Source organism: Homalodisca vitripennis, chromosome 2 (assembly GCF_021130785.1).
Source record: "Homalodisca vitripennis isolate AUS2020 chromosome 2, UT_GWSS_2.1, whole genome shotgun sequence".
Lineage (NCBI taxonomy): Eukaryota > Metazoa > Arthropoda > Insecta > Hemiptera > Cicadellidae > Homalodisca > Homalodisca vitripennis.
Window position 1 is genome coordinate 153,857,319 of NC_060208.1, and position 144,179 is coordinate 154,001,497.

The following is a 144,179-nucleotide window of genomic DNA, read 5'->3' on the forward strand; positions in this document are numbered from 1 at the left end:
AAAATTTAGGTTTGCAAGTTTGGTGTCGCAGATTTTCTGGAGGCAAAGGCGACTATTACAATTAAATAATTTCAAACTCTTATATACGTTTAATACTCTCGCATCAACATTAAGCTGATATAAACGAAACATAGCTAACGGACTAATATAAAAATAGGTCTCGCTAACTTATTTTATCGCCTTTACTTGCAGTCAACGTATTAATTATTTTAATTACTTGATTGTAACGCCTTCGCTTGCACTTTTTACTTTGGATTTTTACTTGGCTCCGTGTAGAATATTTTATAAATTGTTTGAATTTAGGTGTTAAAACTCAGTGGTTCTTAAACCTAATGATATATTGAGCGAAATAATCCATTTTATTAAACATAAAGTAAAATAAATTAATATTGCCTTTACTAATCTTATACCGTAAATAAGAGTTATGTTATATTGGCAATATACAACAAAACTGAACCCGGAGCTATATACAGACCATTTTGAATCACTTACGATTTTATTGGGTTCTATTTATTTTGGAATGTTTTAAGATGACTGTGATATATAAGTTTTTCAGTATAAAATAAATAAATAAATAATAAATAAACTTTAAATGCCATTTTATGTCTTAAAAATATAGTAAGTTCAGAAACTCACAAACACTACTGAGGATGGAGTGGAGATGAACTCCCTTCATCTTGAAGAGAGTTTTAGAAAAATCAGATCACCTTTTATGAATATATATAATTCAAAATTACTTAGGAGAATAATTTTGTACATCTAAGCACTCAAAAATACCGTAAGGACAGCTGGCATATGAAACCTTTCATATTCATTAAAATAACATAAAAGTCTTAGTAATGTTTTACACAGATTGTATTTTCCAAAGATTAACTAAAGGTTACTTAATTTAATATGATCTGGAAATTCAAAAGGAAAAAATTTCCTGTTGGCCCTTATCTTTTTGAATATTTTTTCTTTATAATTTCACGCTAGACTTTTTTATATATATTATCCAAAACGGTTAAACTTAAATTTATAGAAAATAATGTTTTAATTATTACAATTTATTTATGAAAACTTGTATACTTAACAAGTATCTTAAATATAAATATCTTAAAACACGTTGATATGGCAAACCTGTTACTGTTGTATTACAATCACTAACAACGAGTATTACAATTGTCGTACAATAAAACTGGACTTTATTCTGGTAATAAGTTTTAAGGGTCGAGGACATTTTTATTACCAAGGTTGTACAAACCATTTTATATTTATTTCTCAGTAATTTAGACTATGTCATCCTGTTAAAACTGACTTTTTTATACAACCACTATATTTGTTACACAATAATCAATTTATTATTTTTTTAAACTATAAAGTTGATAATGGATTATATGAAAGGAAATTCCAAATTTGCATCGTTCCTTAAATATGTTAATATTTATATATTAATAATTTTAGATTATCAAAACCATCCTCTTCTTCAAAAGTAAAACATGTTCGCTCATAAGAATGAGTATTTTAAAAATATATAGGAAGTACTCAACTATTAGGTGTATTTGTGAAATTAAAATAGAAAAGGTCCAGATGTAAATTATGAATTATTTCACCAGAATTAACACTGCTCCGTATGAAATGAAAGCCTTTTAGTAGTTTTTCTAAGGAAATTAGGTGTCAGGGGTGACGCTTTTTCAATGGTTTATAGCTCCAACTAATGTAACTAATCTGACCAAGCCCGAAAAAATATTGTAGTATGTAAGGACCAGTTATATAATTGTATAAAGGTACATAATATGGGCATTTAAATGAATGAGATAATTGAAGATACGTAAAGTCTTGATGTGGCCATGGGCATTTACACTAATAAATCCAATATTTAGAATCGGCGTGGTGGAAATTACTCAATGTCTATACCGAGGTCTAATTGTTTACTAAAACTTATGGTTAGCTGCACTGGAACAAAAAGTGAATGTTTGGAACTCCAGGGGCCCAAATTGGAATTACCATTCTGAAATTGAGGTATATTTTATACTTGCTGTAGAATACTGAAATCATTATAAAAGTTGTTATAATCGAAATATGAGTTAATAAAAGTGAGATAATATTACAAATAGATATTTATCCACTATCATTAGCCACTTGGTTTTAAATGCACAGATAAGTTTAATTTTTTTTAAATAAATTGTGTTTAGACATTTGGAACGACAATACTATATATAGCTATATATCTATAAATATATTTAATAAATATATTTTTTATAATATATTATAATAATATTTACAGCCCACTAACCTTGATAAGATATATTATTGTTTTATACAAGAGGTCATTGTTAAACTAATTTACCTGAGTATTTTTAAATGCCATGCAAAATATTTTGTAGATGCAAGCACTAAGCCGCGTTTTCACATCGATTTTTATACAGAAAACAAAGCCACCATGTTTATATTCTATTAAAATAAAAATCTAAGGAAATAACTTAAGGGAAAATATTCGCTAAGAGATATTAAAATCTTCTGATCCATTATGGATTTAAGTTTAAGAAAAATGTTTTTAGAAACATAATTAGGCATATTTTAGATTAATACTATGTCTGTGTTTGTGGTTTACAGTTTTATACGTTAAGAAAACTTGTTGATAGCACTTATTTTAGGCTTTGGGATTGCATGAAACACTTGTGGTACAAAATTAGTATTGTATTTCCTACGCCAAGATTGGTTCAGTTTGCCTAGCTGCCCCGATAAAGAAAATATTAGAATTACGTAATTACGGCCATTGGCATGCATTTCTCGTGCCACAGTTGAGTTTACATTATTTATCGGATCAAGGTAATATATATTCACACAGAGATCTGAAAATGAGATTTCGTCATGAAGCGTCTACATTGCATTAGACTTCCAATCTAAGATAACATATTTCTGGTACTACATTTGAGTTTACATCGTTGCCTCTATCAAGAAGCTATTTACATACGCAGGTCTGAGACCTAGTGTGCTTCGTAGTCTTTGAATTTATTGTACGAGTAAAAGTACAAGTAAAATTAATTTTGTTGTTATTTCTCTACAACAGCACTCATAAAGCACTGCATAAATACAGCAATAGAATACAATTTAGTTCAGTATAGTTTATTAGGACATTTTTAGCCAATTAAAACTTATTATAATTTTATTTAGATTTAGCAAACGTATTGTATTAAACTAGTGAGAAAAGTTATGAAAGCTATCTGTGGCTAATAGCTCAAAAGTTGAAAGCGCAAGCTCCAAGGTGGTTAAGACAATATACAAAACTCATCTGTGTTTAAGGGCGTATACCATTACTTATTTGAGACAGATAGAATTATATATAATTAAGGCTAAACAATAGAGACTTTTTAATGATCAAGTGGTAGTTAAACGATCCTAGTAAACCATAAGAAATAAATATCATAGGATTTGCAAAGGCGGCAAAAACATATTCTAATCTCATAAATCATAAATTGAATTGAAAAATTATAAATACTTTCTTTCCTTTATATGATTACTTATATCCTTGAAGTAGACGGGTGTCAATTACGAAAATAAAACACACACTACTATATCTTTTTGGGATTATTAACACTCACAATATATCCTATTATACGTCAATATGAACTTATTTTACAGTATAATCCCTATGTACATTTTTAAACATGGTTTTTATGATAAAATTAAAAAAGTGACAGTACTGAATTTTTAAAATTAACCAGAAAATGTAATTAATGAAACTATCCAGTTAATTTAAATAATCTTTTATTCAACTCTTCTATCATCTTGCACTGTTTCGGGTTTAATTCGTTATTGCGAAAATATTTAATGATTAAGTTTGATAGGCAATATATTTTATTTACTAATTTTTATTGTAATAAATACATACCGTAAAGCTAAGTATTCATAATAGGTTTTAATGAAAATCAATGAATTAGCTAATAATTATTCTCATATTACATTTTTACCTACTTACAGTACTACACGGCGTATTTTGGGTTATATGTTATAAAAGAATATACATGAACCTGTGACCTGCTTGGAGCCTTCACGAGTTTGTAGTATACTTTAATGTGTCTAATCGAAATATCCTTATATTACTAACGGAATGCAACAAATGTAGTTCTCATAGCAACAAGCACTCTAAAAGGGATGTCTCTAGTTCGATCGGATCATATTTGTGATTTGTATTACATTTTATTATCTTCAAAAAAAAAAACAAAAAAAAAACTGAACTTTGCTAATCTACGCTATTTCACAAACTCACAAAATCTGTTAAGAACTAGAAAGCATATTAAAATTGATTTTTTTATTGGCTGAAAGTTTTATTCTCAATTTATTTTATCAGAATTCACAGTAAAAATTAAGGGTAAAAATTATATAAAGCTGGTCCTTTAGGCTATAATTTTGCACAGCCACAGAAACGTGTGGAACACTTAGGCCCAATGCACATTTTTTATGATACAAAAAGCTTTCTCAAGATTTAATGTTAGATTTTTGACTCTTCATTTATCATGTATATAAACAGGAAGACACGCACCTTACTTGATATAAGTCTTTATTTTTATTTACAAGTATTAAATAACTTAATTAAAATTGAACTATTGTAAATAAACTTTAAATGTAATTCAACGTCTTAAAAGAATAGTACGTTCAGAAACTCACGAACACTACTGGGGATGAACCCCCTTCATCTTGAGAGTTTTAGGAATATCAGGTCACCTTTTATGAATATATATCATAAAATTGCAAGAAAGTAGCCGTATAATATATTGAAAAGCAATAAAGAACAAACAGGAACTATTGTAAATTCAAATAATTGTCATAGTAAGCAAAGCGCATGTCATATACTTGTGTATTATGTATGCTAAAACTTTTATAAATCTGTGGAAATTCATTCACATTCGTTATAAAACGTCTGTATAGTTTTAATGTGATTAATTGATGTATATTAAAAGGAAGCTAGTAATAATGGGTATCATACAGTATATGCATACACTGTTTGAGGATTATGCAATGTACAAAGAAATGTGGGGCATACCGTTTTTTGCAGAGAACGTTAATCCAGTGTTTACGAGTGGAACAAAGCTTTTTGTTGCCAACGAGATAATTGTCATCACGGGTTTACCTCTAGAGCCAAACTTGCATTTCAGGATAACGCGTTCTACTTCCTTCTCTGGTTTACAACAACCAATGACTATTTCGCATTATCCAAGCTATTAACTACAGCAAATAATTGTAGATTGTACGTTAACGGAGGTATGCTATTCTTTAGATTAGTACGCTTTCTAATTGCTTCTTTAATTAGGAGAAACCCATAAATTAGGTCTGATCAGAGTGTGTTACATAGTCTGATCAATCTGATGCTGAATGGTACCAATGAATTCGATTTGATTTGTTTGACATTGAAATTATTAAACGAAATAGCTATAATCCAGTAATAATTTTAATAAAAAAATATCAAAATTCGGTAATAAATTCGTAATTATTTATTGAATTTCCTTTCAATGTTCTCATGATGTAATTGTACCATAATCTGAAACTTTTGAATAAAGTTATGAATTACAAATTGCAATAATTTCCTGATTGACAACTAAGCGGGTGATGGAGAGTGCTAATATTGAAACATGTATTATAAAGAAGTAAAACCGTAATGTGTAATAATGATGTGCAGCATTCCTAAAATGTAATGTTTTAATCAGATGAATGAATAAATGAATAACACTTAAACAGCTGATATTCTTGCTCAGTGCCGTCACTGATGAGTTAATATATTTTTATGCAACTGTTTAAGGAATTCTGTACCTAATCAATCAAGCGAATTTTATAAATTTATATGAGATTTGGAATAAAATTGTTTAATAAAAATATTTCTATAAATTTATACCAAATTTCCTTCAATATATTTATGACTTTAGTATTTTGGAACCTTTTATCCGTATGGAACATACTTTAGTATGTTTTAACCTGGAACCTATAACACTTATCCGAACTCTTAATGTTGAAATTTTGTTTCATAAGTAAATGGGACTTTATTTATAATGATTTTTAGGTAATGCTGAGGAGTCACAACGTTTATTACCATCGTATACATCAACATCGTGCATAAGTATAGATGAGGTGTTTAAACAATAATTGAATTAGTAAGTACATTTTACCTTTACAATTTCAAAAACAGATTGAAAAAGACTTTCATTATGTAGCATTTACTACATTAGCAAATTAAAATATGATATTAAACAATTGTGGGGAGAAATAAATACGAACATATTTTTGGATATAATTTGATCTGTCAAAACTTAGGCCAGTTTAAAATGTAATTTCTCAAGAAGGTAGGAGTGAACCAGGAAGACTGGATTATGTAGAAGTCAACTACAATAACTGGTTACAAAAGCGGTAGAACAGTTATCAATTAATTTCTCTAGTCATGTGGTTGGATAGTCGGAGGCAATAAAGGGCGTGGGTGATTAGTAGTTTTGGCTAGTGAAGATGTCGGTAGATAAACTCCGACTCGCAATTCTCTGAGGATGTTTCTGCGTTTGGCGTGTTATTTTAGCGGTACACCCGTTATTTAATTTTTTCTGAAAATTTTCTGTGTGGGATTTTGCGTAAACAGAAATTTTATAGTCAAATTATGATTTTCGTATGGGAAATTTATCGTCAACTAATGTTAACTATCCTTTAAAGGGAATATTTTATTACGTTGATAGAAATAAATGAAGAAGGAATTTGATCTTACTGAATGATTGTAAGATACAGTAGTACAAGTGATTGCAATATTTTTTCTAGTAACGATTTAAATTCTTTGTTTGAATTTAATTTGTTTACGATGAAAGGATTTCAACTTAAATATAAGGCTGTTTGGATTTGACAGCCAAGATAAGTTTAATATATTAAGGTTTAAATTGTTTTTAGTAAGTCATTTTTGAAGGAATATAGTGTAATTAAAGGTTTAATTTTTACTTTTAACTTTGAATTTGTACTAACTGTAGCAAACATTAAACGTAGAATATATTATCAAAGAGGAGCTGTTGTATGAGCGCTGTTTCAACTTTAAGAGAAGTTCAAAGATCAAATGTTGACAAAGTTTTTAATTGAAGGAAAACTTTAAGGCAAGTGTAGTGTCTTCAGAGAAATGCAAATGTGGTCAATTTGAGGAATAAAATTATACTCATGGAATGAATAACTAATTTCCTGTTACTCACAGTTAACTGTTATTAGCTGTTATTTTTTATTTATACTTAAACATTTGTAAATAGTACTAATTATAGTTTTAATTTATTTAAATGTTTAAACGCGTAAAAGAAATACATGCCAAAAAACCTGTAAGAAACAATATATAAATTTTACCTTGATAAAAGTTTTAGATGCCATATTAGCATAAATATATACAAGGCTAGTGTAATGAAGCATATTTAAGGATTAAAGAATTTGAATCAAAAACTTAAAACAAACTGTGATGTTTGTTTGAGAGATAAAGAAAATCTTACATACAAATTTTAGTATACGGCCGATGCAGTAGATATGCATCAATAATTTTTGACCACTACTCAAAAGTTAAGCGCTTAACGTATACATCCTTGTGGCAGAGGATGATTACTTTATGTTAAAGTGGCTGCTTCCACTTCGAAAAATTAAGGAAAAATTAGTTAGGAAAATTTTTACAATGATTACTGGTCAATCTATTTATAAATTCTTGGCTTTGTGAGTAATATTAACTTGCCTGTGCAATGAAAACATAAAAAAAACGACGGAGAATTATGCAAAATACATTAAAGTATTAATTCACGTGTGAGGATTACTCAAGTTTTAAAATATTATTAAATTGCAAACCCTGTAATGCGTTAGTGTTAAAATGGGGGCTAAATTACATTTACAACAAAAGCTAGTTGTTAATGAGTGAAAACGATCGGCTTGTGTATTGTGGAATTTAAGGAAGCAACATGACTGTAACTCTAAAGGAAAAGGATACAAGAGGACTCATAAAATATTTAAAGTGAGAGACATTGCCATTGCAGGATGCCGGGACCAAGAATCAAATTGAAGGATTAATATGAAGGTTCGTTTAAAACTGTAGTGGTGATATCTGATTGTACTTTTATAGTGCAGTATAATCAAAACGTTGTCTTTCCAGGATTTGAAAGGAGTTTAAACTGAACTAATAGATTGGAGTGTCTACTATCTATTCGAAGGTAATAATTATATTTATCTTCCAGGAATCTTTCTAGGAGGATAATAAATTTAAAATAACAAAACTTATAAAGAAATCTATAAAGATGAAGATATAACACCAACCCACGAGCAAGTGATATTATTGATGTTTTTTACAGGAAAGAATTTCAAGTAAATATCATCGTATGAAAATTATGAAACGTGAAGGGTAATCTGGGGCACAGGGAAATCGTTTTATTATTTGAATAATAATGTAATATTCCAATGATCGATAACTGTTTAGAAATACGCTTAATATATAATAGATCAGAAATAATATTACAGTTTTTGTCACGTTGTGAATACTAATGAACGTTATAGCTTATAAATATAATGATGCTACTAAATTTCTGCTGTCGATATGTTCTATGTTTTCATGTTTGTCTAATGAAAGAAAAACCTATGTTAATCTTTTTTATGTAAATAGCAAAAAATGATAAAGAACCTTAATTTAGTGACTAATTAAAAACCATATTAAAGCCCATGAAAATTTAATAAATGTATATGAAATATTATTATATTTTGAAGAAACGATGGATAAATTTTAAACGATTTCAACACGAAATAGAATACTTATTGAAAAATCATTGAGCCCTGTTAAACAATAAACGTAAATGAGGTCGAATTTTGATTTCGTTGGTGACATGTTTTGTGTAAAAATAATTTTATACACGAACAACACATGACTACGCGAGAACACGGCACTACAACACAACACGACACGAGGAACACGGCGACTACGGCCGGATGACTGCCAGCTAACAACTGCTCAAGCTGTTCCACCATTTTAATCGTTTCTACACATTGTATTACTAAAACGCGTTTTTCTCTGTACAAATAAAACACTCTTAGTCCGGATTTATAACCAGGGAGTAAATTAACTCCCTGTGTTACTCTTATTGTCACTAATTTGAGCAAACCTACGAGTAGGACAACTTTTTACTCTGTGAACTGGATGAGTATATAATTTAAACTATTACTATCCTGATACATAATCATTATTTTAAGGATAGTATGCGAAAGGTGCAATGAAGTTACATCGTAATAAATTATAATTAACAATAATATTATTATCAGTAGGTTTTAAAATTGAAAGAAACCATCACTTAACATTGTTTATTTTGTGAAGCCTTTTCACACCTAGCGTTTCACAAAAGTAAAAAAGAAAATTGTTTGTTTTTAAGAACATGTAGATATACGAGATTGCAGTAATAATTTATCTTGCGGAATGTTGTTTTAAAATAAAAATAAATAATTATTTACAAGTAAACTATTTAATGCTGAAATGTTATTTTTGTAACAATGTTGAAAGTTACATAGAATTTCGTAGTCATCCATTATCCTGTTTAAGAAATATTTAGCGTTTAATTGATTTATATAACATGATCCCTATGAGTATTTTTAGATAGTTACTTAACACTGTAACGTGTTTTATTGATTTGAAGTTTTCTTTTGATTGGTTTTTCAAGTATTTACGTTTGCAACTTCAGATGTATATACCCTGTTCAAGGTTTTGTGAGCACAATGTTCTTCATTATATAAACATTTTTAATTTTGTTTAACCAACGTACTTCTTACTGCTTTCACCAATTTTTATTTAATATCTACTTGATTTGTTTACGTTTTCTTTAATATCTTGTTTAGTTTTTTATTATATTGATTGGTCTTCATATATTTTTAATTTTTTAATTTAATAAGTTTATCTTTGGTATTGTATTTGATACGAGTGTTTTAAATGTTTTAATACACTTTTTAACAGCAATTTTAAGAGTATATGTTGAAGCTCTGTCTTCCCTAGGGTTTATATAATAAATTTTTTTTTAAAATGAGGAAGTAATCTAATTAAGAGTTTAAAATTATTGCCATTCAACTATATTCCCAATAACGCTGCATAACTATGATATATTATAGTATATCGAATTTAAAACTTTTCCATTTGTTCATGTTAGGAAAAGCTTACTTCCAACGTTAATTACTTCCCCAGGTAGATGAAATTGAGGGATTTGAAGACGTGTCTATGACTAGCTTTCTTTTATTATGTACTTATCATATCTTTTTAAATTTCTAATTCATTTAAAAATCAAACGTCACAATGTAATCAAACCATAAAATCTTCAATAAAATAAGCTATATCATAATTTGTGTTCATTTGTGTTCAGGTTGACAAACGCGATAAAAATAAGAATGTACTATACTCTATAAGGATTGATAATAATAATTATTAGAGGTACGAACTTATTAAATATACTAGTAAAGATATAATGTTTTATCACTATATATTTTACGAATTTGTTACAGTTTATATTTTTATTCAAGAAAGTGTTATATTTCTTTGATTTTCTATTTGGAAATAGGCACTATTTACTTTAAATGTTTATTTAAGTCAAAATCAAGACCTCATTAGAATTTACGGTATGGTTTTATAAAATATGTATACATACTTTTAACAAGGATTAACAAACAAAACGTATTTGCTCAGGGAATTGGAACCTGATCTTTAACTTCTCGGATGAGAATGCTATCATTACAAAAATTACAAACATGTAAACCAGTTGCCATAAATCAGAACATTTTTACCTTCCCATTTCCGTACATTTTTGAAGTTTTACGTTTAAAAAATTTAACAAAGAATAGTTCCATAATATTCAAGTATTTCACCCTTAAAACCCAAGATACTACACTATTCCGTTCATCTGTTGAAATGTTATTGAGCCGGGAGTATATTATTCTACACGAGAACTTTAAAGTAAATTGTAGCAAACTTAATATTTATTTAATTCAAATATTTAAAAATTCCCCAAAATGATATATTATAAAGGTGGAAGAATAATCATTTAAAGACTACTTAGGTAATTAACTTATCTATTTATATTCCTTATTTGTGTTGAATAATGTTGTTTAGCAAAATGATCTTTGTACTTTTGATTTGACTTTCTTTTATTTTTTTTACTCTGACGATTTACATATTTATTTTAGCTGTGATAAAGAATATAAATACGATATGAAACTTTATTTGATAAATAATTAAAAGAATAAATTCTCCCCCAGGAAATGAGCCAACATATAATCCAAGACCAGGTGGAGTGAGTAAGTTTTGCTCATTAAAACTTTTTGCACTCATTACTTACACTTTTATACAGCTATTCTCATTCCTATCATAAATTGAAAAATATTAATAGAACAAAATACATGTAAAATATACTTAATTCGAATGAAAAGTTGCATGGAACACAAAAAAATTATTAAAATTAATTAAGGGGAGTGCTAACGCGAAAATGTTTGTGTGCAAATTTATGTTTTTATTGAATTATGTTCTCTGATTCTTCCTCTTTCCATAGATATATATTACATTATACATATATAATGTGAAACGTATAAAAAAATAAGATATATAGACGTGCACGCATGGATGTTTCGTTGTTTTACCCAAATATGATTTGTTATAGTACTTACTATCTGTAATAACCCTGTGCATTATTTGTTGTTATGTTGGAAACACTAAACTGCATAATTTCTTTTTATAATTGCAAGCAGCTGATATTATTTCTGTTTATCAACTGACATTGCTCTTTGTTTATGTTCTGTTTGTGATTGTTTTACAAGAAGTTACGATTGTTTTTGTAATTGTGTTTTTGTGATTGTGATTTGTTAGTGTAGTTTAGAGTATTATTTGTTGAATAATTTTGTAGATTACTCTTTTATAATGGGTAATCGAAAGAAAGTAGGTACTAGGCTTAAACTGTGTAAAAAACAAGGTCCTCGTAAGAGTAATAACACAAAACCTGAGAAAAGTGAAATTAGGAAATCTTCAATATCAAAGGTAGAGCTTGATTCTAATTTTGAGTACTATAAGGCCCAAAATGATACTCCAGAATATTAAATTGTAGACATTAGCAAGTTAGAAAGTGTCCTAACAGGAATTGCAGTTCGTAAATTTTGTGCTAATAGTCTGAAATTATCGAAGAAGTCACTCGTAGGCCTAGCAACCAAAATTACGATTACATTTCTAAATTACAATGAAGGCCAGTCAACTTTTGATAACTGTGATCACGTAAGTGTAAGCACTAGCAAAAAGACTGAATATAACACACTTACAACTATGTATGACCTAAACATAAGACTTGTTTAGGTTTAGGACTAAGTTTATGGAATGCGAGTAATAGGGACAGGTTTTACCGCCGCGCGAAGCCTTTGTGGCATTTTGAACATCCCAGCTCCTCCAACAGTGTTCTAAAAATATAAAAGAGTATTAGGCCAAGCTACTGAGCCTGTCTGCAATGAATTCATGCGCTAAGCTGTTACAGAGGCAATTGCTCTAAATTGTAATGAAGATAGAGAGCCTACAGATTTTTGTGTGGCCTTGGACGGCTCGTGGCAAAAGCGAGGCCACCAATCATTGAATGGTATAGTTTCACTTACCTCTGTAGATTCTGGTAAGGTGCTTGATATTCACTGCATGAGCAAATGTTTGTGTCCAAGAAAGCTGCAAAATGACCATGAAGAGAACTGTATTGGTAATTAATCAGGCACAAGTAGGGGCATGGAATCGGAAGGAGCAGTAACTATTTTTCAAAGGTCGCTGGAGAAGTATAAAGTGCGTTATATCGATTATCTCGGAGATGAAGATTCTAATGCTTATTTATCAGTGTGTGAATCAAAGCCATATGGTGATATAAAAATAAATAAGCATGAATGTGTAGGCCACATTAAAAAAATGGGCTCTCGTCTGCGTACGAAAAAAATGAAACCCAAGAACACTAAATTAGCCGATGGGATATTCCTATCAGGAAAAAATCGGCTTAATGACTTAGCAGTACAGAAGCTACAAATATTTTATGGTCTGGCAATCAGAAGAAACTGCCACAGCTTACCTGTAATGCACAAAGCAGTCTGGGCCACATATTTCCATGTTATGTCAAGCAATGATGAACCTAGACATGAAATATGCCCCAAGGAACCTAAAACTTGGTGCAAATTTAACATCGCCATAATCGAAAATAAAGATTACGATCATATCAAACAATTCCACTTACCAGAAATTATAATGACTGAAATAAAACCCATTTTTAGAGACCTCTCAAATCCTGAACTACTGAGAAAATGTCTAGCAGGTTTGAAAAAAAATCCAAACGAATCTCTCAATAATCTAATTTGGTCCCGTATTCCAAAAAGGACATTTGTTAAATTAAATACCCTAAAATGTGGAGTACTAGATGTTGTCCTATCTTTCAATGATGGATATTGTAGTAAGTATAAAGACATAAATAGTTTAGGGTTGAAAATAGGGCATAATTTGCTTTCAACTATGCAACGGTTGGACTATGAGCGAATTCTGAAAAGCGAAAAAGCTGCTGAAGAATTCGAAAAAAAATCAGACAAAGCAGAACATTACTAAAAAGGAAGCTTGAAGACAAGTATCTTAAGGAAGAAGATCCAGACAATCCATCATATTCAGCTGGTGGCCACTTCATAGTAAGTTTCAATGATTTGTTTATGATATTTTTTGTAGTTTGTTGATTTCCCGAAAGTTGGTGTTTTTAGATTTTAATGTCATATATCTCAGTAACCATTACAGATAACATCACCAAATTTTCAGGATATGCTCACAACAATAAAATTTAGTTCCCTACACGAGGGTTTAAGGATTTTTAATGGCATCACAAGAAAAAAATTTTCAAATAATTTAGAAGTAAAAAAATGTATTAAAAAAATCAGAAAAAAGTTTGTGTTTGTTATAATATTAAAATATTGTGCAGATAATGAACTCCACTTTTAAATAAAAAAACTGCAAAGCTTTATGTCTAATAGATTTTGTGTTACATGACATAATCTTAGCATTACGGTCTTATGGCGTTCGCACTACCCTTAGTGTTGAAAGTAGTTGTATTTTATAATATTACAAATTTATGAGATATGTAAGTCATTCCTACAATTAAAATGTTCACTGTAGACACAAACAAAGCAATCACAGCATTGTAAATTTCAATGGTTTTACCGGGGCTTTCAATTTCCAAGTTTAATCAGTTCTAATCTTTTTGTCATTAAGAGTTGAGTGTCGTCTTCCAAAAAAGTGTTCAGTTAGAGTCATTATGGGTTTTAAATTCTGGTCGAAGAAACTATGAATATAAACATTCTTTCACTGTGTTAATTGATGTATACATACTAATTTATCATACTAATTTATCATACTTAATAATTATCTACGTAACTAGGAGACTTTGCTAATTATGGTTGTAATAAAAGAGCCATAATTTAATCCAATTGGTCAACAAAGAGATTTAATTCATTGGGAATTTGCTGAGCCCCTTAACTTACTAAGTAGAACATCAAAGTGCCAGTCACACTCTGTATATGTTCTTGAATGCTATGAAACTCCCAGCTCTAAACTTATAATATATGGCCGTCGTTTTGTTCACTACGCATTTACAAACATAACTCGTGCATTATAACTTTCCTGTACTTGGAGACGAAAGTTTCTCAGTACACCACCTCGTGTATAATGTGGTAATGTAACTGGCACCTAATTAAGATTGTTTGTTCAGTTTAAATCTATCATAAAATAGTTCGATAGCCCGTTTCCTGTGGGTAGCCATGAATATTGTCTAAAACATCCCGTGTGTAAAGATCTCAATTTCAATGTTAAACATTTTAAAAGGAAGAGGAATTTAAATATCTTAATAACCAGACTCGTTGAAACTATGTATATGATATAGTGTGTTAACAATGCCATGTTGTAATCTTACAGAATAAATATTTTATTTATTGTAGCCTTCACAACCCTACTCATGGACTTTTCAACCATATTATTATTTTCACAGTAACATGTAACCTGTGGTCGCATGAAGTATGTAAATCATGCTATATTACTTTAATGAAAATTCTTATCCATCATAGCATTTATCTCAATGTCTGAATTGTAATATAATGAGGAGAACGTTGAAAACTTCAATTTTTGAATAACAGTGGATAAGCGGGCGATGGAGCTTTATATCTTTACACTCAGCATAGTTTTAATAACTGTTATATATAATTAATAAACATTTTAAAGTTAAAACAAGATTTGTTAATTCATGGGTAAATGTCTTGCGGAGTATTGATAGCATTACTAGTTGTGAATCAGTTTTTTTACAAATTAATAGTTATAATTTCGTTGCAATCTGATTCTTCTGGCAATTTTGTCATTTGAAATGAGTAGATAATTTATTAAAAATCAATATGCTACCTTTCAGTTAATTATATTGACAACCATACAAATAACATCATCCTCTATTACATGTATCATTATAAATATTTTTATGGCTTAAATTGTATACTGATTTAATTATAATGTATTTAAAAACATATGGAACTAATTGTTTATTCATTTTTACTGCATAATCGAACACTGTCACATACTTCAGAACTAAGCGGAAGTTGACATGGAGCTTAACTCAACCCTTTCATTCGGATTACATCGCGCCTCCCTCCATAGCTACGTTCTGTGTTAAATTGATCTAACCGTTATCCCACAGAACTCATAAACTGCTTGGTTTGTACCCATTCAGTAACTTTATTAACATAAACTTTGTAAATTAACATGTTATCTATATCTCTTTATTAGCCATTTTGTAATGGTAGCTTTAATCCTAAGACCCATATGTGCCAAAGTATCATGTCTGCAGATTTGTAGCAAACTGTTGTACATTTCAGTTTCCAAACTTTTATTTGAATCCATTTTTCAATGCAGTAGCTATGAACAACCATAAAACACAAAAAAATAAGTAAAGTTAGACCTTTTGAGCAATAACGAAGGTAACTGGTTAGTTTGCAGTGCAAATAGAATCAGCGCTATTATTTCCTATACCTTAAATAAATGTATAATTAATCTAAAAAGTTATATGAGAAGGAAGTCGATAACTTAATATTTAACTTTAAGTCATGAAGGGGATCTATACCTTTTACAACTCCTGGCAGCAAACTAATCTCATCTTCTCCTTATTTGTTGTTTCTGTAATTGGTATTTACTTATGGTGTAAACGTCTTAGAACTGAAATTAAGTTGCAAATAACTGTTTAAGGATCCTAAAGTCTACATCCAATACGACTTGAGAATTATTTTTAAAAAAGTTGTCAAGTTATATTGTCCAAACCCTAACTTTATATTTTATCAGATAAGCACTAGTGAAGTGTACCTTTCGTAGGATTGACAAAAGTCTGTCTGTCCGGAACATATCTCGAAAAAGATAGACATACACTTTGAAATTCCTGAATGAAACGCATTTATATATTAGCCACACCTAGTTTAATAGTGTAACCTGTCACCTCATGGTATTTCACTGAGCGTAAGTGAACACGTCTTGTACATCTTATGGGTAACCGTGATGGCAAATATAAAATAGCAGAATAAATAGATTAGTAAACAAAATGAATTCAAGCATATTGAATCTTAACATGCACCATAATTTTTTTGAAACTTGGTGTGTATACTGATTTTTTACACACATATGAAACCCAGCTTAACCAACAAAAATGTGAATGTATCATGTGGTAGGATATCTCGAGAGAGGTTCCATTTGTAGACTTTAATTTTTACACGGATCAGCTCGATTTATATGATGGAATCAAATAGGATTGTATGACTCATGATTTTCAGTTTTATCTGCTGGACATTCTTTTAATAATTCAGGATTTCAAAGAATTCCAGCTTCTGAAGAATAAATCGGGAATTACAACTAGTTTACCATTATGGCAACAGATTAATTACATGATTTTTATGAGTAATAATGTAACGAAATAAAGTCTGGTAAAAAAAGTAAAATCCATTCAACTACGCCTTTCGTTTTACATGCTATATATTATATTTCAATAAATTAATGACAATAGAAGAAAATGTATAAACTTATTTAAATAAAAACATAGATTGGTAAAAAAAATGTTTTTGTCAATCCATTCGGATGTAAAATGCTTCAATATTTGTGTATAATAAAATCCGGGCTCGTAACAGCTAAGACCATTATTTAGATCTCCTGACACAAATCATCCAATTTTCACAACTTTATGATCACTACTTAGTATCAGTACATAAGCTTTTACTTTATTTTAAAATTAACTTTGGTAAGCGTTGTTTAATTTAGTTATAATAATTAGATTTTAGAAATAATTTTCTAAGAGCACATTCGGAAGGAATCATGTTTTAGGTTATTGATATTATGAGATAGATTTTATACATATGTCATTATTAAAAAAAGTACATTTGTTAAATATATATCACTGAATATCTATATAATTCAGAAATAAAAAAAAAAATAAAAAAATGTATAAGAAACTAGATAATCTATTACATAAGATAAAATTTGTTATCTTTTAACACTCCAGCCAAGCGATTTAACTTACAATTGATTGTTAAATGTTGTTCAAACAAAAATTGTTTGAATTTTTAAAGACTTCATAGTTTAAAGCTAATTGTAATAGTGATAGTTTAAATACCAATTTGATATAACGTGATGATATTGTAGATTTTTAACTATTTCGATAACATTTTTGAATGTTTGAACTTTTTTTAAGAATTCAAAAAATAAAAGTTTCATTAGGGCAACTAGAAATGGGCCAAGCAAATTATCTGTGCTTTGGCCATGTGAAATCTTGAACTTGGGACTAATGATATCGTGTAACTACATAAATGAATTTCTTTTTCTTCTTTTTTAAAAGAAACAAGTCAATTTTCAGCTATTTGAATGTTTTTTCCTTTAAAATAAAAATATTTAGGATATTTTAATAAATATAGATATTATAAGTAAATAATATTTTGCCCATGAAATAGTGCAATAGGCAACTACTACTTCGTTACCACTCTTATACGAATAATGATTGTTTTTTTGATCAATTGGCTTTGGACATTATATTTTGAGAAATGTAGAAATAAATGTCCTTTGCAATTTAAAGGATTGTGATTTAAATTTTTAAACAACAAAGTCATTTCTATGCTTTTCCCAATTTAATAATTTATTTAAGTTCTCCTAAATTGTGTTATTTATTATTATTATGTGGACATTATGTGATTTAAATATATAAGTGCGTACCATTTAATGTGTGTTTTTTAATTGAATCAAACAAACAAGATACGTATTTTTATATCAGATAAACAAAATATTAAATATTTTCTTGTTGCTATAAATGATATTGAGCAAGAAAGATTAATGGTATGAATAAGTCTCAAGTGCGAAGAATTAATTCATATATAAATAGGTTTTTATTGGCATTTATTAATTTTAATTTGTACATTAAATTTAAAATTGAAAATGAACATTATAAATGAAGGAAAATATTGTTGCTCTTTTTATTTTTTCCCTATGAGTTTGTGAACGAAACTAACATACTTTTAGTTGAAACTAGACAAAACAAAAAAGATTTTTGTGTAACAAATTGTTTATGTTTTATTAACCTGAGAGTGTGGGTGGAATTCACTTGAAGGAAAAATCCATGACCCTGCGGTATTCTATTAAGATATACCACTTCTGTTCTATGTTCTGTATTCTTAAAATAACTTTTTGAATTACATAGAATACTATGTAACTTTAAAACTGTGTGGCGTTAGCCAAAGTTAGACAGTAATTACTAGAACTAGTCAGGTAGTTTAATAAAAAAGTTAGTTAAGAAAGTCTTAAAACAATTTGGTATCACATAAAAAAACAATATGAAAGACAGCTTTAGTTATTTTATAGAAAAAATATATTATTATATTATTTGTACCGAAAAGAGTATAAACGAGTGATAAAAAAAATTAAGTTTAGTTTTGAAATCTTTTGATGTAGCGCTGTGTTTTCGGCTTATATTTTTTTTTACAAATGTTAATGCATATTTAAAATTCCCTATAAACTAAGAATCTCATCATCTGTGAAGTACAAAGTCCACATACGGTAAGATGAACTGAAAGTCTCATCAAATTTTGCTAAGAAAAACTCCATAATGTCCAAAACAGCCTCAATTTAGCGCTCCGTGAATGATTTATTTTTTAATCAGAAGAAGCGAGCTTTACGTCAGTGCCGACAATAGCGCCAAAATTATTACGTTTCAGTCACTGTTAAATCTTGTGGCAATCTTCTATTATGAAGTTCACAAAATTTGTTTTCAGATAGGATAATTGCCTTAACATTGATGGCAATTAGGTAAAAAATTAGATAGAGTTGTGGGCTATCATTTAGGAGTTCAAATAGTTACAAATATTTTACTTTGTTGTTTTACATACCAATACTGCACCTACCTATAAGAACGACTGGTACAAGTATAAAATATTTATTACAAAATCAGAGAAACTCGTTGTTGTTGATTTAGTACAATCCTTCAAGTATGATAAAAATAAAAGATATGCATATACAATTTATGTACTTTAGTATTCAATAGTTCCCTCGTGTTTTCAGCTTTTACCAATAAGCCAAGGTTAGTAACGGTTACTAATCAAGAGGTTGTTAATTTCATATTATATTAATATACTGGCAGGAATTTTCGTATAAATTTTAGTAAATAAATATATTTATTAAAAAAATTGTATTATTAAAGAACAAGGTAAATAAATTGAGTCGATTCAGACCAAATTACGTGATTTACAGTATTTTTATTTGCTTTAAAACTTATCCATTAATTGTTTTCCATGAGGTATTAAAATCTTAAAATTCTCTGGACCTTTTTTAATGGGTCGATTTTAAAAGGTTAAGTAATTTCCGTGCTTCCGAACAAGATAAATAGTGTGTACTAAATAGTAAGGATATCACCATTAAATAAATAACTAGTGTCGATATAAATAAAAGTATAAATATATTTATTTTGTTCCGTTTTACTGGCACATGAGGGGTTAGGTTTGAAATTTAAAATAAACTTCTGTGAAGGTTTAAAAATAAAAGCAAATCTTCTGAAATAAATAAAGTTCAAACTAAAATACAACTTCTTCTTAAAAATAATAACTGGAATTAAAATTAAAATAAAAACTTCTTGATGGCTTTTAAATTCAAACTTGTAATATATTCTTCACTCCCAAAAATATACAAAGTTCATACTGCTTGTCTTTTATTCAATTTTCAAAATTCAAACATTCACACTCTAATCTGATCTGGCAATTGTTCACTTTAATTTATCTTCAAAATTAAATTTTTAATTTGTAACTAATTTTCTTTACTTTACTTGAAAAATTATTCTTCAGTGTTAGAGATTTAAAATACAAGAATTCTTCAGTGTTAGAGATTTTATAAATAAAAAAAATATTGCTGAAAGCATCTGTAACAACCACAAAACTCTTTTGGTATTTTTACATAAAATTTTATATACATGTGCTGACTGCACCAACAAGTTTTATATTGCACAGATTAAAAGGACAAGTTCCTAAATTCCCATTAAATTTAATTTTTACAATATTTCTTTCCCCAAAATTATTCCAAAATAACTAAGAATGAATATTGACTGGACTCCAGTTAAAAAGTTCACTTAACTGCAGGTTCGATGACAATTAGCAAAAAGATTTACTATAAGCACTTTTTAATCTACTCGTTAAAATCACTTCCGATTAACTGAGACGGAGGTACGGCACGTCTACCTCACCCAGAATTATTATTTAATACAATCGGTACAATTTTATATAGACAATTTAAAATGTTTTATATTCTAAGGTATTAGAATTTAAACTTATGAAAATCAATCCATTATCGAAGGTAAAGCAATACATAGTTTTATATGCTAATCTCATTAGACGAGCTTGTATAATTTATGATCTAAAATGTAATAAATATTAAAGTCTTAGGTTACTAAATACTCATTTCGTATATTTTTTTATTAATAACTACTTTTGGAGCTGTACCATACTTAAAATAATAAATGACTAATTTCAATGATATGTGTTACAAAACCATTGTAATTGATGAGGTGTTTAAAAATTTATCTTTGGTATTTAGAAATACTTTTATCTTGACAAAGAAAAAATTACACAATTTTCAGTATTTCTCAACTGAAAGGGTCAACAGATGTTTCGTAAGAGTTGAATTTGCTTCATATCTTATATATATATATTAAAATTTTTTCCGGAATAAAACAATATATTTAGAAAAGATTTTCGACTGGAAATTATTTGTAACTGTTGATATAATACGTTTCGGTATAGGTTGGTACCATAAGGTTACATAAACCAATTTAAAATCAGTGATGAAACTGTTATATGAAGAGTTTGCTGTAAAAAAGTTTGGTAAGTTTAAAAACGGATTAACTGTTGGGCCGCCAACTGCAGCAATCTCCGCAGTACGAATATTGTTACTGGTGGGCAGAACCATTCAGTATAAAGCCGCAGTAACTGGATAACAGTGAATATACACAAGGACGGGCTGTATTGATTTATTGAAAGTAATTAATGAAGAGACCCACAACTTTAATTATATTATTTTTATGTGTATGATTTCATGAATTTGCTATCATTTTTGGCATTACAGAATTCACATAATGTACATCATATATCTAAGAAAATAAACCTTAAACTACCATTTCTTTAGTGATTGTTTTCAGGCGATAGTGATTATTACATAAAGTTGATCATACGTGTAAGATAAATAATAAAGAGGGCTCAGAATACGCCAAAATCTAAAGAAGTAACAGAATAGTAACTTTTGTTTCATTCCAAGTAAAAAACTTACCAAATAATTAAATCACTAACAAAACACCAAAGTCAAATAGAAATTACTTTACAGAGAGTATAATCTTTATTTGGTGTAATGACGTAAATGCAATAAGTAAAATTCTCGTTTGGTTATAACAATCTTGAAACTTAATTTTATTTACTGGAAACTTAAGGCAAGTAGTGTATAATACCACTAACAATGTACTCATGTATTGTCGTAATAAAATCTATGTTTGAAGTTCACTTAAACATTAAAAAAAATTTAAATCATCTTTCAACCACGCAAAACGCTATATGAGATGTTAAATAACAATTTGCTATTATTAAAAATAGAAAAAAGGAAACTAAACAAAAAATATAAAGATGAGAAATGTCTCTTAATTATGTTATTAATTCATAATATTAAAACTTAAAAGCCTAGCGTAACCGTATGAACACAATTGTAAGCACAACAAGTACACAGCACATAATCATCGGATTATACTAATCAGGGCTCTCAGGAGTTACATATGCAAAAAAGGTAAAATTTTAAAATAATTCAAAGAACGATACTTTTGATATAATTGGATATTGTTCCACTAGCCTTTTGTGTGTATTTTTTCAGATTCTTGAACGAACAACTAAAGAGCAACTTGTAGTCTATCTTTCTAATAATCAAATCCTGTGCGAGATTCAGTATGGATTGAGAGAACAGGAACATTTCTAATGCTCTGTTCGATGTCAGTAGGCAAATTAATGACCCAATATCCTAAAATTTGCGCGTTATTCTAATATGTCTTTATCTAAGAAAAAGTTTTGATAGTATTGACAGAAATAAGTTGATTTTGAAATCATAGCCCATTGGGGTCCATAGTAATGCGCTTTCTTGGTTCACAAGCTACCTCACAGATAGGCTACAGACCGTGTCCATCTGTGGGACTGATGCACTTCCTGTGGACTACGGAGTTGTCCAGGGCAGTACGTTGGGCCCAATTTTTTTTGTCATACATGAACAATATTTCAAAATTGAATCTGAACGGTAAACCTGTTTTATTTTACAACGATAGCCATATTTTAATTAAGAGCAACGATTGAGTTGATGCTCGTTCTAAAGCACTATATGACCTTATAGTCTTAAAGAATTTGATTATAAAAATTTTCTTTCACTGAATACCTCGAAAAATAAATTTATGTCCATTTCTATCAGGGAATCTATAGACTATCCCCTGGATGGCCTAGTTGTCTACAGTTGGGGATGTTACAATAATGAATTTTGCTCTTGTGAAAGTATTAAAAATGCCTCGTCTTATAAACAGTTTGGCTTTATTTTTGACAGGCGTTTAAAATGATCTTGCCAAATTGAACGTGTGAAGAGATGAACAAGGAAATACATATTTACATTCCAACAATTAAGGTAAATTTTAAATAAAAATAAATTGAACTTACCTATTTTGCCTACGCCCATTTTTTCATTTGAAGTAATAGGCTGGGGTGGAGCGTACAAAACACTTTTCAAGTCACTGCAGGTGGTTCAGAACGAAATATTAAAAGCCGGTTACAAAAATGTAACATATATCCTACTGACACGTTATATCATGAAACCGCTATTCTATCAATCCGTAAAATCTCCATAAAAACAATCCTCACACATATTTATAAGAACTTTTCAAAAATCTTCTCAACAACTTCACATTCCCGTAATACTCGATATGTACGGAATATTGGAGTTGTTCCAACACAGATTAGATCGCCAACTAACTCTTTCTACATATCCCTTCTTCTATTTAGAAATCTTTATCAATATCTTCCTGATCACCAAATTTTTTATTTACTATCTGTGTTTAAGTGTAGGATACTTTCAAATGAATGGTTGTCTCTTATTATTATTGAAGAGGCTGAATAAATTATTACGGCTAAATACAGACGGGACTACTTCCACCATTGGCCCTCCCCTACTTATCTAACCTGTTACTCCACTGCCGACAATCATGAATGGTTTGATAGTAGCTCTCAGTATAATTCATTAACTTCACTTTACTGTATTCACTTAATACTTTGTGTGTTAGTTGATACTCTGTAGTTTTTTTTTTTTTTTGATTCTGGAAATACACCACTCTAAATATTATTACTTTAAATCATGCGTTTAGATTAACATTAGTATAATATTTAACGAAGTGCGCGTGTGTGTGTTTGTGTGTGTGTGTGTGTGTGTGATACTCTGTCGTTTTTTTATTCTGGAAATACACCACTCTACATATTATTACTTTAAATTATGCTCTTAGATTGAAATTAGTATAATATTTGATGAAGTGCGTGTGTGTGTGTGTGTGTGTGTTTTAAGGAGTTTGAACTTTAGTTTGTACACTGTTTGCATGTGCTACAATTGAAAAAAACTATGATTAAATTCATTTAATTCAATTTAATAAATAATAGCAACAAGAAAATACTAGATGTAATACATTTGTAAACAAAAATAATACAAACATAAGAGATCACTTGAAGCCTTGCTATATTTATTTTATATTGGTTTTGTGACGAATTTTCTTATTTAAACGCTGAGACGAAACCAAATTTAATGAAACAATCTGAGGGATCATGAGGTAAAATATGATGTGGAGAATGGTTTCAAATGTTGACTTTAAGTTTTGTACTAAACGTTATATCTATAAGAATGAGTTCTATAGTTTGTCTTTTTTCTGTCAAATTTTTTTGTTTGTCTTTCTGTCTGCATGACTTCAGGACAATGAAATGAACTATACATTTGATATTTTATATGCAACTTCAGCGAACCATATTTCACGATCCGTGTTGTAGCTTACTCATATCTTGCTTAGTAACACTTTTATTTATAGTAACTAATATGTCTAATAGTAGCTTAATCAATTCATTGTATCTTAACGAAAAGTTTTGAGCTTTGAAATGACTTAGTTAAATCATTAAAATAATACAATTATAGAATATTTTCATTTTGAAAGGGAAAAAGGCTGGGGTTTAGTTAGTCACACTTTCAATGATTTCCTGAGTTATTTTTTAACGTTGAAATTTATATTTTATTGGAAGCAATTTACAAAAACTACGCTGTGACTACTTTTTTAAACATTAGGAGGGATAACGTTTCATATTTAGCCAATATATAGTCGTTTTATATTAACTATAACACATTAAAAAAATTTAATTTAATTCACTATAACTTTGCATACATATATATCTTTTATTAATGGTCTGATCCTGCTGTTTATCTGCCATTAATCGTTTATCGCTTTATTATCATTACGTGATCAATCAAATTTTTTATCATTAATTCTATATGTCAATCGTTTCTAAATGCAATGCGGTAGATCAATACATCTGCGGGTATGATTTATTTACAACCTAATATCCAATAGCATAAAACTTCATAAACCCTTCATCACCTAATAAAGTGGAAAGAGACAATGGTTTAAATTACAGCAAATATGTACATCGTATTTATTAAAAGTGATCAGAGCGTGGTGGTGGTTAGTCATCCATTAGTTCATCAGTCAAACCGTACTGACATCAATATCGATTGGCAGCAGAATTAATTTGCTGTATGCGTCACTGAGTACACTCTTTTTTATTACACTTTATCACTTATTAAATATAATTTGCTAATTTTGGTTGTTATTCAACTAACTCGTTTTTAATAGAAATGGGCATATAAGAAAGATATTATTTTATACGGTAAAAACTGTATTTAATTCAATCATCCTTGCAAAGTGAAACATTTCCAATTTTATGCTTACGTCTGTGAATTATAAGGTCATAAAAGAATGAGAGGAAACGTTATTGAACCAGCGGTGTGCAAATAGCGTTGTGGTAGTTATGGTCTCGGAATAATCGTACCGCCATTCCCTTCCATGTTTTCTTCAACTTTGTGTCGTTAGAAAGATGTTAGTAAAACGATTTTAGCAATTTAGCTTTTTATTCATAAATATATTCTTATCATATCATGTTTATTATTTGTAAACATCACTAGATCTTTTTGTTGGTAACAATATCTTTAATAATTTGCTACATGAAATTGGGTTTATTAAAGTTATGCATGTTATATCTATTATTAGCTTATTAAAACTTGACACTATTAGTTCACATAGTAAACTCAAAGTCCACAATCATCGATGTTTTAAATTAATTATTGAACTATTTAATAGAAATAAAACTCTTGTAACTTTACAAATAAAGTACACCACCGCCAGACTTAAAGATTTTTATTGAAAAGACAGCCTTTAGGTAACACCATAATAAAGAATATTGATTTTTGAGAGAGGGGGATACAAACCTATAACGGGATTACATGATGAGATGGGACAATTCAACTCTACTTTATGAGCACTATAATATATTAACGATATATGGAGTTAGAAGTCCATCTTAACACATTGTTTAACGCATTCCAAGTAGGGTGTTATTGCAATATTAGGATATTTTTACAAGAAAACTTTGTTTATATAATGATTTTGTGTTTATTTGTATACAGTATTAATCATAAATTAGTAGGCCTACGATAACAATTACAAACACTGACGATGTTAATAATCCACACCATTATTGGATTAGGCAACATTACAAATATGTAATTATACATTATTACCAGAGCCTATTTGATAATTTATCACCATCATGACCAACAGGCACATAGCTCCTCTCCTGTACGTTGGGAACTCTGTTATTTAATTATGATAATTGAACTGTCCGTTATTATTTTATAATTAGAAGAGCACCGTAAAGTTTTTATCTACTTTAAACACCAAAATTAACTAAGGTAAATATCGTACGTGTAAATAAACAAGCAACATTTGTGACAAATTCTTATGTTTGAGTTTTAAAATAAACTAACTAAATATTGAAAAACCCATAGGAACATTAACACAAATTTGTTGTTAACAAATATTAAATTGTTCTTAAGGTGTCATTAAAACACATATATAGGATTACGTCTTTATAATGGAGAAATAATTCCTTATTTCCCATGTAACTTATATTTACAAGAAGGGGGGACATATTTTATATGAGAATAATTTATTATGTGTATCGTGTATATATTCTAATAATAATTACTTTTATTAGAAAAACTGGCACACAAATATTTAAACTCTGTTTCTGTGGTTATGGATTTAAACGCTTCTAGTAAGCTCAAATATATGTAACTTATAGCTTCCGCCACATTTTGAACATGGTTTGTCACTATCTTAACGAGACTTTTTGGTAAATATTAAGATCAGCGACTACCGCTCCGATCGCCGTAAATTTGTGCATACTATCACAGGTTAACGTAATTTCACCGAAAAAAATAGTCCCGATTGTCGCTAACATATAAAAACCCGTTTTTCGGCAGTACAATGTTGGCAATACAAAACACATAAATAACAATATTTTCGACTATAAAACTAAAAACAATGGCCGACCATGGTCGTTTTGATGAGTTGACAGTAGTCACGTGACAAACAGGAAAGTTTCCGATTGGCCGGGCGGATCACATAACCCGGCTTCGATTGACCGCCAGACATCAACAAACAAACGCACATGGACAAGGATAATTAGTGAAGTTGTTGACATGGCGGGCGATGGTTCTTGTCACACTATTCTTCGAAGCATGTTTGTTTGATGAAAAGCGTGTTATTAACGTGTTTTGTGCGCACAACGTGCTTCCAACGAAGACAAATTGTGTGAAGTGCGGGAACTCGGTGAACTTGACAGATGACTTAAAGTTCAGGTGTGGAAAGATTGTTGCTTTGCAGATGAAAGCCCGGAAAAAGTGTGGCTGGCGTGTTTCGGCGAAGGTGACACGTTCCTGGAGCGAAGTAAAGTCAATATTAACACATTGTGGCGTTTTATTGTAATATCATTTCACATCGCCTCCGAGGCACTCATTTGTTAGAACTCATCTTCATCTCACAGACCCAACAATAGTGGACTATTACTCATTCATCCGGGAAGTCTACATTGACCACTTGAAAAGAAACAGCCAACAGTTGGGCGGACCCGGCGCCGTAGTTCAAATTGATGAAGCCAAATTAGGCAAAAGAAAGTACAACAGAGGACGGATAGTAAAAGGACAGTGGGTCTTGGGGGGAATAGATCGGGAGAACAAGCACACCTTCCTTGTCCCAGTTAAAGACCGTACGGCGAAGACTCTGATACGGTGTATTAAAACTTGGGTGTTGCCAGGATCCACAATAATAACTAATTGATGGAAGGCCTACAACACCCTTTCACAGTATCAGTTTAATCACCTGACTGTGAATCATTCAAAGGACTTTGTTGACCCCTTAACATCCGCCTGTACCAACACAATTGAACGGAAGTGGCGTGACTTCCGGTCAGAAGTCCCCAAATACGGTCGCAAGAGCAAGCACTTCGTCGGCTACCTGGCGGAGTACTTGTTTAAAACCAAACACATCCCAGAAGAAAGGGTTCACGCTTTCCTCGAGGCAGTGGCTGCGTTGTAACCCCAAAATTATCATTAAGGTAAGTAAAAAAAAACATTTAAAATTTTAATTGTTTTTATTTAAATTTTGTTTGGTTTTAATTTAATTTTTTCAATTTTTGGGGTGGGGGGTAAACGGTCCCGGTGACAATCGGGACTATTTTTTGTGTGAAATTATGTTAACCTTTGTTAGTATGCAAAAATTTACGGTGATCGGAGCGGTAGTGACTGATCTTAAGATTTATCAGACTTTTTGGCTACCAGCCACAAGATTTTCATTGCACTTCATATACTGGTATATTTGAAAAGTTACTCGGTCTGAACTAAATGGTTCCTGAAAGCTTCTAAAATGGAAATTTATAATAACTCTGGTAGCCTTCTCATCGGAAAATCACAGAACGTGAGAAACTCTAGGCTTCTAGTAGATACTAGCTTCTAGTTCCAGACACATTTTGATTTTTGGGAACTTCCAGCTCCTGAAAGGTCTTGTTTTATAAAAGTTTTTACAGCCTCCGACAGCTTTTATTCTCTAAAAGAAAACCTCTGAAATCTTCCGTGTCCGCCTCCACGTCTGGAATTTTGAAGTTCCCGATCCTTGATAGATTTTACATTCTGGCCTCTGGTAGCACCCAGAAGCTGTTACCTTTTGGGAGTTTCTGGTCCCAATCATTTAGAACTTGGGAGCTCCCGATCTTTAACAACTTCAAGCATCTGGAAGCTTCAGGATAGCACTTACTCTCTGGAAACTTGTGGATTCTGGAACCTCTCGGCCACTGGGAGATTTTACCGTCTGGCTCCTGAGAGCACTCAACTTCTAGCGGGAGCAATCCTCCGACAGAACCCATTCTCTAAGATGTACGTTATCAAGTATTTTCCATACTTTGGTTGGGTTTGGTATTTGGCAGCTCCTAGTCTTATGTAGATCTTATAAATCTATATTTTTGAGATATTTCTAAGAATATTAACAATGTAGTTCTTACCAAATTAAACGCGGTAATTAATTAACAATACAACAGTTACACCCAGTAGCCTATCCATCTACTTACTTAGTTCCAATAAATTATTACTTAGTAAATATAATTATTAATCACGCTCGTTCTGTAAGTGAGAGGCTGTCAGTATGAAACGTCTTAGTTAAAAATTTAAAATAAGTATAGCGTTAAGAAACTGACACGGGCTTCAGCTAGGAGACAAGTGGGTTTTCAGCTCTAACCCTAAAGGGATTACGGCATTGCTATAACTATTTGGTGATAAACATTCCGCATAGAATAAAATATGCCACATAGTCGGTCAAGGTGACCAGAAGCCAATTCTACGTGATGTTTTATAATAATAAAAAATAAGTCGCAGTACATCCAAGACCATCACATTTTCAGTGGATTTTTATGCATTTTTTAATGTTGCAATTTAAAACTGAAAAATAAATATATCCAACTTTATATTACACTTTCCCAGGAACGAAACGTAGCATATATACCATAATAAATATCAATAGTGAAAAGGCATTAAATAAATGCTAGGATGCACATTTTCTACCTAATTTTAGTTGTCTAACGTTCATAAAACACAAAGCTGATACGATTGCAACAGCGCAATGTGTTATTTAGTGAATTGTAAACACGTAAAAACAGTAACGCCGCAATCCGGAAAAGTGTGGTTTGACTGGACCAAACTCTAGAAGAGACAGGTCGTATATCTCTCTTTTCCCCGGTGATCTATTCTTTGCCCACTCCAACATTCTCTAAATCTAAAAGGTAATGTTTATCAGAGAAAACAACTACTGGTTCAAATTTAGAGCACAGGAACCTTTACTTTTATAAACTTTTTGAGGAAGGAATTCAATTCATTGTATCTTAACGAAAAGTTTTAGAGCTTTGAAATGACTTAGTTAAATCATTAAAATAATACAATTATAGAATATTTTCATTTTGAAAGGGAATAACGTTTTATATTCCGATAATATATAATTTTTTGTTTATGCACTGCATTTAAAATAAATTTGTAAAGAGCTTTTACAAATGTATTATATTACGTATACAAAAGACAGCACCCCTCTAGTCAATCGGACGGAAGGTAAATCACACATGTGGTCATTATCTCTAAATTTCTAATTGAAAAGGCATTAGTAGTATAGACGTTTAATTTTCAAATCACTGATGAAACAATAACTCTCAATACTACATATTTATAAACTCCCTTGTAATGAAACTTTACAATACAAAATCTTTATAAGCAAATACATTTATTTTTATACATACGCACTTATAACGATTAAAATTTTATTCTTCGATACATTTAAACAGCCACCATCCTGAAAATTTATATAAAAATAAGTGGGAATAAATGTTGTTTGAAATTGCTTGGGAAGTGTCAATTTTGATTTATGTTATGATATACTCAAGATAAAAATTTTACTGAAATTTGAATGACCGCTTTCATGAAAAATGTTATTCATTAAGACAATAAAGTAACCAAGTTATGAGTAAATATTGTCTCTGAACCAATTTTTTTTAACCGATTTTAGACCTGGATAGTACTTTCCAACAAATGTTCATTGTAAGTCAGAGGCTAACACTCCGGGAGAACACTCTCTCGTTCTCGCATAGAGAGTTTTCTGGCATGCAAAGAGAAACATTTTATTTGGCAGAATAATTAAGCACGCCAATGCTAAAAAAGCTTGGTAGGGAGATTAGTGGTAAAAAATCAAAAGTAGAAGAGAGATAACAAAAATGTCATAAACACACACACACACACACACACACACACACACACACACACACACACACACACACACACACACACACGTATATATCTTATATATTATTTTTTAAATATAAATATAAGATGAATTTTAATAAAATAATACCATATATATTTTATTTCACTCAAGTATAATGCAACAATTATATTTTCAATATAATAGTCATACTGGAACTCTTCACAAAGGTTGACGTTAATTAACTCTCAACATTAACTACTGGCCCGTAGATTATATACCTGCAGGTTGACACTAATTAGGAGAACTTTATCTCGGTTTAATTTTCATCACGCAGCAGTTTATTTTAAGCCTCCCCATCGATGAGTTAATTCAGTAAGTATAATTGTTTTAGCCTGTTTAGTGACATCTAAATTTATACTCTGTGGATTATACTCAATTTTGCCATATACAACGGTTACCAATTAATTAATAAAGTTATATTTAAGTAACACATCAGTTAGAATCTCAATAAATTATTCGTACTACACACAAGTATTTATCAAAATTTCCAGCCTTTTTTTAAATTTCAGATGATATTAAATATTAGGAATATAACAATAATCCTCAAAAATGCTTGATGAGTAATAATGTTTTTCACACGTCAACAAACAGACAATTTCTGTCTTTTATAGTAAATTTAACACTAGGATGGTACATGAAGCAGGAGTCTAGAAAAAAGTATGCATCAGTATTATTAAGTAAAGGACGTATATAGCATTCTGAAACCATAGAAGACTAAGACAGGTCGCATTGTTTTTTTTATGTATATGATAGGTAAAAAGAACGAAAGTAATAGAAACAACGACTACAACCATGTACTAATTTTAAGAAATTTCTACCAAACTCAATTCATAATAGAGAGAACGCATGTGTTTGCAATTTAAACACACAAATTTAGTAACGAATAAATAAAGTAACTTAAAGTAACGACAAACTGCTCAAAATAGTAATATAAAACCTTAAGTTAAATTTCATAATGGATATTCAAAAAATCTACCAATTTTGTCAAAATCAGATTGCAAAACAATTAATATATACCGAACTATATTATTATTATTCAGTTATAGTTGTATTGCGATTTCAGTAGTCCTTCATAACTCATCACCACTAAATATTCTTTAAATCGTTTACATTTTATATATGTATGACATTTGAGATATTTTGGTATTTCCTAAACCAATTCTGGACTCATACAAACTTGAAATTTTCCATTACGCACATAATTTTCCCCAATAAAAAACCGTTTGTAGCTAAATATCTAGTAATCTCCTTGAAGCAGATTCTTGCCTTATTCCATTTTCTCTTTCTTAATTTTCTTAGCTAGTAGAGTAACGGTAAAAAAGTTTAGAATAATAGTTGCGGAAGCTTTTGACCTTCCCCTATCTGAAGCATTGTAGTCAATATAACTCTCTAGTGTCAAATTAGACATCAATATCTTGTGCTAAACACATGACATTTCACCACACTTCCCATAAAGCAGTTAAATGAAAAGTTCCATCAGGCCACTGTACCTATTACGTATTTACGTACTGATACAAAAAAAACTATCCCTATGTATTTTTCTCCTTTTGTATACATACAACACAAAACCACAAAACTTGAGCTGTTTAACATCCTTGATTTAGTCTTCAAGTTATACTCTTTAAAGAGAGGGCTTTCATTACATTATCTACAAGTAGCATATCACTGCCGTTTCGGTAGGCGGCATGAACTTACATCTGACATTTGGTAAAACCAACTGTTATCAAATCTACATTATTGTATAAAAATGTAATGTAATTATCTGTGTGTGTGTGTGTGTGTGTGTGTGTGTGTGTGTGTGTGTGCGTGCGTGCGCGCGCGTGTGTGTATTACTAAAGCACATAAAATGTACTGGACCATGTGTATTGAATTTTTTTATTCTTAGGGTCTCTGATTAATTATATTATTATATTATACGGAATTCATAGTTCATAATACATAAATGACGTTTTATGCACAATTTAAACTTCATAGGTCAGTTGATTTTCGAGATATCGTGTGCACAGACAGAAATATAGATAGACAGAAAGACAGACACACAGAGATGAATTTCTTCCAGCCCCTCGAGCGATAGATTTCGCTAAAGTTTAACCAATATACCACATAAATGTTTCTAAATACTACTGTTAAGCTAAAGTATTGTAGTTTTAGATCAATACAAAATAAATATTTTATACTAATTAATGTATTTATTGTTTACGACTTTATACCAAACACAACTCATGACAGTTCGTAATAAGTCATATATTCCAGGTATTACTCATTTCACAAGGATTTGTTGTTAAACATAAGATTTGATGGTATGATCGTAAATTGAAACTTAATTATTCACAAACATTTCCTATAATCATTGTACTATTAATCTCCAGCCTAAAAACATATTAAACCGCGTTTGCTACCTTTCCTCCGATTAGTTTTAGGGAAAATAAACTTATTCCCGCTTGTATTATGATATCGGTTCTCAACACAATGATAAATTTAAGGAACGTAAGAAACCTATGAATTACTTTCGATTAGGTGGACTTAAATTAGTTTCCCAAACAAAAGGGACAACTTCAATTGTTATCTAAAGTAGGGCTCAACTAAGTTTGGCTTAAGCACCAGACACTAGGTTATACAGCAAGCACAAATTTGAAACTGTTAACTGCTTACAAATGAGTGGATACCATACAAGTGTATATCTACCTTGTGTTTGATCTAACTAAGATTCAACTTAAATGAGCACGACCAAGCCAACTTCATAACAATACAGCTAGCAACAATAGAACAAGTAGGTTCTGAATTCCATACAATGTGGTTCATTCTGTAGGGTATTTAAATGAGTAGTAGTAATTAATTGAAATGTTTTATATTATTATCTTTATTTAAAAGTTATAATGATGCAAATTGTTTGAGATATAATTCCATGTATTATAGTATTTAGCTCAATAACATAAACATATTACAAATTAATGACACTCCGATTTAAATAAATTTTTGTACTATATAAACACATACGAGTGCTGAGTCAGCTTTTTAAGTTTGTTTATCTGATGGGAAAAATCTGTATTATTTTTTACATTTTCACCTTACAATACATTTTAAACATTTATATTCCATGTGCAGCTTATATTATTAGAAACAATACAGTATTTCACTGCTTCAAAGCATTGTTTGTACCATTGATGTTTTGAAATATTTCCGCTTCACTGCGAGGAGCCATTTTCAGTCAAAAAATTTTAAACCAGAACTTGTATTTTACAAATATTTTAAACCGGAACATTTACAAAATGGTATTACAATATTCAATTATGCAACCAATGCTTCCACGCTGTGTAAACCGGAAGACATTGATGTCATTTATGAAGCAAATGAAGTGAACCAAAGAATTCGCCTATTAGTTATTTTAAAGTGTCTATGGTGGCTGTTCTAACGTATATTTCATACAAATATCTAGCCCACCCAATGAAATCAAATTTCAATATGGTGATCGTTTTTACATGAAAAGAAATTAAAAACAAACTGAAACTGTAGTACGGCTATAGGGTAAATCAATTATAAGATACGCTGTAGTTTGTTTCTTAAATATATGCTACTCAACTAATTTCTTGATTTTCTTACAATAAATAGAAGTATCTGAAACTACACTGCAAAATTATCGCGATTAATAAACGTGATTATTTGCATGATCTCAAATGTTATATTTACTTAAGAGAAAAGAAGGTGTACCTATACTAAAATTTTGCTTTTTTGTTGAGAAAATACGTGTGAAAAAGGAATATATTTTATGATTAAATAACGTTTATTAGTATAAAATGTCTAAATATGTTTTCTACAATCCTGAATCATACTAATAGTGGTTTCTTCATTAAAACTTTGTAGCTAATCCTTTTGTGGTGTATTTTAAATACCTTGTATTAACCCCTCTATATTACGATTCGCAGATTGAAGCCTTCTTTACATTCCTCAAATAACGGTTTCCGTTGTATGGTTTCTTGGGGATATTTTCACACTCCTTCTGACGTGCTTGTTTAAACTCACGTAAGGTTTATGGTGTGTGAGCCTGGGGCAATCTTTAATAATTAGTGTCCACAAAATTTCTGACGGATTCTTGTCAGCACACTATAGAGGCCAATCCAATTTGTTTCCACCAGTTTCCCTTAGGTAGCGTCTAACTGCTATCGTATTGTATAGGCAGGCGTTATCTTGCATCATAAGAAAAGTTTCGTCAATAAAGGTGCAATCGGTATGAAGTAGTCTTGTAAGATGTAAGTTGTAAGTATGTCTCTTTCTGCATTCAGTGCTGGGTGACGAAGAGCTACTATTGCTACAGTCTTCAGAACTTTTACCTCCGCAAAACACCACAGAGCCAAGTCCAAAAGGCTCCCTTTGAGCAAAGAAGATTTGAGATTATCGCTGCCCACTTCTTCCCCAGACTTGCATAAGTCCATAAGCTGGCTCTGGTTTCATGGGTGAGTAAAACTTGGTTCCATTATTCAAGAGTCGAACAACACGGTGCTGGGAAAATTAGGACCCGTAGCTGGGCCTCCTCTTGACGTCCTAACATAGCTGTGATAAGACGTCTTCTTACCGTAATACTCGAAATGTGCTCGTTTCTTACAGATATAATCTGTCCCTGCATCTCATTCTAAATGCGTTTACAATTATAAAATGGTCATCTCGTTGGTTTATGACCTTAAGTGGTTTAACGACCGTTTGCTTGGCCTTGTTCTGGCCATCTGTCATAGGATCAAATTTCCTGAAACCGTATTATAGTTCTAAAGGACTTGTTATGATGCATATCTAATATTTCTGCAACTTCCATGTATGATATGTTATTGTACCAAGCACCTTTCCGATGTGCATCAGTAGCATTAAATAGCATGATTAAAAATAATCGTTTTAGACTCTATACTTAAAAAATAATCAGCGTTAATCAAATATCAGTAGTAAACACAAGAAGTAATCCACCTTGGCCTAACTTTTGTTCCACACTTAAATGAGGACTTATAGAAATCTCTGATTTCTAAAACCAAAAGAATGCCTTGGTGGGAAGCGCTTGAAAACTTTAATTATGAAACTTAAAAAAATTAAACCGCTTGGTAGGATGCAGTTCCACTACTTAAAAATATTTCTATATTCATGGTGTCTATTTAAATAAGTAGATAAATGTTAATAATTTAGTTCCTGATACAAATTAAGTTCATACATACTGTTTCCCTCGATTCATTACTAAACGGCTTCTGTTTCTTGTATGCTCTAAAATGTGTCAAATTAATTGGATTGTTTCTTTATTTTCTTGGATTTTCTTAAATCAACGATCATGTTATTTATCTATTGCATCCTATCGCACCCAATAATAGGTATTGTAATTTTACATCGGGTGAAACTGTTGCAGAAAAACGAGCTGAATTATTTAGAATTTTACGTTTTTATATCTTAAATACTTTAGGGAAGTTTCAGGAACGTTTGATTGGAATATCATTTAAATACGAAACTTAGTATTTTTCAGTAGAATTTGTGTCCTAAAGAGAGCAAGAAGTATCAAAATAGAAAAATGGTGTAGGTAAAACCAATTTTGGTTTGAGAAGATTATCGGAAAACTTTTATCACCAGACTCCCAACGAGCACGTGTCGGTATATACGATGAAATATTCATCGGGAAATCATTTGAAGTATTCCGATCGGCTTCATGAAATACTCATGGCGGACGATCAAAAACTCTCCCGACGATACGAAGATCACTGTATTCTTTAACTTTTTAATAGTGGAATATATAACTTTATTTTAGACTTCTATCTTTTACTTTGTAGGACAAATAAATCATGGAAAGTATCCAAATTCGTGTAATGTTAATTTGGAATAGTTTTGTGTGTACGAAAACCACTATAAAATTCCAATAAATCATTACATCTTGATATTCAGAATCGTAGAATTCGAGTTTTAATAATTGGAACATTTAAGTTGTAACAAAATCCAAATCATTAAATAACCAGGAAGTAAATTATGTGTTCCTATGTAAGTAGTTTTCAAAGTTTCAATCTGACAACAAACTCTTTTAATGAAAGCTTTTAGAATTTTCTTTGTACTTTGTAGGATCGGAAAACAGCTCGGATATCATGCTAGTAGATTCCATGCTAGTAGAAGTTTATGCCTCAAAGTTATCTTCAGGCATTCATGTTTAAGATCCCTAGCCAAGTACTGCCCTAATCAAGTACTGTTGACGGCGTATTACAGCCCGATTTACCTGCACTTCTCCTACAGTTTGGTTATGTGGAATACGAGAACTTATAAACCAATTTATAAGGGCGATACAGTTATATATTCAGCGATTTGAGTAATCAAAAACATGAATTTCAGAGAATCATACAAAGAAGTTTCAAACGATTGCAACTGCTGACTGTACTACCAAGTCCCTACATTTTGCAAACAATTTTGTTCTGTAAGTCAAACATGTCTCCTGCCTAGTGGCCAAATGTGTGAGGCAAGAGGTGAAGAGAGCTGCCAAACTGGAGATATAGAACGATAGTTTATTTAATAATTTTTGTTTTCAATTGTATTTATTAACATATTGAGAACACGCTAAGTGAATTACAGTGCTAAAGTGATCCAGTTGGAGGTTACTTAATATTAAGCCACAGTAAAATACATTAAATAATGACCACTGAAGGCAGCCTCCCGTAGCAATAACAGACAAGCAACTGCCATCAATCCAACAAGTCGTTGACAGTGAACGTTTCTATGTTTTAGATATATACAGCTCTTTAGAGGGTTTAGGTGTGGTATTGTTCGGTAGATTCTTGTAGTATAAAAATTTATATCAAAGTCTAAATCAAATCGTTTAATTTGGAAACATGTTGAAATTAAATCTATAGAAAACGTTTCAGAATTTAAATTTATCTCAAATCATGATATATAATATATATATAAAAATATATATTTTTACAGACATGGTAGAAATGAAATATAAATAAATACAATTTTTAATTAAACATTTTATTAATTGTCTACGGAATTCAGAATTAAGTCACCAAATATAATAATAAATCATAACTGATATTTCATTGTTTTTAGCAATTGTTAATAATTAATTATGAATATTTTTCTTACAAAATAACTACCTTGCATAAGATACCTACACATACTTGAGCAGTTGTATCTCGGGGCTTATAAAATGGATCCTAAAGGGCATTAATTTCTACATCCGTTCAATTTGAATAGTTTTGTAAAGTTAGGTTTAATAACCAAAATAAGCCATCGTTTTTAATATTATTGCGTATTATTTTATTACTAATGTGGAGGAGACTCATAGTCCAGCAGTAGACAGTAACAGGGTGATGATGACGATGTAATTGAAAACACAATTTTATAACTGATAAAAATAAAAAGTAAATATACAAATGTTTTTGAACATGTTTAGAGAAGTGTAGCCAATCCAATTCTGACAAACAATTTCCATGATTTATTTATCGTCTCTTGGGAGTAATGTATACTGTCAAAGACTGTCCAGAAGCCGATATAATTTATGAAATAAGTGCAATCGTTTGATATCTACAAATGCTTAAAAACAAGTTTTCATTCATTATGACCTATCTTTGATAGATGTTAAGTACTAAAGTATGATTTTTTGTATGAAAATTAACCATTTGTGATTGAAATATTGCATGCTATTCGGCCGAATACCGTGTATATTAAAAAAATTGCCGTATAGTCAGAATACCAAATAGTAGCCGAATATTCATTGCATCTATACTTGCAGCGTCAGTGTTAGTCTCATATATGGTCCGTATCCCAGTTGTATACCACAAATAGTAGCAGAATATTCATTGCATCTATACTTGCAGCGTCAGTGTTAGTCTCATATATGGTCCGTATCCCAGTTGTATACCACAAATAGTAGCCGAATATTCATTGCATCTATACTTGCAGCGTCAGTGTTAGTCTCATATATGGTCCGTATCCCAGTTGTATACCACAAATAGTAGCAGAATATTCATTGCATCTATACTTGCAGCGTCAGTGTTAGTCTCATATATGGTCCGTATCCCAGTTGTATACCACAAATAGTAGCCGAATATTCATTGCATCTATACTTGCAGCGTCAGTGTTAGTCTCATATATGGTCCGTATCCCAGTTGTATACCACAAATAGTAGCCGAATATTCATTGCAATCTATACTTGCAGCGTCAGTGTTAGTCTCATATATGGTCCGTATCCCAGTTGTATACCACAAATAGTAGCCGAATATTCATTGCATCTATACTTGCAGCGTCAGTGTTAGTCTCATATATGGTCCGTATCCCAGTTGTATACCACAAATAGTAGCCGAATATTCATTGCATCTATACTTGCAGCGTCAGTGTTAGTCTCATATATGGTCCGTATCCCAGTTGTATACCACAAATAGTAGCCGAATATTCATTGCATCTATACTTGCAGCGTCAGTGTTAGTCTCATATATGGTCCGTATCCCAGTTGTATACCACAAATAGTAGCCGAATATTCATTGCATCTATACTTGCAGCGTCAGTGTTAGTCTCATATATGGTCCGTATCCCAGTTGTATACCACAAATAGTAGCCGAATATTCATTGCATCTATACTTGCAGCGTCAGTGTTAGTCTCATATATGGTCCGTATCCCAGTTGTATACCACAAATAGTAGCCGAATATTCATTGCATCTATACTTGCAGCGTCAGTGTTAGTCTCATATATGGTCCGTATCCCAGTTGTATACCACAAATAGTAGCCGAATATTCAATGCATCTATACTTGCAGCGTCAGTGTTAGTCTCATATATGGTCCGTATCCCAGTTGTATACCACAAATAGTAGCCGAATATTCATTGCATCAGTCTCATATATGGTCCGTATCCCAGTTGTATACCACAAATAGTAGCCGAATATTCATTGCATCTATATGCAGCGTCAGTGTTAGTCTCATATATCAGAGAATATTCATTGCATCTATACTTGCAGCGTCAGTGTTAGTCTCATATATGGTCCGTATCCCAGTTGTATACCACAAATAGTAGCCGAATATTCATTGCATCTATACTTGCAGCGTCAGTGTTAGTCTCATATATGGTCCGTATCCCAGTTGTATACCACAAATCATCGACTTTATATAATGCCTTTCATTTAATTTTTAAAGGCTTTTGCTTTAGGGCACTTATGATGGAATCTGTAAATTTGTTGATTAAATGAAAACCAACTTGTGAAGGAAAGTACTCATAAGCTATCGTTCTATATCTCCAGTTCGGCAGTTCTCTTCACTTCTTGCCTCACTTGTATGTCTCGGCCACTAGGCAGGAGACATTTTGACTTACAGAACAAAATTGTTTGCAAAATAAGAGGGAGCAAGAATCACAAAAAATAAGAGTCAAGTTAAGGAAAAATCGCTCTCTTCAACGTTACCATTTTCAAAGAAATTCCAAGAGGTATTTAATTAAGTAAAACAGTATTGTAAAATGTTTAGTGATATACTTAATTTTCATGTCAAAATCTGCTGTCCTCTCAAAAACAATCCAAGTTGTCCCAAAAAAGAAAACAATTGTATCACTAAAGCAGTTTTTTCTCAAATTCAGAATCACCCAATGAAGAATTCAAGCGTTATTTTAGAAATTAAAAATGAATTTAAAGAAACGTAATCCAAGCGTCTATGGTATATTATGTTTCAACATCAATTGTATCTTTAACAAAAATATTAAAATTACTGCATAGGAAATTATCAAGAATAAAACAAATCATGCAACAAACAAATGAAGTTCTAAATTGGATAAATTGGAGGTAAGCTTAACGGATTCTTCGCACCTTTTGCTTGTGAGCAAAGGCCCTTGCCCATCACCTCCACAAGGAATCATGTCTAAATGGAGACAGTGCCCAGTAGCATCACTGTCACGAACACCTTTCGTTAAGGAAGACCTTGAAAAATGATTCAGCAGCTCCCAGCGAAAAAATGATCTAAATGTAATGTTAATGTGCGTCATAAAAATGTGATATTATATTTTGAGACCAATGAACCAATTAGTATATTTATATTTTGATGAAGAAGTTTTTCCTTCACTCCTAAAAACCGCGATGTTAAACGATATATGCAATAAAGAAAACCTCCACTCTCCACACAACTACCAGCCTACCTCAAGTTGGCCAGTCTTTAGCAAAATATGCGAAATCCTTTTCATAAAAAGAATGCGTCAACGTTTGAATAAAAAACGATTAGTATGAATACCAGTTTGGCTTTAGAAAGGGTTTTTCGACGATATGCACAGTTCTCAATATGGCTGTAAAGTTTCAAGAGCGTCGAGATCCCAAATTGCGTGTGTTATCGACTTATCAAAAGCATTCGACTAAGTTGACCATGTTACACTTATTGATAAATTCAAATCTCATTGAATCCGGAGCGTGCCTCGCCAGTGTTATTATAATTCTGAGCCACAGAATTGAAACTGTACAAATCTTAAACGAATCCTTTATTTATTTTATTTATATTTATTTTTTTTTACAATAGCTACAGGAATATTATTCCAAAACAGTTATATTGCCAATAGAAGTTAATAATAATAATTTACAGTATAATATATAAGTACGTATACGAAGAAACTCAATTACAAAATCATTATTAGGCTGAGTAAAAATTAACTGTTTCTATTACAGCACGAGAAAAAAAAAAAATAATACAATACATAATAATAATTAAAAACTTTAACCAAAACTCGGTTACTACCTTAAGGTTAAAAAGTTATATTTAGCTTATTTATAAATGAATTAAAATTACTATTAAATATATCCAATTCATTTTTATATATGTTTAACAACTTAATACCTTTAAAAATGAAAAGTTATAAAACTGCACTGTATTACAAAGTAGTATAAAAGAACCAAGGAGGGTCTCAGATTACTTCTTGGAACATGCTGAAAAAAAATCTTAACAAATAAAGAAAGAGATATCAAATAAGTTATGTATAATTTTATAAATGTATAAAATATTAGATCGGTTTCGTCTTGTTGACAAAGTTTAAAAAGAAAAAATTACTCCTTAAGAGATTTGTTGACAGGTTTCGCTCACAAGAAACATTAAATTAACAACAACATTAATTTGAACCAATTAAACCGCTCAGGAATCAATCTTCAGTCCAATTCTTTTCCTATTCTATCTCAATAGCGTATGGTCGTTACATCTGACAGGCAAACTTGTGCAGTACTCTAATGACACTACTCTCTGTGTTTTTAATAGCCAAGACATGCATGAGTATGATAATAGAGGCAGTGATAACTACCGAACTGGAAAACACACAACGGTAGTCTGTGAATGCTTGATTTCGTTGGAAAGTTTTCATTTTGTCGTCAATTTACCAGATTCATTCGAAAATCGCCCAACATCCGATGCGTTGAAATTCTTTATAAACGCTTTTTAGTGTCACGACGGTTTTATAATGTTGATGAGTTTTTTCGTATTGTAACCACTGAAATTAAAAAGACTGACTGACATCATTACTAGACGTGGTAATGATTAGACATTAATGGATGTATTTAAGTTATTCCAATTGCATGTTTGAATGAGATTACTTGTGGTGTGTACAACAAAGCTTTAACGAGTAGAATGTAAGAGTTTACTTTTGCCATGCATTTTAGTATCTTATGGAAAAAAATATGATTTGATTTGATTAAGGTTTATGAACGACATATGGAATAAAATTAAATGAAAGGTGGCTTAATTAAAGATAAAATCTGATATCATGAAATTTTACGCCTAAAACTTTACACGATAGTCTGTCATTGAAATAACAGAGAAAGGTTACATAATTTATGCATTTATCATAACTATACTAGCGTAAGATTTATCTCATAAAATTCAAATAAAATATGCCATACATTGCATTCCAGGCATACTCGTATATTTAACAAGCGCTGTTTCGTCACCCGTTGAAAGATTGAGGCAAAGTTTCGTTGCAGCACATTAGTTTCTATGAAACTTTAGTATGTAGCTTACTCTGAATCACTTTAAGCTCATAATCCTCTGGCAGTCTTCAGCACTTTATACTACGGTTTTTTGCTATCTAGCATAATCCCGCATCCGTTAGTTCTCGACTTATGTTGCCCCCGGTAAATAATTCCTTCTGTCATTCGAAGTGTAGTTGGTCCTTTAATGGATGGCAGGAGACACATGATGTGGCATGCTCCTAACTGGTTGAGGTAAAAACAATAGTGTGTGTTCATTTGTTTGTAGTGTCCCACTCAGTCCCACTATTGTCCACCATCAGACGTTACCAAATCGACTATGTTTATGTTCTGTAATAAGATTTTGACTCAACAACTTGCTAGAAACCCATTGCTTACATTCATTTATTGATGTAAAATATATTTATGGTATTATATGACCATATCAAGGCTTTTTTTGTATAAACTTCAAAATAAAAACCATCCAATAACTATCTGAGTTGAAACATGTAGGTTTAAAAGTGAATAAACAGTTTTTATCACATTGTATGAAAATAGAATTATGTATTAGTCTGGAAATGAAACATTCGTGTTGAAAACAAAAAAACCTGTTGTCGAAGTGTCGATTGTTTGCAATAAGACAAACGGTTCTGTATCCGGGAGGAAATATAAATTTTTCTTGTTTCCGTATTAATGTATAGTCGTTTTCTCTAAAGAAGCTGATTCACCAAATCATTGCAGCTTTAACTCAGTTACATCGTACATTGTACTTACAGTGGAATCAATAATTTACGTTTATAAAAGTGCTACAATAGTTTTAAATCGCCGTTATATGTTACAGAATCACATGGATTTAACAGTCATTCCTGGAGATTGTGCATTATTGAGATAAAAATGAAGACAATTATACTAATAATTGTTATAATATTGATATAAATACATCCTTTATATTCATTAGGAGTGCGAATTTAATACATAAATTTATCAAAGAATATTGGTGACAAAGTAGGGATGATGCAAGTAAGTAAGTTAATGTCTGATCGTTATCAAAGCCTATAACTCGAGGGACTTAAAAATTACGTTTGTATTTGCTTTATGTGCTAAAAATGGCTTCATTTCTAAGTAGTCAAGAATAAACTTTATGATGTTGCATGAAAATATATAGCATTTCACTCAGCGTCATTGAAACTTATCTCTTTGAAAGTTAGAAGAGTTTATTGTTTAGTCACCAGAGAGATGTACAAATTTCTTTTGCTTACGATAGTTCGTTTGTCGGCCTCATTGCATTAGAGTAAAAACTTATTGAAGGAAACAAAAACTCTTATTTAAATCATTGTTAAATCTCATTGAATTGAATAAAACCTTCCTACGGTAGATTGCTGTGAAACGTGTAGAGCACATATGCAAATACAAATTCTAAGTGTTTGCTTGTGAGAATTATTTATACATAATAGTATTATATTTTGTAATTCAAATATTTTTAACCAGTAATGAGAAAAAATTATTTTTGTTAGAAGCTAAAAAGCACTAATAATTATGCATGTGTTTGCCTGAATATATATACAGGGTGTTCTGAAAAAAGGTGCCCATAAGTCAGGGCGTGATTCCTCACATCAAAATAAGAAAAAAAGGTCTAATTAACATAGGTCCGAAAATGCTTAGTTACCAAGTTATACAGGGTGAAAGATTTCGTCTGAATTTCAGTTCCCCTGCTGCAACGAAGCCCTACGGGTATTTGTTGGCTGTTAATTAAGATGTACAATTTAGCGTACTTTATGTAAAATTAACTGAACTGAAAAATTGAATAAAACCGTTTCCAGACCTGTAGCTACAGTAATTTTTAAGATATGTGATGAAATACGCGAAACTTGGTCCCGAAAAACAAGTTACATTTAGGTTTGAAGCAGATTTACTATGTTAAATGTACAATAAACACAAAATATTTTTTCACGGTACTTGTAGAAAAAATTTAATTTCGAAGAGAAAGATGTAAAATAAGTCTATAATAGACAAACGCAAACTTTAAAAAATAATCCTTAATTACATACAAAACGCATGAAAAATAGACAAAATCTGTTAAGCTCTCTACAAATGTAATATTGAAATTAAAACAGCTGTTTTATTAAAACAAATTAATGAGTTACTATTATTTTTTATCAAGTAAATATTTTTAACAATCATACATTATCATACATAAAAAAGTTATCTGAATTATCATTCAACAAAAAAGTTACACTTGTCCTAAAAAACTAACCACGTCACAGTAGATGTTCAAAATGTTTCCCCTCATTCAAAATACAAGCATCCAGCCGTCTTCTCATAGACTGCCGAACTCTTTCGAAGATCCCAGGTGTCTCACGTATCCTTTGAATCCCGTTAACAATCCTTATTCGCAACTCTTCTATGGTATCCACAGGCGAGTCGTAGACAAGCGTCTTTAAATGTCCCCATAAGAAAAAGTATAGAGGATTGAGGTCAGGTGACCTAGCAGGCCATGCTACTGGGGCTCCTCGACCACGCCCTGACTTATGGGCACCTTTTTTCAGAACACCCTGTACATATATATATATATATATATATATATATATATATATATATATATATATATATATATATATATATATATATTTCATTATAATATAATATTTCAGTATAATAATATTTTATGTTTAATTTATATTATTAATTATAATATATATTAATTTATAATTTGTATATTAAATATTTTATATATCTATAAAATATAAGTAGAACGTATTGTATTTGTCTACAAGGTCAATATTAATGATTAGCTAAAAAAATATTACAAACATGTAACAACCATCAATATACAATACTACGCGATATATTTAAGTAAAAACCACCTAAAAAAGTTTTTATTGCATATATGCCACATGAATGTTATATTTCATGACAATATTACTTTTAAATATAAAACATTTTAATGCTGCATAGTTAAAATTAAACCTCGTCTGTGATAAAATAAAAAATCAAATACTCGTTCGTGGTGATTTATCATAGATTAAAATGTAAGGAACGTGTATCTAGTATAGACATGCAGTCATATACATGTAAAGCAAGAATATATTAATTGCAATAAAAAGTAAGTAACAAAACCGTAAGTAAATTGGTTTATAATGCATTTCAAATTTAAGATATGTCTGTCTATAAAGAACAGCGGGGACCCATTAAAAGTAAAGAAATAAGTAAAAAGGAGTATATAACTGCAATACATGAGGACAGAATACAAGTATATACTTTAAAGTTGAACAATATTTAGCTCAGCTAATCCAGACAGCTTATGGTGATAATTTCATAGTTTATTAATAAATTGTTTTAGAGGAAATAATTTCCGAAAATTGCCATCACGCTGCTTCTATAGTTACAGGATATCAGAATGAGTGAGGTTTGGGGTAGTGGCTTCCTTCTTTCTTGATCCCAGGGATAACAGTCATTATCCCGGTATATCACCCTGAATGGAGAGGGTAGATTTCTTCCAATCTCCTTCAGTTAAACCCGACAGGAGAAAGGGGGAGTCAATACTCCCTCAGGTTTGGGCTTGTAAAAACTTTTAACATTTAAGGAGCTCTAGCCATTCCAACTATCATCCTCCGCAGTAAATTAAAAGTATCGACCAAATTTCTTTTACATTTAATATTTCGATATATGCGGGTAGTTATCGGTTACTTGTGTATGTGGTATGGAATTCTACTGGCAGATGTGAACCAGGCCGAATAAATCCCTCCTGGGAACTGTTAACACTACCAACACAACATAGTCGTATTCAACATAATAACATACAGACGCTATCATTGTACCTGCAATAATAGGGCTAAAATAACGTATAAACTGTATGGTTATATTATTACACTATTCATTTTTATTCTTTCTCTTGATAATTCCAACTAAGTAGTAAAAATTAATCTAAGCAATGTTCATTAATTAGGTTCAAGCGTAGTATTGTAATGAATGGATAAACCTTAATTTAATCTTCATTCGTTAAAACAAGCTGCGTATCGGTTGTTCACAGATGATTGGGGGTAGTAGGAGAGAATGACCGGCGTTATTAACAACACGACTCAAATCTATTATTAGTTCAACACAATTCTCATACTTAACAAAGAATTCTATAGCTAGATATGTGCCATAATTTAACGCCTTGAATATAGTAGACGCACAGCTATTCCGGCTGTCTTAAGCTCGACACATTACTAGTGTCACAGTGAAGGTGTTAATATTATTAGAGTAAATTTTATTACAATGAAATTATAAAAAGTTGCAAATTTCTAAAAATGTTGGTGCCAGCTAGAACTACCACATTTGTGTACAATCCTATTCATGTACAAGTAAAAGATTATTCGTTAAAACGTATATTAAATATTCAGTATGTAAATATTAAGTTAATAAGGTTTTATAGTATGTTCTTACTTTGGTCTCAAACGACAACAAGCTGTCCTACAGTGGCCAAGACATTATGAGAATATATTTGGGAAACAAAAGCTATTCATATGAAGTGATAATGTTTAAGAAAGATTCCTGTCATAATTACTATGGAATTAACACTGTTTTAGAATTAAATATTATTTTAAAGCATTACAGTTTCAAATAATACTAAGCAACACTTACTTTTCGGCTTGTATAAACATACCACTACTTATTTAATGCTCTTAACTAGATAGAACAGTGTGTATCAAGAGATGGTAGGAATAAGTATATTTTACATTGAATCGATTGTCTTATAAATCAAAACAATTTCTATGAGTAATTACATAGAGATTCACGCTTCAATCACCTTATATCTCAGGTCATTCGGAGGCAACAGCACACCTGGATACTTCACATGGGACCAAAGGATAAACGTAACATTTATATAGAAATTAAAATTAAGTGAAAAAGGTATTGTATACCTAAGAAAACTATTAATATAATGACAAAATGTATACTGAAATTCGCTTCAATAACTGTGTGCACAATTAATTGTAATTAGCATAGACATTTTAGAAAACTATTTTTTATGTCATAATGTTAAAACTATAACTACAAACCAGGTGTTTTACGTCCTACATTGTACGTATTTATCATTATATAAGGAGGTTATCAGTATGAACTGTAAATTTAAAAAAAATGCAATAACGATTCGTTTTATGGTTGTAGCATTAAAATAAAACTTTAAGTTAAAGAAATCAGTGATGCATACTTATTGGTGCTTTATGTTTACCGCTATTATTTAAGCTTTGAAACGGGTTAGGTAGATAGAAAAATACAAGAAAACCTTGTTTGTGAAATGAACTCCATCATTGTTTATTAAATTGATTTTATGATGATTATTCACCTTTCTTCAGATGACAACAACGATAGAAGGACATTTCTTATGTCAAACATCGATCTCGCTTATCCATGCACAATTCAGATAACCTCATTATACATCATCAGAGTCTCCTCACGTTTAGTCCACCTATTTTAATGACATAAATTGTAATTAGTAAAATATCTTGTCAAAGTTAACAAGTGAAGTATTGTTTTACAACGGTGTTATTTAGTTACCGTATTTTACTAAAGATACCGAAACCAAAGAGGTTATATCTTCAGAGCGGCGATGTGCAGAGGCTAGGCATGTAATGAAGCCTGGTTTTTATATTAAATGTGTGATTCTAACAAATAGAAACTTACAGAATCAAAAGAAGGAGGAAGTTCCTTTAAGCCAGGGATATGTTTTATTTTTCATATAATATTAATAATGAGATAAATTATGATACCTTATCTTTTCAATATATAAAATCGTTAACATAAGCCGATAACCAATTTCCAGACTAAAACAAGGATATTCAATTACAGATAAACTGGTGAATAGGAATCGGTCTTGTTAATAGTGAGCTGTGACAAGTGAGCAAGTTCCTACGCCCTCGGCAACTCGTAGACTCTTGGGAGAGTCAATTAGTGGAGTAACTTCGTTCGGTTAGTAGGAACAGAGCCTCATTCAATACAGTTTACTCCAAACACATTCTAATACAATATAATCAATTCTTCTCGATAGTATTTAAAATTTTTCAAATGAGATAATATATTATTTTTACAAGAACTTGTATTAGGCTATTTAAAATAAATGTAAAATTTAATATTGTATTCAAGTTAAATTACCCGATATTCTACTTGAATCGTCTTAAATAATATCATAATTAATAAACTGCGTAATTGAATCCATTTCATTTTATTAATATCTAATAAAACAAAATATTATATCCCGCCGATAATAGAGTTTCAATACATACATGCAGGAAACAGGTTAGCATAAACTAACCTCCACCATGTAAAACCTCCTAAATATACACAACCTGTGCCATATAAGTTATAAGGTTACTTTTTGCTTTTCTTCAGAGTAAGAGATTAGATGATTTTGTATTAATCAAAAGGGGCTCTAGCAGTCCATTGTCGGCTGGAGTACCATGGCACAGTGTATTAAAATATCAACCTGGAGGTTGAGAATTTGGAGATTCTAAAATAGGTTGTCACATTTTTTATCAGCCTAGGTACAGTTTTTGATGAGTTTAAGGGGAGTCTTGGATTTTTTGTGGGCTTAGATTATTCATTCATTATAGCTCTAGTGATGTTACAAATCGAGAATTTTACACAGATTAAAAACATATTTACAGTTTTAATTGTACACTCACTATATTCATATTATAATGCTTGTTGCCAAGATTAAAAAATAAAATACAATAGAATCGAACACTTTACAATAGAATAAAATAATTTTTACAAATTTTAAAAACAAAATGTTTTAATAGACATTAGAAACAGAGAGTACAATGAGACCTTTAATATGCTGGTTACAGTGTTAGATTTTTTATAAATATTTATAGGAAGCGTAACCTGTGATAGTGAATGTAATTGGATAGTTTGTTGTATTCAGTGGAACTACTATTTAATCTCCAGAGAGATTGGTATGTCATCAACAGGTTATTAATCAGAAGTAAAGCTTTTTAATAATAATACGAGATGGTTTTTCAAATATTATTGGTGCATTTATTATTTTGTTAAATAATAATTATGTATCTCAGCATGTAAATAAATAGTGTACTATGTAGTCCATAGAATGGACAAAAATGTTATCGTCGAAATGTTTGTTTGACCATTAACAGGTATTTATACCCTATTGATGTACATGAAGGAAGAAGGAAGAGGGTGAGTATATATATATATATATATATATATATATATATATATATATATATATTACTATTAATTAATTGCTATTTGCAGTACAAATTGCTAAAAAATGCAACTAGTCTTCATAAAATTTCTTATGTAATGATCAGATCAGTTATCGGATATTAACATTTAAAAGTAGTAATGTGTAGTTAATCTTACAGTAATTAAATCATTTAAATTTCTATTGGACTACACCTGTGATACATCTTAAGAGAATACATCCTATGACAAATATTTTTATATATATATCATAAATAAATATATATATATATATATTCATGTATAAACATTATTATTGTGCACATTCATTTAAAATACTTTTTTACCAATACCATGGTAATCATTTGCATGAAAAATAAATAGTTCTTACAGACAGGTTTCTTTAGAAGGGATAAAGTTATTGTCTATATTTTGGTTAAAGCGTTAGTTTATATTTTTGTAGGCTATAAAATTAATACTAAAACTAAATATGATCGTTTAACTAAATAATTTGCAATTTAATTTATTTAGTTAATAGGACGCTGTAAGTACGAGATCACTGGGGGCAGGAGGACATATGAGTCACATAATACTTTTTATATCTAGCAATAAATACCTTTCTAATGTTTCAGTTGATTTAGAAGTTAGTAATAAAAGTATCAAAAACGGCATTGCACTCATTCCACACATAATTAATAAATAGTAAATAAGTAGATTAGCCACTTACATTCGAAAACACATTAGAAACTTTGCTGGGTTCAAATAACCATGCTATCAAGTTCAAACGAATACGTTTATAAAACCTCATCAATTATTCATAAACATCTTTGTCACCTGTGTTACATATGTTTTGCGAGATTACTAATAATAAATGAACGTGTGTAGTAGTGACATTGAAACATCGATTTTTATCCGAAAATACAATTAAAACAACTGTAACTTTTAAATGTAAAACAGCTCTACAATACAGATACATCGGTTTCCTCTACTAACCTGTGAGATACGTAAACTTTCTAACAGTTACAAAGGAATTCTATTCTCTGTTGAACTTTTGGTCTGGTATCAGATGTTCTACCTCGTTTTGGTGGATATATTTGCTTTGTTGTAGGAAGTAGATTGACTGATGTAGAATACTACCAATAATCAATTCTTTGTTTGAAGGTTATTTTTGACGATGGAAACAGGATTTTTTCGGACATTTGCCATCGTTCTGTGAAACAATAAATCAGTATCACTACGTTTCGAGATCTGCAATCTGATCTCTTCTTCAGGTAATAACTAACGTGCCACAAAGCTCTGGTATGATTTGTTTATTTTTACCTAGTTTTTTAACAAAATTGAGTCAATCAGACTTATTTTATGTTAAATACTTAATTGTGTATTAAATATAAATTAATTCCAACCTATTGCCTGATAGTTATTTGTAAAATATGTAACATTGCGTCATACTAAATGCGAGAATACTGTAAAAAAGGTATAATATCCATGCTATTTTATTTCGTTATAGACATACGAAATATGTATACTAATTTTAAGACTTAAAGAAGTAATACACAACGTAGTGGAGAGGTATTAATACTGTTTTGTACGTATTAATACTCTCCCTACTGACGAAGATGATAGATTCCAATTATCAACACGTTGTTGTACTTTTGGTAACACATAAGGATGGCAAATGTTCGAAATCCTTTTACATTTTCAAAATGTCCATCGTCATCAGCAAACATTAAACAATGACCTTAAAGAAGTATTCAGTTACTACAGTTAGACAGCACTTAGTCTAACATTATCTTACTGTTGGGGTACTCTTTGTCTATTTTTAATGATAGTGAATTTAATCGGAGTTAACTCCTTTAATTATTGCTATGTGACAGCGCAAGTGCAGCTGTACAATCCAGTTGTTCTATTTATTCAGAGTGTGGTGTATGATTTATTCCAGATGAGAAGCGATTAGGTACAGGAAATAGTTCACTTCTCGAGCATTATTTCATATGCGTCAATGTATGGATGAAATAGCTCCGATTGCATTGCTACTCGCCGTCATTCTGGTAAATCAATACTTAAATCTCGTAATACTTATCCAGTTGTTCCTATACATGGACATCTAAAGCTCCTCACTTACAGACTACCTCCACCCCCACACACGCACGCACACGTACACACACACATGGTTGTAATCAGATATATTACACTTGCCCAGACTAATGAAACATTGTACTCCTACAAAGCGGGACGCACATCTGGCAGTCTGACCGCCTTCTCCTTGCTGACCACGACAGAAGCTAGCACCTCATATTTGTCGAGTAACAGTCCTATTTGAATATCTCATTACCTCCCACACACGGACCTCTTAGTTGCATTACCTTACATGTGACTCTATATACGTGAAAACTACACAATAGCTTATAATCACATAAGCAAACAAATATATTCTAAACAACCCCAATACTTGAACTTATATTATTTATTATATAACAGATTTATTTATATTATTGAACTTATAATATAAATAAATCCGGGATTTCTGATTTTATCTTGATATACATAGTGTTGTAACATTTGTTTAGAAACGAAATCTCTTACTGTAGGTTTATTACAGAGCAGATTGAATTCTTGCGATTTTAAATACTCATCTCACTTCTACTAAAGTTCCTTGCCAATTACGCATATGACTAATCCCTCACTATTTAGTGAATAATCCTCATATTTTTGAATGTTTGAATTCTTACCGCATCAGACGTACATTCAACCGTCTTTCACTCAAGATTTTAAAACCCACAGTTCAATTAGTGATTATAAGAAAATAATATTTGGGTACTGGGTAGTGTAGTAATATATAACGGTAGTAATAATTAAGTATAAAATTATATGATTGTAAAATTATTCACATTTTCTGTATTAAGTGCATTGGTACTTCAATTATGTATTTGAGGTTCACACGTTTAAAACTAAATTTCTACATGCTCCTCTTTCGTACCTGGTTTGTCTGAAAAGATTATTTTACACATACTCTTTTTAAGAGAGTAGATTTTACTAAATGGACATGAGCAATTCTACTTATAGTTTTCTTTACAAATAGTGATCTGTTTTAATTGATTTTATTTTGACGACTAATAGGGGGCACATTAAGAGCATCTACATAACTCCCGTATGCGTATATATTTACAAAACATGAACAATAATTTTAATTCATACTGTTAAAAAAATTATTTTGATTTAAAAGAATATATATTGTTCATTACATTTATTTTTAACAATTAAATAAGATAAATGAAAACCATGTCGCTGACTCCCCTCTGTGCTCTGTGTATGAGACAAAGAACTAAAAGGATTACAAGAGAGGAAGATTACTTGCTGTAGCTTCTCAAAGTGGGCTGAGCCTAGAATATCTTCTATCTACACATCAATCAATTCCCGGCCTCAGTGAATAACGTCGACTGCAAAACTGCTGAGCTTTGTATTTTACTGAGTATACTAAAGAAGTTCGTTGAGTTCTAAAAGCAATGCTCATATTAAATTGCAGTAACAATGTGTTATCATAAAACACAATGTACTAACATTAAAAGGTTTAATATATTATTCAGTTTGTTTCACAACTTAGAAAGTAGTTATTTATCACTTTCACTTGTTTACTAAAAAATGTATATTTATTTAATGATTTCATATTTTATACTGAGTATCATCTATTTAATTTGCAAGTTTAATCATTTTGGACAAAGACATAATCAATTAGGTTTTTTTTCAATATATGTGACAACATACATAACCAAGATAAAACCTAAAAGAACTAATATTATGTACTAATTATGTTTTATACTTATAATAAGATTTTTTTTATTTAACATAAATTTCGAATACTGTATGGTAGTTAAATTGTATTATTTTATCTATTCATATAATCATTACCGTGTGTGATAATTTTGTAAGAGATAGTCAATCTATCTTTGACTCGCGTAGACTAGCATCATACTTTGCTAAATTATATTAAGACGATTACTCGATCGATTCAGTATGGCTCGTATAAAAATATGACCTATAAAATGGCTATTCACTGTTTTTTTTATTTGGTTACCGAATAGTTGTATATACTTTTATTTTTAGCTGGATAGAAAGAGTGGCCAATGAAAACCAAGATAATGTATCCTAATTTTTTCTTATTTCCTTATAAATAAAAATGGTACAGATTTGAGAAACACAGTATAAAACGTATACAATAGGCTTAACATAACATATATACATTTAAACTTCACTAATCATGTTTAGTATATAATTAACACATACAATCAGTGGTCTCATAAAGTTATTTACGTTAATAAGGTATTTGTAATCAGAACTTTATAAGAGTATTTTAAAATCCTTTCGTTTATTCCGTAACCAAAATAAATAATATATTTCTTGATTTACCATTGTAGGTCACAGTATCTTCACTACCTCACTCCACCCAGACATTTTGTCAAGCTTGATCTCTGTTGATCACCATCATGGAAATCCCAAGAAACTTGATTGAGAGATTTTCTGAAACGCTTCACTCACCATTTAGCGACAAACTCGGTGCTTCAACCTAGTAGTAGAGGTTGCATTTGATTCAATATAAAATAGAGTAAAAACTTTATTATTACATAACAGAGTGAATGAAACTAGTAATCTTGACTTTGATATATTTCCTCCTCAAGTTATACATTAGTAACATTGACCTTGTACTGTATCGAATCTCTCCCTCAGTATGTTTGATCATAAGATCCTCACACAGGATAGTGGCGTATGCAATCTCTCCAGCAAAAGGAGGAAATTACAAATTATATATAAAAGCAGATTATAGCTATAGAGCAGTTCCAACAGTATCAATAACTATCAACATATGAAACTCAAAAGTTCTATTTTATTATATGGTTTTTTATATTGATGAATATAATCATAATAATTTTGATTTTAATGACTAGTATTGATGTTTTTGAAGGTGCATATTAAAGATTATAAGTAAATAAATTACAATTTTATAACAGGTAAAGCTTGGCTACAGTTGTTTAAGAAGCCCGCAAAACCATTAGTAGACCTCGCGCGGATCGAGCGCTAACATGGGCTCTTATGGAGTTATTCTGGACCAATGAGAGAGCAGCAATGGCGGCTAGGCCACGCCCCCTGCACCCCTCCCCACAACCACCATCGTCTCTGGATCAATGAGAGAGCAGCAATGGCGGCTAGGCCACGCCCCCTGCACCCCTCCCCACAACCACCATCGTCTCTGGATCAATGAGAGGGCAGCAATGGCGGCTAGGCCATGCCCCTGCCCCCACCCACCCCCTCCTACACCCCCTGTCACCTCCTGGTCCCTCCCCTAGCCAATGGGAGATTGTCTCTTATGGGAGGTACATTTCGGTGTTTCCTAACCACAGACTTCCTGTTTTCCGACGACTTATCTCAACCTAGACTTCCTGTTTGTCACACACCTCTGACTTTCTGCACTGCTTAACTACCCGTCCACAGGTTTCCGTGTCGACGCCTATTGACACTCACCTTTTTGAGTACCTGAGAGTCTTAACACCCGCACCCGCGTATCTGATGGCTCCTACAGGAGTCCGACACTGTCCTACTGCCTCCCGCACTCCGAGCCTGGCGTAATGCCCATACCCGGATTTTGACCATTTTACAGTCCAATGTACCACATAGGCCTGCAATCGCCCGTCTCCTGGACATGCACCTGTATTTCTAATGGTCGTTACAGAAACCTCACACTATCCTATTACCTCTCATACCTCGGCTCTTAACCACGGATATTGCACATACTACGATTTCTAAATCCCCGACCTTTACGCGTGTATACGCCTACAGCCTCCCACCTCTCTCGTGTACCCAAGCGTCTTCGGCCCTCATCTGCACCCTGCTGAGGCCCCACACTTTCCACTCCTAGTCAGGCATAAAGCCTATACCCAGATTTTTACAATTTTACCGACCAATGTACCACATAGGCCTGCAATAGTCCGTCTCCTGGACATGCTAAGACCTACTTTTCTAACGGATCCTGCAGAGGCTTCACACTTTCCTATTGTCTCCCATACCTCGGCTCTTAACTACGGATATTGCACATACTATGATTTCTCACTCCCTGACCTTTACGTGTGTATACGCCTACAGCCTCCCACCTCTCTCTCTCTCTCTCTCTCTCTCTCTCTCTCTCTCTCGTGTACCCAAGCGTCTTCGGCCCTCATCCGCACCCTACCGAGGCCCCACACTTTCCACTCCTAGTCAGGCATAAAGCCTATACCCAGATTTTTACAATTTTACCGACCAATGTACCACATAGGCCTGCAATAGTCCGTCTCCTGTACATGCTAAGACCTACTTTTCTAACGGATCCTGCAGAGGCTTCACACTTTCCTATTGTCTCCCATACCTCGCTCTTAACTACGGATATTGCACATACTATGATTTCTAACTCCCCGAGCTTTACGTGTGTATGCGCCTATATCTCGTGTACCCTAGCGTCTTCAGGCCCTCACCCTCACACTGACGGGACAACAACACTTTCCAAATGCCTCCCGTACTCTTACCCAGGGGTATCACCCATACCCAATTTAGACCACCTACACATTACCGACTAGTATCCACAAAGTCCAACAGGCATCCATATAATATGTCGTACACCACGTCTCTTAGCCCTTACACATACTCCACAACTCCACACTCACTACGCGTAGCGTTACATTCGAAAATTGTCTTCCCACCATTAATACCCTGTACTGGTTCCCACACATATAGTTAACACCTTTACCGTATTAATCTCCATATACGAGTATTTACCGAGCACATCGTACAATCTTAGTTAGCCTTACCTTCGTAGGGTTCAAACTTGCATTTCGTTCAATTTCTAACATACCGAGGTCCCCATTAAAAAAAACCAGGCCTAACACGGGACTCTCATTTTACTGACAAATATTCATACATTACCTGAAAGTGTAATGCTAATATTTACCGAGTACTTTCCAAACAGGATATTCTCATCCCGAGGTCCTAGTCTCAAGCTAACAGCTTAACACGAGGCGTACCTTCTGAGCGACTACTATTTGCCGATCAATGCCCGTGCATATGTTTCAATACCTGGACACCTAATGTCTACGAAGTACTTCATATACTCTTATCCCACGCAACCCATCACGGGACCCTAATTTCTGTTACCTTTCACTTGGATGTCTATCACTTCATTCCGGGACCCAACTCTCAAGCAGACTTAACCGGTAATTAAAAGAAACCGTATTTCATTATTAACAAAGCACCATACATTTATTTCAACTACTGCTTAGACATTTAGTTTCCATATTAATCAAGTATTTTTGTTTTCACTTAACCCACGCCTCCCTTTACGTGCACTCAAACTTTTTATCCACGTTAAATCCACCATCACTTTCTAACGGCCAGGCTCTCATTTTCATAATATCAAGCGGGCGTAGCTTAATACGGAATATCATCCCATACAATTTAAGCTTTACCGTGTGTAATTATATATGTCGCTTATACTTGGACATCTAAAGACCCATCATACCTCACTCTGGTTTCCTAGCTGTTCCCTTACTTTAATTTATTTATAAAGAGACGCATACAGAGGTATTAGTCCAATCGTCTCGAGACCGCGTTATACTAATGTTTATATTATAATCTATACTAGCACTTTATGAAATCTCGACCACAGTGACTTACCCATTGCACCGGCTCATGACACTGCTCGTAACGGACAGTTTGCGGTTTGCGGTTACCTGCATCCTCGGACTCTGATAATTCATTTTCTACAACAATATTAAAACTAATAACTATTATAACATCTTCAGTACAGCACGGGATATCTGCCATCCTGAATACAGTCGGAATAATACATAGGTACTGCATTCGGTGTGTAATAAGTTTTAATTTTTCTCCCGAGTGTGATGTAAAGAGCTTTAACTTATTTATAGTCTATTTTCAAAAACGTATACCGCTTCGTATACTTTGAATTTAGTTAATCATACAGGATGCGATGATTGAGGTTTGCGGTTACCTGTAAAAACCCAGACGAGTAACGGTACAGCTGCAACCGCAATTTTAAGAGACCTCATTGGTCGGAATAAAACGCGTCTCTGATTGGTCTAAAATAGCCGCCAAGCACTCTGATTGGTCGGTGTTCTACACAGTCGGCAGAGATTTCCCTGTCTCGTCAGTCTGGAGGTGGACGTCAAAGAGGTAAGACCTATGTCGCTCTGTTCCTTGATATTGCACAACATTGTGTAAAAATTATCAAGACAAGAAAACCTCGCTAATTACTAATATAAAATAAATAAGACATTGCTTACCTACCTAGTTACCCAGATATTATTTTTTAATATATTACTGTTGCAATGGAATTCTCAACCTATTGAAGTGGTCCCAGAGCTCTCATTGGCCGGCTCCCTATAATAGCGGCAACATTCTTCTCTCTCGTCAGTTTTTCAGTGGACGTCAAAGAGGCAGGACGTGTGTTGAGTGCTCTGCTCAGTGTTATCGAGTGGTTGAATTTTAAATGCTATATTGACGCTTTCTTAGAGTGAGTCAGTGGTGTTAGTGTGCTTTATATTTATTAAGTGCTTTTTTTTACTATCATAGTAATTTTATAAAAGTAAATTAGCTTATAGGAGTTTTATTACATTTTCAGTTTATTAAGTGCTTGTACTTTATTTAGCGATCACAGACATTAAAACTCCTTTACACTGTGTGTGTTCTTAAAGTGTTTATACTATTGCTTCTTTAAATCTAATACAGTGTTATTGTGTTTTTCTGAAAGTGAACAAGTTGATTCGTTGTGTTACTGTGTTTGTATCGTAGTGACAAACTCAACATAGATTTCGTTCATTTATTTATGTGTCGTATTTATAATCAAGTTTTGTGTAATTTATTTCGGTTATTACATCATACCACAGTGTACTGTAAAAAAAGTTTACTGCGCATGCGCAGCTGCTACACTTATTTAAGCGCGTAACGCTGTCATTCTTAGACGTGACGTTGAACAGTCAACACCCATTCCAAAAGCTTGTATCAAAGCTGCTTGCTGTATTATTTTAGAGCTAATTACATACAACATGGAGCCCGTAAAAGTTTTGCATACCGGTGAAACCTACTGTAGAAGGTTTAGAACATATGGGTCAGAAACAGTTTTCAAGTTTAACCCAGTACCCAAAGGAGTGTCCGAACTTGATTGGATTAAAAAGGGTTTTGGGAGTATTGTCGAAAAGGCGAAAGCCGGTACTACCGAATATGACTACCTAGGCTTCACTTTAGATTCTCTGAATTTTAGGACCAAAGATTCCGGATATATCGCTTATAGACCTGCAAATCAAGTTCACGGGGATATAATTTGGGATATATTTGGAAAAACTTATCCAAAGTAACTCGGATTTCGATTAAGTCCATGGACACATTTAGAGTTAAGTGCACCCGCACCAATATTCCAGTAGGTAGTGGTGGCCTCAGAAGACCAGGTTTGTACAATAATTTCCAAGAAGAATGTAAAGCACGTAAAGGTATCGTAGTTATTAAGAATAGCGATAGTCTGTGTCTGCCCCGAGCTATAGTGGTAGCAAAAGCCTATGCCAAAAAAGATCCTCAGTTCAAAGCAATAAGGCAGGACATGGGTAAGCGACAAACTTTTAGAGCCCGAAAACTGATGACTAAAGCCGGTGTCCAAATTTCAGAACAGGGAGCTGGGACCCCCGAACTTTCAAAATTTCAAGACCACCTAAAAAAGTATAATATTACAGTTTATAATTACGATAATAAGGGTCGAGATGTGTATTTTTCAGGTAGTAACGATGATGCTTTATACAAAAATTAACTTGTTGTATCACGAAGGCCATTATAATGTAATAACTAGCCTAACTGCAGCTTTTGCGTGCCATTTTTTTCTGCGAAGCATGCCATGTCCCTTACGACCACAAAGCTGAACACAGGTGTTCAAATATCTGTCCTGCGTGTCAGACCCTATCTCCGCCTTGTAAAGAGGAGCATGGGGGAATTTTTGTGCCCTGGACTGTAACATGACCATGAAAAATCAGAACTGTTTTGCGGCTCATAAGAGTGAACGTTGTAAGGCGGTAAAAAAATGTTTACAGTGTCAAAGACTTGTGTTTTTGAACAACCGTAAGTCAAAACATGTGTGCGGTGAAGTCTTTTGCAAAATCTGTAACGAATTCATGCCCCCAAACCATCAATGTTACATTGCGGGTCGACACAAAACAAACCAAAAACCAAAGACTTTCTTTTCATTTTTCTTTGATTTAGAGACCCGTCAAGATGAAATTTTAACGGAAGAATCTAGAGTTCATAAAAGTTAACCTTTGTGTTTCTCAACAATTTTGTTGGAAATGTATTAATGGTAAATCTTGTGAAATGTGCAAAGACCGAACAAAGATCTTTGATAGTGATCCTGTGAATCAATTTATGAATTACGTAATGGAGGAGAGAAAAAAATTCAAAAAACGTATGTGTAATGGCTCATAACGGTCAGGGTTTTGATTTTCAATTTCTGTTAAAGTACGTTCTCGAACAAACAAAATTCACTCCAGAGCTAATTATGCGTGGCAACTAAAGTGATACTTATGGAGTTAGACAATGTGCGATTTATCGATTCGCTAAATTATTTCCCCATGGCCCTCTCTGCACTACCCAAAGCCTTTGATCTCCCCCACGGAGAAGAAGAAGGGTTACTTCCCTCACATGTTTAACACTCTGGCAAACCAAAACTATGTAGGCCCCATCCCACCCAAGGAGTACTATTGCCCTGAATCAATGTTTGAAAAGACTTACAAAGATTTTGAAAATTGGCACAACGACCAACTTAACCAAAATGTAGTTTTTGACTTTCAAAAAGAGTTGGTCGAGTACTGTATCTCCGATGTGGAGATACTGGCCCAAGCGTGTATTAAGTTTAGAAACATGTTTTTGAAAGAATGTAATGTAGATCCGTTCATGGAAGCCGTCACCATTGCCAGCGCCTGTAATCTGGTGTTTAGACGGAATTTCTTAAAACCCAAACACTATTGGCCTGGTTCCTAAAAACGGATACCGTATGGTTGATAACCAATCGCCTATTGCTTTACAATGGCTGAGCTGGGAGGAAGAACAGCGTAGTGTCCGCATTCAGCATGCGGGGAGGGACAGAGAAGTTAAAATCGAGGGATTAAAAGTAGACGGTTTTGACGGAGAACGAATCTACGAATTTCAGGGCTGTTATTTCCATGGGTGCCCAAAATGTTTTCCATTTAATAGAGAAGAACCACTCAAAGAGGACCCTTCCGACTCCCTGCACTTAAGGTTCGAGAGAAACCAAAGCTAAAATGGCTCGTCTCCGAGCATCTGACTATGAAGTTATTGAAATGTGGGAGTGTAAATTCAATCATTTAAAGAAAGAACAACAATTGGATTATCTAAATTTTCTCCCCATTCTAAGCACACTCCCACTTAACCCCAGAGATGCCTTCTTCGGGGGCAGAACAGGCAATGCAAAATCCTATCACAAGTGCGAGGACGGGGAAACAATTCAGTATGTAGATGTTTGCTCCTTGTACCCGTTTGTCAATAAGTTTTCTCCTTATGTTTTATCCCATCCAAAAATATATGTAGGGGACAAGGAGTGTAAGAGAAAGAGGCATGGAGGCCGAAGGTCTCATGAAATGTAAAGTATTGCCTCCACTAAATTTGTACCATCCCGTCCTTCCAGCACGCATGAAACAATAAATTAATGTTTGTTTTATGCCGTACATGTGGTCTAGAAATGCTAAACACAGACTGTAACCATAACATCGAAGAAAGAGCATTGACAGGGACATGGACGATGCAGGAAATGAGAAAGGCCGTAGAGAAGGGGTATACCATTTTAGAAATGTACGAATTATGGGAATACGAGGTGGTCACTTACGAAGACGGAGGTCTTTTTACGGATTTTATTAACAAATTTCTCAAGATTAAACAGGAGGCATCGGGCTACCCCTCTTGGTGCCTCACTGAAGAGGACAAGGCTAAGTACGTTCAAAATTATTATGAGCACGGAAGGTGTCAGACTTGATCCTTTCAAAATTGAAAAGAACGGAGGTCTTCGCTCCCTTGCTAAATTGATGTTAAATTCTTTCTGGGGTAAATTTGGTCAAAGGGAAAATCAGACAAAAACATCAATCATAAGAGACCCTTTTGAATACTTTCAGTTGCTGTCCAACCCTGAAATAGATGTAAATACTACTCAAATTATTAACGATACTGTACTAATTGTCAACTGGCAGCATATTGAAGAAGCCGCAGAAGCCCTAAGGACAGTGAATGTTGTGGTTGCAGCATTTACGACGTCACATGCTCGATTAAAATTGTACGAACACTTAGAAAAGTTAGGGAGGCAAGTTCTTTACTATGATACAGACAGTGTCCTTTACGTACACAGGGAGAGTATGCACAAGGTCCCCACAGGGGACTACTTGGGCGAAATGACCGACGAGTTGGCTGACTATGGTCCAGGGGTCATACATAGTAGAATTTGTTTCCGGAGGCCCCAAGACTTACGCCTATCTTGTCTGGTCAACAAATAAAAAACGCACTAGTTGAAGTTTGTAAAATAAAAGGCCTTACTCTAAATTTAAAAACTAGCGAAAAATTAAATTTCGAAACATTGAAAACATTAGTTCTGAGTAATTCATTTGACTCAGTGGACATAGAAGAGAACAGAATAAGACGAACCAAGGACAAAGACATTGTTACAGTCAAAGAAACAAAGTCTTTTAAAATTACAGGACCCAAAAGGAGACTTGAAGGACCCTACGATACTGTACCGTTTGGATTTAAGAAACAAAAATTAACACTCTAACATGTTTAAAAAAAAACTACATTTTCACCAATCACAACGTTAAAATTTCATTACAAATCCTGAGACATAGGCTACATAGAGAGAAATTAAATGTAATTATAACCCACCACATCCGTTGGTTGTGACCGAACGTTCGTTAAAAAAACCGCTTCCTTCAGATGTGTACTAGTATTGAAATTATGTTATGAGAGCTGACCACGAGGTAAAAATTTGAGATTATTTTATTATACAGGTTAATACGTACCATTACGTACAAAAGAACTTTTTAAATACTAGATAATTGTACTGTATTATTACAGCCATTACATTATAATTTTGCACTCCAGACCCTTCTTTGGGTGGTTGGCCGAAAGTGCAAAATACAAGTGTTTTGAGTGTATATCTGCCCCCGTCATCTTTACCTTCAAATGTCACGTTAGTGTGAATGTTTGATCACCCTCGCGTCAAGGGAGCGTCTGCTTCTAAGGCCGGCGTAAAACCCGTAAGTCCTGGAGCAGTTCGACCTCTTTCACGGCCGGCTTAAAACCCGTAAGTCCGGGAGAGGTTGACCCTTGGACAGTGTGGAGGGTGAGCCTGATTCGAAGGAGTGAATGTGGGAACTCAGTAGGATGCGTGGACTTGGGCATGGAGATGAACAAGTCTATGCTCTGAACGGCTCAGCATGAATGAGGTCTCTAAGGCAAGCCTAAACTCTGTAAAGTCCTGGGACCGTGATTGTGTAATATAGTGACCACATTGAATGTGTACTGATGATGGAGCCGATATACGCTGATTCTCCTCTTCTTAAGCCCTCTGATGCAGAACACTGTTAGATACGTCATTACATAGTTATTTGCTCGAATGTTAGCATTTTATATTATTTGTTTATTGTTTTTAATAACATAAATACCTTCCAGTCTACGGATAAAATCAATTATCACAAACATTTTTACTATATCGATTTTTCTACCTCACTTAAATATGGTCTTATGTGTGATCTCAGGTCAACTTCAATACATACACGCTGACATATCCATCAAACAATATTGACTCTGTAATTTCACCGCAAAATCAGAAGGTCTATGAGCTTTAAGTAATTATGTCCCTTATGATAGTTTCCAAATATTGTGTAATTAACAGTACTAGTACTAAAACAGACTCTGTCATAGCGCATACGCATGTACACACACGCAAACACCCACATGCACTTACACAACCTTACAGGTGGATACCAACAGTTTTATTTATAAATTTGTAGATGACTCGTCTCATGTTCATTCGCAAAATGAGCACTCAGAGCGTTAACATGGCAACCTTCCTTAAGCTTGAATCTAGAAATGTGGTTAACAGAAGTGAGAGGTTTCGTACCACACGTGAAGAACTAACGTTTATACTGACCTCTCCCATTGACTCAATAGATTGGTCCCTGGCATTTTCAGAGTACATTGTCGATCATGTAAAAGACGGAGCCTCACCTACTGATCACTTTGGAATTACAATTAAACATCAAGGTTATAGCCAAAGAAGGGATTATACCTTTTTATGGCAGCATCTAAATTAACCTCTTACGTGTTTGATGATGCGTTTGAGAAGACATTCGTTAATGTGGAAACATTGATAGGGGCCTTTAATTGTGACAGCAACTATAGTAAAAGTACCTGAGCAGTTTCTTCAAGTAATAGGCATTTAGTATATCTCCTTGTATTATTAGTAAAGAGACAGAGAGAGGTTACCAGAAGTAACTGGTTGTCGCCCGGTGATCAAATACTGTCCCATCCTTGTTGCTTAGACGGTTTAGCGGAAGCAGTTGCAACTACTCTAGGAACTGCACATGAACAACTGCACCGTCTCGCTGGATGCCTTCTACCGCCTCACTAACCTGCGGGTAAAGGACCTCTTACTGTCAAAATATTTTCTGAAATGTTTGTTTTATTTACCCATTTGTTTAAGCATTTTAAAACAGTCTGCACTAAAATAGTCAAATGACATTTGAGATGATGTTGCCATATCTATGCTGATCACGAGCTGATCCCGTTATGACCTGGATATGGTTCAACATACTGGCTCTGCTGGATGTATATGAATGTAAAATAGATGAGTGAAATCAAATGTACATTTATTTGTTTACGGTAACAGCTGATAACGTTTGTTTATTGGCGACACATGTTGAGAGAGACCAATAATTTTCACTACAGGTAAAACTGCCAACAATGTTAGACGCAGAGTGTAGATGAGGGTTCGGATTGAACCAGTCAAGACATGCTATTGGTATGTATATTAAATGGTGTCGTCGCTATATATGTTCATCTGACGTCCTAGAAAATACTCGTATGTTTCGGTGAGGTCTATATGTTTTAACAACCGTGTTGTGGCGAGTGGTCACATTTCCCCACCACGCTAGGTACACACGTGCTTGCCGCGTGACCAGGGCGTAGGACCATGGCGCGTTAGGAGATTTTTTACGTGGCTCCTTCCCCAGTAGGCCTATCCACGTGTGTAAAGAGCCCCAACCATCGCTCTTTACGGTGGTAGCCATTCCATGACAAATCTGCTACCTCCCAACATATTTTTTTTTTTTTGTACCTCACCTCTCGGTGAGATACATTTTATACTTTATTTTTTATCCATTGCAAGTTCAACAGTTCACTATACTCGGAGAAGTCCTTTCAATTCACTCTACTAAAAAACGTAAAATGGGTCTTTGTACTTATTTTTATTCCTCCTCCGTGTGTACCTATTCAAAGCAAACACAAAGTGATCCTCAACTCAGTGCCTAACCTCTCTCTGTCTCTTTACTAATAATACAAGGAGATATACTAAATGCCTATTACTGAAGAAACTGCTCAGGTACTTTTACTATAGTTGCTGTCACAATTAAAGGCCCCTATCAATGTTTCCACATTAACGAATGTCTTCTCAAACGCATCATCAAACACGTAAGAGGTTAATTTAGATGCTGCCATAAAAGGTATAATCCCTTCTTTGGCTATACCTTGATGTTTAATTGTAATTCCAAAGTGATCAGTAGGTGAGGCTCCGTCTTTTACATGATCGACAATGTACTCTGAAAATGCCAGGGACCAATCTATTGAGTCAATGGGAGAGGTCAGTATAAAACGTTAGTTCTTCACGTGTGGTACGAAACCTCTCACTTCTGTTAACCACATTTCTAGATTCAAGCTTAAGGAAGGTTGCCATGTTAACGCTCTGAGTGCTCATTTGCGAATGAACATGAGACGAGTCATCTACAAATTTATAAATAAAACTGTTGGTATCCACCTGTAAGGTTGTGTAGTGCATGTGGGTGTTTGCGTGTGTGTACATGCGTATGCGCTATGACAGAGTCTGTTTTAGTACTAGTACTGTTAATTACACAATATTTGGAAACTATCATAAGGGACATAATTACTTAAAGCTCATAGACCTTCTGATTTTGCGGTGAAATTACAGAGTCAATATTGTTTGATGGATATGTCAGCGTGTATGTATTGAAGTTGACCTGAGATCACACATAAAGACCATATTTAAGTGAGGTAGAAAAATCGATATAGTAAAATGTTTGTGATAATTGAATTTTATCCGTAGGACTGGAAAGGTATTTATGTTATTAAAAACAATAAACAAATAATATAAAATGCTAACATTCGAGCAAATAACTATGTAATGACGTATCTAACAGTGTTCTGCATCAGAGGGCTTAAGAAGAGGAGAATCAGCGTATATCGGCTCCATCATCAGTACACATTCAATGTGGTCACTATATTACACAATCACGGTCCCAGGACTTACAGAGTTTAGGCTTGCCTTAGAGACCTCATTCATGCTGAGCCGTTCAGAGCATAGACTTGTTCATCTCCATGCCCAAGTCCACGCATCCTACTGAGTTCCCACATTCACTCCTTCGAATCAGGCTCACCCTCCACACTGTCCAAGGGTCAAACCTCTCCCGGACTTACGGGTTTTAAGCCGGCCGTGAAAGAGGGTCGAACTGCTCCAGGACTTACGGGTTTTACGCCGGCCTTAGAAGCAGACGCTTCCCTTGACGCGAGGGTGATCAAAACATTCACACTAACGTGACATTTGAAGGTAAAGATGACGGGGGCAGATATACACTCAAAACACTTGTATTTTGCACTTTCGGCCAACCACCCAAAGAAGGGTCTGGAGTGCAAAATTATATGTAATGGCTGTAATAATACAGTACAATTATCTAGTATTTAAAAAGTTCTTTTGTACGTAATGGTACGTATTAACCTGTATAATAAAATAATCTCAAATTTTTACTCGTGGTCAGCTCTCATAACATAATTCAATACTAGTACACATCTGAAGGAAGCGGTTTAACGAACGTTCGGTCACAACCAACGGATGTGGTGGGTTATAATTACATTTAATTTCTCTCTATGTAGCCTATGTCTCAGGATTTGTAATGAAATTTTAACGTTGTGATTGGTGAAAATGTAGTTTTTTTTTAAACATGTTAGAGTGTTAATTTTTGTTTCTTAAATCCAAACGGTACAGTATCGTAGGGTCCTTCAAGTCTCCTTTTGGGTCCTGTAATTTTTAAAAGACTTTGTTTTCTTTGACTGTAACAATGTCTTTGTTCCTTGGTTCGTCTTATTCTGTTCTCTTCTATGTCCACTGAGTCAAATGAATTACTCAGAACTAATGTTTTCAATGTTTCGAAATTTAATTTTTCGCTAGTTTTTAAATTTAGAGTAAGGCCTTTTATTTTACAAACTTCAACTAGTGCGTTTTTATTTGTTGACCAGACAAGATAGGCGTAAGTCTTGGGGCCTCCGGAAACAAATTCTACTATGTATGACCCTGGGACCATAGTCAGCCAACTCGTCGGTCATTTCGCCCAAGTAGTCCCCTGTGGGGACCTTGTGCATACTCTCCCTGTGTACGTAAAGGACACTGTCTGTATCATAGTAAAGAACTTGCCTCCCTAACTTTTCTAAGTGTTCGTACAATTTTAATCGAGCATGTGACGTCGTAAATGCTGCAACCACAACATTCACTGTCCTTAGGGCTTCTGCGGCTTCTTCAATATGCTGCCAGTTGACAATTAGTACAGTATCGTTAATAATTTGAGTAGTATTTACATCTATTTCAGGGTTGGACAGCAACTGAAAAGTATTCAAAAAGGGTCTCTTATGATTGATGTTTTTGTCTGATTTTCCCTTTGACCAAATTTACCCCAGAAAGAATTTAACATCAATTTAGCAAGGGAGCGAAGACCTCCGTTCTTTTCAATTTTGAAAGGATCAAGTCTGACACCTTCGTGCTCATAATAATTTTGAACGTACTTAGCCTTGTCCTCTTCAGTGAGGCACCAAGAGGGGTAGCCCGATGCCTCCTGTTTAATCTTGAGAAATTTGTTAATAAAATCCGTAAAAAGACCTCCGTCTTCGTAAGTGACCACCTCGTATTCCCATAATTCGTACATTTCTAAAATGGTATACCCCTTCTCTACGGCCTTTCTCATTTCCTGCATCGTCCATGTCCCTGTCAATGCTCTTTCTTCGATGTTATGGTTACAGTCTGTGTTTAGCATTTCTAGACCACATGTACGGCATAAAACAAACATTAATTTATTGTTCATGCGTGCTGGAAGGACGGGATGGTACAAATTTAGTGGAGGCAATACTTTACATTTCATGAGACCTTCGGCCTCCATGCCTCTTTCTCTACACTCCTTGTCCCCTACATATATTTTTGGATGGGATAAAACATAAGGAGAAAACTTATTGACAAACGGGTACAAGGAGCAAACATCTACATACTGAATTGTTTCCCCGTCCTCGCACTTGTGATAGGATTTTGCATTGCCTGTTCTGCCCCCGAAGAAGGCATCTCTGGGGTTAAGTGGGAGTGTGCTTAGAATGGGGAGAAAATTTAGATAATCCAATTGTTGTTCTTTCTTTAAATGATTGAATTTACACTCCCACATTTCAATAACTTCATAGTCAGATGCTCGGAGACGAGCCATTTTAGCTTTGGTTCTCTCGAACCTTAAGTGCAGGGAGTCGGAAGGGTTCCTCTTTGAGTGGTTCTTCTCTATTAAATGGAAAACATTTTGGGCACCCATGGAAATAACAGCCCTGAAATTCGTAGATTCGTTCTCCGTCAAAACCGTCTACTTTTAATCCCTCGATTTTAACTTCTCTGTCCCTCCCCGCATGCTGAATGCGGACACTACGCTGTTCTTCCTCCCAGCTCAGCCATTGTAAAGCAATAGGCGATTGGTTATCAACCATACGGTATCCGTTTTTAGGAACCAGGCCAATAGTGTTGGGTTTTAAGAAATTCCGTCTAAAACACCAGATTACAGGCGCTGGCAATGGTGACGGCTTCCATGAACGGATCTACATTACATTCTTTCAAAAACATGTTTCTAAACTTAATACACGCTTGGGCCAGTATCTCCACATCGGAGATACAGTACTCGACCAACTCTTTTTGAAAGTCAAAAACTACATTTTGGTTAAGTTGGTCGTTGTGCCAATTTTCAAAATCTTTGTAAGTCTTTTCAAACATTGATTCAGGGCAATAGTACTCCTTGGGTGGGATGGGGCCTACATAGTTTTGGTTTGCCAGAGTGTTAAACATGTGAGGGAAGTAACCCTTCTTCTTCTCCGGGGGGAGATCAAAGGCTTTGGGTAGTGCAGAGAGGGCCATGGGGAAATAATTTAGCGAATCGATAAATCGCACATTGTCTAACTCCATAAGTATCACTTTAGTGCCACGCATAATTAGCTCTGGAGTGAATTTTGTTTGTTCGAGAACGTACTTTAACAGAAATTGAAAATCAAAACCCTGACCGTTATGAGCCATTACACATTACGTTTTTGAATTTTTTTCTCTCCTCCATTACGTAATTCATAAATTGATTCACAGGATCACTATCAAAGATCTTTGTTCGGTCTTTGCACATTTCACAAGATTTACCATTAATACATTTCCAACAAAATTGTTGAGAAACACAAAGGTTAACTTTATGAACTCTAGATTCTTCCGTTAAAATTTCATCTTGACGGGTCTCTAAATCAAAGAAAATGAAAAGAAAGTCTTTGGTTTTTGGTTTGTTTGTGTCGACCCGCATGTAACATTGATGGTTTGGGGGCGATGAATTCGTTACAGATTTTGCAAAAGACTTCACCGCACACATGTTTTGACTTACGGTTGTTCAAAAACACAAGTCTTTGACACTGTAAACATTTTTTTACCGCCTTACAACGTTTCACTCTTATGAGCCGCAAAACAGTTTCTGATTTTTCATGGTCATGTTACAGTCAGGGCACAAAATTCCCCCATGCTCCTCTTTACAAGGCGGAGATAGGGTCTGACACGCAGGACAGATATTTGAACACCTGTGTTCAGCTTTGTGGTCGTAAGGGACATGGCATGCTTCGCAGAAAAAAATGGCACGCAAAAGCTGCAGTTAGGCTAGTTATTACATTATAATGGCCTTCGTGATACAACAAGTTAATTTTGTATAAAGCATCATCGTTACTACCTGAAAAATACACATCTCGACCCTTATTATCGTAATTATAAACTGTAATATTATACTTTTTTAGGTGGTCTTGAAATTTTGAAAGTTCGGGGGTCCCAGCTCCCTGTTCTGAAATTTGGACACCGGCTTTAGTCATCAGTTTTCGGGCTCTAAAAGTTTGTCGCTTACCCATGTCCTGCCTTATTGCTTTGAACTGAGGATCTTTTTTGGCATAGGCTTTTGCTACCACTATAGCTCGGGGCAGACACAGACTATCGCTATTCTTAATAACTACGATACCTTTACGTGCTTTACATTCTTCTTGGAAATTATTGTACAAACCTGGTCTTCTGAGGCCACCACTACCTACTGGAATATTGGTGCGGGTGCACTTAACTCTAAATGTGTCCATGGACTTAATCGAATCCGAGTTACTTTGGATAAGTTTTCCAAATATATCCCAAATTATATCCCCGTGAACTTGATTTGCAGGTCTATAAGCGATATATCCGGAATCTTTGGTCCTAAAATTCAGAGAATCTAAAGTGAAGCCTAGGTAGTCATATTCGGTAGTACCGGCTTTCGCCTTTTTCGACAATACTCCCAAAACCCTTTTTAATCCAATCAAGTTCGGACACTCCTTTGGGTACTGGGTTAAACTTGAAAACTGTTTCTGACCCATTTATGTTCTAAACCTTCTACAGTAGGTTTCACCGGTATGCAAAACTTTTACGGGCTCCATGTTGTATGTAATTAGCTCTAAAATAATACAGCAAGCAGCTTTGATACAAGCTTTTGGAATGGGTGTTGACTGTTCAACGTCACGTCTAAGAATGACAGCGTTACGCGCTTAAAATAAGTGTAGCAGCTGCGCATGCGCAGTAAACTTTTTTACAGTACACTGTGGTATGATGTAATAACCGAAAATAAATTACACAAAACTTGATTATAAATACGACACATAAATAAATGAACGAAATCTATGTTGAGTTTGTCACTACGATACAAACACAGTAACACAACGAATCAACTTGTTCACTTTCAGAAAAACACAATAACACTGTATTAGATTTAAAGAAGCAATAGTATAAACACTTTAAGAACACACACAGTGTAAAGGAGTTTAATGTCTGTGATCGCTAAATAAAGTACAAGCACTTAATAAACTGAAAATGTAATAAAACTCCTATAAGCTAATTTACTTTTATAAAAATTACTATGATAGTAAAAAAAAGCACTTAATAAATATAAAGCACACTAAACACCACTGACTCACTCTAAGAAAGCGTCAATATAGCATTTAAAATTCAACCACTCGATAACACTGAGCAGAGCACTCAACACACGTCCTGCCTCTTTGACGTCCACTGAAAAACTGACGAGAGAGAAGAATGTTGCCGCTATTATAGGGAGCCGGCCAATGAGAGCTCTGGGACCACTTCAATAGGTTGAGATTCCATTGCAACAGTAATATATTAAAAAATAATATCTGGGTAACTAGGTAGGTAAGCAATGTCTTATTTATTTTTATATTAGTAATTAGCGAGGTTTTCTTGTTCTTGATAATTTTACACAATGTTGTGCAATATCAAGGAACAGAGCGACATAGGTCTTACCTCTTTGACGTCCACCTCCAGACTGACGAGACAGGGAAATCTCTGCCGACTGTGTAGAACACCGACCAATCAGAGTGCTTGGCGGCTATTTTAGACCAATCAGAGACGCGTTTATTCCGACCAATGAGGTCTCTTAAAATTACGGTTGCAGCTGTACCGTTACTCGTCTGGGTTTTTACAGGTAACCGCAAACCTCAATCATCGCATCCTGTATGATTAACTAAATTCAAAGTATACGAAGCGGTATACGTTTTTGAAAATAGACTATAAATAAGTTAAAGCTCTTTACATCACACTCGGGAGAAAAATTAAAACTTATTACACACCGAATGCAGTACCTATGTATTATTCCGACTGTATTCAGGATGGCAGATATCCCGTGCTGTACTGAAGATGTTATAATAGTTATTAGTTTTAATATTGTTGTAGAAAATGAATTATCAGAGTCCGAGGATGCAGGTAACCGCAAACCGCAAACTGTCCGTTACGAGCAGTGTCATGAGCCGGTGCAATGGGTAAGTCACTGTGGTCGAGATTTCATAAAGTGCTAGTATAGATTATAATATAAACATTAGTATAACGCGGTCTCGAGAACGATTGGACTAATACCTCTGTATGCGTCTCTTTATAAATAAATTAAAGTAAGGGAACAGCTAGGAAAACCAGAGTGAGGTATGATGGGTCTTTAGATGTCCAAGTATAAGCGACATATATAATTACACACGGTACAGCTTAAATTGTATGGGATGATATTCCGTATTAAGCTACGCCCGCTTGATATTATGAAAATGAGAGCCTGGCCGTTAGAAAGTGATGGTGGATTTAACGTGGATAAAAAAGTTTGAGTGCACGTAAAGGGAGGCGTGGGTTAAGTGAAAACAAAAATACTTGATTAATATGGAAACTAAATGTCTAAGCAGTAGTTGAAATAAATGTATGGTGCTTTGTTAATAATGAAATACGGTTCTTTTAATTACCGGTTAAGTCTGCTTGAGAGTTGGGTCCCGGAATGAAGTGATAGACATCCAAGTGAAAAGGTAACAGAAATTAGGGTCCCGTGATGGGTTGCGTGGGATAAGAGTATATGAAGTACTTCGTAGACATTAGGTGTCCAGGTATTGAAACATATGCACGGGCATTGATCGGCAAATAGTAGTCGCTCAGAAGGTACGCCTCGTGTTAAGCTGTTAGCTTGAGACTAGGACCTCGGGATGAGAATATCCTGTTGGGAAAGTACTCGGTAAATATTAGCATTACACTTTCAGGTAATGTATGAATATTTGTCAGTAAAATGAGAGTCCCGTGTTAGGCCTGGTTTTTTTTAATGGGGACCTCGGTATGTTAGAAATTGAACGAAATGCAAGTTTGAACCCTACGAAGGTAAGGCTAACTAAGATTGTACGATGTGCTCGGTAAATACTCGTATATGGAGATTAATACGGTAAAGGTGTTAACTATATGTGTGGGAACCAGTACAGGGTATTAATGGTGGGAAGACAATTTTCGAATGTGACGCTACGCGTAGTGAGTGTGGAGTTGTGGAGTATGTGTAAGGGCTAAGAGACGTGGTGTACGACATATTATATGGATGCCTGTTGGACTTTGTGGATACTAGTCGGTAATGTGTAGGTGGTCTAAATTGGGTATGGGTGATACCCCTGGGTAAGAGTACGGGAGGCATTTGGAAAGTGTTGTTGTCCCGTCAGTGTGAGGGTGAGGGCCTAAAGACGCTAGGGTACACGAGATATAGGCGCATACACACGTAAAGCTCGGGGAGTTAGAAATCATAGTATGTGCAATATCCGTAGTTAAGAGCGAGGTATGGGAGACAATAGGAAAGTGTGAAGCCTCTGCAGGATCCGTTAGAAAAGTAGGTCTTAGCATGTACAGGAGACGGACTATTGCAGGCCTATGTGGTACATTGGTCGGTAAAATTGTAAAAATCTGGGTATAGGCTTTATGCCTGACTAGGAGTGGAAAGTGTGGGGCCTCGGTAGGGTGCGGATGAGGGCCGAAGACGCTTGGGTACACGAGAGAGAGAGAGAGAGAGAGAGAGAGAGAGAGAGAGAAGAGGAGAGAGAGAGAGAGAGAGAGAGAGAGAGAGAGAGAGGTGGGAGGCTGTAGGCGTATACACACGTAAAGGTCAGGGAGTGAGAAATCATAGTATGTGCAATATCCGTAGTTAAAGAGCCGAGGTATGGGAGACAATAGGAAAGTGTGAAGCCTCTGCAGGATCCGTTAGAAAAGTAGGTCTTAGCATGTCCAGGAGACGGACTATTGCAGGCCTATGTGGTACATTGGTCGGTAAAATGGTAAAAATCTGGGTATAGGCTTTATGCCTGACTAGGAGTGGAAAGTGTGGGGCCTCAGCAGGGTGCAGATGAGGGCCGAAGACGCTTGGGTACACGAGAGAGGTGGGAGGCTGTAGGCGTATACACGCGTAAAGGTCGGGGATTTAGAAATCGTAGTATGTGCAATATCCGTGGTTAAGAGCCGAGGTATGAGAGGTAATAGGATAGTGTGAGGTTTCTGTAACGACCATTAGAAATACAGGTGCATGTCCAGGAGACGGGCGATTGCAGGCCTATGTGGTACATTGGACTGTAAAATGGTCAAAATCCGGGTATGGGCATTACGCCAGGCTCGGAGTGCGAGAGGCAGTAGGACAGTGTCGGACTCCTGTAGGAGCCATCAGATACGCGGGTGCGGGTGTTAAGACTCTCAGGTACTCAAAAAGGTGAGTGTCAATAGGCGTCGACACGGAACCTGTGGACGGGTGGTTAAGCAGTGCAGAAAGTCAGAGGTGTGTGACAAACAGGAAGTCTAGGTTGAGATAAGTCGTCGGAAAACAGGAAGTCTGTGGTTAGGAAACACCGAAATGTACCTCCCATAAGAGACAATCTCCCATTGGCTAGGGGAGGGACCAGGAGGTGACAGGGGGTGTAGGAGGGGGTGGGTGGGGGCAGGGGCATGGCCTAGCCGCCATTGCTGCCCTCTCATTGATCCAGAGACGATGGTGGTTGTGGGGAGGGGTGCAGGGGGCGTGGCCTAGCCGCCATTGCTGCTCTCTCATTGATCCAGAGACGATGGTGGTTGTGGGGAGGGGTGCAGGGGGCGTGGCCTAGCCGCCATTGCTGCTCTCTCATTGGTCCAGAATAACTCCATAAGAGCCCATGTTAGCGCTCGATCCGCGCGAGGTCTACTACCATTGATTGTAAATACCACTAATATTCCGCGGTATAAAATAACAAAATAGTGATATTATCAAATTACAAGTATCAGCACTATTCCTATATGTTTGAATATAAATTACCCACATCATTAATAATATTGAAGAGAGCGAGAGAATGTAATGATATGAATTACCATTTAATTGACTGTAATGTAATAAGTACAGAACACATGAGTGAAAGTTAAATATCGAAATCAGTAATTTTCAGGTGTGAAAATTCAGTTGAGTATTAAAAAAAGAATACTGTGCAGTTTTTAGCTGATAAAAAACCTGAAGCATCCCCCCAAGTGGCCTGAAAACACTTTCGGTGTTTTTGTTTTTTTAATGTAGGATGTTATAATAGACTACTGTTTCCTCAAAACAAGTGATAAATTATTAATAATAAATATTAATTTTATAATAGTGTTTTGAATAATTTTTAAGATACTGGATCTGCCCAGAAGCAGAAACCAACAGAACGACCTAGAATACCTGTATTATACAGTCGAACGTTGTACGTGGGTCTGTCTTACGGAGCCTACGGTGTCATTTGTAAGCTAGGAGTATCGATTAGAATGTTCCGGGAGAGTGTACGCAGAATTCTTATTCTTAAATTAAATTTTAAATCCATATATTCTACAGATGGTGAAGAAATTGAAGGACAACGATTACCAGTTAGATTTGGATTCTATCTATAAGTGAGGACACACATAAACAACATCGATGGATTCCTAAACAAGTAGCGGATATCAGATGAAGCACAATTTCATCTCACAGGTTATGTGAATAGACAGATCTACCGTTACTTGGCAAACACAAATCCTAATGACATTCATGAGAGCGCCCTTTAAGTGACGGTGGGGTGTGGTGTAACATTAACTAGGATTACTGGACAGTATGTCGCAAATGAAAAGAGAACCACAAAAATTTTCAATCCCGTTCTTTAGGCGGAGATGTTAAACAGTTTTGCTACAACTGCGTTGAGAAACTTTTGAAACGTTCAAGAAGCCTGGTTTCAACAGGACGGAGCGACATCGCGCACAGCACGGCAATCAGTTATGTACTAGAATTGTTCGGTAACCGTGTGATCTCACGATTCGGTAACATTCCCTGGCACCGAGATCGCCAGTGTTATCAGTTTATGATTTTTTTCCACGTGGGGCTACCTCAAGAACAAATTCTGTACGACTCAACCAAAAATTTTGGATGAGTTTAAACATTGGATTCGGGGATAAACACAGCAGATTCAACTAATGTACTTGTAGGAAGCCGTCATCTAAGGACTTAACTACAAATCACATTATAAATCACATTGATGGTCCATTAATGGCAAAGCTTGACTTCAACTACTGCTAATTCTTTTCCTTCTTCAGTTATAGTTTTATTGAATTGTGGAATTATTCACATTTTATTACACACATATTATGGTGTTACCTCCTATTACGGATTTGAGAGGTTTTATCAGATATACATTACATAAATGCAAGCAATGTTTACTACATACTTTTATATTTCATTAATAGTAGATATTTTATGAATAAAAGTATTAGTATGATTGTTATTAATGTATAAAAATTTTCATATATTGCAATATGCACAGTATTTTAGTTTTGACAAAATTATGAAACTTTTATAATTTATCAATCCAGGGAAACGTAGTAAGCTTGTTAGGTTACAGCCAGGACAGCTCATATATCTTCCTGCCCCTGGTGTTTACTTACCCACTCCAAAGGTGCTCGAGGACAGATATTTACAGCCTTTTAAGTAAACAAATTTGAGTTTGCTGAATTCATATGATAATATTTAGTTTTTTATTTAATTTCATATCCTAAAATAATAAAAACTAATGCTTGAATAAAATTTGGGATAATTTTTGCCCTCCAAGAAACATGTTCGTAGGGATTATCCATATTTCATTCACATAATTACCACTACATGGGTAAAACCACATTTTTATTTAGTGTGTATAGTAATATTATTTATGTATTATATGCATATATATATACTCTTCGAATTACTTTAAAGTGTACACAAAAACAGAAACAAAAAATCAGTGCTCATGTTTAATTTTCGAGTTGACACAACCCTTCATCAGAACACACTGAATTAAAACATATTAACAGAACTCAAACCTAAAACAAAAGACATAACCGACTCCGAAGAGTATTGAAGCCGATTGGAATTGCAGAAGATATATATATATATATATATATATATATATATATATACATATATGTTTTTTTTTATTTAGAGGAACGACTCCTGGTGGCTTGATTAAGTGTCATGTGTTTGTCATGGCCTCATCCCTTGCTATTCCTGTGCCCTCTCTGGTTGGAGAAGAAATGTTCTATTGCTATTACTATTTTTTAAATTATCAGTAGATATTTTAATGACTAGCTCAAACTATGCAACATCAAAGTTTATAAACTAGGTAGAAAGTAAAAAAAAATAAGGATGTCAAAAGTAAATGGTGTAGTAAAATTGTTAAAAATGCAAAGCCACAGGTTATGTTTGGAACATTTTAATGCAAGTAGTCAACAGTAAAATTAAATGATGATGAGTAACCACAGTTGTTAATCTAATACAGACTAGCATAATGGGAAAAAAGTTATCTAACTCAACGCGCAATCTGCAGTGTGAGAGTGTGAAGAACTTTTCTTATATACGAAAGAAAGTTAAAGATCTAACTAACCGTAAAGTGGAAATCCTTAAACGTAAGTATTCTATTTTTGTTCTTTGGCTTGAGCTTGATTAGTTAGCCTAATAAAATTACAGTATTACGTTTTGTATATTCACATCTATATTTAAAAATCTGTACCGTAGAGAAAAATTTAGTTGAGGATTAATTAATCTGTATAATAGTGTGGCGTTACCACCTCACTATACTTTTAGTAGTATATTCTTGAATTTGGTACTTTTAGTACCATTTAGGAAAAATAAACTTTATTTAGACGATGAATTATAAAATTAAAATGAGTATAATACCTCATTATTGATTTTCTAATTATTAGAGCTAATTTTTTCTAGGTTATTTGGTTATTGAGTCAACTAGAGACTCAGTTATATATGAATGATTTTGAATTTCATGGATGAATGATATAAATATTAGATTATACTTTTTAAAAAGTGAGTCCTTGTTTTTTAAAAGTATTAATAATAGTATCCTGGATATTAAAACTAGGGACATATTTTAAGAAACTTTTCCCACTATTGACAATATGTCAGTGTAAAATGGCATTCATATTGGTTTCTTAAATTAGCACGCACTTGAATCAACTAATTATTGAGGTAATTATTTTCTATTTTGGAATTAAATCCTATAAAAAACGTTTAGACCAACCAGAAATTAATGCAGGTAGAGAATATTACTTGTACTGTACGTATATTTATATCTTGAATATAATAGCAAATGGAGTCCCTTTATATTCTTGAGTTATCACTTTATATATTAATTATTAGTACGTGGGAGACAAATAAAGGTCAGAAATAGAATAAGAAATTAGCGGGAATTGAACTGAAAATAATCTACTTATCTTCCGCCCCAAATGCTTCTCTTAAAGTTTTCGGTTGATGAGATTTTCTAGTTTAAATTAAGCATAAAAACTACGATAGTTTTAATTAATTAATTATTTTTAGTTTTATTTAGACGATTTTCGTATCTTGCATTATAGTAAGTAATAATTAGTTTTGTTTAATTATTCTAACATTGTTTAGTTAGAAATATTATATTGCGTTTATTACTTATTTTAGTCAAAAGATATTATTAAATAGCATCAAAATCAAACAAAATACATTTGATGGTTTTGAAAAGTTACATTTGTAAGTCCGCCTAGTAGTAAAACATAAATTATAAAGTCAATGTCAATGTACTATCCAAAAAACTGATTTTTTAAAAACAATTTTATTCTTTACGCAATCTTATGAAGAATTATTTTTCTTACACAATAATGTTCTCACATCGATTTAATAATAAGTACGGTTGTTATTTTATTAAAGCTCAAATTCAAGTTGTAATTATAAAATAACCCATTTATATAGTATATCTTGAAATAGTTATATCTTCTCTCAACAACGAACATGGGTTTAAATTTAATTCAGATAAAAAATATTATAACTCCTATTATAATATAAGTGCACTTTTAGTAGTGAAAAATTATAGTAAAATAATGTGGGGATAAAGAGGGTATTATAATAGTTTCTAAAAGATTATTTTTTGCTAAACTAACTCTTTATTTAATAAGCAATGTTCTCGGGTAGATATTGGACACAGTGAAGGCGAGTAACAAGTTCAGTATATACAAACGTACCGTAGAAACTTTCTAAAGCAATATTGTGATAGGGTGTGTGTTGTCTATACTGTTCGACCTCTAGACACTTTTATTAAAAGAAAGACACACGACGTAACTTCACTCCCAATTTCTCTTATCGAGTCTTGTATATGTAGGGATCGTTATAGTCTTGAACAGTATGCATTATAATAAATGCTTAATAATGTAATAACCACAACGATTCATCATTATAAATTGGCTAAACCTTGAATCCTATCAATGATAAAGCTATTGAAATGTAAATTATGCCTGTTGGTCTATGTGCCTACACGATATTTCTAGAACAAACTGGCTTATAGACAACATTTTGCAGGGGGCTGGATATTTACAAAAGTAATAGAGACCCTGTCAATAGAGAATGTCTTTTCATGGGATTTGGCTGAAGGTCATAAAACATTTAAACATGGGTAACCATGACGGCTATAAGAAAAATATCAGAGTGCATTAATTTATAAACAGACTCATCACAATAATATTAAACTTTAAAATGTGATAGTAACCCAGAAAGCCTAATTACTACAAATACTTAAAACATCATCAATTAAAGTGTAGACATTTTTTATTTAAACACTGCTATGATACCCAATTTTATGAATACAAGTTTGAGTACACCACATAGCAAAACGAGTATGTTTTTTATCCGTATAATTTAAAATTTTCCTGCTACATACAGTATAAAAGAATGAGTTATATAATGGTGCATATCCACTAATGGGATTCAGTTGAACATCATTAAAGCCTATCACTCAGCAGAAAGTTTCTCTTGGTTTTGCGGTGGGTTTTAAAAATTTCTTTCGTGTATGATTGATTTTATCTGTACGTAGGACATCTCAAAACTTAAGGGGGAGTCGGATGGGCCTATCCCCGCAATGTTAATTTGATGAATTTTAGGTACCATTATCTTAAAAACTATAAATGGTAGCCAGTTAATTCTTTTTGTTTTCTAATCCTTGTACTTTTCCTAACATTTTGAATACAGGGTTATAAAAAAATCTTTTCATATAAACGTGTGACATTTTTTTTTCTTTTTATGCAAAAAATATCATAAAAAAATTACAATTTACTCTGATGTATAAAATTAAGTACTGAACATAAGGCAATAATATGTCTTCAAAATGTAGATTATTACTTAGGGAACAAATTAAAAAAAGAATCAACTGGCTACCTATAATAGTTCTTGAGAAAAGTGTACCTATCGAACAAAAAACATAGTTTTACAGAAAACGCATTTGAAGTTCATTGTAACCAACTCTATAAAAATACAAAAATAAACTACAGTTAATAGTGTCCAGGGGCATATGCTGGGTTATCTGGATCCTCTTCTTCCTCAAGCAACTCTTCCAGTCTTAATTTGGTTAATTTTGCCCTCTGCCGGCACTATTTCTAATTCCTCGATGGCATTTCCTGCTTGTCGGATTCGGATCTCAGCTTTCTGTTTCATTTGTCTGACCAAATTGTTGCCAGGCTTGTAGCCTAATAGTTAACACTAAACATCTCACAATATTACCCTTGATTGAAGCAAGCAACAGCCTCATATATACCTAGTTTAAGGGTTGACCTTAGCATAAATGTATTTTTAGGAAGTCGAGACCAAATTATGTTGTTGACGGATTCATTGGGGTTTTGTGTACCTCCGTGCAAACATTTTCTTAGAAGGTCTGGTGAAGCCAAGTCCCTAAATATTGGTTTTATTTTGTCCATTACCACTTTAGGCAGGTGGAAATGATCTTTATGATCATAAGCCTCCTTATTAGCCATCACTCTCTGGTACTTGCACGTCAAAATCTCTTTTCAGTTCTTTAGAATAACAGCTGTAAAAAAAGAAATAACCATCAGAAAATCTTAAGTGAAGTATTTTCTGAAAAAGAAATGAAACAGGGAATAGGTAATCACAAAGAAACTAGTTTCGGTAAAAAAAAAATTTTGCCCATCCGAGTCCCCTTAAATGAGCTACAGACTTCAGTAAAGCCTGACACCTGAAATTGTCTAAGTGAACTTCTAGACGGTACCGCAATAAAGTTAAAAACTGTGAAAATTATCAAGCTATCAAAAAGTAGTACAATTAATGTAATTGATCATTCTCAGCAGGAAATAGTGTCATTAGCATTAATTAATTACCATTACATATATTTAAAATATTAAAAGCATAACTGTTTATCACCATGTGTTTTACTAAAAGTATACAAAGTCAAATTTCATCCGCTAAAGTAGTATATAGTACATAAAAAGTGTGGTGTATTTTCCTACTTACATGCGTCATATAAAGCTAATTTGGTGTACCTTTTCACTATTATGTGGCTATAAAAAACGAATAATTGAAATTAAATATGAGATATTGCTGAAATGTGACCTTCACTGTGCGTTCTATACATTATATTCATGCACAGATATATTTAAATGCTTTTTTATAACGAACAATAGTAATTTTAATTATGCGTATTTCGAATGATATAATTCGATTGAATTATTAATAGAATATAAAAACGCATAACATAGCTATATAATGGGAAGGGTTTGATACAGTTCGAATGTTGTTGTTCTGATAAATTTCAGACTCTTCACTTTTAGAAAGGTGCCATGGAGCTGAACATTCTCATCGAATAAGGAGGTAAGGTGTCTCGAAAGACTGAAAATAACATATATTAGTGTTTATAACTCAAGTTGCGGTTTTCAAATTCTAAAGTGCTGAATGTACTTTTTACACGAGTGATGAATACCAAATTCGATAAATTGATGCAGGGCAAAGTGGGTGCTTAGGCACTTTCTGTTCTGTCCAGGTATGGTGTGAAATTAGCTTATTGTCTTTCTCACTCAATCCGATGATACTGTAGCTAGTAATAAGGTGATGCCTCTGTTGGGTATGGCTTACTAGAATCGCAACTATTTTTATATTTCCAACTGGAGAGCTGCTGGAGCTGGAAGAGGAATTAAGGGGGGATCGCGGTGATAGCCGACTTTCTCCATAATTGAACTTAACCTTGGGATTCAAAATTTCAATATTTAAATTAGTACAGAATTTCGGTCATAATTATGAGGATACAAATATTATATATATATATATATATATATATATATATATATATATACTTATACATTTACTCACTCCAATGCGTATATTGGAATGTACCCTTAATTACCTGTTCTAAAGTCAAAGCATATCACAACAACTGATTTGTAAACATAACACTCTTAATTCCTCTTTAGGTAAATGCATTCACACCTACGTCTCATGTTGAACTAATGAAGCTTTTGTTACTAAACGTTTATACTTGTATGTGCTAGATTCTTCTACCGGTTATGTTTGACATATTTGTGCTAGTAAGTAATCATTTTAAACGTAGAATAAACTAGTCTGTCCCTCACACGACATCGTACAGTTGAAGTTTTTTTTAGTAAATCGAGTATCATGAATAGATAAACCTACTATAAAAACTCATATATACGGAGCTGCATTATTATGTTTGGCTTGTATCTATTTATGCATAAATCTAAAGTTGCATGGTAGTTTGCCGCGTCACTTTGTCTTAGACACATATTTGCCAAACTCTGTTCATATTAAACTCCAGATATAATTAACTGAATGATTTAAATTGCCAATGGAAGTCACATTAATGTGATACCTAATTTAGTAGAAGTAATATAATTTTAGAAAAAAGTATACAACTATATGGTTTATCATTAAATTAAACATAATAGGCTTACGTAATAATATTTCGAGACATGACTGAAATATAAAATTAATTGAAATATATATATATATATATATATATATATATATATATACATCATATATATAATACATTCATCTTTTTATAATAATAAAAAATACTGTTAATCAGAATCGTCTTTGTATTTTTTATATAAATACAGGCTTAAATTTTAGTTATTCCTGGAATTTATATCAAAGTTGTATTTATGACTTACTAGCACATACTCATATGCTGCTGGAGCTGCATATAGGCTTCATATAGGCTTCGTCCGCAAGTTTTACGCTACATTCAGTGTAATGAATAGCTCCGACGATTTCAGTAACAATTAAACTATTTTACATAAATTTAGAGGAACTCCAAAGTCGAAGTTCATAGTTTTCGTAGTCAAAGCACTTGTGATGTAATATAGTAGGGTGGTATGATATTGTTAAATTGGAATTTGTAATATATCGTGCATCAAGAATCCATATTACAGTGTTCATGATTAAAAGAACCAGAAGTGTGAGTAGTTTTTATTCCAGGTTTTATACTGTTAGTTTAAATTTATAATAATTAAATCGTAAAATTATTGTCTATTGGATTCAGACCAGTATAAATTGTTGGACATAGATATTTTTATTAAATTCTAAAAACTAAAATCAACAATTAATAATACAATCATATTTCAATACTTACATTATAATAGTTGCCATCTATATGTAAGTATAATAAGTTAAATAGTAAAGTTATTGCTTCCTAATCCATGTCCACTATATCATACTATTTGCTCAGTCCAGTCAAGGAACTGTATACGTATTTATATATCTAATCAATATTGTATACCTCATCAGTGAGAAATGGATGTAATGATATCTAGATAATTTTCTGTTATAAATATTGCATTTCGAGTCTCGTGTGTTGCTTCGTGACCGAGAATAAATAAATTGGTTTGCCTTGTTTCTAAGATGTTGATATAAAATGTGTCGTTACTTTTCTTATCACGTTATCATTACTTTTATTTTCACTCACTATAAAAGTAAACAAATTAAAATTATTGGTTAAATTAATAATCATTTAGTTGTCCTGTCATAATAAAATGTTTAAACATAACAGTTGAATACATTAAATTCTTTGAATAAGTATCACGTTACACAACTTTAGAGACCAAGACGGGGTTTTTGCTGTTTTAAAGTACAGTGTGGCCTAGACCGGAAGTTGATATATATATATATATATATAAACTAAAAAAAATATTTACTAAGAATGGTAGAGGTTTCACATTATCTCAACCCGTTTTTAATACATCCAGGCGTATCAGGACTTAGTTTAAACCTTCAGATGTAAGAGATTGTTTGACCATAACCTTTGCTAGGATCATGGAAGAGATTTTTTTTTATATCATAGTGTTTCTTTTGAATTTACCTTTAAAAATATGTCACAAGATAGGGGTTGCAATTTGAAAAGTTTCAGATTAAAAAAAAGGGGGGGATTTTATCGTCTGAAAAGTCCTAAAAAATATTGTTATAGGTACGGTGAAGATTTTACATCGACATCATAAACCGTTTGGTATATATCCACAGTAACAAATGACCACCGGTTATATATAATTTTAACACATCATAATGTACAATTTTATTGTTCATTGTTTTTTAAATCTTACTCTTCTCTATATTCGTTTTATTTGTTTTATAAATATTTGATTTTAGTTTATACGTATTAAAATAATACTATGCAGTGTAAGCATAATACGCCAGACCACGTGTCGCACAACAGGCTTCACTAAGGTTCGAATGAAGGACATATCGCGGAGGAGTATACACCACCATCACAATCCTTCTTACCTATGCAGAAATATGGTATTCTAACACTTCGCTAACACTCAAACAAATCACATAGACAGACATAAAGGTAATCCATCACTGAAGATTGCATACGACACAAATGAACCTTGAAGTAACATTTCGAATTTGTAGCTTAATCTGTTTATGTGAAGTTATATTATTGCTAAAGCTCAGCGTTTAAATATCAAAAACGTTTACATGTAAGAATCTTCAAAAATTTACGCATATTTATTAGTATTTCATTATGATATGGTAATTCCTATAGTTTTGTTTGTGTTTATATGTGGAACTTAAAGTGTATTAAACATGATAAGCAATAACTCAGGTGCTGTTATTTTAATTTCCTGTCTTGATTGGGTGGTATGTGATGGCAACTGTTTAGTTGTATTAAATATACTCGCCTTCGGCTCGCTGGGGCTACGCCCCCAGGCCCCCAAAGTAAACGCTTGCAAATTCGGGGGATAAGCGGAATTCGGTGACTGGTTAAGTCCGGACATTAAGTAAATGACAAGGGATTTAAAAAATTGACCTTTTTCATAGATTTTTTCCGGATTCGTAAAAACTTTTGACTTTGAGGGCATTTTTGCGGTTAAACCGTTAGAGATACGACAAAAAGTGACTGACCTTTCTTGTTGGAAATTTAATTTTGTCTTTCGATTGTGCCCTCAGATTGATCTACGACCTATGGTTTAGCCAGAAATGAGCTCGGGAGAAAAGTCTGCACGGGTCAGCTATCTTGAATTGTTTAGTATAAACATAATAAAAAACCGACCTCAAGGCAGTATTTTAAGTCGAAACAGGGGGTTTAATATCACCAGGAGACTATCTAGTCAAGGCGAGAAAATTCCCTGGGTGGGGTGATTAATGTTAAGGAGGTTAAGACAAGAGGGGTTTAATTTCGTCAGGATATTGTCTGGTGATATGAACAAATTCCCAGGGGGGGTTAACGTTACCGGGGGATAAGTCTCCAGGGGGTTATCTGGTCATACCAGGATCTTCCCAGGGGGGGGGGGGTTAAGAGATTTGGTGACTGGTAAAAATTCGGACATGAGGTCATGGCAGGAAATTCCCTGGGGGGGTTTAATGTTACCAGGGGGGGTTAACACATCAGGGGGTTGAATGTACAGGAGGTTATCAGGTCATACCAGGAAATCCCCGGGGGGGGGGGTTAATATTAAACCGGGGGTTAATGACACACTTGGGCCTTTTTTAGAGGGTATTGTGTCTGTGAACATAATAAATATTCCTCTGTCCCTATCTACTATTGACGCTTAGCTAACGCTCAGCCAAACTCCCGAAGTCACTGAACCTTTTCTGTAGATCACGTGATTTCCTAAATTCCCGTTTAAAATTTGTTTTGAGTTACGACCAACCGTTTAGCCGCTATCAAGCCCGGAATGTAAATTTTTAGGCGAAAATGTCCAATATTTTCACTTAATCGCGTTTTGCGGTCAAACTAAGGGAAATATAGTAAAAAGTCACTGGACCTTTTTTGTAGGTCATCTTATTTCCTAAATAAAACGTTAGTCTTATTTTGACCTCCGACCAATGGTTTCGCCGCTATCGACCCCAAAAACAAAAGTTTCGCGTAAAAGTTACAACAAAAATTGTACATAATCACGTTTTTTCGGCCAAACCAATCGAGATAGGGCAAAAGATTACTGGACCTTTTCTGTAGATCGCGCAATTTGCTAATTTGATGGGTCAATCAGATTTGAGCTACGACCAACGGTTCGGCCGCTATCGGGCTTGAAACATTATTTTTATCGAAAAAATCTCTGGAATTTCAAATGTTCGAGCGTTTTGTCGCTTAACCATGGAAGATAGAGCAAAAAAGTCATTAGACCTTTTTTGTAGTTCACTTCATTCCTGACTATGAATTTTTCCGTCAGATCCGAGCTAGCTCCAACGGTTCGCCCGCTATCGGCTTACAAAAAAATGCCTGCAGGGGTGAAGACATGCGCGATTTTTTGGGAATTTTTTTTGAGGGGGTTGAAAATGAAAAATTCTCACTTTTCGGGATTTTCCTGGTGGTTACACGTGGAAAGCTATCTGTGTACCAAATTTCAAGTCTCTAACTCATCTGGAAGTAGGTTAGAGAATTAGTATACGTGAGTCAGTCAGTCAGTCAGTTACACATGCGGTTGTATATATATTAGACTCGCCTTCGGCTCGCTGGGGCTACGCCCCCAGGCCCCCATTCTGGGTGTTGGCTAAATTCGGGGATAAGCGTAGTTCGGTTGATTGGTTAAATTCAGACGTGAAGTTTCCAAATTTTATGTGTCCGTTCTCGAGAATCTTACGGGTCGTAATGCTTCGCTAAACGCTCAGCCAAAAGATGTGTGGTGTATAATATTAATCAATTGATGTGGTAGAAGAGTTTAAGTTATGTGTTCGTGGAAATTTGGAGACAAGAAGAATTTGGTTTTAACCAAAGTCAGAGGACGTATGTATACCATAGTTTAATTTTCCGGATTTACCCAAACTTTTGAATTTGAGGGCGTTTTTTGCGGTTTAACCGTTAGAGATACGTGAAAAAGTGACTGGACCTTTCTTGTCGGAAATTTAATTTTGTCTTTCGATTCCACCCTCGGATTTGAGCTACGATCTCTGGTTTAGTCGGTACAACGCTTGGGATAAAAGTCTGCACTGGTCAGCTGTTGTGTAAACAGATATATAGTGTAAATCAATTTAAAACTACCTTTATCAGATTATTAAGTTGATCAGGGGGTTTAATTTAATCAGGAGTTCATCAACCAGGAAATTCCCGGGAGGGGGGGTTCATGTTCTCGGGGGTTTTAAAGAAGGCGTGGTACTTTTCTAGTAAATTTGTGTCTGGGCACGAGAATTTTTATCAAAATAAAACGTTGATCAGGGGTGTTTAAATTACTTCGGAAATTATCATTCCACGCCAGAGTTTTGACAAATGAACTAATATTTCATAAAATTAAATAGAAAAAACACTCTGTCCCTATCTACTATTGAAGCTTCAATAACGCTCAGGCCAACTCACGATGTGGAGGGGGGTTTTAGTCACTCGTTAACTTAGTAATACAAGGTCAATCTGGAACCAGCACGAATCGCACCAATTATAGTTGCAAAATTTAAAACACCTAAAAAGTGACGACAAAGAATTAGCCATTTAGAGCATTTATCAGGCTTACGGAAAGATAAACGACAGAAAGCTGCTGGACCTTTTTTGTAGAATCCTTATGAATAGCTACTTACAAGAAGATTTACATTTAAGCTAGGACCAACGGTTCGGCCACTATCGAGCACGAAAAGTAAGTTTTTAATTGAAATTTTCAATATAATCATGTTTTTTACGGCTAAATCATGGAAGATAGAGTAAAAGATCACTGGACCATTTGTGTAGACCGCATTATTTTGTATTAAAAATAAAATTTTTTTAATCTGGGCTAGAACTAAGATTTTGTCTGAAATAGAGCCCAGAAAGCAAAATCTCACGTAAAACTCAAAAAATCAAAACTTTAAAACGCGTTATGCGGCCCAAACCGTTGAGGATAGGGCAAAATGTTGCTGAACCCTTTTTTTTTTAGATCACGTGATTTCCTAAATCTTAGTGAAAATTTGTTTTGAGCTAGACGACAACCGTTTAGCCGCTATCAAGGCCGGAATGTAAATGTGTAGGCGAAAATTTCCAAATATTTTCACTTAATCGCGTTTTTGCGGTCAAACTAATGGAGATATAGTAAAAAAGTCATTGGACCTTTTTTGTAGATCATATTATTTCCTAAATCGAACCTTTGTTTTATTTTGACCTCCGACCAATTGTTTTTCTCCGCTATCGACCTCAAAAACCAACTTTTCACGTAAATATTACAAATAAATTGCACATAATCACGTTTTTCGGCCAAACCAATAGAGATAGGGCAAAAAGTCACTGGACCTTTTCTGTAGATCGCGCAATTTGCTAATTTTGATGGGTCAATCAGATTTTGAGCTACGACCAACGGTTCGGCCGCTATCGGGCTCGAAACTTTATTTTAAGCGAAAAAAATCTCTGGAATGTCAAATGTTCGAGCGTTTTGTCGCTTTAACCATGGAAGATAAAGCAAAAAAGTCACTGGAACTTTTTTGTAGTTCACTCCATTCCTGACCATGAATTTTTCGTCAGATCCGAGCTAGCTCGAACGGTTCGCCCGCTATCGGGCTTACAAAAAAAGGCCTGCAAGGGTAAAAAATGCGCGTTTTTTTAAATATTTTTTTTGAGGGGTTTAAAATTAAAAATGTCCAGTTTTCAGACTTTTCCTCCGGGTCATATTGCAAAAGGTACCTGCATTGCCAAATTTCAAGTTTCCAGCACTTCTAGAACTATGTTAGAATTTGTATCTATATATCAGTGAGTCAGTCAGTCAGTTTCACATGCGGCTGTATAGTATATTAGATATATATATATATATATATATATATATATATGTATATATATATATATATATATATATATATATATATATATATACAACTAAACATAAACACAACAACATGTTATTATTATTTTGTTATACATCAATTTTCAATAGAATTCCAATTAATAAAAAATAAATATTCATAATTCACTACGAGGAAAAATTATTTTCATAGTTAACTTCTACGGTTTTGTTCTGTTCTAATAGATTACAATATTTCACAATTTAAATCAAATATTAGATTTTTTGCATAATTTACTATTGGTAACGAAACAATTTACCTATGTAATGAAATTAAGTAATGCAATTCGTAAGAACTACCCACTTTTCCTAAAATTAATATTTTCCTTTATTTTTGTTTGTTATTAGTTTACATTTTGTTTTGATAAGAAGGTAGTGTTCTTTATTGTTTTCTACAAAACATTTAGGTTAATGTTAAAAAAAGACATCTGTCATAAGCCAAGGTCAAATCCCTCAAATTTCAAAATGTAGAGCATATATTTCTATAAGGATCAATATCAGCACTGAACAAAGCCAAACAAACTAAGGAGCAAATGTAACTAGACATAAAAAACCATCAACATCATAAACTATCTGCAACAGGACAAATTATGCGTAGTTAGTGTTTGTTGGCAGCAGCAGATGCCGAGTGAAGTTATTTATATCTCTTGGATAATCAGGTTTAAATTAATTACCGATATCCATAGAATAACATACAATCGTCATAAAATAACACATAGATACTATATTTAACTAAAAGAGTATATTTATCCATAACAAAAAAAACACATGCATGTTACATGTTGTTCTTTTTATTATTATTATTATTATTATTTTATATATATATATATATATGTATACAATGGAAAAACCACAAGGCTTAAGCAATCATAACGTTCTTCATGTAAATGCCAACCTGCTTTTCCTAGTTGTTATGATAGCCAACTTATAAATACCTCGCCAAACATACTCTAATTTTTTTAGACAGTACCTTTTTCATCTTACTCGTGCTATAAACTTTATCTCTTACTGCTTAGGTATTGTCTTTCTTATACAATGTTTGTCTCATTGACAATTCTACCATGTCATTATTTTACCCTAAAGCCAACAGTTAATAATTGAATCTTCATTTATATGTAATGGAAACCGTTTTAGCTTTAGCGCACTTAAAACTCGAATTTTTATGCATATTTCTGTCATACCTCATCTTGCAAATCACAATCCCATTGATATAATGGATGAAGGAAACAGGATTTTTCCGGACATTTGCCATCGTTCAGTGAAACAAGAAAACAGTAACACTACGTTTCGAGATCTGCAATCTGATCTCTTCTTCAGGTAAAGAACTAACCTAATACATAATTACAAACTAGGTTAAAATAAACAAATCTTACTAAAGCGTTGTGGCACGCCTAAGTCAGGAATCACAACGTACATGTTGTTGTCAACTTCACTAACACTAAAGACATGCACTTAATACAAAACTATACAAAACACTAATCATTAAAACTAAACAACGGAATACAGGTCACAATACGTCTTCACTCGCCTACTAACCACCTACGACTGACCAGAGGGACTAGCCAATGGCAATCGTGACGGCTGGCTAAAACAAGATGGCGGAAATACAAGGGAAGGGGAACAGGAATGGGCCCTTTCGTTATTATTGGTTCATGCGAAATGAACTTCTTAAAACCATATTGTGACTCCGCATTGGTTTATTACAAATATCCGATCCGTTTGATACTTTTGGTTTTCTCTTTAGTTCATTTTTTAGAATTGGCAACCAAAGCGGCCTAATCTCGACTGATGGTTGACTGATTGGTTGGTCTGCCAATTTAATGTATGTTGCCTCAATTAATTTCCTTTTGAAGAAATGTGGTTCCCGATGTATTATGTGGGCTTCATCCCAATTCATATGATGGTCTTCGGACCAACAATGGTGTGCAATTTTTGACTTTTCTGTGAAACCCTTTCTCGTGTTTTCTTTGTGTTCTTTTATCCTTACGTTTAGTGGTCTTTTTGTCTCGCCTATGTATTCCCTATTGCAGCTACATTTTATACTGTAAACACAGTTTTTGGAATCCTGTGTGCCATTTTTTGGTTTTGTTTTTACGAGACTTTGTCTAAGAGTGTTGTGTGTTTTAAACGCGGTTCTAATGTTGTACTTTCTACCTACTCTTCTAATTTTCTCCGATAATCCCGGCACATAAGGGATTGACATAAACGCAAATTTATCACAATTCTGTTTTTCTGACTCAGGAATGATTCTTCTGGTTCGTTTGCACTTATTAATTACTAATTGAGGGTATCCATTGCTTCTGAGATCCGATTCAATTTTCTTAAATTCTTCTTTTAGTCCATCTTTATCTGAGCACAAGCTCTTTGCTCTATCAAACAATGAGTAGGCTACTCCTTCTTTGACAGATTTTTGATGGTTGGATTGATAATTTTAATATTTTCCTGTGTGTGTTATCTTTCGAAAAACAGTTGTCTTAAGGACATCCCTATCTCTTAATACACACACATCCAAAAAGGGAAGCTTGTTTTGGACTTCCACTTCCATTGTGAGGCGGATGGAAGGAGAAATACTATTAATGTGATTCAAAAAATTATTTAAATCTTAACGCCATTGGTAGGAAAAACTGACTCTTTCATCAAAAATTCCAGGGATTTCGTAGAGAAGTCAAAATCCCTAAGCAGTAAGAGATAAAGTTTATAGCACGAGTAAGATGAAAAAGGTACTGTCTAAAAAAATTAGAGTATGTTTGGCGAGGTATTTATAAGTTAATATTACAACACAAGATATTTTAAGGAAAATGCATTTTCCGGAAATTTGCAATCGTTTAGTAATGCAATATAATCAGTAACTGTACGTTTCGATTACGTACGTTATAAAATTTGATCTCCTCTTCAGGTAAATGGCTAAACTAGTGCATGAATACTACATAGATTAGAGTAAACAAAACACCGCGATAGCTTTATGGCACGCACGTATCAGGAACCATAACGGCCATATGTATGTCTATTCCAAGTATACTAGCTGTAAACATGCAATTAATAAAAACTAAACACTAATTACTAAAACTGAAATACAGGATACATGTCACAAATAGGTTTGCATTCACCAGCAAACCAAATAGAGCCATCAGATTTATAGTTAAAATCTTAGAGATTTATATGGTAAATTTAAAGTTATAATTAATCCCTAAAGTTACAAATAAATTAAAGAATGTTTGAGAAAAAGTAAACACCAACGATTTGAGAGATCTGACAAAGGAAAGGGATAGGCTATTTTGAAAATGGAAGGCCTATCCTATAAATATATTCTATAGGAGGAATCACACTTATTTTTGAAATAGAGTAAGCATTGAAAGAAAAACATGTTTTAGCATATAAGAACTCTAAAAGTGATCAGAGGAAATTTTGGAATGGAATAGATAAATTAATTAAAATTTTGAATAAATTAATGATGAATTCCACACCAGAATGTTTACAAAATATAACAAATGGATTTACTATCTAATTTAATATAGGGATTACATACCTTTAATACCATAGGGACCATGACTGTTCGTATAAAGGTGGAGTTATTAATACGTTTAACAATACCGAACATAGCGTTTTAATACATAAGGGAAACCGCAGTAGACATTAAGTGTATTGCTGATGCCTGAAATACAGTATGCACATACTCCAGCAATAGATGGAATTAGGTATAAAGATCTGAATAGATGATCTACATCTATGGCTTCTGCTCTGGAGTAAATTTTAAATGCATCGATTTTTGCAGGGATATTTCAAGTGAATTTAAAAATCTTCAATGTAAGAGCAAAACACAAGACACAAAACTCAATACAAAGAAATCGCTGAGAAATTACTGTCAGAAATATATATAAATATTTTAAGAAATCCAGGTTAGGTAATAAAAACCATTTTGCTTTAAGAAGAGTTAATAATAGCGAAAAGTCTTCTAAATGTATTTGGTATAAGTATTAATAAACAACTATTTAAAGGTTGACCCATACTGTGAATACATGTATATTTTTAAAAAGCATTTATAGGCAAGGTATCCTTGAATTATTAAGTGTTTATCCCCATTAAGTGTGAGGTGTTAGCTCTTTCGTTAGAAATTTTATCATATTTTATATTTTATATATTTAGGTAACAAATCTATATTATCATGTCTACAAACATTTTTATACCATACTTCTTGCTATTTTAAAATACATTTAATTCACGTCTCTCTTTATCTCAAGCATTTTACACAGACAGGCAAGCAACGACATTTAAAACGTGTTACTCTATTTAAAACTCTTGAGTAGTAACCATTCAATACCTAGAATAATTTGTATATTAACTAATAACCAACTTTATTATTTTATATAGGTTTTATTTGTACTCCTTAAATAATTTATTCTCAATATGATTTAAAAGCAATATTACGGACATTTAACTGTATATTTGCATTTTATTGCATTAAAAATCATATTACTTTCTTGTTATTCTTTGAAAGTTATTTACACATAATTGGATGTATTAAGACTATTTCTCATATAAATTGTATATTTCACAGAATACGCAAAAGTTAAAATAGTTATAATTAGTAAAGAGCTGTTAAACAACCATAGTATTAATTTCTTATAATTAATCACGAAAACACAACATGAATTACGAAAATAGGTAAAAGATGTTTCTCTTCATAAGTGAATTATAAAGTTACATCAGCGAATGTCGATGTCAAGAGCGGAACACAACAAAACAAAACAAAGCTTTCATTCTGTTTAAAGAAGGCGCTCAAAATCTACAGAGACGACGTCAGCGGTAAAGGAAACAAATAAATTAACAAGAAATTACTCAAGGTAATAAACTGAAAGCGAGATACGGACAGTATTTTCATCTGAGCCATCAATTAAAAAGATGTGTTTGTGAAAACAAAGTTGATGATGGTGATGTCTTTTTTTCTCTTTTCTTTCATTTAGAACTAGATATTAGTTCAATAGCATATATATATATATATATATATATATATATATATATATATATATATATATATATATATATATATATATATATTTGAATCGGTAAAGGTAAGCGCTCTGTCGTGTAATGGTGGCACATTCACCCGGCAAGTGAGAGATCCAGGTTCGACTCCCGGCGGAGCAAGTACTTTTTGTGATTCAATGTTTATTGAAATTAAATAAGGCTATTGCCATTTATACCATTTAACGTATATATATATATATATATATATATATATATATATTTATTTATTTATGATAAACTCGGAAAATCGCAGATGACATATCACACTGCTTACATCTCCTGGACATACTCGTACACAGCTGACGGTCTAAGGCAACAAATATGTTGTTCATTTCTAACTATATGTATTACAAATGATGTTTTAAATAAGAATATATCGATATATGCTTAAATAAAATTAAAAATAGTTACATTTACATTTACATTACACACACATCTGGCTACATTTTAGGCTTCTGTTTTTTTTTAACATATCAGGTAGGGAGTTGAATAAAATTTACCTCGCGAATACTCCATTGTAGTCATGTAATAGTTTAGTCATTCACCTAGGAAGGAACTAGGAAGAAATCAGATTTCAGATCTAAAAACTTAGTGTTAATGGTTGTATTGTATCATGTAAAGATGGCAAATAGCCGAAAGAAATCCTGTTTCCTTTAGATATCTGGTTTTAATTAATTGTAATTAAAAATAACATATTGGTTGCTTTAGACCGTCAACCATTTAGTATCCAGGAGATGTAAGCAGTGTGTTATATCATCTGTGGTTTTCCGAGTCTATCCTACGTCTCCTCACTCAGATGTTTAGTGTATGTACAGCACCTAAGTGGAATGACATGTTCAACAAATCCCCTCCCTGACAGCATTAGCACTTTACGATTAGGATTTATACAAAATAGCGATGTTATTGAGATCTGATGGATGAGGTATCCCAGAGTTAGGCATACTAAGTCGAGTGTTGAGTGTGCTAAAGTTAAAACTCTTTATATAACAAATAAACTAATATTTTATTTACCGTTGCGTTTTAGTAAACTTTTGACATTATAGTTATGTCCATGAGATAAATATTGTGTAGGATAGACATAAACTCTGAGAGATGAGAAATACTTTATTCTTGAAAAAATATCCAGGTAGGAGTTGAATAACTCCTTAAGTTACTCCATATTATCAAAGGTCCTATGTATATGACATCAAGATGTTCATACACCTCTCATACTCTGAACATACAATTTATAAGATGTTAGGTTTCCTTTTGGTATACTCCATACAATCCAAAGGGTAGATCTCATGTGCTGATGAAATGTTTATGAACTGTACATTACTGGCAAAATAAAATGTACTAATTTTTCATAATTAAAATTTATAAGAAATTTCATTTCACACATATGTATACCAGATATAAAATAAATATCAGTAAAAGCCGATGAAAAAAACTGAGATACGAGGATTGTATATTTGTTTTTTTGTCGTGGCGGATGAATAGAAATGAAACATGCTCGGAAATAAATCAACATTAACAAATATCCTTCAATTGGCACGCATTTATGCTACAAATTATTATCTGGGCTATTATCAATGCAAAAAAGTTAAATTATGTTCTTAACTAAAATAACTCTTTGGTAAAATAAATAATGCTACAAATTCAATTCAGGTTTTGCAAACCTTTAACAACGACGTGAGTTTATATAATTAATTAATTCTATACAAAACAAACATTTTGCTTAACGCGTGTCAATAAGTACTGCATAAGAGAATGCATTATTGAAACCTACGAATTTACTTGTAATCCTCTTTTCTCGCTAGTTATGCAGAGGAAAATACGGGTAACAAAGGATTATCCCTGTTAATTGCGATCTAGAAATGAAATCCAGACATTCTTTTGTTTGTCGCTAAACACCTCGCAATCGGTCCCATAAATGCAATGTATTATTTATTAAAATTAATTACATATTGGAAAGAAGCAATTAAAACTTAAAAACATTAAATTAACTATTGTCTGAGCATTAGCATAGGACTATCACTAGAGTGGCTATAAAAAAATATTACTGTCTGTATGTTTATCTGTCTATCCGCATGATACCTCAAAGACGAACTATAACCTTGAAATTCTGCAAGGAGATTTATTTATATATTTTGAACGTCAAAGTGGATATTGGTTTATATTACTCAACATGATTTGACTGAGCATTAGTGAATATTTTTATATGTGTCTTCCTCCTAAAAACGAGAGGAACTACAGACCTATTGTGATCCAGTCTGCTATTGCCAAACTGTATGAAAACATTATCTTGGACCACCTATACTTTCATTTGCGGAAATGCATATCCCTGGAGCAGCATGGCTTCCTACAGTCCCGTTCAACCATTTCTAACCTACTCGAGTTTCAGGAATATGGAATGTCGGCCTTTGGAAACTCGAGCCAGGTGGACTGCGTTTACTTAGATTTATCAAAGGCCTTCGACAGAGTGAACCATCACCTGCTGATTTCAAAGCTTGAGGGTTATGGTGTGCGTGGCTCACTCCTGAGGTGGTTGGAGAGTTACCTGAAAGACAGATTTCTTATCGTCAAATTTGATGGTCTTACCTCTTGCCCCTTTGGAGTTTTATCAGGAGTCCCTCAGGGGTCGCATCTGGGCCCCCTTCTCTTCAGCATATTTATGAATGACATTGGCAGTGTTATTACCTCGAACTTCCTTATGTATGCTGACGATATGAAGATTTTTGAGAGAGTCCCCACTAACCTGGGATACGAAGCATTACAAAGTTCTCTGAATAACATTGGAGACTGGTGTCGTGCGAACGGAATGGAGTTGAGTGCGACTAAGTGTGTTGTCTTATCCTACAAACGTGGTGCTAATACTTTCACCAATGAATACTATTTAAACAGCACTTTATTGAGGAGGGTGGATAAGGTCAAGGATCTGGGGGTAATTATGTCACCTTCTCTCAGTCCCCAGGAACACATTCTACAAATCATCGCAAGAGCTAACTCGTTATTGGGGTTCATATTTAGATCCACGAAACATTTCAACTCACCATACACTCTTGTCGTCTTGTATAAGTCTCTGGTTCTCCCTGTTCTGGAGTATGGATCGGTCATTTGGTCGCCCTACCAATTCAACCATATCGCCCAACTACAGAGTGTCCAGGAGCGCTTCATCAGGATGCTTGGCTCCAGGTTGGGTTTCACTTACCGCACAACTCCTATAAGCGAAGTCGAGAGTCAATTTAACCTCCTACCTCTACATAGAAGACGTCAGCTCACAGATCTGGTGACTCTTTTCAAACTGGTGAATGGACTCCTTGACTGCCCAGGTCTCCTCAGTGGCATTGACTTCTCCATCTCAAGAGGAACTCGTTCGATGACCATCTTCCGTAGACGCTACCATCCTACTTACTACGCTTACCACAGTGGTCTCTCTAGACTTCTTAGAACTGGAAGTGATGCTGCTCCACATGTTGATTTCTTCAATGAGACTGTCGCATCCTTCAAGAGGAAAGTGGCTTCCCTTGTAAACAACTAACTAGTAGCCTGCCCCCTCGCGCGCGCGCACGCACACACACACTCAAACACGCACGTCACTGGTATGCATGTAGTGGATTTAGTTTATATTTATTTCAATGTTAAATTATTTAAGATGTTAAGATGTTGTTGATTATTTATTAGGTTTACGCATGTTACTGATTATTTATCTTTTTTTTGCATGTCGCTAGTTATTTATTGTTACTTTTGCATGTGTCAAATTTTGTTATCACTTAGTTGTTATTTAATTCTTATCATACACTACACATTTATTACTGTTGCTTCGTTTTTATATTTAACTATTTATTATTGTTTTTGTTTTTTTTTTTTACTTTTTCGTTGGTTATTTGTTAACTCATATTTATTACTAATTCGCTGCTTTTTTTTGTATTACTTATTTTAACACTGTTTGTTATTTAATTATAATATGTATACATTATATTAGTGCTATCAATAGTTTATACTCCTTTTAACTTATTACATGTACAAGTGGTGTAATTCCGTTGGAAGAATAAATAAATAAATAAATAAATAAATAAATAAATAAATAAGAACATCTGAGAATTAATAGATTAGCAAATAAATTAGGTAGTCTACAAGTAGGGGACATATTAATACGTAACATAGTAGCACATGTAGCTATAGACTTGGCGTTCAGAATGCCTGTTACGCGACGCATGGTGTTTTGATGCACTCCTAACACTGGTTTAAGAATAATAAAAAAAACGTATACACGATTCAGAGACCGGTGAAATCTAGCCAATATTTGCAGAAAATTAACCAGAATCAAATAGTACTAAATACTAAAACAATTCTAAACACTCTTCATAGAGAAAAATGTGCTAGTGAAATAGCTAACGGTAACTTGTAGAAATATCTGCTGCACAAAGTATTATGTTTGCATACGAGATATATAAGGAGGAAGTTGAGAATTGCTAAGAGACTATTAGAAATGTAGAAATCATAATTAGTGAATCAAACACAGTTCCTGTGTTTTCATCGTGCTGGAACTGTTATAATAATTGAGGTTTTTTTTGAGTATACTCTGTGGTGTTTCATACATATTCTTTTGCTGTTACATGTTTTATTATATTTCCCGTTTAAATTATAGACCATTAATTAACTGAGGGACACCAATACATTAATTTGAAAGACAGACCTTTCTATATTCAAAGCTGAGCATGAAGACAGCAAAAATTGTCAGATCTTTCAATCAAAAAAGTGTATTGAAAACTAATAGCGATTGCTTCAAGTTAGCGAAAAGAATTCTAAACTGAACTCTACTGTCCACAAGCATTCAATACGGAGTATAATATCGCTTTATACATTGGAAAATATTTACATGATGAAACTAAAGACGGCAAAATTTTAATGGAGACTATCAATAAAAAATTCCTGAATACCAAAAATTGGCATTAAACGTGTTGGTAAAATATTATATAAAAGACATAATTTGCTAATTATTTATTTCTGTGAATTATACTTATACTATTAAAATAGTAGTACAAATGAAGCCCGTGTAGGAAAGGGTGACGATCAGAATTAACCAAAGAGCATTAGTCAATTATTTGGTCAGCTTTGTAGCTAATATCCAGGCGACTGTCAGTGCCAATTTGTACACTTCTGGTTCGTTAGATAATGCGACTTATGGCTAAACTTTAAGATCTTGAATCCAACTTTTGGTTTGAACAGTAAATTTTGACCTCTAACAGTGTCGACTTGGAATATTATTAAGACCCTATTTACGAAAATAATTCACGAGGGGAATGTGAAGTATTCAAGCACTTCATTTTTTGGTAAGCTAAAAACACATTTTCTTATGAAACACAGCATTTTTGAATAAACAAAGCGTTATAAATCATGAATCTGTATTTATAGGAAATCAATAAAGACAATGGAAAGTGATTTTGACTCCCTATTCTTAAACTAAATTGTAACGTTGGTTTCAAAGGCAGAGCCAACGCAGCAGCTCCATCAGTGCCTGTAGCTCATGCTACATGGAGAATAATATCTTCCTTCCCTGGTCGTGCTCTAGTGGCCATCTTGCTTACTATATGATAGTTTCCTCCGTATTCTGAGTTGATTAGCTACTCAAAAAATATTGTTTGCGTTCAAAAAACTATGCCACCCGCTAACTATTTTAGTTGCCAAGGCGTAGATGTACCACACCTGTGCTATACACCTGGCTTGCTTGGGAAACCAAGCTTGAACAAAGAAGCAGATATGTACTTCGCCTAGTGAAACTGTTTCGAGATTATTTCATATTTACAGACATCATAGTGAATAATTATCTCTATAGTCACCATAGTACGATTTATAGTATAATTTTATTAACTTTTGCTGAAACGATAACTTTCATTAGAAGAATATTAAACATCGTTGTAATGAATGTAAGATATTTATTGTTTATTTATTTTATTATCAAAAAGAATCAAATTCTTTTACAAAGTACGAACTCATTTAGATAATAGTTAATAAGCATCACAATAATGATGAACATGCTAGGAAATTGCTAGTAAATGAACAACTTCTAGGAAATTTCCCCACTTAATCTACGTCCTCGCCTAAATAGTGTTTACATCATATCATCTAGTTAAAATATCATTTTATATTAAATATTTGAAGTTCTACTTGTAATAAACTTAGGTGATAGTAATATTTTTAATATTAACTTCTGTGGATGATACGACAAAATACTAAGGATACAATATTTATAACTGGTACGTGTTAAAACTGAAACACATTCCAAGACCTGGTATGTACCTCTTTTTTTAATTGAGATGGGTTTACCAAAAGATAGCCGTGTAGATTGAACACTAAAAACATTATAGAATTCGATGTACGTGTATTGCTTTTAGAACGGTCACAACAAGATGATGAGTTGAGTATATATTTATATAATTTGATCAATCAATTGAATGGAATCAAAAGCTTTATCTGTAAATGAAAATGTATATATATATATATATATATATATATATATATATATATATATATATATATAATTTTTAAGGCATTTAACAATAAAACGTTTGCTAATAAATAGTTCACAAGTTGAGTCTAATCCATAGTGTTACTTCGCTAGTTGGTTTTATAATTTATATAAATAGTTTTAAGTAGGTTTGTCCAAATTATTGTATAACTCTCAATGTGATGATGAATAAGATTAATGAGAAAGTGAGTTTACTGAATGAACTTGCCGTCATTAGTTACAAACTTGTAAATTAATAGTTGGAGATTGTTAACGCAGCACACAAAGAATTGTGTATTGCACAAACAAAGTTATGTCTGTTGTTCCAACATACAAATATCCGAAATAATTTATAAATAATAATTTGATTAGTTTATAGTTCTTTAGTCCTATTAGACAGTTCCAATGAAAAATATCGTTGCTACCATCGTACAACATCCGTAATTTATACACACACATACTCGTATTTCTGACTACTGACTCTAAAATGTGATTGCGGATCCAAGTGAATTACGTTATTGGACATCACTTTCAAATACAAGAGTTTTATGTCACATAGCTCATCCAGTAAAAAGCGTCCATCAAAGACATGAAAGTATGTCTGATAACAACGGTGCTTCCATTCCATTTGAATGGAAATCACGCTGTAACCTAGCTTGTTAATTGCTCTGGTTCTAATCGCTCTTTTCATTTTGTTTTATTAGTTTTTTATTCTAGTAAGTAACACTAGCGATATATAAAACATTTTATATTGAAAATGTTTTGTTTTAAACACCTCAGTTCTAGTAAAATAGGTCATTGTTTCTAATATTAAGATTTTAACTGCATTTTAGTAAAGTTAACTAAAATTTGCATAAAAATTACTAAGTTCTTACAAATTTTTAATAGTAAAGAATTATATCTACTATTTTTATCTATAACTAGTTTTATATGCTTTCAAACCTTCGCTAACTTATCATCTATTTATTATTTGACTATTATATTTTATTTGTTGACTGCAACAAGTAGGCTCAGTTGTCTCGTACGGCTAGTCAAGGTTACCCAGAATAGAGCTAGTTGAAGGAATACTTGTTGGTCCCAATACTTATAACTTATTGTGTCAAGCGTAATGTAATCGTCATTAACTTATAAATTTCTGGAAACCTCTGACACTATTACACATTGTTAATAAAAGCAATACTTTTCCAAATGGTTTATTTTGAAGACCAGGCCTTTCGAAAACTAAAGGTTTCATAATCAGGCGATCCTACGAACGTAAAATCTAGTGCATCGAAAACAGAGGAAATTATTTTCTGATTTAACACTAAATCGAGTTTCAAAATAAGTGTGACAAATACTCTTTAAACTCGATACATAATGCTTTGAAAATAATTATATATATATATATATATATATATATATATATATATATATATATATATATATATATATAAAATAAGAATAATAAGTGTTTTGAGAAACGTGTTAATCATGCGTTTCTATGTTTCCTACAAAAAGCAAAAAATCTTCTATATGATTCCAATCAATAATTCAATGACTTCATTTCATGACATTATATTTTGAAATTTAGTTTATTATCATTATTCTACATTTGAGATTTTTTTAAAATTTATATTCATGACTTTTATAGTACATTAATATTTGATATAAGATGTTCTTAAGTTGCTCTTGTTTGTTAAACCAGGCATCAAAGTGACTAATTATAAATTTATCCTTTAAGATATAGTATGGGTGAGGCATAAATTCACATCAATTCCTTGTTCAAACAAATTAGTGTGACCAACAGATTGCTAATCTCACAAAGAGAGTCACTAAACATCTTATACATATTTTACAGTCCATTCCACCCAGCGCTGCTAATATAGTTGCAAAAATTGTTTTATGGGGTTTGATATCTTTTCAAATGTTACTATAATTATTCACTTTTATTACCTATGTCCTAAACTTACGGATGCAACAGTTATCTATTACTTGAAAGGCAACAGTATGTAACTAAAGTTTGATTCTCCCCATTATATAAGACAGCATTTTTTGTTATTAGGATTTTATAAAAACTGGATTTATTTTCCACCAACCTTCATTAAATTTTGAAAATTAAATAGTTTTATGTGCCGATACATTCAAGCAAGATTATGAACTCTCCTTTCTCAGAGAGAGCTGTGTTATTTGCATATATGAATAATATATTTAATAGCTAATTTATATTGCCTGACAAGCTGTTATTAAAAATAAATTACGATTGGTTTCACTTGTTCCATTTATTATTAGGTATAATTATCCCTATAAGTAAATTTTGTCCAAAATTTACTTACCAAGGGACAACAATTACTGTTTCATTGGCAGAACTAACACAAAAACATTAACTTGAACTAATTAAAATGTAAGGTATTAACTATCCACGCACTATTACTTTTTCAAAGAGAACTGAATTGTTACTCAAGCTTTGTGGTTAATAGGTTTTATTGGAAATAGTCAGATTTTCTATTATTGAACCATTTGTAATGTGAAATGAAACCTTCAATGTAATTAAACTAACACATTTTATATGTAATTTGTTCCATTGTGGAAATGTTAATTTATTGCAAAGAAACTAAAGATTGCATTTTCATGTTCGGAATAACCTTGCAATAGGTCAGATCTATTTTCAATTTCAATATTAAAATAATATGGGATTCTTATAAGTATTCTATAGAGACATTTATGTCACTCTTTTCTATATTTATATTGAAAATTCAAGCAAACTATTTTATTAATAGTCTGTCAAAATAAGTTTACCAGAGTTGATAAAGATTGTTGATTTGTGTTTAAAATATGATTAAAAAAAATAAAAGATATATAAATAAAATACACCGTGAACTGAAAGAGATAGACAATTAGTTGCATTAAATAGTTTGCTTTATATAACCAAAAGAGCAACAACGTAACGTTTGTGCAGAGAGTTTTCTTATATCCTGTAAATATTACTGAGGATATAAACAGTCGTGGTGTTTTTCTTAACTTGTAAAACACATATGTGTTATTATAACGCTATACATTATTTTAAGAGTATTGTGATGATGCATTTCTCCAAAATGCTCAAAGGAAACATACCGCTGTTAAAAACAACAACGTTCTGTGTGTATCATCAGTAATGTTTGTTGGGTAGAATTTGTAGCGGTATTGTGTTACCGCAACGCCTCTACTGAGCGTGCTCCATAAACAGAACACGCATAATAGTCTCTTTGAATCTGGACGTTCAATCGATCTATTTTGAACACTAAATAAGGTGGTGAAATGATTATTTAAGCTAATAAACAGTTTAGTAAAGAAAATCAAGAATGCGTATAATTTTTGAACATTACTGTTTATATATAATTACTAGTAGCTACCCGCTGCTTCGCATACAATTTCGTAGGCTTAGCAACTATATGAACATTTCTGGTGCGAGTGAAATATATTCCCGCGACACTAATATTGAGTTCACTGTACTCCCTCGATCAAAAAATATATTAAAAGTGTATTATGGTCATTGTCATTTACTTCAATGTTTGTAATTTTTGTTAAATTGCTGGATTTCCCTCTTTTCCAATTAAGAAAGTATATATAGATGAACAGACTTGAGAACCTTTTTTTGGTCGAATTACAACTAATTTAGATTTAATAACAGTCTTTAAATGTAAAGTAAACGTTAGACTACATTGTCTCACATATCTGCACTTCTAGCAGTTACCTTCTACTTTGCACGGAATATAGTAGGCGTTATACGTGTATGACCAATGCTGGTTCAATTAAATTATATTTTCAACGCCAATGTTGAGTTTTGCCTTGTTGGCACGATTAAGAAAATAGGTAGATGACAATTAAAATTTATGACCATTATAATTTATTTTGTTGGATAGTAACATTGCCTTTTAGATTTAAATCTTAGTATTAAAAAAAATAGCTAACAGTATATTAACAATGACACTAAGCGTTTGTTCCTTATAAAAATTTAAAAATATTCTCATTATTTTAGAATATTTAGATCTGGAATTAGTACATTAGTTCAAAAGCACAGGCCAGTGAACTTTATATTTAGCATAGTTCAATCCGAATCCTTCAGAGGTAGTCTTCGGTATCAAATTCTGACCATGTTACATTTTGTAGCATTTGTAGATATATGATTACCGACCTGAAATCTAAAATAACATTAAAAATATTTAACTGACTATAATGTTTAAAAAATGAAAATAACAAAGAATGTTTATATAGAGCATGTGATTACATTAGAAGTACTCTGTTAATAAATGTTTAGAGGCCAAAGTTGAATATTGTCTTTGATTTGTGGGGAATAGGCTGAAAGGGAGTTTCAGAATAACAATAGGTATGTATTTATCCCACGTACCTAAGAATTTCCAGGTCAAATTTCATCGCAATCGGTTTAATAGTTTTTGCATAAATGCAAAACAAATAAACAAATTCACTTTCGAATTTATAGTATTATTAGGATTAGGATTTGTAGATAGAAAGGATAACAGTATTTCGGACATTTGCCATCGTTATATGTTACAAAAAGTATAACACTACGTTGTAAGATTTGAATTATATTTTCTATTTCAGGTGGGTGAGTTAGTTAGTTATTATTATATACAAAAATAAAGCACAGAAAGAAGAAAAGCAGTAAAAGAAAAGGGTTCAAAAATACCGATAAGCTGTTTGGAGTCCAGTCTAGGCTTTGTCACTGCACAGGATGCAAGTCCCAATCATAGCTCACAAATACGAGAATCACAATCAAAAATAAAAAAAAAACAAAATAATTTAAGTAACGTGTAATAAATAAGGAAATTTATTAAAGGTGTTATTACTGCTCATATTTATAAATTGAATTACGCACAATATAACATTTTTGGTATCTTGGGAACAACAAAATTATAAACAGACGCATGCTACACATAAATATATCTTATTATAAAGTGGTCCAACATTCCAAGTCAACCAGAAATTTATTTTAAAGTCAAATATACTTCTAACTTAGCGCCTTCAAAAAAGTATTAGTTTATTTATGATACGAAACAATTTGTATTGCAGTGCATAATGTACAGGCGTTAAATGTAATTTGCACCTACAAAAATTTGTAAATATAATGGATTCATAAAATATTAATGAATCCAACTGAGACACACACAAATTTAATTTAAATCGGTTTACCAGTTTAGTAGGAGTTCAGTGAGATATTTATTACTACACAATGTTGTTATTATTACATAATTTTATTATAAACAAAATTATTTTATAAATTAATATTCCGTATTATGCAAAACGATTTGCTCTTTGTGATTCACAATTAGTTTTATTAGCATAGGCTACGATGTTTCTTTTGTTTATTATTTTATGTTGATATGCTTTCTTTTTATTTCTTAAAAATGTCGTAATTTAGACAAAATATAATTGTCCTGTTCAAATATTCTGTTTTCATTAAAGATATATGTAGTAAATTTTGTGATTCAATATTTATTGAAATTAAATTTAGCTATTGCCATTTATAAATATTTAATTAATGTAAATAAAAGTCGCTTTACAGGTATTTGGTCTTCCGATTATATGTTAATTTGGTTCTTTAAACACACATGTGACAGATATGGCCAAATACAAAATAATTGAATCATAAAAGTGAGGGCTCTGTGAAAGGTAAATTATGATGCGTGATATGTTGTAGTAAATTTATCGTTTTGATACATTTATTATTATAACAGTACAAGATTTCTATTAGTGAAAACACACACTTGTTGCATTTATTAAATTTATTTAATAATTTAAATTCATTGCTATTGAATGAAAAGAAGATATTATAAACCGTATTTACAAACTATTGTTTCTGATTATTGTTCGCTCAATATAATGGATTGGGATGGTGTATTATAATGAAGTTCTAATGATTTACTCTAATTATAAGTAAAGGTAAACTGTCAGAGTTATGACAGAAGACATTAAAAAGACACATTGCAGAAATAATACATTGAGTGTCCAGAACGGAATAGCTAAAGGTAGATTTGAACCATTGCAATATCCTGAACATCTGATGTGACATGCATTCGACAACATTTGCCTTTCCAGATAACATCCTTTATGTTTTAGACAACGGTTTGAATACCTAATAATATGAGTAATAGACATATCTAAACTAAAACTCAATCTCTATGAACTGAACGCGTAAGTTCTTATGCACAATTTGAGACATTCCTAAAAAATTATTATAGAAGTAGTTTTCTTTCTTTGTTTAGTGGAATTTAGTAATTATAGATTACTTCTAATAATTATAGATTTGTTTTGTATTTCAAGTGTAAACTACAGAAATGATGGAACACAGAAGACTAACAGGCACACTCCACACAACATCATACGAAACTAGAGCTAGGAACTATCATTGGTCTTTGTTATTAATGAAATATAAATCAAGTTTTCACTTCTTGTTAATGTGACCGAATATTAGAATATTATACAGAGTGATTTGTACAACGTTTATTTGTAAAGTAGACTTACCTAATCTTAATCATTGAAAACTTAATATTGGAAAACATTATGCTTGATATATTGTCTTTAAAATAAGAACCATTACACTTTCCAAGAAATAATACTATTTTAAGAAGTCGTGTTTTTAATTTCTTTGATAAATTACTGTAAAATGTCAAATTCATGATTGTTTTGTAATGAGGATTGAAAATCTTTAAGCAGACTCAGTTTAGTTATATTTTTTAATTATAAATATAAATAAATAACATTTCAGCAGTTTGTTTAATATAAATGTAAGTTGAAGATATTTTGAAATAATTTTTTTTTAATGCGAAAGACAAAACTAGCACATTTTCAGTTCTTCTCTTGCAGTAAAAATGTTTCATATTGATCGTATATGAGGAGATTTTTTAGTAGCAGTTTCAAGTTGCAACTGAAACTTTTGAAAGCAAGTACGTTGAAGCTGAATCCTGAGATCAAAGATGATTCGTATCCTTAGTGAGCTTCCAAGAGGTATAATGATGTTCTGTGTAATACTTAGTGGTGCAGTACTTAGTCTAGTAAATCTCTGACATGTCATTCGGTTTAAATTTAAGGTCTAGAGAGATGAAGGACTTATTTAAAAGCCATAAACTGTTACATTATGAACTTTCATGAAATTATAAGTTAAAATTATAGTAAAAATGTCATTGAATTCGGTTTATAAATTCTTGAGGTGATTAGTCAGTTATTAGAATAATTTTATACGTTAAAAGGACGTTTGTAAAGACGCATTTAGGATATAATATTTTAATTTAGAATAAAATAGAACAAAATATTCTATTTTGTATTATTATTAATTTAGACTGTAACTTTGTACAACTAACAATTATAATGAAATAAATCTTTGACTGTAAGGATAACTTTGATTTCACAATAGCTTTTGGACAAGAATATCTTTTTAGTCGGTTTACGACTCATAAATGAACAGACTAGATATTTTTTTGCCCTAGTGTAATGTAGGGTAAGGATACTCAAATATTTTAGGATCAAGAAGTGTAATTCTAGGATTAAGAACACAGATTCTTTATTTCTTTATGTCTTTTCAATTTACATTAACAGAAATATATTGGAGAACAAATTATAATATATACAATTTTATGTAATATTAGATACACGAAAGCTAAGGTGGTAGACAGATATAAGAAATATATTAATAATGGCATTCAATGCCACTCGTTTGTTAACCAATTTCAAAATACACATTTCAGAAATATTACGTACCAGATTTTAATTTTTATATTAAATTACACATTTTTAAATCGTATGACAAAAAGGTCATGTAATCACTGCTAGTTATTCTTTACATGGCAGTGTAACGTAGCTCAAGGCAATAATATATAGACTTTAGTAACAAATGAATATAATCCCATTTTGGTGTGTGTAAAGCTAAGCTTGACCAACGCTACCAGTCCTCGTGCAGTAAGCGTTATCCAAGCTTGCAAGTCTTGGTAGGCACTGTCATAAGAACACAATATAAAACTGAGACTAAAAGATTTCTTTTTTTATGTTTAAATTATACAATTAATTTTAAGATATGTTTTATAGCATTTAAGAAACAAAAATATTTCTTGATAATTAAACTGTATAATTATATAGGTAAGTTTGAACAAACCACTTACTAAGCATACAGTTAAAAGTTTTAGTAATATTGAACTAGGTTTAAAATATAATGAACTCAAACAAAAATCTGTTGCTTGATTAGAAAACTGTTTTTTAGATTCATTGAGTAATTTAACCAGTAATAGTGAGTAATAGTACCTTGACATACAAGAAGGTATTTATTGTAAATAAAATAACACCTGCACTTACAAGGATATTTATTATGAAGCAAAACAACGTAATTATGTTAACGTAAAATGAAGGCGTCAGAAAATCATTTATTAAACTCATTAAACTCTAATTTTAGTCATTTGTGTTGCTGAAGTTTATAAACCTAATTTGTTTCCCAAGTATAAGAAACGCAACAGTTATTGCAGAGTAGATGGGCACAGTAAATTGATGGTAAAGAAGTTACTTAATAATATTGCTTAATTGCTATAAATATTGAATTTATTTACCTCCGAACTATTATACTTATCAGAATTTAAATCCGTCATTGTCATTAAATATTTGTTATTAGTGTCAAATATTGCAATATATCGTAATTTGTAGCTAATTAAAAATATATAAAAAATTATAAAAAGGTAAGTGAAAATGACTATTTCGACTCAAATTACATGAGATGTTATTTTGATATTCATTTATGTGAGAAAACTAAACATTAATCAATATCACCTTGTTTACCAGAATAAATACTTTTCCTTCTCAACGACGTTATGAAAAAAAACACAAACTTTGACAAACAAGCTCTCGTCAAGCGTAATGACGACTCTACATCTAGAGCGCAGGATTACAAAGGGAAATATTTGCATAGTTTTAATGAACTTCTTCTGTCAAGGGTGAGATAATATAGTTACTCAAGTAAAACACAAACGTTGACAAACAAGCTCTCGTCAAGCGTAATGACGACTCTACATCTAGAGCGCAGGATTACAAAGGGAAATATTTGCATAGTTTTAATGAACTTCTTCTGTCAAGGGTGAGATAATATAGTTACTCAAGTCAAACACAAACGTTGACAAACAAGCTCTCGTCAAGCGTAATGACGACTCTACATCTAGAGCGCAGGATTACAAAGGGAAATATTTGCATAGTTTTAATGAACTTCTTCTGTCAAGGGTGAGATAATACAGTTACTCAAGTCAAACACAAACGTTGACAAACAAGCTCTCGTCAAGCGTAATGACGACTCTACATCTAGAGCGCAGGATTACAAAGGGAAATATTTGCATAGTTTTAATGAACTTCTTCTGTCAAGGGTGAGATAATACAGTTACTCAAGTCAAACACAAACGTTGACAAACAAGCTCTCGTCAAGCGTAATGACGACTCTACATCTAGAGCGCAGGATTACAAAGGGAAATATTTGCATAGTTTTAATGAACTTCTTCTATCAAGGGTGAGATAATATAGTTACTCAAGTAAAACACAAACGTTGACAAACAAGCTCTCGTCAAGCGTAATGACGACTCTACATCTAGAGCGCAGGATTACAAAGGGAAATATTTGCATAGTTTTAATGAACTTCTTCTATCAAGGGTGAGATAATATAGTTACTCAAGTCAACACAAACGTTGACAAACAAGCTCTCGTCAAGCGTAATGACGACTCTACATCTAGAGCGCAGGATTACAAAGGGAAATATTTGCATAGTTTTAATGAACTTCTTCTATCAAGGGTGAGATAATATAGTTACTCAAGTAAAACACAAACGTTGACAAACAAGCTCTCGTCAAGCGTAATGACGACTCTACATCTAGAGCGCAGGATTACAAAGGGAAATATTTGCATAGTTTTAATGAACTTCTTCTATCAAGGGTGAGATAATATAGTTACTCAAGTAAAACACAAACGTTGACAAACAAGCTCTCGTCAAGCGTAATGACGACTCTACATCTAGAGCGCAGGATTACAAAGGGAAAATTTTGCATAGTTTTAATGAACTTCTTCTATCAAGGGTGAGATAATATAGTTACTCAAGTAAAACACAAACGTTGACAAACAAGCTCTCGTCAAGCGTAATGACGACTCTACATCTAGAGCGCAGGATTACAAAGGGAAATATTTGCATAGTTTTAATGAACTTCTTCTATCAAGGGTGAGATAATATAGTTACTCAAGTAAAACACAAACGTTGACAAACAAGCTCTCGTCAAGCGTATGACGACTCTACATCTAGAGCGCAGGATTACAAAGGGAAATATTTGCATAGTTTTAATGAACTTCTTCTATCAAGGGTGAGATAATATAGTTACTCAAGTAAAACACAAACGTTGACAAACAAGCTCTCGTCAAGCGTAATGACGACTCTACATCTAGAGCGCAGGATTACAAAGGGAAATATTTGCATAGTTTTAATGAACTTCTTCTATCAAGGGTGAGATAATACAGTTTTACTCAAGTTAAAACACAAACGATGACAAACAAGCTCTCGTCAAGCGTAATGACGACTCTACATCTAGAGCGCAGGATTACAAAGGGAAATATTTGCATAGTTTTTAATGAACTTCTTCTATCAAGGGTGAGATAATATAGTTACTCAAGTCAAACACAAACGTTGACAAACAAAGCTCTCGTCAAGCGTAATGACGACTCTACATCTAGAGCGCAGATTACAAAGGGAAATATTTGCATAGTTTTTTTAATGAACTTCTTCTCAAGGGTGAGATAATATAGTTACTCAAGGTAAAACACAAACGTTTGACAAACAAGCTCTTCTTCAAGCGTAATGACGACGCTACATCTAGAGCGCAGGATTACAAGGGAAATATTTGCATAGTTTTAATGAACTTCTCTACAAGGGTGAGATAATACAGTTACTCAAGTAAAACACAAACGTGACAAACAAGCTCTCGTCAAGCGTAATGACGACTCTACATCTAGAGCGCAGGATTACAAAGGGAAATATTTGCATAGTTTTAATGAACTTCTTCTATCAAGGGTGAGATAATATAGTTACTCAAGTAAAACACCAAACGTTTGAACAAACAAGCTCTCGTCAAGCGTAATGAACGACTCTACATCTAGAGCGCAGGATTACAAAGGGAAATATTTGCCATAGTTTTAATGAACTTCTTCTATCAAGGGTGAGATAATATAGTTACTCAAGTAAAACACAAACGTTGACAAACAACTCTCGTCAAGCGTAATGACGACTCTACATCTAGAGCGCAGGATTACAAAGGGAAATATTTGCATAGTTTTAATGAACTTCTTCTATCAAGGGGTGAGATAATATAGTTACTCAAGTAAAAAAACGTTGACAAACAAGCACAAGCGTAATGACGACTCTAACATCTAGAGCGCAGGATTACAAAGGGAAATATTTGCATAGTTTTTATGAACTTCTATCAAGGGTGAGATATAGTTACACAAGTAAAACACAAACGTTGACAAACAAGCTCTCGTCAAGCGTAATGACGACTCTACATCTAGAGCGCAGGATTACAAAGGGGTTTTTGCATAGATAATATTTATCAATAAGCTTAGATGACGTCTATCATCGAACAAGGGTGAGATAATATAGTTACTCAAGTCAAACACAAACGTTGACAAACAAGCTCTCTCGTCAAGCGTAATGACGACTCTACATCTAGAGCGCAGGATTACAAAGGGAAATATTTGCATAGTTTTAATGAACTTCTTCTGTCAAGGGTGAGATAATACAGTTACTCAATTCAAACACAAACGATGACAAACAAGCTCTCGTCAAGCGTAATGACGACTCTACATCTAGAGCGCAGGATTACAAAGAGAAATATTTTGCATAGTTTTAATGAACTTCTTCTGTCAAGGGAGAGATAATACAGTTACTCAAGTAAAACCGAAGCCAACATTCGTTTATCAGTGGACATTTCTGTAACTTTTCCAGGTGATATACCGTTACAGGAAACTCAGTCAAGTTTCTTAACACCTTTGCAGTAGCTCATAAATGTTAAATATGCAAACTTACAATTACTTCAAACTATCCCATAGCTACCATAATGTTTCACATTTGGTAGGGGAAAGAATGAAACACTCACCAAGAATAAATTTAAAGAATAATGTTGAGATTGCATCATTGAGTCATATCAAAACTAAATTGTATTTCCCTAAGTTTAGTTTTTAAAAACCAAACCCATCTAAAAGAAGAAATTGTTTTGGCTTAATTTGGATTTCTGAATTACATATGTTCAGTTAATAATATTAAAAACATCCTATAACCCAAATATCAGTAGTTGTAGTATCTCTGTGTATCTGTTTTGAGACAAATAATTTTGACTACTTTAGTTCAATCTATAAAATTTCAAAATAATGAAACCTCCCGGTACAAATGGCTAACAGGTAGGCTAACCCAATGAACTTTTTGAAAGAACGGGAAGGGAAATTAAAAATTTTAAAATAATTATGGCTTTTATTTATGTAATTATTAACAATAATACAATTAAAACTGTACATTATCAAAAACTGTGCAGCTGTCTATGAAATATATAGCTTCTGTTAAAATGTATTTTTTTAAGTGAATGTGTATGTACAAGTTTAATGTGAACCTAACTGTAATTTATGTAATTAACTGTAAAATTTTATATGATATCTATAAGAAGAAAATAAAATTAATTTATCACAACAAAAAAGGATCACAATGCCGGTAGAGACAAAGGCTGGAAACACTTCACGGCCTTCCTCGCGGCTGTGAAACACGAACAAAGGCAGACAATTTGAATATTCCTGGGCTTGAGTCTACTATTCCTTACTGTTCAGAGTGGAACGATTTATCGTCAGCCACGTCTGGAGTCAGGTTATAATAAAAACATTCTTCACTACCATATTACTTATAAATTGTGTATGACAGTCTCGTACCTTTGGCTTTACGATTTATTTTACTACAAAGAACATTAATTCTTAAGCTACCCATATGTAGTAGTTGAAGTTATTAACTAAAATAGTCCTTCAAAGAGTCACTATGACTCCTTCTCTGGAACTAAATTGGTATAATACTACAATATCCTATGCAAAAGTATATACAAATATATAATGACTAATGTTCTACCCGTGGTGTGGTTTCATCTTCCTCTTTGCCCTCCAATATCACATATGACTTACCCAATACATTGATCATAGTATATTTGAATTGTGACATCATTGGGCACCCATACTTGAAAAAATATATCAGTAGACACTTAATGGAGTCAGTAATAGTTTTCCTGTCAAACTCTTATTTCTTTCTTTATCCTACTGCTGTCCAAATACACGTAGTGAAGTTAAATCCAACAGTGGTGTCAATCCATGTCTAGTCGGGATTTACTATAAAATGTTGTTACAATTGTGGTAATTAGAAATCTTTACCTCCTGAAAAATTAAATTATTGTCATTTAAGACTCGAACAAAGGTAATAAAATATTAGTAGATTATGTAGACAATAAATGTTTTTTATTTTTTATTTATGAATAACAGTTCAATAATATGTTTACTAGTAACCTCAGTTTTCCTCCGATGGTTCTTTTCTGGCTGGTTTATACCTTTCAGTTGAACTCAAAATGAGTACAGCAAAAAGCGATGTGTCACTTAAATCTGGCCTAGCTTATGGATTTCCAGGAGCGGCACGTCACCGACCGCAAATGTCGAGATTCTGGGGCGCAAGGGTAATTCAATATGTCTAGTCTACTGCAGCAGATAACGGTTAGAGTTAGTAGGATTCGTGCCCTACGAATCAAATGTTCTTGCCGGCCTATACGTAAGGGTGCGTCACCCCCTTCCTGCTTTGACTGGGGAGGCTGATTCAGAGCTGGCTTTCGCTTTTACCGAGGGGACATGACTTAAGATTAGTGCCCGAACGTTTTCCTCAATCTCGTCAGGAAGCGGCCCCTACCCCCAACCTTACCCATCCCGAATACGAGTATAGTCACTCCGTAAGGATCAAAAAGGTGCTTATAGGACTAGATGCAATTTTCTAAGCTTCTTTTCCTAAGAAAACAAAAAAAACCTCTGTTAAGTATCTAACGGTATTATTACAGTGAATCGATTGCTCTCGTACATCTGAAAGAAAAAATATTTAAATTAAAATACGTAACAGTGGATTTAGGGAAAACGATCACGAACTGAAACTTAAGTAATAAATCACGGTACTTTAAGCTACGGTACGGTAAGTGAATTGAAGCTCAGTTTTTCAATGGTTGTCATCTAAAAATATTTAGATGTTACAATCTGTCATCGAATACAGGAATAAATCGATATTTGAGATTATTTCCTGAATAAAACAGTGATATACTGTGTGTACATCAAATTACCACTAGATTGTAAGTTTAACGAAACAATTGTACCGTATACTCTTCAAATAAAATATGTTGCCTATTCTTTTCAGTAGTTGTGTTTTGCGTGAATAGAATAAATATGTCCTCCTTTTAATTAAAGTAACTTTTTTTAAAAATTATTTTCATCATAATTCTGTGTTTTTAGTATGTAAGTTTCTGAGATGAAATGTATTACTAAATGGTGATTTTATTGTCAAAATACATCCTTATGATATTTATACTATTTATTTAACGTTACAAATAATAAATGACAATAATATTAACATTAAAATAATTAATTACTCAGTTACTAAGTTAGTTTTTATTGCATATGATGTATATTTATGTCTCAAAGAGACCTCTATTCTACTTAGTATGTGATGATAAATATAAATTGATAAATAATATTACCTGACAAATTTACATATTCTAAAGACTTATTTTGTGGCATTTGAAATTTTGGTGGTGTTAAATTATTGTGAATTGTTAAAGAGAATATATAATAATGGGTTTCCTCAGAATATCTTTGTCCTGTAATAATGGATTGGGATTAATCTTTACACTGTCATAAATTTTACAATGTTCATGTTTTTTATGTTTATTATATATAATCTTTGTATCCAATACTCTCATAGGCGTAACATCTATTATTTAGATCAGATGTTCTCAAAGTGTGGGGCGCGCCCCCCAAAGGGGGCGCAATTAACCTCTTACGGCCCCATGTTGCGATTTAGCAACATACCACATTTAATTTTTTTTAGGACTTTAGATGTTAAATATCGCTTTAAATCCCATTGTTACGTTTTTGCAACATACTGGTGGTAAATTTTGTGGCAAAACATTGGCTACACTGACTACAGGTAGTCCAGAGGCAGCCATCTTGTTGTTGTGATTCTTGGATTTTACATGCTCTGCAATTTCAACAGCTTTAGAGAAGCCATACTCCCAAAAAAAGGTAAGTTAGCTAAATCAAAAAAAAATACTAGGTGTTGAGAAATTTCATTATTTAAGTATATTAATTGATTACATAAGTTGTTTTCACAAATTTTCAAAGTTTACAGCTCGAAAACCGTTTGAGTCTTTATTGCAACATTGGGCCATAACCTAGAAAACTCTCGATTCCGCATTGTGTCTTTAATGCAACAGTGGGCCAAAACCTGAAAATCTGTTAGTATATTTTTTGCAACATTGGGCCATAATGGCTGGGTATAAACTTAGTTTTCAAGGTACATATTTGTTTCCAAATAAGCATAATTCATTACAAAAGAGTCTCGAAGATTTATGCTATGGTAAAACTAAAAACCTATATTTGTAATTAGAGATGAATCGATCAAGGAGGGATCCTCGTCCTCCGGTTTTATCTCACGAGTGAAGAAATAGAGGAATGATGTATGCTGCCACCTGATTCGAGTGACGATGATAGTGCAGACGACAGTGACGCCGACCCAGATTACGACCCAGACCTTGCCCACACAAACCGACTGGAAAGATTTATGCAATCTAAATACAATAATGGTAAGCACAGCTCATTGACATTATTGGTGATACTTATTACTTTGTGTATGTAAATGTAATATTACTGTATAATGATCTAACTCAATTGTGTTTGTCCTTAGACGAAGAAATGAACTCACGAAGAAGACAACTTAGCAGAAATTCGAAATGAAACCTCAAGTCAAGCAGAAGAGGAAGAAACCGTCTACTTCTACGCAGGCACCAAGGAAGACCAACAAAGATAAGCCTCCACCCCCACTTTTGACAAATGTGGATGCTGCCGAAAGTGTAAGAGAGCCTCTTATCTGGAAAAGACACACTTCCTGAAAGTACTGTGCGTGCCTCTCCTATAGAATACTTTAAAGAATTTTTTTGACAACTCAATTCTTAATAGAAATTGTAGATCAGTCAAATTTATTTGCAATTCAAAAAAATCCTAACAAGCCATTGAACTTGACCAGGAATGAACTCGAACAATATATTGGTATTTGTTTTGCAATGTCAATTTTTGGCCTTCCCAGGGTAAGGATGTTATTGGGCAAGTTTGACAAGAGTCCCAAAAGTAGCAGATGTTATGGGTCGAAATCTTTGGATTGAAATAAAAAATAAACTTGCATTTGAATGACAACACGAACTACAATCCAAATGATCCTGAGCGTGACAGACTTTAAAAAAATCCGTCCCATGGTTGATCATTTAAAGGAAAAATTCAAAATAATTTCCAAGGGAACAGCACTTATGTGTTGATAAACAGATTGTTCCTTATAAGGGGAACTCAAAACTTCGACAATACAATCCAAAAAAACCTAAAAAATGGGGTTATAAAAATCTTTGCTTTGTGTGATACAAAAGGACTTGTATATAACTTTGAAATTTACTGTGGGAAAATTCAGCCAGTTCCTGGTTTTCCTGATCTTGGGGCAAGCTCAAATATAGTTCTGAAAATGGCCAACACCATTCAAGGGAGAAAGATTACCTACTTTTCTTTGACAACTGTTTTCTTCATTGCCACTGTTTTTTGAACTTTCTAAGCTAGGCATTGGTGGATTATCTACCATAAGGACTGGTCGGTTTCCCGGGATTAAACTTTCCCAAAGATAAAGAAATGAAAGCACAAGGAAGAGGAAAGAAACATTTGAAGAAAAGAAACATGAAAAAGATGACATTGAGGTGGAGAGCAATCAAATGGTTTGACAACAGAGGAGTAACCTTAGTTTCGACTTTTGAAAGTGCGCTTCCATTGACAGAAGTTAAGAGATATGATAGGAAATTCATCAAAGGAAATTTTTGTTCCATGCCCGAAAGCCTGTAGTAACTTACAACAAATTTATGGGAGGTGTAGAACCTCTTGGATGGCTTGATTGCATACTACAGAATAAAAATAAAATCCAAGAAATGGTACCTAAAGTTTTTATTCCACTTCATGGATCTCACACTCGTAAACTCATGGCTTGTTTACCGAAGAAGTTGCAAAGAGCAAAAATTAACTAAAAAAAGACATAATGGACTTATTGGATTTCAAAATCAAGTGTGGCCGAGAGTCTTCTAAAACAAAGGAAAGAACACAGAAAAGAAAAGAGGAAGACCATCTGCAGATCAGATTGATATGCAACACAATCTAAAGAAGAAACGTGGCCAGCCAAACCAATTCCAGAGCCCCACTACTAGAAGAGATGAGACATCACACTGGCCTCAAATCACAGAGGACCGGACAACGTTGCAAAAACCCATAATGCAAAGGAATAACTGTGGTGAAGTGCATGAAGTGCAGTGTTCATCTCTGTTTGACAAAAGCTCGCAATTGCTTCACCGCATTTCACACATGAGCTTAACCATATCTGGTTTATGCCTAAACTTATATTTTCTTATGTTTGTGTACTCTACTAGAGTATTTTTATTAGCAAGTTTCTAAAAAACTGTTAATATATTACCCCTGACAATGAAAACTTTCATGTAAATAAACATTATTCTATTATAACCCACTGTTTCATTTTTGTTACATACCCATTTTGAGCTTATTTTACATTATGCCCAATGTTGCTAATTTGCAACAAACCTTAAAACAACCCTAAATATACAAATAAAAATTAAAAAAAAAATAGTAGTCATCTTAAAAGGTTTATTAATACCAAAAAGTTTTGGTAAAAGATTTTTTTTTCCTGACAAATAAATAATTTGGGCCGTAAGAGGTTAAGATTCAGGGGGAGCGAAAGCTTGCTTGAAAAATTAATTTAATATACTTAAAAAGTAACAAAGAAATAGTTTTAAAATTTACTACAAGTGTTCATATAATTTTTGGTCGTCGTTGTAATACTGCCTAATATTTTATTTTTCTTAGTTTATCGGCAATAAAATACTGTGAGTGTACACCGGCACGTTTTCAGTACAGCGCCGGAGATGACTCGCGGTAGCGCCTGGTTGTTGCGGTTTCCCAATGACTCGTAAAGTGTGACCGTGACCGATCGGCCCCGAACTTTCCCGAAGACTTCATTACTCCTACCCCTACCGTAAATGTGCCACGTCTAGTGCAGTTAGTGCAGTTCCATGTTTTCCATTGTTTTGGGCGACATGGCAAGTGGAACCGCTCGTTCTCCATGTCCAAGTAGACCAAGCGTAGCCAAAGTACGCAAGTATTAAGACAGCTATTTATCACTAGGTTTTACAAAAACAATCCTAAATGGCCAAGAACGGCCCCAGTGTGTAATGTTTCGAACCGTCCTGGCCTCTGACAGCATGAAACCTAACAAACTAAAAACACATCTGGACACTAAACATGGAAATATCGCAAACTAACCGAGAGAGGTTTTTGAATGAAGACTTAACAGTGTTAAATCTACAAAACTGCTTTTTTAAACATTACAAGTGTACCTTCAAAGGCTTTGTTGGCATCTTATCAGACTTCTCACAGTACTGTTCAGAAGAAAAAACAGCAAACTATTGAAGAAGACCCGATATTATCAGCAGAATTTGATATGGTTTTAAGTATGTTTGGAGAATCCATGGGTCAACAATTGAAGGTCATGCCAATGTCAAATTATACGGTATCAAGACGTATAGTTGACATTTCGGAATATCTTTACGTGCATTTTAAAAGGAAAAAGTTTCTCATTTTGCCATACAATTTGATGAAGCTACCGATCTTCATCATAAGATTTGTTTATTTAATATGTTACGTAAGACTCGTCGATGTGATATGATGCGGGAAGAGTTGCTTTTTTGAGACAAATTTTCAGCCGATACCACCGGTGAAACTATTTTCCGAATGATTGATACGTTTTTGCAGGATAATCACATATTTTGGATCAAATGTAAAGGAATTTGCACAGATAGAGCTCAGGCTATGTAAAAAAGTACACTGAACTTCGAGGGATTGATCAAAAAGTTAGCTCCAGAAGCTACATGGACACACTGCATAATTCATAATTTCGTAATTCGATAAAATTTTACACGTGATCGTTAAAACAGTCGATGTAATTAAAGGTTAGCCTTTGAAGTTTCGAGTTTTTAAGATTATTTGTGAAGATATGGGCTCACAACACAATTTACTGTTTCATACTGAAGCTCACTGGTTATCGAGAGGAACGGCTTTGACTGGAATATTTGAGCCTAGACATGAAGTCCTTGCAAATGAAATTTTTCACTGACTCAGATGTCTTGCCGCGATTTGCGTACATAGCAGATAAATTCAAGAAAATAAATCTATTAACAAATCTGTATAGAAAAAATACAACTTTTCTGTAATGGACTGAAAAGGTGAACAGCTTTTGTAAAGAAGCTAACTTTGTTCGTACGGGCGGTCTGAGCAGTGACAATATTGACCTATTTTCTAATATTAAAATTATGATAGAAGAAATGGATCTTAAAACTATTCCAACGAATCCAAAGAAATGCTTTCTTAAACACATATAAATACTCAAATCTCGTTAAAAAAACTTTTGTTGAGTACTTGGATGGTTTAGCATGGACTCAAAACCCGTTCAAACCATCCATCGATGAGTGAGTGCTCCCTCAACATGATAGAAAAAGAAAATCTCATTGATCTCCAGGGTGACACTCAGCTTGAAAGTAAGTTTAAAGAATCTTCTCTCACACCCTCCTGGATTGGTGAACAAAAGGGACACCCAATTTAGAGTGAAAAGGCGTGGAAAAGAGACTCACTTATATAGTACGTTACACGTGGGTGGGCCCGGGTATCAACTAGATTATGCAAGGGGCCTCGGAGTAAAAAGTTTGAGAACCGCTGATTTAGATAATCAGAATATCTTAAATTACATCATGTCATAACATTTTTATTAAATTCAATTTTGAATAACCTGCTGGTCTATCCATATACTGGTTTGATATTAATTGTTGTCTTGTAATTTAAATATTTCATTATTGTTAAAGTTTGAACACTACTTTCCGTGTATAGGTTAATGTTTAGTTTTTAACAGAAGACTGAAGTAGTGATTACACACTGTAGTATGAAGTACAATCTGGAAAAATGTATAAAGTACCACATGTGTTCTACATAATAGGGCAAAAGCACTAGTTCCACTTTGTACACTAGTAATTGTTTACTAGTCTAGGTTGAAGATAAATGACTTATCTTCCATTTCCATTTTGTAAATAGACACTTTATTCTACTTTAGTTCTTTAAGACCCTGATATGTATCAACCTGCCAAGTATAAGGAGTCTTGCGGTACTTTAAAGTTTTATGGAATTTAATTTTAATCTATAACAGAGTCTTAGAAATTTTTGTTTATATTAGTAGTTTAAGATCAACATATGGTTAGGGGAAGGAAGATTGAACCCTTAGTATACGACGTCATAAAATTTTTTCCTTTGTTTCCGATAATCCTAAACAAAACGTTTTGAATTAATAAATCCAAGAGAAGATAAAAATATGTATATTAAGGAAATTATAATCATAAGAGCTAGAAACTTAGTTAAGACGTTATTTAATTAGTGATGAATTATAATAAATTTAAACTTATTACTTTTCAATCATTTGTGTTAGTATTAAAATAGCGTATAGATCATTATTAGGAATTTAATGTTGGCAGTATTGGTAAAGACGATAACTTCATGAACTAAAACTACTAAGCGCTGATCTTTTCACTGCTGTTGCGTAATATTCTACACTAAAACAATCACTCACAATAGAACAACAAAGAAAGAACGTGTATGATAGCTAACCACGTGTTAAAACACTTTCCAAAAGATACAGCCACGTTCTTTGCTTCCTTATAACTTGTGAAAAACGTATATGGTTAACAACTCTTAAAAACAGGAAAAGTTATCTAATGCATAATTTAAGACTACTGGTCAAGTTAAAGGCTATCAGGAAAAACGAATATTTTCGAATCTCATTTGTTACAACAGACACACGAAGTTTTGGGGAAAGGTAAAAAACCTAAAAAAATATGAAAATGCAATATATCTTAGTTGTGGTTACATTATATAAACATATACCGAAAAACGTATAGTAAAAATTCTCGAGAAGTGTAAACAAAGTACTATACTTCAAAGTTTATTTATTTTATTTTCATTTCAATTATAATACATAATATAATTTAGTACTGCTACTCATAACAGATAATTATTAAGAAGGAGGAACACATCCTCCTCGGCCACTGAGGAGCAATCACTCCTCCGACCACTACGTCACCGCTAATGGAAAGTACAGTCAGCCTATCAAGTATTAAAGATTAAAAAATACATATATAAACCAAATTAAGGTACCTACCACTAAAATTATATTTTATACTACAACTAAAAGTATTAGAAATTACTATACAAAACTATTGTAAAAATGTTTATTGACAATTAGGCAAACCCTACGGAGTGAAATACCATATTCTAACACAATGTTGCGTATATGTGCATAAAGATTTAAGCCAAACGTAATGTCTACAGGTCAATTCGTTCTGACCTGTAAGGTTGACAAACATAATCAAATAAATATTTCTAGCACCAGTAGTGATAGACTTGATTGACGCTCAGTGAATTTTGCGTTTGTATTTTAAAAAGTTACGAAAATGATTATTCCTGTTGATAATACGATAAAAGACAGTTTTGTTTAGTTTAAAGGTTATGGATTTTATGTTTATGGAAACAAAAATAATGTAGTTATGGCTGTTGCTCACTATTTATCGTGCTTTCCTATATTATATAAAATATATTTTATACGTTGTAAATAGCAAAATAGTTATTTAAAATTCTAACCTTATAATATGTATAGGTGAAGGTTACTTATTAACTTTTAGTCACTGTTTGTTAAGTCCGCCTTAAAATTAATGGGAGAACAGGATCAGAACACATGCTACAGTGCATGCAACATAGACTATTGGCTGTTGTAGGTAATCCCCATCTGAAATAGCCAATAGTCAACATGAAGCTTACAATCAGTTTCGTGGATCGACCACACAATCCATGATAACCGATGGTAAATACTTGTAAAGAGACTACTGCACTTGTCACTAAACTATTATATGCGGTAATCAAGTTTTCCTTCACTGGAAGTTATCACCAATCAAATTAGCTCCAGTTATCACTAAATAAATTGTAAGGCAGTTAAAAGTTTTGAAAGGTCTTATAACAAAATTATCATCCATATATTATTTGTAGTTAGTAAGATAATGTTTAGTACAACAAAGCAAATTTGAGACATATTGTAAAAGCTTCATCATTGCATGGATATGGCCATTATCTCTAAGTGTACCTGGCTAGATGAAACCGATTTATTACAGTATCCAGAATCTCATAATTATTTAACATTGTAAAAAACTTTTTGCAATGTTATTTTGGCGTATTTTATCAATCATATTTCTCATGATTAGAAAGTTTTTTTATCAGTGGGTGCTAGCCTATATTTATACCCCTTCATGATTGCTATTATGGCATAAAAAATTTTAATATTAAACACTAGCGGGCCCGGCGCGCTTTGCTGCGCATTTCAATAATTTTTTGCAAAAGTTGCCCGCGGCTTCGCACGCAATTTCCCGTTGAAAACAGTACACTATATTCACTTATTCTTTTTCTATCACATTCTAAACATTGCTGAGATAATTGATAGTCGTTCCATCGTGAGCCTCTTGGGCGTATTATGAAGGTATGTACCATATTCCTGCCTCTATCTAGCTGTTACCCACGGCTTCGCACGCAAATCTTAAGAACCGAAGTCCTTATATTACTTAGTAAATTTTTTTTTTTTACTATAATAAATTTTAGATTAAATTAGTTATATCTCCGATGCCACGATTGAGCTTGCTTTGTTGTCTCGATCGAGAGAATATGTACACACGGAGTTTTGAGAACCATACTTCTGTCAAAAAAAACAACTAAGGTTGATTTTATAACATTCTTTATATTTGTAGCCAACGTAAGATAGTAATTATGATATCTGCATTACTCTTCTGATCAAGCATGAGCATGGTTTATATTAAATAAATATTGCAGTTAAAGGTGAATTTTTACGTCAAATTTGAATTGTATTATCTGAATAGTAAAGTCTATGTTTAACAGTGATTGCAAAAACAGTTTAAACAAAATTTGTCGTTTCTCTTAAGCTTACTCTATGCTTTAAAACTATAAGTGTAATATATGTTTACAAAGAACAGCTGATTAAAAATTTGAAAAGACGTTAACATATGTTTGCTGCAATGCATTTCTGTAACCAGTGGGGCGGAATCCTGAATCGGGAAAGGGATGGGCATAGCTTATAAACCTTCTCCGTGGAAAAATACATATACGTACAAATTTTCATCATGATCGGTCCAATAGTTCACGATTCCATAAAGGACAAACATACAAACATTCATTTTTATATATATAGATTAAAAACTGATCCTGAGTAACGCAAAAGTTGTAGACAGGAGAGTTTATGATTCACCGAAAGATAATTTATTCTGTTTAAAAGAATTTTTACTAAAACAATTAAAGAAATCTTATAACAGAATCCATAAAATTAAATTTATATTAACATGGATTTTTCACTCATTAATTTACTGTTATAAAACAAAATAACTTAAAACTTAAGGCTATTTATAGAGCCTTGTTGCCAATGCATATGAAATAACTAATTATAAACTTTTAATTGTATATATTAAATTTATTAAAAGTCTTTTTATACACAGTTCTTTTATAGGTTAAAATATTAAGTACGTATTGCAATTCCTGGAATTTTAAATAGGTATAACCCCCATATTCAAACATGTTTTTTATAATAAAGTATAACCTAATGCAGCCTTAAAAGAAATAATGTATGGTATTATTTCTGGTACATTGTTTCAAAAGAAATATTGAAATAATTCAGGAGAATTATGGACCAGACCTAGGTGTATTTTAAGTAAATACGTGCAGAAAAAAGACTCCTCTAAGAAACGAGGTCAACCCTTTTAACATGTACATCAACAGCGTGAAACATGTCTATACGCTTAGTATTTTACCCTGCACGTACTTGTCATTTTATATTCTAACTCTTTCCTATAGATCTCGATTACATCTTTATTTATAAGGAGAAGTTAAGACATGTAAATTTCTATATTGTCTAAGCTAAAATGTCATAACGTAAATAAATAACCAATAATGGTGTAATAAATGTTCCAACTTCGTTATTTTATTAATTATAATAAGATAAGCAGTAATGAAGTTTTGCAATAACTATAATATTAGTATAGTAAGAAACCACTTCAATTTGGTTGTAAGTATTTATTAGTTAATGTATAAATTTTCAGTGAGGATAACGTAACACCAGAAAATGAGTTTATAGAATATTACCAGTTAAATAAAGAAACTATTTATTAGTAATTATTCTAAGAAAAAAATACAAGATGAGCTTAAATGTTTTATAACAAAGTATTTAGTTTTTGATATTTGTAACTGTTAAAGCCTGAAAATACATCCCTTGTTCTCTGGCTCGGACACCTTAAATTGGGATTACTGTATTTCGTGATCTGTTGACTATTTTGTGCCAAATAATATATTTTATTTATATAAAGTTCCAAGATTTGTTCTCTTTTAAACAGAATATAAAGAACGTTACAACTATCATGACTAAATTTAAATTCTTTTATAATATGTAATATGTAGTTTTTTAAATATGACCAATCACAATATTAAGTCTAAAAAATATTCGATAGGCTCAGTATCTCATTTAAAAATTTTTTTATGTCAAGTAATAATTAACAAATAAAATATTAACAAATCACTAATTGGTTTAGTGTAGACTGCACGCCAAAACACGGTGGTTTAAAACATTATTTGTGTCCTCACACAGAGTTGTAATTATAAACGAGGTGTTGATTATATTACGCTGGAGCCGTTTCACAGAGCTATATGATTACACTGATGACTACAGGGACATTTAGCAAGAATTATCTATATCATTGTGTTTTAATATAATTATGTATATATTTAAAAAACGCATGTCGTATATCTCTCTGTTGTTAATATTTTATTACTGTTTGTTTAAATTTTTTGTTATCTTGCATATTTATATCATGCAATACTAGCTTATATTTACAATCACGGTATGAATCGGAAAGAAGTAATAAATACCAAGTATGAGTGAAAGATTTTCTTGCTAGAACACTCATTTTTTTAATACAAAGGTTCCTGTTTTATAATGTTATAAAACGTTTTATAATTTTACAAATAGTTTCAATTGATTCTGTGGCATTTGATATATAAACCATTGCTATTTATACGAAATATCTATAAATCAAATAACAACTTTGCTACAATACTACACTTTGCTAACACCCTCTCATGTTTAGGCCAGTAAACAAACCCCCAATTTTAGCTACGTTAGGGTAATCCTATAAAATAAGTTTCTTAAAACGAATAGATTGGTCTAAAAAGAATCTTGGAATTATACTTTACTTTATTACTTTACTATATCATAGTAATTTATAAGAATGTGGAAATAACAGTGTCCTTGAAACTTAACCTTCTTTATAGACTTATATTTACTATTAAATATTTTTTAATGCTAATTTTAGAACAATTGCTTAAAATGAATCAATAAATTTCGAACAAATTAGTTAAGAATTTTTAGTTTCAAAAGAAAATGATATTTTAATTGTGGAAAACATAACTTGAAGCACATATTCGTATATATCCTGAAATGTTCACTTTCGGACGCTAATAGACCACATAATTGGCTTTACTTACTAATGAACACTACGTAGGGTAAGTGCGCCTATATCGCACCCCTTAGTTTTTTCCTAAATTGCACTTTATGTGCCTAAAATGCACCTCCATTATGCCTAAATTGCACCGCTTTTAAAATCATGTTTTGGAAGAATAAAACCACGAAATGTCATAAAAAAACATTTATTATGAATCATGGACATGAAAAGAAAACTTTTACTATGTTATACAATGAAATCAACATAACTTTTAAACTGAAATAACTGGATTTCATTTTGCGTTTTCTTATTATACCATATCTTTACAACTTATGACTTGTGTGTGATGGTAGGGATAACATGGCCTCTGGCATATTCTATAACCTCCAGATTTTTTGTATGTGCCGTATGGCCATCTAGTATAATGAGACATTTTTTTATCTTTACTAGGTCTGATAAAAGACACAAAGGTTTTTAACCAGTTCAAAAATACCTCAGCATTGCTCCAACTACTCTGTCATGTCAAACGTGGTCCCAGGAGGAGCTCCTATTTTCCATTCGGATTTGAATCTCAAACCTTTGAAAACAAGCATTGGTGGTACAAAAACACCAGCTGCACTCATACAAATTATCCCAGTTGTCAGGGTACCCCTTTCTGCACTAGTCATTGACCCCACTTGATGTTTGCCTTTTTAGCCAAAACCATACGTGGCCTCTGGACGGTTGAAAGGGCAGTCTCGTCGACATTGAAAATGTCAGAGGCTTGCAGCTTGTTTACATCAACTATTTTTGTCAGGGTATCGTAGAAAATATCCGTTTTCTCCTTTATAAACCCACTGGCCCTAGCCATTAATGTTCCCTACGGTTTTCGTAAAGACAACTGTTGATGCCTTTAAAGAAAAGAATAATAACATTTATCACCTGCCATTTTGGTTTCCATATTGAATCTATGCGGTAGACCATTAGCCTCAACTAGTTGAAACGCAAACTTCTTCAAATCTCGGGTAACTCCAAGAAACATTTTCTCTAAATCTAATACGTGCTGTACCGATTCATTTTCCAACTCAGCTGGCTAGTCTTTGGGGACGACCGAACACCTGTTTAGAATCAGTTGCATAGGTATTTGTTCCGGCGAGGCGACGTTTTAATGTTTTTTCCGGCACCCCGTACACCCGACCAACTACATTAATGGCCCATATCACCGTTCTTGATGACGCAATCACCCTTTCCATACCCTCTTCCTTCCATATACCGTATTTTCTACCTTTATTCGCCATCACAAATGAACAATATCATATTAGCCTAAATTGCACCAGTAAAAAAGTGGTGCAATTTAGGAAAACAGGTGCGGTGCATTTTAGGCAAATCGCCATATTGAAACTAACTACTTCGTGTTTGAGGTTAGGTTGCATATTTTAAATCGAACTACGTTTAATTTAAAAGCTAAGATTGCCTACTATATAGTGATATAATAAGAATTTTATTCACCCTTCACAGGATCGTGGTATCATAAAGTCAAAATCACCAAAAATAACACGCGCACTGTGAAATAAACGAAAGTTGTTTATACGAACGGCAATCAACTCCCTCATTAACCCAAGTGAGTGGCATGACTTTTTTACTGTTAGAGCTTCACCTTGGTCCCTCGTGGAGCGCTGTATGTCTGTTCATTTTGCCAAAACACCAGAGGTGCATTTTAGGCACAGGTGCAACTTAAGCGCACTTCCCCTATATTAATTTAACGGAAGATTTATGTTAAGAGGTTTACATTCAATACAAATTCAATTAAATAGCTTCGTTTTAGAAAGGTATAAAATTTCCACATGCACTAATATATTTTTTATATAGGTTTTAAATTTGTATTTAAATATGTAGTACGTATTAATGAATACATACGTGTTCAAACATTATACATAACTCATTTAACAACATTTTTTTGACAAATATTCCTTTCTGAATTAACGTTTATATGGGCCCATGACCTTAAGTACTAAAATGTAATCAGACAAAAAAAGTTTCAGGAAACCCTATTTTTCAAATCCAGTTTTAATGATTTTTTTTCCCATTACCCTGGGGAATTCGATCTGGCCGGATCATATTTCCTTGTAGAACTTACCTGGATTCAATTTAATATATAATTAAATCGCCGACAATGGGTGATATAACAGTTGTCTAGTAGTGGCAAATCGTTAACTACAATTATTGAGATGTTGGGTAAAACAGGAAAATTGAATTATATGTTTAGTTTGCTGCTGAAACGGTGATAGGAACGTATGGGGCCGCTCATTTGGGAAGCCTAACCGAATTGATACATTAGTGTCTGCTTATTTTCATTTTAAAATATATTATGTTTCAAAAAAAAGTAAGTGAATATTATTATTTAACCTTATACAGCAAGTTACTATGGGCCATAGGTATTGAGAAATGATAATCAAACGTAACTAGTGTAGGGAGAAGTATACGAAGTGGGCGGCACAAAAAAGGAGCTTCAGCCGTATACAATTATGATTCCAACCCACAGTATCTCAAACCCTGCACTAAGAGTTTGAGTTACATATTTAGTTAGTGGCCACACCCGCAATCCAAGTCAAAATTAGCATGCACTGCCTCATGATTTTTAGTTATTTTATACTCGTAAAAAGAATTTACCTTTTATTATACTAAAAACATGCTACTATACATCTCTGATACAAATTTATGCTTTTATAAATCTTTAAATTCTTAAATATAAAGATCTAATAAATTATTATTACAGTGTATAGTACTAAATAGTTTAATAATAATGAATTAAAAATTGATTTGATGTTAAAATAAAAAAAATGTTATAATAGGTATCTCAAACTACCTGACATTGAAGTTTTAGCATGGTACAATATGAGTTTGTATGAATATTGCATCTAGATACAAAGGCTACAGCGTAAAACAAAATATAACTTGTATACGAATAGTTATATAATTGAAAAACTATATTATTTACATTAAAATAAGATAAATGTGTTCTGAATTAATGTTTTATTGCTGATGAATAAGCTTTGAAACTGGAAACATTCATGTAAATGAATGTCAGCTATTACTTAGGCATCAGAGAACAAACACGTTGTAAGTATTAAACGGGTTACAGTGCATTACTTTTAAACTTATTATGTTATAATAGTTACTGTTTATAATTGATTTTACTAAGATATTTAGGATAGTCTTATATAAAAGCATCAAATTAATATTGTAGTACACTGTTAAAATTCATGTTTTAACCTTTGGATTTGCAATAAACAGTATTTAATTACGTTTTTACATACACTTAGTCAACAACAATAAAAAATATAGTGTTTACGCGTTGATATGTTAAAACAGAATAAAAAATTGTTAAAAATGAGTATGAGTTAATGACGGAGTAACGTCGTCATAAACTAAAACGACTCAAACAGGTTTTCATACCTGTCCATAGCCGAGTCACCCTAATTTTGATTTTAAATGAAAATGCTTAAAATAATTACAATCCGAGGCCTATCTAATGGGGTTATTATGTATTTAAAAATATTTTAATTTTGTGTCCGTGTTTGTGTACACTTGAAAACATGAAATCTAGGGAGGTATTGAAGTAAGATATGTTACTTAACAAAAGTTTGTTGATCTGTGCACGTTCGACATAAACAATGTTTGAGTAAGTAAAGATATATCACGAGAGAGAAGAAGATATACGAGCTTTCCTTGAAGTACCGTGATCCACCCCGCAACTCTTTTGTGAATGTAATCAAATTTCTCTAATGCCTGACTAACTTTACGATACTTACACAGTTCTTCTTTATATATGTTACGAAAATGTATTGGTTATCTTGATCCAGGGTTTGTTTATGGTGCAAGATTTATAATCTTGATATTTTAAACCAAATGTATCAGTTACTTTGAGGAAAGAGAATTTATATTTGGTTTAAGTACTTATTAAAAACGGAGGAATTACGCTAGATTTTCTTAGTGTAAATATTATTTATATATAAAGACCAGTATTAATTGGACATATTTTTATAAATACCTACATTCACTAATTTGCATAAATGAGGTACAAAACAAGTTAATGTAGTTTAATAAATCAAATCGTTAAGCAATCTTACAACGATAAATTATGAAACAGAGTGTAATTTTCTACCGTTCGTAAAGTATAACGCTTACAAAGCTAAACATTTTAATCTCAACTATCATATTTATAGTGCCTATAATCATAACACTTATGTATGTTAATAACTTAATTCATTATTTTTGAACACAGAGGTAGTCTACATTCTCAGATTGAAGTTAAAACCATTCTTTGATTGTGTATTGTATCAACCAGATAGTTTGTAATGGGGATGCACTGCAGAAGCCAAAGAGTGTATGTGTATTTGAAAATGTAACATAACGCACTGTTTAAAGATTTTTATATAGCCAAAATTAAGAAAAGATATTGAAGAAGCGAGTTAATTATAAAGATTCTACACTTTTTATATTTGTATAAATTGGTTGGATGTAATGAAGCTAAATTATTTTTTTTTTAAATTTTCTTCTAGTTTAATGTTTTTAAATAATTTAGTGTTAGGTGGAGGGAGGATTAAATCCGTATTGTTACTATTTCTTTAAACCTTCCTGAATGGATCAAAACCGTGTTAAATTTAATTATAAAATACATGTGCATTACTTCAAAATATATATCATGCTTTATATATGTCCTAATATCTTATATACCGGAGATTCACCATATCTCAACTATCGAGTAGTGGGGTGCTTACTGAAAGAGTGGAAAACAGTTATACATAAAGCACATGACTTTTATAGTTTGTTTAGTGAATGATTTCTTGGCTGAGCGTTAGCAAGCCACTCGAGGGGATATAAATTAGCATTCCCGTTTGGCTGTTTCTCCACTCGCTAAATCGGGTATGAACTTTACATTTTTCGTTAATTATTATATCAGCAAGGTGACATCCATTTCGATGATGGTGCATGTAATTCAATAGGATATGGATAAACATTAGCTAACGTACTGATTTGGTCTTGTTGGTAACAATGATGGTAATAAGAAACATTGTGTAGGAAATAGTACACCTAACGAGCTCAATCCAGTCATATGAAACTTTAACATGTAATATAGTATGAATTTCACGTGATAGTATAAATAAGATGTAACTCATATCGTAATGAAATAAGCTGTTAATTTTGCTTACACCTCAGAGAAGGATGTTTGCGACACAAATCGTAGCCATTAGACGTTAAAACTAACGTTATATTGAAGTAACGTGAAAATGTTCTCCAAGAAATATAATAATTGTTAATTTCATTCATCCCTGGCTCAAAATAAATTATGGTAAAGAAATTCAAGAAAATTTATACTTTTTACTCTTATTCATAAAAAAATAGTTCTTTTTAAAATTTTATTGAATGAATATTGTTGATTGTAATATTTATATATTTTAAAATGTGTACATCTCTTAATAATAAAAATTTAATTTAAACATCATCTGCAACTAAATTTACCATCACGTTTCTTGGAAGCGATCAGAGCTCGCTGGTTGTAGATTATCAGTTCATGAATCAAACTAACCACGCTCATATCGCTTGGCTGAGTAATTGCTCCGCTTTACGCTTCATCCAATACATATTATCGTTTTATTTATAACAAGATTTGTACATTAAAAATAAATAGTATTATTTAAATGTACAACCCTTTATTTTGACACAATTAGGGCGTGTCACAAGTAATAATACAAATGAAATTTAATATCTACTGCCTAAAATGCATGTTTTATTGAAAGCAGTAGGCAGTGAGGAGCTTGCGTTTGGGTGAAGTGGCATGCCAATATCGAGAAACATGCACAAGGATCCTTGACATTTGATCCGGTATTTAATACCAGTAGATCGAGCAATCCATGGATATAGTATGACATGAAACTTTCCGTTAGATTCTGTACGAAAATCTATAGCGATAACAATGACTATTCATAATGAAATACTCCTTTTTTGACTAACATTTCCATCAGATGGACTTATAAGTATTTACTTAATACGAGTTTTATGTCGTAAAACTAGTATAAAATATTAAAAGATAACTCCTTCGTAAATAACACCAGTACTTTATAACCACATGTGTCACATGCCACAGCTTTAAGTAATTAATTAATTAAAATTCCAACAAATGTTATATATATAATATGGGTGTATAAGTAAATTGGTATGGATATATTGGTTCCTATTGCATTGTATTTGAATCACTCTGTATGGAATTTGTCTGTGACACTTAATTAAACATAGCTAAATAATGTTTTATTTGCACAAATTAATCATATTTACTAATTTTAGATTTGTAAAAAGGATCCTTATCGACTCCTTTTCTTTATTTAAAAAATACAATAATATTTTGTGTTTTGCATTGTAAAACACCTCGTGGATAAAATTTTAAATGTCTTCATTATTTATATCCGAAATGTAACCTCCTATGTGTGCAGGGCCAAGCCAGTAGTGACGGGTAGAAATTATTTATAAATTTTCCAAACTTAAAACGAATACTCAAAACGATTGCTATATTATAAATTAGGCTTTACTGCAAGTGAAAACACGAAGAACTGCAAACGTCCAATAACATGACGATTCTTCCGATGTCTATTACTAAGTGTACTGAGTAATAGAACGGGCCTCACTACTTTCACCTTATCGAGCAAGTATTAAAAAAATTTTAGACTTTCGCGATACATAAGTTAAAATAATCTTACTTACACGCTATAACCTGTGGTAACTAAGTTTAACTACACAACATGGTATACTAAAAATGTGGGTTTCTACACTCACAGTGTTATGGTGCAGATCCTTATGAATACCAGAAAGCTTGTCATGTCAGGTATTCTTATCTGTGAAGAAATGTGGCGTAATATTTCTTAGTCAATAATTGTAAGTAGTTTGTCAAGATTTAACAAATGAAGATAGGAAATTACTTTATGCAGATAAACCTTATTATAGAGCTATTGCTTTTAGTAAGAGAGTTGTCATTTTCAGTATGGGTAATTAGGGAGAAACATTACTAATTTCAAAATACCGGAAAGTTTTTCAACCACCATATACAGTAGAACCGTTTTTAGGTGTAATTAAGAAGTAATACATTACAGTGTATAATAAGGAAAACTATGTCATTCAGTATTATCCTGTTTACTAACTAATCATTCCATATAGAAAACGTGAGACAATAGGATTATTTCATTTAATTCTCATCTTTATATGACGTACAGACTCTCATTTGTTTCTTCCTTAAAAGAAATTACCCTTGTGCAGAAAAATATATTGATCATAACATGGCTCAACCTTTAAATCAAGGTAAAATATATTTAAAATGTTTGAAATTAATTATTTTTTAAATGGTAAAATCATTTGTTGTAACTAAGCAAAGGGTATCTAGAAAACGTATGCAATGTCAATTAGCCATAACGTACTCGGATTAAAAGTACCTGAAAGCTGTATTTTACAGATATAACAATTATCACACATTATTATTGTTCCTATAAAGTAAGAAACACATAGCTGTGATATATGACCAGAAGTGATATTTGACTTATCAATGAACGCAATGCCAAGGAAGTCTTCTAACATTCATGATGCAATGAATATTGGAAAAGATGTTACTTTTTTTGGCTCAAAATGGTAATAGAGGAGTAAAACAGGAGAATTACAATAAAAAGCAGCACAACACGAATCAACGAATCTTGAGACAGGTTTTTGGAATTGCAACATTACATCTCTTGCTTTAAACAAACTCCAACTGTATGTACTGAAGGTGAAAAGGTTGATGTCAGGTGGATAGAATGCAACAACTATCGATCGTGATCTTTTCTCCCCAGTTCTAGTTTACTCATTCAGGCTTATTTTTTCTTACCAAAGCGCGGTCCCTTGATTCAAAATATATTATGTACGTATGTGATGTTTAGCAGGATATTTAGTTGAGGTACCTATTTATTATTGTTATTAAATTTAGTTAATACAACTTCTCAAAATTGCCTTCAGTTCCTAGAGTACTTTGGAGATATCAACATGATTTTAAGTATGGTTCATTAACAAAGAAATTAAAATGTTATTACTAAATGTTAGTTTAAGCTTTAAATACGTGTATCAAGATTAATGATTCGTAAGTTATAGTTCTTTGTGACTTTTCACATTGTAGTGAAATACAATTATAATGCAAATTATTTTAAGCCAATTGATTTTAAATGAAATCTTTATTTATCTTACTTTGTAATTAGTCCTCTAAGAATCTCTAATAATAGAGTGATAGTTGTTGTAAGACAAGATATCAGCTGACACAGCCACACAGATCCCAGCTAATTTTAAGCTTAGCTTTAGCAACAACCACAAGGTCATTACTGATAGTGTCCGTAAACGTGTGTCCTCATTATATCTGTATGTAGTCAGTCGAGCATCCTTTAACTATTCATCTATTGAGATGATTTAATGTGGTGATTGTAATAAACCATTAAGCAATTTATCGATTATATTTTAAACTCGTATTAAATTAATTCTATAAAATATAGTGAAACCTCAAAAGAATATCAGGATATACATCGTTCAGTGGATGAAACGTCAATGAGAATATATCAATAAATAACTGTATTCGTAAACGTAAGGAAAAAACTAAATATATATATTTCCAAAGTTTTAATTTAAAATTATCAATAAAGAAGATTAACTTTCTTACAGTGAGGTTTAACAGTTTAGGGTAAAAAGAGTTCTGTTTATACGAAAAAAGAGTAAGAGCTATACCTTTATTCCTTATAACTTTAACATATAACTTTTCTATAGTTTTTAATAATTACATAAACTTAGAAGTGATTATCTGACTCATATCCTAACAGCTTTTTGAAGCTAAATAAAGTAATTGTAAAGAAACTGGGTGAGTTGTTAGCCCAGGATGTGCACTACTCTTTAATGTATGGGCACTGTAAACATCATTTTACACTTCCTATTCAGTACGGCTACGGTCTGTGCAGGCGTGCAAACAGCCATAAAGAGTGAGTCCAGTATGGGCACCATTATTTCATGCGTGGGCACTGAAAATATAATTTTACTCTCCCTATTCAGTACGGCCGCTGTCTGTGTACCCGTATAAAGAGTCATAAACAGTCAAGTTAATTAACTTTAGTACTGCATATTGATACGGTGATGCGTATTGTGTACAAAGGTAATATATAAAATATTCTTTACTTTAGTGAATAAATATGTTTTATAAAACTGGATAGGTCTTACCTTATTACCAGGATAGGTCGAACCACTTGTGGGCACGGCATTTAGAGATACCTGTTTTGGCTCTATATATTGTCATAAAGTTTATAAAAAAATGTATTTACCTGCTTAACCACTTATATTAAATACTTCTTTAGTTTGCTGCTAGATAGGACGCAACCACCATCGCGCGTTTCAAGTGCCAACAGATTTTAACACGGCTTGCAATATCTTCTATTTGTAGATTTTGTAGGTTTTAATATCTATTATTTAAAGAATATAAAACATGAAAATAAAAACGTTGGATTTTAGATAATAAATATTACAAAATGTTATTAGGTTAAGTATAAGTAATGAGTTTCAATATAGTTCTTAGAAAATTAAGTGGGCTCTAAATAAATGAGATTCTGTGAATAATGTAAATTGATAAACACCACAATAGCCTGTGAGTATTGACCTAAGGGCCTTAGAATATCTTCAGGGAGATATATTATTGGCTGTTTACACTACCACCAGTCATATAAAGCCCTGAATATTAATGGTGATTGGGTAATATAACTCCTATTTTCACTATACACAGAGTTTTAGAATAACATACGACATCAATGTGGTGTGCATGTCTGTATAAACAAAGGAGGAATACCTTTCATCAGGTTTAATCCGAACATATGCATGGAAACAATCACACACGTTACAGAACTGAAAAATTTACCAGTCATGGCACAAACAAATAGTTTTATATTAAACTGGACTCGATTGAAATATGTACTATTAGAGCTATGATCTTCGATTATATAACTGTTTATTATTTCATGCATTCCTTCTTCAATGTTACTGGATTTAGTTCACAGAAAAACAATATGTTCCAAAATGCCCAAACCAAAGATTTACATTGAACTTATGACCATTGAATACAAGCTTTCGGTCGCATGCAATAAATTAGACAAAACTGAATGTGGAGATAATGACGTTTCCTAGTCAACAACACGTATTACATTGTAAGTTTGGTAATATTTTACCATCTGGATGAGGAATATGACTCCTTTTGAGTTATAATCCTGACAGAAGCTAAAATATTGTAAATCTGTGGAGTGGATCTGGAGATTTGTGGCTATGGAAATTCACAAAATAGGCGTCGCGCCGTAAGTACATTTAATTCTTTAGCAGGAACACCTTTATAACAACCATAACAAATAATTTATTTCTTTGTTACAATCATCTGATTACCATTTGTTCTCGGCTCCCATTAGAAGATGCTAGCTGCCAGATTTTTCAGATCATACAGGTCAAACAACTCCAATTCTTGAGTTTTAATGGCTGCTAGTTGTATATGCTGATCAATATACTTTGAGTAGGTATTGTTTGACAACGTTATTGATACTTAGAAAACACTACTATAGCTATATTACATAGTACAAATACTTGATTCCCAAGCAGCACAGTGTAAGTGTAAGTGTTTTTATGACCAGTAGGTAATAGCAGGTAATATTACGTATAGTAAAAGCAAGAGGTGCGTCGAGGGGTATACAATTGGGCAGTATTTGACAAATGTATCGATGATTAAACAAGACTAGTATCCCAGCCTCTCAAAGTAAACAGAGCACTTTATGTCCTGCTATATTAAGTGGTGTGGCGAGGTTTAAAGAATTAGACAGTGATAGCCAACGTTATTGATACGGTGCTGGAAACACCACCAACAGTTTGCCGTCATTGCACTAGCCGTGTCGTACACACCGGGTTATGCCGTAATGATGAAATCGATGACTAATATGTTGTAGCACCATACAATGTTTTTTAATAGATTAAATTTAGTTTAATTGTACAGGTGATGATTCGCTAAAATAAATCATTCTTTGTTATATGTATTTTATTTTGGGAGTGTGAATATATATATATATATATATATATATATATATATATATATATATATATATATATATATATATGCTCTTGTTAAGGGCCAAGTTGTGTTTAAGAGCTACACGTTATAGTTGAAAATTTTCTCTATGATAGTTGAATTCAGTATTTTCTATATATAATAATGAAATTATAAGAGGATTCTCTACTGAATGAGGTGATTCTTTTATTAGGTGAGGAAAGTGATTATAGTACTTTTCCTTATTAGGGTATTTGTAAAAACATAAAAAAGTATTATTTAGGCCCAAATCGTTATTTTTAGTTGGAATAAAAATGTATTCTTTTTTTCATAAATTATAGAAGCTTTGAAAACAGATTTATATTTTACAGAAAGTACTCGATTTTGTTTAAGTTTGATATTATTTTAAAGGAAATTCAACAATAAATTTTTTAACTTTATGAAGTACAATTATCTGTTTATAGCCTATTATAGATTTTTGTTACGCTCCAAAATATTTATATACATATGTTCAGAGAATGTGGTTAAAATTTTGATGATGTTTTTAATGAGGTTTTGAATTTAAATTGAATTTTGCCTTGAAAAAAAAAGCCGAACGTTTGGTAAACAGCTTTTGAATGAGAAAATTGTCTACCACCTGTTTATTAATATGTTAATTTATGTGTTTATATCCTAATTTATATACACATATTTCCTATTTATTCATAAAATCTGTAGTTGCCTTATTAATTAAGTTCGTCAGTGTGCAATCAAATACGGCCATCTTCAAGCCGACGTCTCAGTACAAAAGATAGCCTACTCAGTAAATAATTGGCACCGCTGCTAGCCAGCCCTGTTACCGAGGGAACGGCCAATAATTAGCTAACAAGCTATCTCAGATACAGCCAGCTGATTGCTTTGTCTTTGCCTGTTTAACTTATGTAGATGTTATTTTTATACAAAAATTACATTAACATACAACAACAAGGTCCTTCTAAATTAATGCGTTACTTCAAACTTGTCTAATAGTTAGTTCATACATTATTGCTGAATTGTAAGGCATTTATTGTAGGATTTATTAGTATCACTTGGCTTAAATATTTCCTGTTACAGATTAATTACTTAGTTGATCTATTGTGAATTTCCTAAATAAGTTAAATCACCAATATCACCTCCTTCATCAATAATATTCATACTATGAAGATTTCCCACCTTTTATTATTAGGGGTGTATTTTTATTCTTAATTTGATATTTTCAATTTCTCATCAGGGATCTAAATTCTTCAGTTGTATTATTATATTCATTTCCTTCTGTGGAATGAATTGAGGCCATCCGCAAGTCGTCTGCTCAAACAAAGAGTTAATTTCACAAATAATTAATCGGAACAGCCTAGCAGCGCTGTTACAGAGGAAACGGTAAATATTTGGCTAACAAGATTTGCATGGGACAATCAGCTGATCACTTTGTATTTGCCAGCCTCAGGTTATGCATCTTTTATCAAAGGAAATGCAACAATAACTCAAACTGACTGTGTTAAATGCGTAACCTGATTATAATACTAAAAATTTGCAGCATTTATTTACTCCTTGGTAGCGTTATTTTCCTTAATATACCTATTATAATACTATAATATTTTCTTTGTCATTTCAAGACAAGAAGATTACCCGTAAGTCTATTAGTAGAATGGTTTCCGTTCCGTGGCCCTGCATGCAATTCTGTCTGCTTTCCACCCCTAGGGGTAGACCTACTTCTGCTTTTATTAAAAAATCTGACAAAACTTTCAGCTTCCCTTGACGCCACGATAAATACACTTTTTAAAAATGTTTATATTAATTGCATTTGTAATTAATGCCGGTCCTAGCTTTTTTGCCATAGTCTATTTTTCTTGTTTCCCCGATCCAAGAACTCTATATACATACACAGTTCTGATAAACCTACTTCTGTCAAAAGAAAACTAAGATGGGTTTTGTTAAATTATTAAAATTTATAATAAATATTAGTAAATGTTTCCTGATATTTGTATTACAGTAGTGGCGAAGAACTGCATACTTATTACTCGCTATAATTTACAATCAATGCTATATTTTTACTAAAACTAAAAAGTTTCTTATATTAAAATTTTTTTACTCTGTGCTCACCAGTGCTTGCAGAAAATGTTAAAATAAGAAGTGTTGTTACTGTCAAGCTTACTTAATGCTTTCATATTCTACTTAAGCCTACTTTGAATAACTAAGCTTTTCAATAACTTTTTAAATAAAAACAAATTTAATATAATGTTAAAGCTAACTAAATATATTGTTTTGATGTAATAAAACAATGTTTACACATAACAGTTAAATTATATTTAACATGAATTATGTGTAACATGTCTTTTCATTATATACTATTATATAGTTTCTCTTTTTTGTACGTGATCTGTTACGATAATTTATTAGTTATTCTGCCATGCTAGGTTGGAGACGAATGTAAAAATAAATCAGAGATAATACATGTATAATCAGTATAGCTATTCTTGAGTTATAGAGGGTGTAAATAACGCGATTTTGTTTCATGTAAAGTATATAGATTAGTAGGTGAACCGGAATTACAATGTTCCCAACCCATCATATAGTCATAGGATTTAAACTGTAGATAACCAAGATTCTCTTGGTCAATTTATTTTGAGTTAAACTTTATACAACACTTAGTATATGTACAGAATATTGTTGTATTATACAACATATATCATTATATCGTATTGTATATGATTAGTAAATATTGAATTTTACTCTAACGGTAATGATAAAAAAACCATCCCTACAATATTCCACGAGCGCACTAATTAAAAGTACCAAATAATATATCACAGTATTGCAGTATCTATTTCGTTCAGATTCATTCGAACTCTGCCAATTAGTCTTATTTAATAGTAAAACAAAAATTAAGTATCGAAACAAGACTTTTATTAGGGTTTTTACATATACTTTGAGTTTCACACACGCGTCGCATTTAAATAACGTCATGATTTATATTATTTCGGCGTAAAAAAGATTGTGTAACTCTAACACAATTTATAAAACTTATAATATATAATTGTAATAAATAGAGAAAACTGTTCAACGCTTGACGCTTTTTAATTTTCCAATAAAATGAACTTATGTTTTTATATGAGTACACATTCCATGCTACTTAACACATAATATACTTCTTGTTAGTAATTACCTGCACTAATGTGACTTCATACCATATTCTAATAAAAAGTAGTATTATAATGTTATTGACCATGAATTTAAAAAAATCTTAATGTTAGAAATATAATCTTTGTTAGCTCTTCATAATGAGATCGTAAAGTAATATTGTTATATTTCAAAATGGATACATATCTTTTAGAGTACCGTTTTTTCTGACTAAAGTTTGTCTAGTTTTTAGAATATTTGAGGGTTTATCTATAGTTAACGTTAATTTAAAGTAAATAGTAAATATACTAATATATTAGTATAGTTTTAGTATTAATTAATTGCTAGTTAAGCAATATTTGAAATTCATACAAGCCAAACATACAAGTGTTAATTTCCAAGAAAAACTTAGGTAGATATTTTATACGTGAGGTAATAAAATAAGGTAGTTGAGAAAACTAAGATGAAGGATATGCTCATAATCTACTTGCGCATTTAAACGGGGTATGAACATTATTGAATAATCTTACTGACTATAGTAGTGAACATTTTATTTTTCAATATAATATATATTATATATATATATATATATATATATATATATATATATATATACAATAATTCTATTATATTTCTAAAGTTTTAAAGAATGTTTTGTCTGCTTTAAAAATAAATTACCATCTACTGTTATGCATTGTACAGATACGAGTATACCTTTGCAGTGTAAGCTTGTATATATATATATATATATATATATATATATATATATATATATATATATAAGCTTACACTGCAAAGGTATATATCTGTACAATGCATAACAGTAGATGGTAATTTATTTTTAAAGCAGACAAAACATTCTTTAAAACTTTAGAAATATAATCGAATTATTTTAGAATGTAACCCATACTGAACAAAACAGAAAAACTAGATTATCTACAACACTAAGATTTATATCTTATTTAAGTAATAAATTAAGTTTACAATACGACATAATGGTTTATTTAGCCTTTCACAAATGAGTCAATCCCTGAACTAAGTGTGATTGCATCATTCCAGTATGATTAAATGGTTAATCATAAACTTATCGGGATAACTTTAAACTGATTGGATGTAGTTATTAGCTTGGGAAAGAAAAATTAAAAATTACTGTACAAATTTGGTTACTGATGATATTCATAATTTTGTCTAATGTACCTAACTACCTCACTACGTTCAATGTTGCAGATTCCCTCCTTATTCAGGTTCTCGATTGCTTCGCACGCTTAATAACATATCAGAATTATTACTATTACTGTATGAATCAAAGGATGAGAGTGGGGACTTGGTGATACCTCTGCTCCTACGACTGTTTCGAACTAGTCTAGGGACAGGAGTCATACTTGGATGGCCTCTAGGGTTATATTTATCCCGAAGCCAGGCAAACCCTCCTATGAGGTTGCAAAGGCTTATAGACCAATAAGCCTAACATCCTTCTTCGTCAAGACCATGGAGAAGGTTTCTGGATAGGCATTTAAAGGGACACAGTCCTCATCAACCGTCCCTTACATCCAAATCAACATTCCTATCAGAAAAGGTAAATCTTTTTGAAACAGCCCCTAAACTGTCTGGTTGGCAAGATTGAGCAAGCTATTGAACAAAAGGAAATAACTTTAGCAGTGTTCCTGGATATAGAAGGAGCTTTTGATAATACGAGTACTCACTCTATAGTGTCTAAGCTTACATCCACGGGTACGGAGAAAACCGTTGTTAGGTGGATAAGTAACATGCTTAAGAGCAGAAGAGCACAGGCATCTCTGTGCGGAGTCACAAGAGAGGTCAAAACGCAGCGAGGATGTCCACAAGGAAGTGTATTATCACCAAGCCTGTGAAACATAGTTGTGGATGACTTACTCTGGACTCTGAATGCACAGGGTATGTATGCTCAAGGCTATGCAGATTATGTTGTCATACTCATAAGAGGTAAGCATATGGTTACGTGTCTGGAAATGATGCAGAGAGCACTGGCCATTGTGGAGCGATGGTGTGACGAAGAAGGACTTGCAGTAAATCCTTCGAAGACCGTCATGATACCATTTACAAGTAGAAGGAAACTGGAAATCACACAGCCAGTCCTATGTGGGGGCCAGATAAAGTTAAGCAGGGAGTTCAAATATCTAGGTGTCAAACTGGATGATAAACTCACCTGGAATTGTCATCTGGAATACATAATCAGACGATCTCAGACTACATCGATGGTGGTGAGACGTGCGGTTAGGATGTACATGGGGGCTTAGACCCGACATGTCACATTGGCTGCACACCAGAGTCATTAGGCCAATGATGGTGTATGGCTCAGTGGTATGGTGGCCAAAAGTCCAACAGATGACTGCCGCAAACAACCTGTCAAAGGTACAGCGGTTGGCATGCTTGGGGACAATGGGTGCCATGAGGGGAACACCAACAGCTGCTATGGAAGTAGTGCTAAAACTCCCACTCATAGACATATTCGTCATAGGAGAGGCTAGGATGGCTGCCTACAGACTGAAGTGCAATGGGAACTGGCATTATCACCATGCTAGTAAGCACTCCAAGATCGCTGATATTCTCAAACTGGATATTCTGGAAATGATGTCTGACAGAATGGCAAAGGTTACGGACTGGGAAAAACCATTCCAAGTCAACACTGTTGAAAAGGAAGGAATGGTCAAAAGGTGAGCCTGACTACATGAAGAAGGCTCTAACCTGGTACACGGACGGGTCAAAGACTCTGAAGGGTACTGGGGCAGGGGTCTGGGGAGCCAGACCGAGGGTTAACTTAAGCTTTAGCTAGGTAAACTGGCAACTGTCTTTCAGGCAGAA